Source organism: Mesoplodon densirostris, chromosome 20 (assembly GCF_025265405.1).
Source record: "Mesoplodon densirostris isolate mMesDen1 chromosome 20, mMesDen1 primary haplotype, whole genome shotgun sequence".
NCBI classification, from domain to species: Eukaryota; Metazoa; Chordata; class Mammalia; order Artiodactyla; family Ziphiidae; genus Mesoplodon; species Mesoplodon densirostris.
This window is the reverse complement of record NC_082680.1, coordinates 41,901,225-42,045,403: the sequence shown is the minus strand read 5'-3', so window position 1 is coordinate 42,045,403 and position 144,179 is coordinate 41,901,225. Positions and strand designations below refer to the sequence as shown.

Sequence of the window (144,179 nt, the reverse complement as noted above, 5' to 3'; positions counted from 1 at the left end):
AATTCTCAAAGTAAGATCCACAGACAGATTGGTGGTTAAAAAGGAAAAGCAGTGAAAAATTTCACTTATTCATTCATTCATTCAACTACTATTTATTGAGCACCTTCCATGAATCTAGGTGCTGAATGAATAAAACTGCCCTTGTGAAGTTTTCTTTCAGTTGGGAGTGGAGGGGTAGGAGTGGGAGATGCACAATAAACCAAATTATATAGCATGGTAGAAGGGGAGAAGTGCTTTAGAAGAAAGAAAGTAGAACAGGATAAACGTAGTTGTGTAGCTTTCATGAAGAAAGAGACCTTAAGCAAAGACTTAAAGGAAGTGACAGAAGTTACTCATACAGATACCTGGGGAGGAGTGTTCCAGGCAGAGGGAACAGCCAGTGCGAAGGCCTGAAGGTGAGAATGTGTTTGGATGTGTTCAAAGGTTAGCAAGAAGACCAACACAAGGGGGTGGAGTGTTGTGGGGGACTTCGAAATGTGAATCAAAAAGATGGTGTAGGAGTGGCAGAGCATGTAGGACCTTGAGATGTGAGAGTAATTATAATTTCAGCAGAAATCCCATTATGTTCTTAAAAGTTATTATGGTATGAAGAACTGTGTTCATGCTATGAAGACTGCACGGGTCAATATAACTTACATGTCATAAGCACTCATCATGGTGCACTTCATCTTGGTTAATATACTTTTTATGTCATTTGCTTATTGTTTATTTGTTAAAATAGCATAGTTTGTTGTTGCTGGTCTTAAATTGTATCTCAATGTCACAAAAATAGATCAGTGGCTCAAAAGTGGTTTATTGCAGTGTGAAAATAGTGATGAAAATAGTAATGTAAATGCTGCAGTTCAGAATGTCATAAACATACTTACAGAACCGAATCCCATTCCAAATATAAAATGTGTGTCTGTATGTGTAAAAATAAGGACGCTTGTGAGAGTGATGATTTCAAAACGGTAGCTGAAATGGAAAAGTGCATATGGAAGTATGATGATGACTATCTCAAAACTGCTTTTTATTGGGCATGCCATCCATTCACTCCTAGTCCCCAGTCATTGCCTGTAATGAAACTTTGTCTGTGAAGCCATGGATGTTTTGGTGTCATTTTCAAACAAAGCACAGTGGCTTCCTTGTTATGCTATTCAAGTTTCCCAGGGCAAGTACCCAATGATGTTTTCCATTACAAAATTACTGTATTATACTGCTAATGGTGGGCAAGAGATTAAAACTCTAGTAGCTTCATTAAAGGATCCTTGTAACAGAAGTAAGTATAAGTCATTTTATTGAAGAGACGCCTGGAAAATCAGCTGGAAAGTTAAAGACAAACATTATCCTTAGAGAGAAACCAGAAGTTATTGACAGAATTCCTTTGTCAACTGACACGGTTGGCTGTTGCATAATATCAGTGGAGTAGGGAAGAGCAATTACTATCAAGTGCACGCTAGCAGATATTTCACTTTATGGTTGGATGAAACCACCAATGTCATGCAGAGAATGAATCAGCTTTTGGCATTTGTTCAGGGAGGAGCACTTGGTGATGCTTTGCTCATTTATCACTGAAAACTTGTGCTATAGGGGAAGAGATTTTTCTTTTGGTTCACCATTATATATGAGACTGGAAAAGTCCTCAGGAGGCAGGACTGATAGAGCATAAGTTTCATGTACAGAGAAGAAGTTGATGGGTTCATGAAGAGAAGACGTTGTACCTAGAAGCCAATCCACATGCTCTTCCATTCACAGCGAAGATGTAGCACCTTCTGATCTTGAGGAAATACTAAAAGTGAAAACTGGGTACAGCCAAGTTGTGGCCCCTGAGTATCTGCATGTGCTGTGCAAAGTGATGGGCAGGGAGTATAAGGCTGCTTCTCTGTGCTGAGGTGCCCTGGCTGTTTAGGGGAAAGGTGCTCATATGATATTTTATCTGTGGTGTAAGATATCTGTGGAGCAAGAAAAATGTTTCTTCATGACATGGATTAGAAACGATTTCTCTGGTATCAAGTGGCATGCCTCAGTACTAACCTCTGCCCACAGGGAACCATGTCAAGGACAGGGAGGGAAGGAAGAATTGTTAACAAATAAAACAATCCACCACAGTCTTAGGACTGAGACATTTTTTTCATTAGAGAGAGTCGGAGGTCCACATTGACCATAAAGAGTAGAGTAGGTTAAAAATAAAGAGTTGAGGAAATATTTTCAGTAACGGACAGTCCTTTAAATCAGAAGCATAATACCTCTCAGTGACCTATTGGAAGAATAGAGCACAAAGGAATAGAACTTAGATCCAATAAAGTTGATGCAGAGAGAGTACAAGTGTATACTTGATATTTGAGAGCATGTAGGGAACCACAGTGGGAGGAACCCAGGCTTTTAGGATTTTGTGTTAAGACACTGGCTGGCCGGGAGTAGAGGTAAAAGGAGGTGGAGAAGTCTGACAATTGGACATGACTTTTCTTATACTTTTTCCTTAGGCTTGGCTTCATTTCAGACAAATGGGCTTGATACTCGAGGGTTTTCAGAGCACGATCTGTATTGCCTCCAACCTAACCTAGAAAAAATATAAATGTTCTCTAGTGGTCTAGGAGTCTTTGCATAGGACTCCTGTCCTTCCTTCCCTCCTCCCTCCCTCTCTCTTCCCTTCCCTCCCTTCTTCTCTCCTTCTTTTCTCCCCTCCCTCCCTCCATCTCTTCTTTTGTTCTTTCCCTCTTTAAGCTATTGAGTTGACATCTTTAAACTAGAAGGTACTTTGAGAGCTCATCTCCTCTCTGTCCATGTCTTTTAGCAGATATGTGTGCTATCCAGGGCAAGAGGGATAAGGGCCTCTAGGGAAGTTCTGTTTCTCGTTCAGCTAACCCACTCTAATGTGGAATATCTAGTTATAGCACACATTTAAATTTTAACCCTCATCCTTCAATAAAGGTCCATTTCTTGGGGAGTTCCCTGGTGGCCTAGTGGTTAGGATTCCGGGATTTCACTGCTGTGGCCCGGGTTCAATCCCTGGTTGGGGAACTGAGATCCCACAAGCCTCAGGTGAGGCCAAAATAAAAAGAAAAAAAAAACATTTCTCTCTCTTTTTTTGGACTTTAATAAAGATGGAGTCACTGGCTTTTGTCTAATAACTTTTCTGTAGTGATGGCCATTATTTCATTCTAGGACAGAAGTCATTCATACATTATTCATTGAACAAACAATGAGAGTCTTACATGTGCCAGACTCTGTGCTGAGTGATAGTTATAAAAGAGGTCAGTATTCAGACATGGCCCTAACCATATAAAACAGAAAATTGAATTAGGATATAGGCAATGGTAACAAAAATGTGAATAAACAAGTAAATATGTAATTGCAAAGCAAATGTGGCAGAAATGTAAACAGTTTTACATTAGGGTGGTGGTATTTCGGCTACTTATTATATATTAACTTCTGAACTGTATGATCTTCTGAATGTAAATTTGAAATATTTTGTGAGTAAAAAGTGAAGAAAACATAGTTGAAGGTGTGATAAGTGCTTTGTAGAGGAGGACCTTGATAGAGAGGGAAGTATAACTGAGTCTTCCTTTACATGGGGTGGTCAGGGAAGACCTGGAGTGTAATTCTTCATATGCCTGTGTGAGAGGGATGAGGATAATTTGGACAGGGCTCAGAGAAGAGTCGCAAAGATGATTGATGACAGAGTTGAAAATAAGACCTTCGGGAGCCGTCTCAAAGAACCGGGGGTGTAGAGCAGCCATAGAATTTAACCCGATGCAATGACTTAGGCTCTCTTTTTCTTTAATTTATACACATCCACTTCTACATGTTCACATTCTCTTCACTCATTTCTCATGGTCAACATCAAGCAAGGAACGTGATTCAGGTTAGAAATCCGTGTTAGAGGAAAATTGAAATTTTGTTCTGCAGCTGAAAAATTGGAAGGGACCTGAGAGGCAAACTAGTTCAGCCTTTGTATGAGGACATATCTTTTCAAGGTTGTTAACGGTGGTCATCCAGTTCTTAGGAGATCGCTTCCATGCTTCCTCCACCTAGAACGGGGTGGTGGTAAGTGGAGCATTCTGGTTTACTCACAGTAGGCACGTCCTCTTTCCATTCCATAAATACCCCAGACTCATCTCCACCTCAGCACTTTTACCACAGGAACACTTCCCACCTGGAATGCCTACCCGTTCTACCTACTTTTCTGTGTGTCATTTAAAAGTAGTGCTTTTCATCATTTCCCCCCCCATCTTACTCTTATGAAGAATATGGCATTTCTAGAAGTAAATGTAGCTTCCTTTGTCATGATTGGCAATAAGGTTGGGGGTAGAGTGAGTATCCTAATCTGGGAGGGGATTGAGGGCAGTGTGTTTAGTTTGATACCTTCCCCCCACATGCTAATATGCCCCACTCTTGGGAATCACTATCTTATAGCAATTAAGATCTTAATCATCTGCTGCTTTAGGTGGTGCACTGCTTATTTTATTTGCTATTAGTCTTTTTGCCAACTAAACTTTAAGTACTCTGAAGGTATGGAAACTTGGCTGGTACCTCTGTATAATGCCCAGTATTGATCATGAAGTGAATACATATACAATGATCAATGCCTCATGGCTGAAGGAACCACGTGTTTCTTTTTCATGGACCATTATGAGAGGCTATTATTTATATAAATCAGATTTTAAGTTGGCACAGATGCTAAAAGATTACTATTTTTGTAGTTTTAAAATGGCAGAAAGTCAAGTCTTGGAGGTCTGATTCATTGAGATAATTCCCATATCAGAAACCTCCTTCTTCCTTTGTAAGCCTTTCAACTCCTTGCTATTCAAAGCATAGTCTACAGACCAGTGGCATCAGCATCACCCGGAAGCCAGACCTACTGAGTCAGAATCTGCATTTTAAGATCCTCAGATATGTTCTATACACAGTAAAGTTTGAGAAGCATTTTATTATTAACACAAAATTCAGAAATTTAGGAGAAGCCTTTATCTTCAAAGAGAAGTGAGTCTGGAAATGCAGATTTCATTGGTCTGTGGATGAGATCCTCAGTGCTTTCTGTCATGTTGGCCTGGAATTAACACTGCTTCTTGCCAGGCCAGAATTATGTAGGAGTGCCCCAGGGTAATTTAAGTAAGTGAGTGGTACAGATGTTAGACGTGATGGTGATTACAGGAAGTTGAAGCAGTTTGGAGTGAGAAACTAGGAGAGCTTGGCAAAGGTAGAGGAAATTGGCCATGCAACCTTAAACCAAGTATAAGGGAAAAGGTCTTCCCTTTATGATTAGAAACAACTTCTAACTCTCTGGATTTGGACTCGGTTCTCATACTCCAACCCCTCCAGAGCCAGCAGGACACAAGTGCAACTGGCTTAAAGTGCTGTGCACGGAAACCTTGTGGAGTGGTGAGGATCGTGGAGAGGCATTCTTCATCAGAGGGGAAGGAGGTGTCACCACTCAGGTCACCCAGTTGTTGCCACATGGGAATTTGGGTGCAGCATGGCCAAATCGTCAGATTTTTCAAATGAAGCTAAAAATATAAGTTTGTACATAAAACATCTCTTGGGTATAGTATGTTGGTAATTAAAATGTTTTTAGAATGGCTCAGACCAAACAAAATTCATATGCTGCCTGCATCTGTTTTGTAACCCCTGTTCTGGAGCAACAAAACATATGTGGTGGTGTGAATACCTGGGTTTTTTTAGTGCAGGGCACCAAACACAGGGAGAGGCCTTTTGGTCCTGGTAAGGACCATTTTGGATCTTTACTAAGTAAAAGAAATAAAAAGACATAAAAGAAGGGAGCTGCACTTGCTTTGATGACCTGATTTAAAACATATGTCTGAAGAACCTCAGTAACTAATGGTGTTTGAAAGAAAGAGTTAGATGCCTAAAGGCATAAAATTTTGGCCCTGTAAAATCTGAAGGGGAAGTAATCATGGAGTTGGGTCCAGGGTGAGGAAATGAGGTCATGGAAATTTCTTGGCACCCCCAAGCTAGGATCACACGTTGCAACAGAGCTGGGAGGCTGGACCACAGCTTGGAACTTACTGTGCTTGAAGAGAAGTGTGACTGGAGATAAAATTCGAGTTAATTTACCTTTAGCATCCGGTTGTTAAATTTAGGTGGTGGCTAATATTTATTTATTTAAAAAATTTTTAAACATACTTAAAAAATTATTTATTTATGGCTGCGTTGGGTCTTCATTGCTGCGTGCGGTCTTTCCCTAGTTGTGGCGAGTGAGGGCTACTCTTCCTTGCAGTGCACGGGCTTCTCATTGCGGTGGCTTCTCTTGTTGCAGAGCACGGGCTCTAGGCACGTGGGTTTCAGTAGTTGTGGCACATGGGCTCAGTAGTTGTGGCTCATAGGCTCTAGAGTGCAGCCTCACTTGTTGTGGTGCATGGGCTTAGTTGTTCTGAGGCACGTGGGATCTTCCCAGACCAGGGATCAAACCCATGTCCCCTGCATTGGCAGGTGGATTCTTAACCACTGCACCACCAGGGAAGTCCTGGCTAATATTTATAGTTTGCTGGAATTGAGTTTTCTATTAAAGTTTGTCATGGTAAAATTAGCATTTTATATATTTCGAGAGTGAAAACTAGGTGAAGGAATCAAAATTCTTTCCAAAGATTTGTTATTGATTATACTTCTTGTTAAAAACTAAATACCTTAAAGATTAGCACTGTTTATTATTCATCTTTACATTATTATCATCTTTACATCCACCACAGTCTGGGTCAGTGATCTGTACTGACTATAAGACAGAATATAGTTTATTTTCTATCTTGGTGAGTCATTCTGTAGGTATTCATTTTCCTTACTGATTTAAAAAAAATAATGGCTTTGTTGAGATATAATTCACATACCATAAAATCCATCATCTTAAAGTGTACAATGTAGTGGGTTTTAGTATATTTACGAAGTTGTGCAACCATCACCACCCTGTAATTTCAGAACCTTTTTATCACCCTCAAATGAAGTCCAGTGCCCTTAGCAGTCACTCATATCCCCTGCCTCCAGCCCCTGGCAACCATCACTCTAGTTTCTGTCGTTATAGATTTGCCTCTTGTAGACATTTCATAAAAGTGGAACTATATAATATGTAGCTTTTTGCAACTAGCATCTTTCACTTAGTATAATGTTTTCAAAGTTTATCCATATTGTAGCATGTGTTAGCACGCCATTCTTTTGTATAGCCAAATAAAATTTTATTGTATATATACCACATTTTTTAATCCATTCATCAGTTGATGGACATTTGAGATGTTCTCAGTTTTTGGCTAGTATGAATAATTCTGCAATGAGCATTTGTGTAAAAGTTTTTGTGTAGATATATGTTTTCGGTTCTCTTGAGTATACACCTAGGAGTGGAATTGCTGGGTCATATGGTAACTCTATGTTTTTCATTTTGAGGCTCTGCCAAACAGTTTTCCAAAGTGAGTGCACCATTTTACATTTTACTCAGCAATGTCTGAGGGTTCCGATTTCTCCATATCCTTACCTACATTTGTTATTGCTTTTCTTTTTGATTTAACCATTCTGGTGGGTATGAAGTGGTATTTCATTGTGGTCTTGATTTGCTTTTCTGTAAGGACTCATGATGTTGAGCATCTTTTTTTTGTGGTTATTGGCCATTTGTGTATATTTTTTGGAGGGATGTCTCTTCAAATCCTTTGCTCATTTTAAAATAAATTTATTTATTTAAAAATATTTGTGTTGTACAGATTTTTTTTGTAACTTTCTGGATTCAGACACTTATGAGACTATGACTTGAAAATATTTCTTACGTTTTTTGGATTTTCTTTTCACTCTCTTGACAGTGTCATTTGAAGCACAAAAGTTTGTAATTCTGATAAAGCCCAAGTATCTTTTTTTTCTTTCTTGTGATTTTGGTGCATATCTGTCCTTGTTGATCTCCTAATTGTTCAATCCAATATGGAAAATGGAGTATTGACATCTTTAACTATTGTTGTTAAATTGTCTTTTTCTCCCTTCAACTCTGTCAGTTTCTACTCATGTATTTTGCAACCCCTTGTAACGTATATGTTTGTAATCATTATGTCTTCCTTTTGAATTGACCCATTTATCTTTATAAAATATTCTTTCTCCCATTACCATTTTTGCCTTAAAGTCTATTTTGTCTGTTGTTGGCATTGTCACTCCATCTCTTTTTTTAGTTACTGTTCCCATGATGAGTCTTTTTCCATCCTTTTACTTTTACCCATTTGTGTCTCTGAATCTAAATTGTCTCTTTTAGACAGCATGTAGTTGAATCATTTAAAAATATATTCTGCCAATCTCTGCCTTTTGGTGAGTGTTTAACTCAAATGTTTGAATGGAGTGTTTAATTTATTTACATTTAATGTAATTACTGTTTATCAGATGGATATATATCTGCCTTGTTTGCTATTGGTTTTCTGTGTGTCTTATGGTTTTTTTGTTCCTCAGTTCCTCCATTACTTTCATTAAATATATACGTTTTGTAGTGTGCCATTTAAATTTTCTTGTTGTTGCTTTACTGGAGAAGATAATTTTCATAGGCCTTTATTCTGTCATTCCTGATAATATTGTTATGATAATTTTTGAGTTATTTTCTTAGTTGTTGCCTGGTTATTAACAGTGAAATTTTTAATTTAAAACAATCTAGTTCAGATCAATTTCAACTTCTTTCAAAAGTATACAAAAACTTTACTTCAATGTGGCTTAATTCCTTGCTTTATACATTGTAAGCCCATCATTAACACTTTTATAGTTATTGTCTTATGTAGTTGTTTTTAAATAGAAAAGCATTGTAAACAAAAATACATTTATAATGTACTTTGCATTTAACTATGTCGTTAGCTTTTCCAATTCTCTCTATGTCTTCATGTGGATTTGAGTTAATATTTAGTGATTTTCATTTCAGCCTCAAGAACTCCCATTAGTATTTCTTGTAAGACAGATTTGATACTGACAGATTCTCTCAGGTTTTGCTTGGCTGGGAATGTCTTAATTTCTTCTTCATTTTTGAAGGATAATTTTGCTGGATATAGAAGTCTTGGTTAACTTTTTAAAATTTCACTGGTTTGAATGTGTTATTCCAGTGCTCTCTGGCCTTCATAGTGTCTGATGAGAAATCAACTGTTAATCTTATTGAGAATCCTTTGGTTGTGATGAGACTTTTTCTTGCTGTGTTCAAGTTTCTCTCTGTCTTTTCACATTTTGACTGTGATGTGTCTTGGTGTGGATTCTTTTTAGTTATCCTACTTTGAGTTTATTGAACTCCTTGATTGTATAGATTAATGTTTTCATCAAATTTGGGAAGTCTTTGGCCATTATTTCTTCAAATAATGTTTATTTCCTTTCCTTCTGGAATTCCCAGTGTGCACGGCATGATACAATATCTGTAGTTTCATAGGTCTCTGAGGCTATGTTAATTTTTCTTCTTTCTTTTTCTGTTACTAAACCTGGATAATCGTAATCCACATATCTTCAAGTTCACTGATTCTTTCTTCTGCCTATTAAAATCTGCTGTTGAACCCCTCTAGTGAATTTTCCATTTCAGGTATTGTACTTTTCAACACCAGAATTTTAATCTGGTTCTTTTTTAAAATAATTTTTAATCTCTATATTGATATTCTTTTTTAAACTCTTTATTGAACTTATTACAACCTTGCTTCTGTTTTATGTTTTGTTTTTTTGGCCACGAGGCATGTGGGATCTTAGCTCCCTGACCAGGGATCGAGACTACACCCTCTGCACTGGAAAGCAAAGTCTTAGCCACTGGACCACCAGGGAAATCCCTATATTGATATTCTTTGTTTGGTGAAACAATGTTTTTAAATTTTCCTTTAATTCTTTAGACATGGTTTCCTTTAGTTATTTGAACATATTTTTAGTATTTTTAAATCTTTGTCTAGGATGCCCCAAATCTGGGCTTCTCAGGGACATATTTTGTTTAACTACTTTATTTCATGTGTGTGGGCCATACTTTCCTGTTTATTTGTGTATGTTTTAAGTTTTTATTGAAAAATGGGCATTTCAAATAATATCATATGGCAACTCTGAAAATCAAATTGTCCTACCTCCCCAAGGTATGGTGTGTTTGCTCTTTGTTGCTGTTTTTTGTTTATTTACTGACTTTACTGAATAAATTCTGGCAAGTCTACATTCTTGTCACATGTGGCTACTGAATTTTTGCTTTGTTCCCTTAGTGGTCAGTTAATGATTAGATAGAGATTTCCTTAAATGTCTGAAACCAATAAGTATCTCAGTCTTTGCTGAGCAGCTCTATGTGCATGTTGGGGCACGCCTTCAACAAGTAGCCAGGCAGTTGACAACTGTGCTGTAGCCTTCATTTCCTGCATGCACAGAGCCTCAAGATCAGCCAGAGCTGAAAGAATGGGGTCTCCTGAGATATTTCTTAGGTATGTGCATATTGCTGCACGTGAATGTGGTCTTTTAAATCATAAGGAATATGTCAGAGCCTTTCAAATCCTTCCATGGACATTTCGTTCTCCAGATCTCTCTTTTAAGTTTTTAAGCCAGCCTCTTCTTTGCTCCAGCTGGTATTGCTGCCATAGACATCTGTATTGTTAAACAAGTGCAGCTGAGTGTTTTCAACAAATGCTATGGGGCTAGAGCTTTTTCCATTGAGTGAACTCTGAGTTAGGTCCAATAAACACAAGCCCTGGGAGTAGGGCTTTTCCAAGTAACTGCCAGGTCAAATAGTGACAATTCACTGGGATAGAGCCATTTTGTGGAACTCCAAACCCATTTGCTCTCTCCGTTGCCTGCTAGAGTATGGGTTTTTTCAGTCACTGTGGCGGTAATGATGCTGATTTTTAGGGGTATTATGATGCTGGGGAGAAAGTGATTGGAAATAGGGAAAATGAAAATGCCACTAAGCTCACTGTACTTATTGTGACACAACCATTTTTTGTGCCTTAATCATTCCCATAATGTAGTAAGCCTTTCATTCATTTCCAAAATTGTGAAAAAGTTGACTTTGACAATTTTTGCCAGTGTTCTCATTGCTTTTATGGAGGATCAGATTTTTGGGGGTCCTTACTTGGCCATTCTGGAAGTGCTTCTCCCTCCTACTGAATTTTACAACTGCCTACTACTCTTGTGATGTTACACTTTGATTAGCTTCTTGCTTGCTTGCTTGCTTTCAAGATTTTGAAATGTAATTTTTATTTTTTCATCTTTGTTATGTCTGTTTTGTTCACCCCTCCCATAGGTACATGCTTTTTAAAAAAATCCATGTGTAGATTGAAGAAGTTAATTGAGGTAAAATATATAACATAAAAATTTTCCACCTTAAATAACCATTCTTATATGTAAAACTTAGTAATGATAAGTACATTGACATTGTTATGCAAACAATCTCCAGAACTCTTTTCATTTTGAAAAACTGAAAGTCTATACCCATTAAACAAAGCTTCCCATTTCTCCCTACCCCCACCACACCATGCCCTGACAAGCACCATTCTATTTTCTGTCTATATGAATTTGACTATTCCAGGTATCTCATGTAAGTTGAGTCATATAATATTTGTCTTTTTGTGACTGGCTTATTCCATCTAGCATAATGTCTTCAAGGTTCATCCCTGTTGTAGCATGTGTCAGAATTTCCTTACTTTCTAAGGCTGAGTAATATTCTGTTGCATGGATATGTCATATTTTGTTTGTACATTCATCCATCAATAAACATTTGGGTTGTTTCCACCTTTTTGCTATTGAATTGCTATTGAATTCATTGCTGTGAATGTAGGTGTACAAATATCTCTTTGAGACTTGGCTTCAATTCTTTTGAGTATATAATTATTTTGTTGTTGTTGTTTTGAATGGAAGCATCTACAGAAATATCCCATTTGATAGTTTTTTTAACTGACTGTCTCAAATTTTGCTATATAATACATTTTCATTAGTCACAACTAGGGATTCTTTCCTGATTCTGCTCAGACATAGACATTATCTCTCTTGTTCTCCCATTTTTAAGCTGCTAAAGTTTAAAAAAATTTAAATGACTTGAAGCCATGTCAGGGGTTAGGAAATGAGTAAATTACAAACTTAAATGGAATCCAACTTTTCATTCTAGTTGAAACCTAAAATTTCTGTGTTTTATTATTTGTTATGTGCCTAAAGAAAAAGGAGAATGTAGGGATAAGAATCATTATAGTTCTTCTGAATAAGCAAGCAACACAACATCGTGGTCTAAATTTCACTGTTAAAGTAGGCTATTGGGAAAATATATTTAGGAATAGAAAGTAGCAGGCATTTCTTGAATAAATTTTGGTGTTTATCAAGAAGATGACATTTGAGACAAAGTTTTATTTCTATAATTTTTTTTTAGTTTTTTGACTAGTTGGTTTTTTTTTTTTTTTTTTTTTTTTTTTTAGCCGTACACGGGCCTCTCACTGTTGTGGCCTCCCCCGTTGTGGAGCACAGGCTCTGGATGCACAGGCTCAGTGGCCATGGCTCACGGGCCTAGCTGCTCTGTGGCATGTGGGATCTTCCCGGACCGGGGCACGAACCTGTGTCCCCTGCCTCGTCAGGCAGACTCTCAAACACTGTGCCACCAGGGAACCCCGACTAGTGCTTTTTTAGGCTCTTTCTTTTACTTAATTTTATTCATACATCTAGTCTCCATTTTGTAGTAGGTGGGGGTGGGTGAAAGTACTGTGAGTCTAAATTGACAGCACTTTTAGGAACCAAAGTTTCATATAATAACTAACATAACACTGAATTTTTATTTACATATATATTTGAGGATTATGACTTCCTAGTTTTTTAAAGAAACACACAACTTGACCTTGAAAGAAATTCTAACAAATCCTTAGCTAAATTTGGAAATGTAAAGATAATGAGAGAGAGAGAGAGAGAGAGAGAGAGAGAGAGAACAAGTGAAGCAAAATATACAAAATCTCCAATTAAAATAATTAAACATTTCTAAAGGAAGTGTGTTTGAAATAATATATATTACTAATTGTTGTATTTTTAGATGTGTGTAATATTAAAGTGAAACAAAAGATTTACTGGATAACTGTGGTATATAAGATTAAAAATTTGTTTTCCTCTAAGAAATTTTTTGGGAAATAAAATATTCCATTTCTCAGTTTCCAAAATGTGAGAAGGTTTTATTTAGTGCTTTCTGTTCAATTCTCATTGAGGGAAGGATGAAACTAATTTAGAAATACATGTACTAAGGCATCTTAACACTGATAGTTTTATTGTATAAGGTAAGAAAGTCTTAGACTTTTGCTAAAGAATGTATGCAGTTAGTTCCAGGAGTTCTTTGTGACAATAGCCCCATCAATGTTAGACAGTTAATTCTGGTTGAATACCTGGAAATTACAGAAATAACCCATTCCTGCACTTTCCATCTACTTTTCTTAGAGCAGTAGGTTCTATAGGCGTGTTGTTCAGCTGCCTTACAGGTTGTCTCAGGTGACAGATTCACCAACTACTTTACTGTGACAAACAAGGGTCACTAGTTTATAACCTTTTCCAGTTAGCAGTAGCTTCTTTCTTGTTACCTAGCACCCAATTGCTAAGCCAGTGCCTCCTATTTTATATTTATATAATATCAGCACCCCATTTCTGTTACCAATTGCTAAGATTCTCTGAGTATGAGCTAAGCTGGTATAATCGACACTTCCCCAAAACAGTGGCTCTAAAGATAGAAGCTCATTGCTTGCTAACATTTTCTCTAATATTTCTCTTGTTTTTACCTGAAAGAGTGCTTTGGAAAAACTTCATTCCTTCCCCCCGTGTGTCTCCTTTTCTTTCACATAGAACACTTCTGATGCCTCTAGTTGCCAAATGCTTGGAGGTTTTCCCCAACAAGCAATCCTCTGGGACACCACCTGGGTGTCCTACAGTTTAAGTCAGTTCTAATACTATCTACCTGGAGATAGCATCAGATCCCACAGGTTAAGGGCTCAGTCCCATGACTCTGTCCCCCCAATTCACATGCCAAGGGCAAGAAGTAGGTCCCCAGGTTACCTACAACTTCTGTCCAACTTGGCTACAAATCAGCGGTTCTTATGACCTCCTCCCACCTTGGATCAGATTAATTTGCTAGGGTAGCTCACAGAACTCAGGGAAACATTTACTTTTGTTTACCAGCTCATTAAAAGATATGATAAAAGATACAGATGAACAGTCAGATGAAGAGAAATATGAAGGACCCTCTCAGGTCTGGGAGGGTCCTGAGTGCAGGAGCTTCTTTCCGTGTGGGTTGGGGTACTTCATGCTCCCAGTATGTTGATGTGTGCACCCACCTGGAAGCTCTCTGAACCCCATATAATTGGGATTTTTATGGAGGCTTTATCATGTAAGCATGACAGATCATTAAGTCCATTTTCAGCCTTTCTCCCTTCTCAAGAGAATGGGAGGCGGGGCTGAAAAGTCCAAGGTTCTAATCATGGCTTGTTCTTTCTGGTGACCAGCCCTCACCCAGGAGCTCACCCAGAGTTACCTCATTAGACCAGGAGATGCTCCTTTCACCTGGAAATTATAAGGGTTTCAGGAGCTCTGTGTCAGGAAGCAGGACCAGAGACTACGGTATGTATATTTTCCATTATTTCACAGGTGAACGATAGTCCAGGATGGATAGGCACTTTGAGCACTGCTTATTTCTTTTATTTTGGTTCTCTGCCATCCCTTAGGGCTCTGTCATCATCTGAATGGTTGAAGTTGCCTCAGTTCTACATTTGTGTTCCACTGTGAGAAGGAAGAGAAGCACATGACATGGAAGGTGCATATATCACCTCCACTCACGAGGGAACTTAGTTCACCAGTGAGAACCATTGGTGAGAACTTGGTGCATGACCACAACGAACTGAATGGGGGTTGGACGGCCATGTGCCCAGCTATACCTCTGTTACTAGGAAAGGAGAGATTAGATTTTGGGCAACGCTTAGTGATCTGCCACAGTTACTTCTCTGAATTTTACTTTTCTCATCTCTAAAATGATAGTAATTGTATCTACCTTAGAGGGTTGTCTTAAGGGTTAGGTAAGGTAATACATATAAATTATTCATTCAGTTTCTGGCATATGAAACATGCTCAGTAAATGTTAACTATGAAGATATTTTTCAAAGAACAGGAGTAAATATTGCTTTCTTGTTTTTCAGTGCTTACAGAACTCTTAAGCAATGCTTATTTTAATTCAGGAAATTACACTGTTTTATTTGAAACAATAAAAGATACTGAGCTAAGTAGGTGAAGACCACAGGTATTATAGAAATATAACCTCTAGGCTTTTTGTTTTAGCTTATTTTTAAACAAACTATTATTTATGGAACAGTATTTCATGCTATTTCTCATAATGGCTTTAATGTAGATAATGCATAAGTAGGTTTTGAGGTAAGTAGTCCATTAGAGTCCATTTAATTTCAGTCGCACAAATTTTAGTTAGATTTTTCTTTTGAAATAGGTCATCGCTAGAAGCAGTTCATTTATTTGGCAAGATATTCTTAGTGTATGGATTTGCTGCAGAAGTGAGAATTTTAAAATGCATCTTAGGGCTTCCCTGGTGGCACAGTGGTTGAGAGTCCACCTGCCGATGCAGGGGACACGGGTTCGTGCCCCGGTCCGGGAAGATCCCACATGCCGCGGAGTGGCTGGGCCCGTGAGCCATGGCCACTGAGCCTGTGCATCTGGAGCCTGTGCTCCACAACGGGAGGGGCCACAGCAATGAGAGGCCTGCGTACCACAAAAAAAAAGCATCTTAATTTTAAAACTTGTTTTCTTGATATTTCCTGGGTGGAATAAACTATAAAACCTCTTAGTAATTTAGAGAAAAACAAAACTTCTTTATTGTTGATATTTTGAAACATATACAGAAATAGTTTTTAAACTGTCTGATTTTGGAAGTAGGGAATGTAACCCCTACATTTAATAGTATAATAGTATTGTGACTGTTGGAATGTACTATATATTATTTGCCCTTTGTAGCTCGAAAGAAACTTTTAAATCTATAACAAATTATTATCTTTAATTGCTCACAGCCGATTGTTATTATTTTGGAATATAGAAAGTTAACTTTATTCTGGATTTTGGCTTCCTTACTTATTTACTTTATCCTGTCAATTGTTAAGGATCATTCATTAACGTGTTTGAAGCAGTTCTTAGCAAAAACCAGTTTTTGGTCAGAAAATGAAAATGAAATGTGACAAGCCTATTATTCAGGGATTTTCATTAGTTTTGTGAAATCATATGTTAATTTGGTTAAAGCAGCATCTCTTTCCATTGGAAATGTGTTTCAGAGTTGAGAAAGCTGACCTTTAAATCGATTTGCTCATTAATCCCCTACTTTCTTTGATGATAAGGACATAAGAAATAAAAAATCAAAGAACATGTTAAGTTTTGTTTCATTTTGTTTTTGAGTTAGTATCTCTAAATATGTTCATTTGTTGCATAAGAATTCCTTTTTGGTTTGCTATTTCTTGGGCAGAGTGCCAGAAGAGAAATATGTGTGCCATCTGCTTTGTCATCATCAGTTTTGGATTCAATTCCCCCAATTTAGGTTGAGTTCTCACTGATTTAACCTGCAGCTTTTGGTACTTTTTTTTTCTTGATCTTTGGACTTGCTGGCTTATCTTGTGGGTGAGCTTAAGATGATCTTTACATGTAGTAAGACGTGTGGCACAGCTATCAGTCTTGTAATAACTTAGGTGGAACTTTGTTGTTAACGTGGTGGGAAGTATTGGGTTAAAGGCAGCTTTGAATTTTACCACAGGGTTTCTCTAACTTTCTGTGAAAAAATAGTTGAAGTTCTTGCCTTGAAAAAAGTTTAAAGCACAGAAACAGAAATGAGCACTCAGCTTTTAGCGTATTATCTACTGGATGACCCTGTTCATTGAACTTTTGATGTTTTATATTATTTTTAAATATACATTTTATTATGATCTGTATACATTTGGAATATTGACTGCATAGTTCAGAGATAACTGTAATTGCTACCAGTCTCCAAAGGGACGTTTATACTGGAAATTTCTGCAGTAAGGGACATGAAGAGGTTGAGGAACATAAACTTTTATGGAGAAAATAAGACTTAGAGGGAATAAAAAATATTAATGAATGTTTAAATTAAAAAATTTGTCTTTTTCCCTCAACCTTTAACTTTTCAAAAATTACTAATTGTAAAAAAGTTGAAATAAAAAGCAAGACACTCGTATACTCTTTGTTTTCCATTATCTTTTTTTAAAACTTTTAATTTTATATTGGAGTATAGTTGATTAACAATGTTGTGTTAGTTTCAGGTGTACAGCAAAGTGATTCAGTTATACATACACATGTATCTATTCTTTTTCAAATTCTTTTCCCATTTAGGTTGTTTCATAACATTGAGCAGAAACTAGCTTTTAATTTTATTGATCTTTGCTATTGTTTCCATCATTTCTTTTTCACTTATTTCTGATCTTATCTTTATGATTTCTTTCCTTCCGCTAACTATGGGGTTATTTTGTTCTTCCTCTTCTAATTGCTTTCAGTGTAAGGTTACATTGTTTATTTGGGATGTTTCTTGTTTCTTCAGGTAGGATTGTATTGCTATAAACTTCACTCTTAGAACTGCTTTTGCTGCATTCCATAGATTTTGGGTCATCCTTTTTTGTCATTTGTTTCTGGGTGTTTTTTTATTTCCTCTTTGATTTCTTTAGTGATCTCTTGGTTATTTAGTTGTGTATTGCTTATCCTCCATGTATTTGTATTTCTTACAGATTTTTTCCTGTAATTGATATCTAGTCTTATAGCGTTGTGGTCAGAAAAGATACTTGATACGATTTCGATTTTCTGAAATTTACCAAGGTTTGATTTTTGACCCAAGATATGATCTATTCTGAGGATGTTCCATGAGCACTTGAGAAGAAAGTGTATTCTATTGTTTTTGGTTGGAATGTCCTGTAAATATCAGTTAAATCCATCTTGTTAAATGTATCATTTGAAGCTTGTGTTTCCTTATTTATTTTCATTTTGGATGATCTGTCCATTGGTGAAAGTGGGGTGTTAAAGTCCCCTACTGTGATTGTGTTGCTGTTGATTTCCCCTTTTATGACTGTTAGCATTTGCCTTATGTATTGAGGTGCTCCTATGTTGGGTGCATAAATATTTACAATTGTTATATCTCCTTCTTGGATTGATCTCTTGCTCATTATGTAGTTTCCTTCTTTTTCTCTTGTAATAGTCTTGATTTTAAAGTCTATTTTGTCTGATATGAGAATTGCTACTCTAGCTTTCTTTTGATTTCCATTTGCATGGAATATCTTTTTCCATCCCCTCACTTTCAGTCTGTATGTGTCCCTAGGTCTGAAGTGGGTCTTTTGTAGACAGCATATATACAGGTCTGGTCTCTGTATCCATTCAGCCAGTCTATGTCTTTTGGTTGGAGCATTTAATCCATTTACCTTTAAGGTAATTATCGATATGTATGTTCCTATTCCCATTTTCTTAATTGTTTTGGGTTTATTACTGTAGGTCTTTTCCTTCTCTTGTGTATCCTGCCTAGGGAAGTTCCTTTAGCATTTGGTGCAAAGCTGGTTTGGTGGTGCTGAATTCTCTTAGCTTTTGCTTGTCTGTAAAGGTTTTATTTTCTCCATCGACTCTGAATGAGATCCTTCCTGAGTAGGGTAATCTTTGTTATAGGTTTTTCCCTTTCATCAGTTTAAATATGTCCTGCCACTCCCTTCTGGCTTGCAGAGTTTCTGCTGAAGGATCAGCTGTTAACCTTATGGGGATTCGCTTGTATGTTATTTGTTGTTTTTCCTTTGATGCTTTTAGTATTTTTTCTTTGCATTTAATTTTTGATAGTTTGATTAATATGTGTCTTGGCGTGTTTCTCCTTGGATTTTTCCTGTATGGGACTCTCTGCTCTTCCTGGCCTTGATTGACTATTTCCTTTCCCATATTAGGGAAGTTTTCAACTATAATCTCTTCAAATATTTTGAGTCCTTTCTTTTTCTCTTTTTCTTCTGGGACCCCTATACTTTGAATGTTGATGCATTTAATGTTGTCTCAGAGGTCTCTGAGACTGTCCTCAATTCTTTTCATTCTCTTTTCTTTTTTCGTGCTCTGTTGCAGTTATTTCCACTATTTTATCTTCCAGGTCACTTATCCATTCTTTTGCCTCAGTTATTCTGCTATTGATTCCTTCTAGGGTATTTTTAACTTCAGTTATTGTGTTGTTCATCATTGTTTGTTTGCCCTTTACTTCTTCTAGGTGCCTTGTTAAATATTTCTTGTATTTTCTCCATTCTATTTCAGAGATTTTGGATCATCTTTACTATCAATACTCTGAATCCTTTTTCAGGTATATTGCCTATTTCCTTTTCATTTGTTTGGTCTGGTGGGTTTTTAGCTTGCTCCTTCATCTGCTGTGTGTTTCTCTGTCTTCTCATTTTGCTTAACTTACTGTGTTTGGGGGTCTCCTTTTGGCAGGCTGCAGGTCTGTAGTTCCTCTTGTTTTCGGTGTCTGCCCCCATCGCTAAGGTTGGTTCAGTGGGTTGTGTATGCTTCCTGGTGGAGGGGACTGGTGCCTGTGCTCTGGTGGATGAGGCTGGATCTTGTCTTTCTGGTGGGCAAGACCACGTCCAGTGGTGTGTTTTGGGGTGTCTGTGACCTTATTATGATTTTAGGCAGCCTCTCTGGTAATGGGTGTGTTTGTGTTCCTCTCTTGCTAGTTGTTTGGCATAGGGTGTCGGGCACTGTAGCTTGCTGGTTGTTGAGTGGTGCTGGGTCTTAGCATTGAGATGAAGATCTCTGGGATTGCTTTCACTGTTTGTTATTACGTGGAGCCTGGAGGTCTCTTGTGGACCAGTGTCCTGAACTTGGCTCTCCCACCTCCAAGGCACAGGCCTGACACTTGGCCAGAGCACCAACATCCTGTCAGCCACATGGCTCAGAAGAAAAGGGAGAAAAAAATAAAGAAAGAAAAATAATATAAATTAAAATAAAACAGTTATTAAAAATATTAAAAATAAAAAAATTAAAAGTAAAAAATAAAGAAAAAGAAAGAAAGAAAGAAAGAAGAGAGCAACCAAACCAAAAAACAAATCCACCAATGATAACAAGTGCTAAAAACTATACTAATAAAAAAACAAAAACAGATTGAACCCTAGGACAAATGGTAAAAGCAAAGCTGTAGAGATAAAATCACACAAATAAGCATACACATACACACTAACAAAAGGAGGAAAAGGAAAATTATATATATATATATATATATATATATATATATATATAAAGGAAGAGAGCAACCAAATCCATAATAAATCTACCAATGATAATAAACTCTATATACTAAACTAAGATAAACATAAAACCAGAAACAAATTAGATGCAGAAACAAACCCCAAGTCTACAGTTGCTTCCAAACTTCACCGTCTCAATTTTGGGGTGATTCTTTGTCTCTTCAGGTATTCCACAGATGCAGGGTACATCAAGTTGATTGTGGAGATTTAATCCACTACTTCTGAGGCTGCTGGGAGAAATTTCCCTTTCTCTGTTGTTCGCACAGCTCCTGAGGTTCAGCTTTGGATTCGGCCCCGCCTTTGCGTGTAGGTCGCCTGAGGGCATCTGTTCTTCACTCAGACTGGACCAGGTTAAAGGATCAGCTGATAAGGGGGCTCTGGCTCACTCAGGCCCGGGGGGAGAGATGTGTACGGAATGCGGGGTGATCCTTCAGGCAGCAGAGGCCAGCGTGATGTTGCACCAGCCTGAGGCGCCCCATGTGTTCCCCTGGGAGGTTGTCCCTGGATCTCGGGACCCTGGCAGTGGTGGGCTGCACAGGCTCCTGGGAGGGGAGGTGTGAAGAGTGACCTGTGCTAGCACACAGGCCTCTTGGTGATGGCAGCAGCAGCCTTAGTGTCTCATGCCCATCTCTGGGGTCCGCGGTGATAGCCACGGCTCGCTCCCGTCTCTGGAGCTCCTTTAAGCGGTGCTCTAAATCCCCTCTCCTCGCGCACCAGGAAACAAATAGGGAAGAAAAAGTCTCTTGCCTCTTCGGCAGCTCCAGACTTTTCCCTGGACTCCCTCCCGGCCAGCCATGGCGCACTAGCCCACTTCAGGCTGTGTTCATGCCGCCAACCCCAGTCCTCTCTCTGCGCTCTGACCAAAGCCCGATCCTCATCTCCCAGCCCCTCCTGCCCCGGCGGGTGAGCAGACAAGCCTCTCGGGCTGGTGAGTGCTGGTCAGCACCAATCCTCTGTGCGGGAATCTCTCCCCTTTGCCCTCTGCACCCCTGTTGCTGAGCTCTCCTCTGTGGCTCTGAAACTTCTCCCTCTCCACCACCCACAGTCTCCGCCCGTGAAGGGGCTTCCTAGTGTGTGAATGATTTAGGACGGCAGTTTTACCCGAAGAACTCTGCTTTAGTTGCAGGTGGAACGCAAGCAGCATTTCTCCCACAATGTACACAATGGGCCCTTCCCCAAATGAATTTCTATACGCAGGGTGTCCCACATGGAGCAAACTGCCTCAAACAAGGCAGGCTCTAGTTAGGCCTCTAAGCATGTCCTCTCCCAAAACAGGGCAGTTTTACCCAAAGAACTCTGCTTTAGTTGCAGGTGGAACACCAGCAGCATTTCTCCCACAATGTACACAATGGGCCCTTCCCCAAATGAACTTCTATATATACGCAGGGTGTCCCGCGTGGAGCGAACTGCCTCAACCAAGGCAGGCTCTACTTAGGCCTCTAAGCATTTCCTCTCCCAAAACAGGGCAGTGTTACCCAAAGAACTCTGCTTTAGTTGCAGGTGGAACACCAGCAGCATTTCTCCCACGATGTACACAATGGGCCCTTCCCCAAATGAACTTCTATATATACGCAGGGTGTCCCACGTGGAGCGAACTGCCTCAACCAAGGCAGGCTCTACTTAGGCCTCTAAGCATTTCCTCTCCCAAAACACTGCAGTTTTACCCGAAGAACTCTGCTTTAGTTGCAGGTGGAACACAAGCAGCATTTCTCCCACAATGTACACAATGGGCCCTTCCCCGAATGAACTTCTATACACAGGGTGTCCCACGTGGAGCGAACTGCCTCAACCAAGGAAGGCTCTAGTTAAACCTATAAGCATTTGCCTCCTCCAGAAGAGTGCACTGTTACACGAAGAGCTGTGCTTTACTTGCAGTTGGAACACAAGTGGACTTTCTCCTTGCATAGAGTCACTTTGGAAGGAGGTCGTTAAAGGAATTCTAAGCAGACTATTTCCCCAGTGCAGCTCAGAGATGGGCAAAGATGAAAACTTCCATGGCACAGTGTACGTGCCAGAAATGTGTTCCTGATGCTGTTGGATTTCTGAGGAAATATAGCAGTCCCAAGGGAAAGTGCTGTGTGTTGTCCTTCACTTGGCATACACAGAAGGAATCTGAAGGGCCTACTGGCCTGGGTGTTGCTCTGCAGTCCCAGGGGCCGGGGAGGTCCTCAGTGATATTGTAGGGAAACGAGTGTACCCGCGAAGGGTCTTGGAGCCCTGAAAAGGGTACCACAGTTCAAAGAAAGCTCAACAGTGACTAAGACCTCAAAGAACTCCTGTATGCTCCGTTCCTGCAGGGCTACTCTAGGCCTTACCTTGAGGTAAGTACTCATGTCGAATTTCCCTTTCACTGTAGAGCATGACAGGATGAGCTCCTAACCAGGATATGGAAGCACCCTGTTTATTTAGAGAAAATTCTTTCCTTCCCTGAGCCCTGCATACCAGGTCCACAGGCCTGTCAAAAACACTGTTTTTTCAGAAGCTTCAAGGCAGCATGAATGGATATTTCAAAATGGGAAAGCAAGGCTTGTGCCAACAGGCCCCCATTTCCAGTGAACACACAGCCTCTATCATTGTGATTTCTAGCAAGTCATAAGACACTCTAGGGACACATTGGTCACACTTACCTGAATCAACTTTTCTTCACAGGGTGTTCTGCATGGAACAAACTCCCTCGTCCAAGGATCGTGCTAGGAAAGCTATCAGGCCTTGGCCATTTCTAAAATCCTACAGAATGACAGGAAGAACTGTGCTTTAGTTGCAGTAGGAATGCAAGCCGACTTACTCCTGTCACTATGGGGTCTTCGGGTATGAGTTCCTAGAAGGAATGAGAAGCAGATTGTTTTTCTAAGTACAGCTCAGATGAGGGCAATGAGGCAGACTTCCATGGCACGTAGGACGTGAACAAACAGATTTCCTGCAGCTGTTGGATGGCTGAGGAAATCTAGCTGTCCCAAGGACGAGTGCCGTGTGTTGCCCTACACTCGACATACACAGAGTGACTCTGAAGGGCTTCCTAGCCTGGATGTTTCTGAGCAGGCCCAGTGGAGCCTGCCACTCCTCAGTGTTTTTGTAGGGAACGGGGTGCCCACGCGAGGGTCCTAAGTGTCCGGAAAAGTGTACTAACTTTCAAATGATGCAGAACTGCGACTAAGACCTAATGGAAACTGCTCCACACTTCCGCTTCAGCAGGGCTATTCAAGGCCTTACTTGAGGTAAGTACTCACGTCGAATTTCTCTTTTGCTGTAGAGCATGACAGGATGAGCTGCTAACCAGGATATGGAAGCACCCTGTTTATTTAGAGAAAATTACTTTCCTTCCCTGAGCCTTGCATACCGGGTCTACAAGCCCATCAAAAACACTTTTTTCTCGGAAGCTTCAAGGCAGCATGAATGGAGATTTCAAAATGGGAAAGTAAGGCTTGTGCCATCAGGCCCCATTTCCAGTGAACACGCAGCCTCTATCATTGTGATTTCTCAAAAGTCATAAGACACTCTAGGGACACACTGGTCACACTTACCTGAATCAACTTTTCTTCACAGGGTGTTCTGCACGTAGCGAACTCCCTCGTCCACGGAACGCTCTAGGTAAGCTATCGGGCCTTAACATTTTCTAAAATCCTGCACAATGTCAGGAAGAACTGTGCTTTACTTTCAGTAGGTATGCAAGTCGGCTTTCTCCGGTTGGTATGGTGTCATCGGGTGTGAGTTCTTAGGAGGAAGGCGAAGCAGATTGTTTTTCTAAGTACAGCTCAGATGAGGGCAATGTGGCAGACTTCCATGGCATGTAGTACCTTAGAGAACAGATTTCCTGCAGCTGTTGGATGGCTGAAGAAATCTAGCTGTCCCAAGGAAGAGTGCAGTGTGTTGCCCTACACTCGGCATACACAGAGTGACTCTGAAGCTCTTCCGGGCCTGGGTGTTTCTGAGCAGGCCAGTGGAGGCTCCCACTACACAGTGCTCTTGCAGGGAATAGATTGCCCACACAAGGGTTTTAAGTGTCCGGAAAGGTGTGATAACGTTAAAATAATGCAGAAGTTAGTGCTTCCCTGGTGGCACAGTGTTTGAGTGTCCGACTGCCAATGCAGGGGACATGGGTTCCTGCCCCAGTTCGGGATGATCCCACATGCCGTGGAGCGGCTGGGCCCGTGTTCCCTTGCAGCTGGTCCTGAGCATCAGCATCCTGTGCTCCACAATGGGAGAGACCACAAGAGTGATGGGCCCGTGTTTATTAAAAAAAAAGAAAAGATTAAAAAACAAAAAAAATGGGCAACAAAGCTTGTGCCATCTGGCCTCCATTTCCAGGGAACATTCAGCATATATCCTCGTGATTTCTAACAATTCTAAGGAGACTCTAGCGACACACTGTTCCCTTTCCTAAATCATCTTTTCTTCACAGATTGTTCAGCAAGTAGCGAACTCCCTCATCTAAGGAACACTCTAGGTTGGCTATCGGGCCTTAGCCTGTTCTAAATTGCTGCAGTGTAAAAGGAAGAACTGTGCTTTAATTGCAGTAGGAATGCAAGCCGGCATTCTCCTGTTGGTATGGTGTCATCAGGTGTGAGTTCTTAAGAGGAAGGTGAAGCAGATTGTTTTTCTAAGTACAGCTCAGATGAGGGCAATGAGGCAGACTTCCATGGCACGTAGGACGTGAACAAACAGATTTCCTGCAGCTGTTGGATGGCTGAGGAAATCTAGCTGTCCTAAGGACGAATGCCGTGTGTTGCCCTACACTCGACATACACAAAGGGACTCTGAAGGGCTTCCCAGCCTGGATGTTTCTGAGCAGGCCAGTGGAGCCTGCCAGTCCTCAGTGTTTTTGTAGGGAACAGGGTGCCCATGCAAGGGTCTTAAGTGTCCAGAAAGGTGTAATAACGTTAAAATAATGCAGAACTTGCGGCTTCCCTGGTGGCACAGTGATTGAGAGTTCACCTGCCAATGCAGGGGACACGGGTTCGTGCCCCGGTCCGGGATGATCCCACATGCCGCCGAGCGACTGGGCCCATGAGCCGTGGCCTCTGAGCCTGCACGTGTATAGTCTGTGCTCCACGACGGGCAAGACCTCAACAGTGTGAAGCCTTCGTATCGAAAAAATAATAATTTGAATCCAGAATTGCGACGAAGATCTCATGGAAACTGCTGCATGCCTCCGCTTCAGCAGGGCTATTCAGGGATTTACCTCAAGGCAAGGGCTCATGGTGTGTCTACACCTAGGTATACAGAATCACAGCATGAACTCCCTACCAGGCCTTGGAAGCAGCAGGTTTTAGGAGAGAAAACTCCTTTTCTTCCCAAAGGAATCACCAAGGGGACAGGAACCAGGCAGGAGTGACCTCACACAAGAGGGCCCACATCACTAAGCAGATGAGAGACCAAGCCAGATAGACCTCACACCAGAGGACCCACATCACTAAGGGGATTGGAACCAGGCAGGAGTGACCTCACACCAGAGGGCCAACATCACCAAGGGAATGAGAAACCAAGCAGGATCCACCTCACAACAGAGGGCGCACATAACCAAGGCATGGGAACCAGGCAGGAGTGACCTCACACATGAGGGCCCATATCATAAATATTGAGGAACCCAGCAGTTTTGTACTCACACCGGAGGGCCCACATCACCAAGGGAATGGGAACCAGGAAGGGTGACCTCACACCAGAGGGCCCACATCATAAAAAGGTGAGTAACCCAGCAGGAGTGGCCACACAACAGGGGGCTCACATCACCATGGAGATGGGATCCAGGAAGAAGTGACTTCACACAAGAAACCCCATATCATAAAAAGTGAGGAACCCATAAGTTGTGAACTCACACCAGAAGACCCACATCACAAGGTGGATGAGGGACCCAGCAGGATCCACGTCACAGCAGAAGGCCCACATCACAAAGGGAAAGGGAACCAGGCAGGAGTGACTTCACACGCGAGGGCCCACATCCCAAAGTGGATGGGAACCAGGCAGAAGTGACAACACACCAGAGGGCCCACATGATAAAGAGGTGAGGAACCCATCCGTTGTGACCTCACACTAGAGGGCCCCCATAAACAAGGGAATGGGAATGAAGCAGGAAACACCTCAAATGAGAGGGCCAACATCACCAAAGGGATGAGTCACCCAGCAGGAGCCAACTCACACCAGAAGGCCCACATCACCAAGGGGATGAGGCAGCCAGCAGGATACACCTCGCACCAGAAGGCCCAAATCAGCAAGGCGATGGTACCCAGGCAAGAGTGACCTCACACCAGAAGGCGCACATCACTAAGGGCCTGGGAACTAGGCAGGAATGACCTCACATATGAGGACCCACACCATAAAAATGTGAGGAACCCAGCCAGTGTGACCTTACACCAGAGGGCCCACATCATCAAGGGGATATGAAACAGGAAGTAAAGACTTCACACTAGAGGGAACACATCACCTAGGGGATGAGGCACCCAGCAGGATCAACCATACACCAAAGGGACCACATCACCAAGGGGATCAGTAGCCAGCAGGATCCCCCTCACACCAGAGGGCCAACATCACCATGGGAATTGGAAACTGGCAGGAGCTACCTCACAGCAGAAGGCCCACATCATAAAAAGGGAGGATCCCAGCACGAACCACCTCACAGCAGAGGACATACTTCAGCAAGGGGATGAGGCAACCAGCAGGATCCACCTCACAACAGAGGGCCAAACATCACAGAGGGATGGGAACCAGGCAGGAGCCACCTCACACGAGAGGGCCCACATCACCAAGGGGATGAGGCTCCCACCAAGACCCACGTCATACCGGAGGGCCCACATCACCAAGGGTATGGGAACCAGGTGAGAGTGTACTCACTCCAGAGGGCCCATATTACCAATGGGATGAGGAATCCAGGAGATTCCACCTCACACCAGCAGGCGCCCATCTCAAAGGGGATGGGGACCAGGCAGGAGCTACCTCACAGTAGAAGGCCCACATCATAAAAGGTGAGGAACCCAGCAGGAATCATCTCACACAAGTTGGCCCACATCACCAAGGGGATGAGGGACCAAGCAATATACAGCTAACACCAGAGGGCCCACATCACCAAGGGGATGAGAATCAAGCAGGAGTGAACTCACAACAGAGGGCCCACATCATAAAAAGAAACCCAGCAGGAGTGACCACACAATATAGGGCCCACATCACCAAGGGCTTGAAGCACCCAGCAGGATCCACCTCACACCAGAGGGACAGTATCACAAAGGGGATGGATACCAGGCATCAGTGACCTCACACCAGAGGGCCCACCTCACCAAGGGGATGGGAACCAGGAAGGAGTGACCTCACACAAGAGGGCACACAACCAAGGGGATGGGAACCAGGCAGGACTGACCTCACACCAGAGGGCCAACATCGGCAAGGTGATGGGAACCAGGCAGGAACCACCTACAGCAGAGGGCCAAAATCACCAAGGGGATGAGGCATCTAGCAGGATACACCTCATAAAAGAAGGCCCATAGCGCCAAGGGGATGGGAACCAGGCAGGAATGAACTCACACAAAATGGCCCACATTATATAAAGTTGAGAAAACCAGCAGGAGTGACCTCACACCAGATGACCCATATCACCAGTGGATGAGACACCAAGCAATATCCACTTCACACCAGAGGGCCCACATCACAAAGGGGATGGGAATCAGGCAGAAAGCACCTCACACCAGAGGTCCCACATCTGAAAAATGTGAGAAACCAAGGAAGAGGGACCTCACAGCACAGGGCCCTCATCAACATGCGGATGGGAACCAGGCAGAGTGACCTCACCCCAGTGTGCCCACATCACCAAGGGAATGTGCATCCAGAAGGACTGACTTCACACCAGCGTGCACACATCACCAAGGGGTTAGGAAACAGGCAGAACTGACCTCACGCTAGAGGGCCCACATCATCTGGGGGATGAGGCACTCAGCAGGATCCTCCTCACACTAGAGGGACCACATCATTAAAAGTTGAGAAACCAAGCAGGAGGGAACTCACACAAGTGGTCCCATATAACCATGGTAAAGAGGCACCCAGTAGGGTCCACCTTACAACAGAGGGCCCACATCACAAAGGGGATGGGGACCAGGCAGGAGTGAACTCACACCAGAGGGCCCACATCACCAAGCGGATGGAAAACAGGCAGGGACCACCACACACCAGAGGGCCCACATCATCAAGGAGATGAGGCACCAAGCAATATCTACCTTACATCAGAGGGCCAACATCACAAACGGGACGTGAATCAAGCAGGACTGACCTCACAACAGAGGGCCCAAATCACAAAGGGGATGGGAACCAGGTCGGAGTGACCTCACACCACACGGCCCACATCATGAAAATGTGAGGAACCCAGTAAGTTCCTGCTCACACAAGAGGGCTCACATCCATAAGGTGATGGGAAAGACGCAGGAGTGACCTCACACTAGAGGGCAAAAATAACATTGAGATGGGAAGCAGGCAGAACTGACCTAACACGAGCGGCCCTCATCACTAATTGAATGGGAAACAGGCAGCAGTGAATTCACAGCAGAGGGCCAAAATCATCAAGGGGATGAGGCACCCAGGTGGATCCACCTCACACAAGAGGTCCAGAGTACCAAGCAGATGGGAACCCGGCAGGAGTGAACTCACACCAGAGGGCCCACATCATATAAGGTTGAGAATCCCAGTCTTCTTTTCAGTGCCTGATGCTTCACAGAATAGACTCTGCCTATTGGAAGCAAAGAGCAGAGAGCTAGGAGACAGAGCTGGTTGCAGACCTTCCCTCCTCCAGCCTTTGGTTGCAATACTTTTGCCCATAATTTGCTACCTATGTTTCCTTGGGCCACACTGGTATCCTGCCATCCAGCTCTTTTATATGTGAGGGACATTCTGAATACTGTCCCTTTTTCTTTGCACAGAAGCATATACAGTGTGGCAGTTACTGTAATCTCCTCCCCCTTTCAAACAGCCACTCTAGAATCTTGGACCTCTAGGATTCTCTGTCTTGCATGCTTGGGGGCAAGGCCAAGCAAAATGAAGAGGAGAATAATTAGAGAAGGAAGAGGACGTTGCTGGAGAACTGGGAGCAGATAAGGTGAAAGGGCCCAGGAGAAAAGAGATTCATGTAGATTTGTTGGTTTCTGTGGGAAACAAGTAGACACACTGTGGCCGCAGTTTGTACGACCAGAGCAGACAGTCATAGATGTAAGTAGCTCGATACTGCAGCGACTGCCATGAATTCCGAACACTAAAGGGAACAGGCTTACATGTATTTCTCATTGTGTTTTATGTCATGTTACCTTCTTAATAGAATTCACTGGTATGTTTCTAGAATACAGATTTTTTTAATGGTTATTTAAATGGTTTAAATGGTTATTTAAATTTTTTAAAATTTTTTTAAAATGGTTATTTCCTTGCCATATTTTTAAGGACTCCAATATTGTAAGACATATTGCATGTTTTTCTCGTGACGATTTTTTCTCTTGAAGCATCATGAACGAACTTGACCTGTTGGATTTTGTGGAGAAAGTGTAAAAAGGGTCTGTGAAAAAGACACTGGTGAGTCGCATTATGCACCCAAGCGTAAGGAGCAGATATCTGCCATCAGCCCAATTTGGCCTGGATTGCCTCTGTTTTCGTTCCCGTGGTTAGTGCTGTTCTACCTAACTGCTCTTGTGACGGTGATAATGTGAGTAAGGGCTGATGGCTGTTGATTTATATGTGAGGTTAGCTGGTTTGAGGGAGGAAAACTATGGACCTAGTCATTTTCCTTGGTGGTAAGCTTTCAGGGAAGGGTGCAAAGATTGATCTTTCTGGGGACTTTTCTAGTACCAGGAAGATATCCCGTAGAGGGGACCTCGAAAGACACACGTGTAATTTTTAGGCCTGTTTTTCCTGTTATGAGATATGAGTTGTTTCACTGATGGGGATGATGCTTATCTGAGAAGAAATGGTGAAAGGTGTTGTAGTATAGAGATGTGGCTGAAGCTTTTAAGTTTTTCTCAGGGTTTTTCCCCTAAGCTTCCTACTTCAGATGGCCTACTTACATGGTACTAGTATGTGATGTGAGGCTAACAACTTACTAAATACCTGCAAGCTAGATCAGTCTCTTTTCTCTATATGGGATCCAAGGAAAGTAAGGGACCCATAGCTACTGCAGGTTAGGGTGGGTGGTGTGAGATTGGGGGAAGTGTGGTAAGATATTTTGGTATCAGTAAAATATTTACATATTAAAATATTCCATTCCAACATTCAGTTCTATTGAGGCAAACCCTTAGTTAGGCTTTTCCTGGTTCCTAGCCTATGTAACTTATTTTCTCTCCCTAGTTCCAGCCATTTAACTTGAGCTTGCAGGCTCAGCTTCATCCTAACCTCTAAAAGAATCTTACATGTAGGGGAAAGAAATTAAAGACCTCTCTTTCAACACTTAGGCACATCAGGCCCTACCCTGACCTGAACCTTTATTCTTAGAGTTAGGGTACTGTCTTGTCCCCTATACCCACTTCCTGCATTTTGAAACCATCAGGTTAACTGAGACATGTCTTGGTGTAACATCCCCAGTTCGTCTACCCCTGAGGCTCTCCTTAATTCTTCCCATTGTCACATTGTGATTTAATTAAATACTGGAATCCCTCAAATCCTTGCATGGTACCTGAGGCCCTATGGGATACTGGTCGATTTTGTTAGTGTCAAGTACTTAGCTGTGTGATTCTCCAAATATCCCTTGCTCCTATATTTTCCATGCGAGCATACTACATACCCATTAAGGCATTGTTTCATCTCATGTTGCACCCACTCCCATCGAGAGGCCTACTCTTTGCTACTTCCCATACTTTCTGGAAACCCTGTTATGGCCAGGTCTGGACTGTTTTCTGTACCCACCCAAAGCCTGTATCTTTTAGCAAGCTGGAACTATAAGGCCAACATAGATTTTCTAGTTTCTGATAGATTTATGTCACAATTTGTACATTGTCATGTCTATAGATATTTCTATCAGTTGTACTTTTTGGCCATTACAAGCCTATTGGATAATTGTCATCAATTGCAAAAGAATATTTTATGACTTAGCACCAAATCGACTGTGCCTAATTGTAAGTTTGTACGTTGTGTACGTTGTGCTCACTTGTATCTTTTCTTTATTCAAATAGTACTTTACTAGCATTGTCCCATTTGTAATTATGTGGAAGTTTTCAGAATTGTAAATAAATGGTTGTGGATTGAAACTTGGTTAGACTATGACTGTCCCACATACGTTAAAGGTAGTGATCTTTTTACTCATTCATTCATTCTTCATTCAATTATTCATTCAATAATTCTGAGCTTCCTGACTCAGTTTACCCACCTCAAATGGTTGTGAAGATTACTAACAGTGTATGTAAGATACTTTCAGAAATGACGAAACTAAAAAGTAAAACTAACAAACAACACTTGTTATTATAAATAACAGTGGAATTTAGTATGCCATTATACCTTCAGACGTACTGTAGGACATGCTGTTCTTCGCTGTTCCACTCGTGGCAGGATTCACAGTTTTTCTAACAGGTACAGATCCCTATGCCTGCTACTGTGAGGAAATGTTATACTTGAGCTCCACTCTTATCTCTCTCAGGCTTTTTGTGGTATTGTCTAAAATGTAAATACATACTGTCAACCAACCTCCAGCATGATACCAGCCACATAATGGAAACCCAATAAATGTTTCACTATGAGTGGAGTATAAGTTGATAGAATATTTTTGAAGGTTGATTAGGCAGATTGGATTGATTGAAAATCTTTCAATATTTTAAGTTTGCATCTCTTTCATTCCAGAAATTCTACGTCTAGAAATTTATATATAGCTCTACACATGTATAAAGAGGTTCACATTGCAGCCTATCTGTAACAGAGGTCAAAAACAAAAAGCAAACAAAATATCCCCAAACTGAAAACAACTAAAAGTCCATAAATATTGGACTGGCCACGTAAATTATGTAATGTGACGCAGCTATTAAAGAGAATAGAAGAGATGTACGCAAAAATTGACTGGGAACATCAGTATCCAAGACAGATTGTAGAGTGTTTATACTGTACTGCTCTTTTATAAAATACAGGATATCCATTACGTAGAAATACGTACAAGATAGAACAAGTGTGAATGTAAGCATTTGGGAAATATCTGAAAGAACCACACAAGAAACTGGGCGAGTGGGACAACTTTGCATGTCCCGTAGGAGTGGAATTCTGAAGGGTACACACACGAACCAATGAACGTCTGCTACCAGGCTCCGGCTAAGGAGGGAATTGCAGCCGTCAGAGTCCTCCTCCCTAATGAAGCGTCTCAGTCCGCGCGCGTGGTGACGTCATCTGGACGGGCCGTGGCGCATGCGCAGTAGAAAGAGGTGCGCGAGCAGCGTGGGCTTGTGCCTGTGCGTTTGTGGCTCGGGGCCGTGTGCTGGCACCAGGGCCGTCGGGTCGGCGACTTTGGCACTCTTGGCGTTGGGTGGTTGGCATGTTGGGGGTGACATGAGCCAGTGGCATCATGCCCGTGTGCGCTGGGGTCAGCGTCGCGGCTTTTCCGGACATTCGTCGGCCAGGAGGAAGGGCGGAAAGCACATCCCAGAAAGGTAATACGCCTCGGCCCCTGGGCGTTGCGGGTGGAGCTCAGAGCCCCTGGGCCTGGGCTTCGTGTCTTGTGCTGTCTCCTGTCACTGTTGCCCCCGGCCGCTGCCCCGTCCGCGCTGTGCTATAGGGGGTATTGGTCGTCTCGCGGCTGAGTTCACAGTGGTTGAAAGGGACAGTGTGAGATGTTCTGATTTCCCCCCACCGTTTTAAAAGGGGGGCTCTGGCCATTTCTCCTCGGGTAAAATGCAGAGGGACTGCTTTTTAAGACGGGACTGTGAGTGTTGTGGACACTCCTTAATTAACAAAATGGAGTCCCCTTGTATTCCTCAAGCTGTGTTGTTTTGGCAGAGAAAATGGGAGTAAGAGGAACTGCACCTAAGTTGAGTGAAAAAACGCACGGGTACTGCCGGATTTTCCATCGAAACAGTTGGTTTGTGTTGTGTCTTGGAATTATAAAGGTCGTACTGTTGCTTGCTAACCGGTGTCATTTGAGAGATCTACCTCTGTACGCTGAAATGATTGATTTGGGACTTTGCTCATGTGTGCAGTAAACCCTTTAATTCCCTAAGACCTTCCTTTCCTCCATCTCATAGCCCATTAAGCCCGCTTCAGTTTATCTCCTGAGTTTCTTTTGAATCTGTCAACTCTTCCTCAACATGCTAATCCTGAACTTGCCTGTCTGTTGCAATTAGGTCCTAACTCGTGTCCATATTTCTTGTTTCCTTCCAATCCATTCTTCACACAAGAAACTTTAAAAGCAAGTTGGAACACTGCTCATAGACAGCGCTCAAAACCATTGTTTTGAGACTAGAAAACACACCGTTGGCCTTTAAGACTCTTCTTGGTCTAGAATCCTCTCTGCTTCTCTAGCCCCATCTTGTGCCACTATTACCCCCACTTTCTTTGCTTCAGATACACTGAGTTAACCTTAGTTCTCACTCATCTTACAGCAATCAGTTCAGATATTATTGTTCACTGTGATTCCTAGCATTACGAATTTTATCCTCAGGTTTTGTATGAGGACTAAAACACAACTGTGAAGTGGAAGAACTGAGTTCAAACACTCTCAGTCAACATGCATGTGTTAATGATACCATTGTAGTCAACACCGGGCTCGGTTGTATCAGGGATACAGAAGGTCTGGCCATCTCTGGGTTTAGATATCCCTTATTTGTTGAGACCTTTGCATTGTTTTGTTGCCTTTTATCTGTTTTCAAGACGGAAAACAGGAACAAGGGAAGTATAGCTTATTACAAGGTGGGGATGAATAAGTGGAGCAGCAAAATGCAAAGCAGAAAGAAGAGGGACCTACTATAGAGGGATATGCTTTGCATTTTCAGGGCACACTCATCCTATGCAGGGAAACAGCCTAACATAAAATTTGCCTAACAAAAATATATTAATAGTTGGAAGGACTATCTCCCAGTTGGACAGCAGATGCCTGGGACTTGTTTCATTGCTTTCAAAGTTCCTTTAAAAAAGGTAAGCAAGGGCCTCCCTGGTGGCGCAAGTGGTTAAGAGTCCGCCTGCCGATGCAGGGGATACGGGTTCGTGCCCCGGTCTGGGAGGATCCCATATGCCGCAGAGCGGCTGGTCCCGTGAGCCATGGCCGCTGGGCCTGCGCATCCGGAGCCTGTGCTCCGCAACGGGAGAGGCCACAACAGTGAGAGGCCCACATACCGCAAAAAAAAGAAAAAAAAAATAAGGTAAGCAAAAGTTATTACCGTATTCTTCCAGAAATCTGAATTCACCATATAGAGCCCTGGCTCTCAACACCGTCGTACTCCATTTTGATTTTTTATAGCAAATACTTTTTAATACCTCCTTTACTATCCAGAAATGGAATTTATAGATAAATACAACCTACTATTGTACTTAATTAAAAAAAATCCCAACGGAATGCCCTAACTATAAATAAAGAATAAAGTAATGATTAAGACAGCAATATGTATCTCAGTATGTAAATGTTTGGGTACGACTATACTAGGAATAAAGAAATAGTCAGTTACTTGTACCATGAATGCAATAAAGTGTGGACTTTGATTGATAATGATGTGTCAGTGTTGGTTCATGAATTCTCACCAAGGAAGCACACTGGTATGGCATGTTGATAATGGGGAAGGCTGTGTGGGTGAAGGAGAGAGGGTATAAGTGGGAACTGTGTACTTTTTGCTCAGTTTTGCTGTGAATGTCAAACTGCTCTAAAACTAGTCTACTAATTTAAAAAGAAAAGTGTGTTGCTGGCACTTGAATAACCAAACAGATCAATGGAACAGAGAACATAAATAAGCCAAATACATAAAAGAATATTTAGCAGTGAAAGCCATCCTTCATATAGGTAGATATTGAAGAAGTATTTATTTATGTGTCTACTTACAGGCACTCTGCTTGGAGCTGGCAATCCAGTGGTAGGCAAAATTGATGTGGTCCCTGCCTTCTGGGAATTTACAGTCCAGTTAGGACACCAACATGAAATAAACACACATAGAAATAAATATATAGAAGCAAACTTATTTTCTTCCGTGTAATCTCTCTGGAAGAAAGGATTGTAATATCGCTTGTAAATTCCAGAGGAGGAAACATTACTTTGAGTCTCATATGTTAGCATCAAAGGGTTTGAATAAATGGATAATATAGTAAAGGATTTTAGACTCATGTTCCTTCTTATTTTATTCTTTCTGACAGAGTTTTGAAAAGAATCTTGCGCCAGAAGAATGTTTATCCCCCTTGCATGTTTTATAAGAAAATCCAAGAACAGAATGAAGAACTCGGGCTGATAATTGACCTAACGTACACGCGCCGATATTATAAGCCAGAGGTAAATGGAACCCATAGTTGAAAACGACCTTCTTTCTGATACTGTCATAATTCATAGTAATTCAGTAGTTATCATCTTATGCTAAGGTGAATCCTGGCCTTCTTTTCATGGGTTCAGAAAGGGAAGCTAGTGGTTTCCTTAAATACACATTTGTAATTGCTGTTGCAAAATGAGATGAAAGATATGAATTGAACTATAGTATTTGGCAGTAGGCTGTAGATATGCTGAAGAAATTCTATAAGCTTCCATGTTCTATGTTTTGAAAACGAAGTAAACTTTTAGCAAGAATATTAGTAGCCTAAAAGGAAAGAAAGGTATGTGCATTATGTCTTTAGCACTTATTTGAAGCAGTTGCCTGAGCATGTTTAAGCATCAGGGTAAAAGACAATTGTTCTCTAAGTTTTATGCTTTCTTTTCCTAATACCTTCTGAGAGAGTACAGAAACCCATATATTCTCTTGGCCCATGTAGGACATACCAGTGCAAAAGAATTATCCTTCTTCTGACCTGTTCCATGGCCTTGGGAGACAGTAACACCTAAAGTTTGTTAATATTTGTATAGCAGTTTGCCATTTAGAAAGGTCTTTCATATCCATTGACTTAGTTAATCTTCACAACAATGCTTTGCTGTTGAAGTGGAAGTAGTACTGAGATCTCCTTCTGAGTGCTTACTCTGCACTAAGCTCAGAGGATAGACAACTACAATTGCTAATTTTACAGACGATGAAACTGACTCTCGGACAAGGAAACACTGAAATCTCAACTCAGTTATTCCTCTTTTTTTTTACTGTGGTAAAATATACATAAATCATATTTATTTTAACCATTTATAAATATGCAGTTCAGTGGCATTAAATACAGTCACAGTGTTGTGTAACTATCACCACTGTCTATAACCCAAACTTGTTCATCATCCTCAATAAAAACTCTGTAACCGTCCAACAGTTACAACCCCATTTTCCCTCCCACCAGCCCTTAGTAACCTCTATTCTCTTTTCTGTCTCTATGAATTTGACTCTTCTAGGTACGTCCTGTAAGTGGAATCTACAATATTTATCCTTCTATGTCTGGCTTATTTCACTAAACCTAGTGTTTTCAAGGTTCATCCATGTTATAGTGTGTAAGAAAATGCCATTCCTTTTTTGCCTTAATAAATCCCACTGTGTGTATATACCATATTTTGTTATTCATCGGTTGATTGACACTTGGGTTGTTTCCACCTTGTAGCTATTGTGAATCATGCTGCTATGATCATTGGTGTACAAATATTTGTTCCAATCCCTGCTTTCAGTCCTTTTACTGTGCAGTGTAGGTAGTAGCAGAGTTGTTGGATCGTATGGTAGCTCTACGTTTAACATTTGAGAAACTGCCAAACGGTTTTCTACAGTGTCGTCTTGTTTTTAAACAATTATCAGAAATTTTAAACATATACAAAAGTATACAAAATACTGTAAATGTTCCCTGTATACCCATGAACTCATCCAGCTTTAATATTTACCAACTGATGGCTGTCATGTTTTATCTATACCCCCACCTGTTTCACCCCATTCCATGTTATCTTGAAGCAGCTCCGGGACAACATGTAATTATACCTATACATTAAAAAAAATATTTATTTATTTACTTATGTATTTATCTTTGGGCTGTGTTGGGTCTTCGATTCTGTGCGAGGGCTTTCTGTAGTTGTGGCAAGCGGGGACCACTCTTCATCACGGTGCGTGGGCCTCACACTATCGCGGCCTATCTTGCTGTGGAGCACAGGCTCCGGACGCACAGGCTCAGTAGTTGTGGTTCACGGACCTAGTTGCTCCACGGCATGTGGGATCTTCCCAGACCAGGGGTCGAACCCGTGTCCTCTGCATTGGCAGGCAGATTCTCAACCACTGTGCCACCAGGGAAGCCCCACCTATACATATTTGGTATGTATATTTAAAATATAGGACTTTTATTCCTTAATATCATTTTTTAATCGTAAATACCCAGTGAGTGCTCAAATTTGCAGTTGTGTCCTAAATGTCATAAAAAATTGTTTTTAAGAATTTTGAATTAGATCCAAATAAGGTGCACACTTTGCCGTTGATTGTTAGGTCTCTGAAGTCTTATTTAATCTATAGGTTCTCCCTCCATGTTTTCTCACTTTTTTTCCTCCTTGAATTTTACTTGTAAAGAAAGCAGGTAATTTGTCCCATGTAGACTTTGATGGTTACATTCCATGTGTTGCTAACATATTCTTCAGTCCTTTTATTTCCTGTAAATTGGTAGTTGATCAGAATGAAGCTTGCATGTTTTGTTGTGGCAAGACAGTTTCATAGGTGATGATGTGTTCTTCCATGGAGACGTATAATTTTCTCTTTCTGTGATATTAGCAGTCACTGATGATTCATACCTACATCCATTAATTCAGTTGAGGCTTCCAAAAATGGTGGGGGCTTCCCTGGTCGGACAGTGGCTGAGAGTCCTCTTGCCAATGCAAGGGACACGGGTTCATGCCCTGGTCCGGGAAGATCCCACATGCCGCAGAGTGCCTGGGCCCATGAGCCTTGGCTGCTGAGCCTGCATGTCCGGAGCCTGTGCTCCGCAATGGGAGAGGCCACAACAGTGAGAGGCCCGCGTATCTGAAAATTAAATAAATAAATAAATAAAATGGTGAATTCTGTTTTTCTTTTTTTCACTTATTAGCTGGGTATATTTCTATAAGGAGAAGATTCCCCTCATCAACTATTTGGTTGCCCAGTTGTACAGGCATGATTCTCTTCTTTTATTTAACAGTTTTCAAAATAATGAGTTGATTGACAAATATCCTCCAGTGGTGAACAATTTTTTAAATTTATTTATTCTTGTCACTGTGGACTCCGCTACAGTTACTATTCTAACTGAGGCCCTATGTTTGACCAGTTGGAGCTTTCAGTGACTCCTGAGTCCTTTTGACATGACATCAGTTATTTCTAGACTTTTTCAGTAGTCAGAGCTAGGCAATATGTATGTTTGTTGCTAATATTTCTAAAATATGTCATAGGTTCATACTGCTACTTTGCATTTAAATTCAGAACTAGAGAATTTTCACTTATCCTTTTCTGTCTTCTATCGATAGTCTACTTTCTCCCACGCCAAGAATACCAGTTCTCAACACTGCCTGAAATTTGCTCTATTTCCTAATTCGAATCCAAGTTCTTCTGATTCTATTCTACTATTCTACTTAGATCACAGCCTCTGTATGGCCCCTGAAATGTAAGATAGAACATAAATGTAGGTAGAACTGTTTATATCATTTTGAGTTACATGTGCATTCATTCACATAGATTTGCTTTTCCTTTTGCATGCCTAGTAACTGTCCATTCTTCAGTTTTAATGAAAATCAAGTGATACTTACTGGTTAAAGCAGCTTTGGAGAAAATGGCTCTTATCAGAATGACTGACATACTAAGTTTAATGTCCTCTCTTGGTTTATATTCCGCCTTCTCTAATTAATATTTTATTCTTTCCCTACAAAGGAAATAATACATATTTTCATGGTTTTGCCTTATAGGACTTACCAGAAACTATTCCTTATTTAAACATTTGTACAATTGGGCATCCGGTGCCAGATGATGACACTATTATTAAATTTCAATGTGCTGTTAGTGGATTACTGAAAGAAAATAAAGATAATGGCGAGTTCTTTTTGTTTTGTTTTTTTTCCCTTTACCTGAACTTTGGTATGCATTTTGAGTGGGGTTGGGATTTTTAACATTTTTAATAGTTGTGACATTAGGCCTGTTGTGTTTGGTAACATGAAGGTGGAAATGTCAGATGGTGCTAATACAGTATGGTGTTTTTCCTGTTTACGGTCACAAAGAATTTAGTTTAGTTTGGAAAGTGATTTTTGTGAGAAATATGAACTGAACTAGCTTACTTAATCTCTTTTTTAAACATTTGAATGGAAACTACATAAAAAAATAAAAATGTTCTTTTGTCCTATTTATTGGTTGAGAGGTGGAAGAAAAGGTTAAGACACTCAGGTTCTTAGCGTATATAAAAGAGAAAACATAAAGCAAAAGTTCGGAGTGGGACAGATCCCTAGAAGCCAAACAAAGCAGAGTGGACCAGAAGAGTGGCTTCCTCATCATATGTGTTTAAGATATTTTTGCTGCTTTTATACTTTGGGTGCAAGTGAGGAAGAACACTACCACCTCTTATTCTTATCTTGACAGACAGGAAGAACTTAAAAGGCTGGTGTTTTCTTGTTTCTGCTTTCAGATGTACTCTCTTGATAGTAGGTCTGAATAACGTCCTTGCCTTTTTCTACCATCTAACTATCAGAAGGAACATGGTATTTGCCATGTTTTAAGACTGAGGTATCTTTTGTCTTTGGATCACCACTGACCCACATGAGAAAGTGTTCGTTTTTTCCTTTCTAAATTTAGCCTGAGGAGTGTTGACTTTATTAAATAAACCTAAGAGACAGTACATATTCCATCTATATAAAAAATGATAAACACATATACATAAAACAGGGAGTAGCGAGAAGGACTAGAGATGGAGGTGGGAAGATAGTGGATAGGAGGTGAGAAAGAGAGGGAGAGACTGGAATTTCAAGGTAAATTTTCATTCTATAAGCTGGTTGCTTAATGCAGGTCCTAGCTCTTAAATATCTTAAGCCCTATTCACAGATCTTCCCTGTACTTTAGCTTTAAAACTTGAGAGACTTGGCCTTGCCTGTGATATCCAGGGTGTCTAGAAAGGAGGCAAATTTTCTGATTTGTGTAAACTGTAGTCACAGAAATGTTACCTCTTAAGACGTTAGGGTGCAGCTGCCAGCCTCCTCACTTCCTCCAGGCTCCTTTGTGTGTGTTCTGTGTGCTCCGCGTGGGCTAGAAGATCCTTACAAGTGCATGAGAGCACGTTTGTCAACCTTGATTGTTCACATGTTATACCAAGTGTAGTCCATCGCATATGCTGACTCCTCTGTGGGTCTTCTGCATGCAGTGGGCTAACTTCACCGTGCTCCCTGGCATTGCAGTCTCAGGACCTTAGTTATGATCCATTGGCGGCTTCCTCTGCTATAAGCCCCTCCCACAGATGCCAGGCTCACTGATAATGAGGAGGAGACGATACTATCCACTCCCTAGATTTCGAAGAGACTCAGAAAATAAATTGTTTTCGTAAACACCGAGAGCCTTATAGGTTTGTTGTTCGGGCACGGGGATAGAGAGGTGACTAGAAGTCTTTGTTCAGTAGCAACTTAGAGTTATCTATGAAGCTAAACATGTAGTGACTCGAAGTGGGTTAATTATAATAAAAGAATCAAGTGCAGCAGGAATATAGAGGAGAAACTGAGGAAGGCCTGACTGAGGAGACAGCGTTTGAGCTGAGCTTCGTGGAAGAGGATTTTGCTGGAATGAGGAAAGGACAGCTGAGCTATTGCGAACAGGTACCGAAGGCACAGGGCTTGATCTTGTGCTCTGGAGGGGCAGCCTCTTGTGTGACTAGAGGGTAGTGTGAAAGGGCAAGGAATTCATACATTCCTTTACACCAAATATTTATAAAACACCTTCTAAGTTGAAGGCACTGTTCGAGGCAGTAGGAACAGAACCACGTTCTTGCCCTTATGTACTTTACATTCTAGTGCGGGAGAGAGATGAGTAAATAAGTAAATATGTGGAGTGTCAAGTGGCGGTAAATGCTTTGGAGAATAAAAACACAAGATGAAGAGGTGAGGGAATGTGGTAGGTGATCAGGGAAGTCCCCTCTATTACGATGTCGATTGAGCAGAGCCTTGAAGTGAGAAAAAAAGCTTTTGGATATCTGGGAGAGTGGAGATGGGTGGGGAGGGTGTGTTCTGAAGCAGAAGGAATAGTAGGTGCAAAGTCCCTGAGGCACGACGGTGCTTGGCATGTTTGAGGAATAGTATGGAGGACAGTGTGGCTGGACAGGGGAAAGTGAGTGAGGGCAGAGCAGTAGAGAATGGGATCAGGGAGGCTGGCAGGGGAAAGGAGGGAGGTGGATGATGTAGGTCCTTGTAATTTAGTTTGAACTTGTCATTCAGTTGGAGAGACAGACTGGTATTTGTTTATAAAGAGTTCTCAATGCTGTGCTAAAAACTTGGGCTTTATTCTGTGCTAAGTGAAGATATTTAAGGAACAGAGCAATCCAGCCAAGTTTCTATTTTAGAAGGGTAACATTTTCCATGTGGAAGATCAGTTGAAATACAAGTGATTGTTAGAATTGTAGGGCGGTAGTAATCCAGGCAGGAGATGACGAATGCCAGACACCACGTTGTCACAGACATACCTTTAGCAGAGATCAGCTACATGTTGTTGTTTTTTATTTACTTCCTCATATAATTTTATTAAGTGCTGCTCCACGAAATACTGTGGCATAGTTGGAAAAATCTGAGACTCGATTCTAGTCTCTTTTCTGTTTGCCTGCTGTGCAGCTTAGGCTTACGTCTGAAGCCTTACTTTTTCATTGTGAAATAAGCACGGTGCTACTCACCTGAGACCTGCTGAGGCACGTAGACCCGTGGCATGTGAGGAGCAGTGAATGAGAGAAGGAATGTAGGTGCTTTGGGACCCCAAGAGCCCTTCAGAAACTGTTTGTCCTTTTTTAATATTGCGCATTAAAAGTGTAGGCATTCCATTTCTTTCACTCAAAAACAAATTCTATTCTTCTGATAGCCTGTTTTTTTCCACTCCATTTTACTATAGTCAAATCAGTTCCTGATGGACATTCTCCATTCCATACAATTGCATCTGATTGGAGGCTATGCAAAAATTCCAAGACACAATGAATTTTGACTTTATAGGACTTAATTCTTTATAGTATGTTCCTTCAAAAACACTCTTTTCTTCAGAGTTTTTCCTTTTCAGGATAGTGGTCGTGTTGTGGTAACTAATAAAGGCTACTCTTCAGAAAATTGTATAACTTGTTTTTAGTGTTTCTGCTTCGCTTACTTAATTCCATATTCCCTTTTTATATACAGACTTATTGGTGTCCACTGTACCCCTGATTTAAACAGGACTGGCTACCTCATCTGCAGGTGAGTGGCCAACCCCAAGAGGCAGACCATGTTTAAATTATTCTGTTTACAGTAGTAATGTAAGTTAATGTAAGCTGAATGCAAAAAATGCAGTCAGAGAAATGTATGAAGTGGAAGGCAATTTTGCCCCCTACTCAGAGGTTATGGCCAGTAATAATTTAGCACATATTTTTTGAGACATAAAAAATCCAGATATAAGCATATACAATGGTCCCTTGGTATCTGCAGGGGATTGTTTTTAGTACTCCCCATGGATACCAAAATCCTCGGATGCTCAAGTCCCGTAATGTAAAATGGTGTAGTATTGTCGGCCTTCCATATCTGTAGGTTATGAAACCGTTGGATATACAGAACTGACTGTACATGTGATTTAATGGTATAGTATTTAGACATTCTGGTTTATAATTTAATATATGGTGGGCATCTTCCTATGAAAATATTTGGAGACCTCAATCTTATTTATTTATTCATTTATTCATTTATTTATTTAATTTATTTATTTATTTTTTTCCTCCAAATTTGCTTTAGGTAGTTGGATATAAATTAATGAACAAAAACTTAAGCAAGATACACGTAAGAATTTAATAGAACCTGATACTCTGATTCTTTCAGTTTTTCTCAAACTCATCATGGGGCTTGTAAGAAAATTAACCAACATGGACACTACTACAGTTGAATGTCAAATCCTTACGTGCTTGTGACATACCAAATTCTTCAATAATGCACTTATGAAGAACCCTTCAAGAGACTTGTGTTTTGTATGTAGAAAAGTGTTGATTTCTTTGAGGAGTGAAGCATTCAGCTTTAGTGGATAAATCCTTGTTAGGCTGAGGCAATCATTATCATACCCCTCTTTGCCATAAATTGTCTTATGAATGGTCATATCAGTCTGTTTTGGCAAATGAGTAATGAGGGGAAGGCTGTTATTGTGCTTATGAGAATGATATTTTTCTCTGAAAAAAGATAAATATGCATTAGGAAAATGACCATTTGGACTCTTTTTCTGCTTGCTCCTTGTTTTGTTAGAATATGATACTTGGTTTTACAGCAGCCATCTTGTGACCCTGAGATGATCGTATGCCAATAAGGACAAATGGTAGATTAGAAAGAACCAGCAAAGACAGAAAAGAGTACCATCAAGAGTAACAACAATCACAGCAAAAGAATAATAGGACCTTAACTTGTGGAGTTCCTATAAAGTAAAAAATAAATGCTCTATGTTTATTCTTAAAAACAAGAACTATGCAAACAAGCTTAAAACTACTTTTTTCTGTGCCAGTGTTATAAAATGTAGCTATTAAGTAAAACCTTGACCGAGATGCCAGCAACTCCAGAAAAGAATTTGGATAGGGGGAAGCAGAATGTGATCTCACTTAGGAAAAACAACCACTGTCTTTATGCTAATCCTTGACACAGAATTAAAACATATATAGGTGCTGTAACACTTTACACAAATCCTATATACTGGAGCAATAACAGGATCTAAATACAATTATATTTTTAAACCCTGGGTGAAGGCTTTCCATAAAAATAGCATCCTACTTTTCCCCCTAAATTTCTAAACTATCACGTACTTTTCCCCAACATCTGCAGCCGTTAAGGAATTTTTAGGAAACTTTCATGCATGAACTTAATTCCTAATCGCCAGCTCTTTGGGCTCAAAGACAAAAGATCAAAACCACCACAAGTGATGGTTCTCTTGAAGTCAGGTGAGAGACACGGGCTCAGTTAGACTCGTAGGACAAAAGCAGTGCTGCATCAACTGTCTCCATGCAGGAGGGGCACGTAAGGGATCCCATCACCCAGTCATCTGTACAGCCCAGGTGATCTGCATACACAGCAGAAATCAAACTGGGTTCTCATAAGCAAAGTCCATCATACAGATCAATCACACACTCCCGGATCTTGTTTTTAATATTGGTTTTATTTTATTGATTGATTTTTTCTTGTTTGTTTGTGCCGGGTCTTAGTTGCAGCCGCTGGGCTCCTTAGTTGTGGCATGCAAACTCTTCGTTGCGTCATGCATGTGGGATCTAGTTCCACGAACAGGGAATGAACCCGGCCCCCCTGCATTGGGAGTGTGGAGTCTTTAGCCAGTGCACCACCAGGGAAGTCCCCCGGATCCTTTCTTCTGCTCCATTTCTTCCAGGGTCATAAACACCTTTAGGCTGATGCTGTGCGAGGCCTATTCTTTGAGCTATCCTATTTGGTTCCTCTCAGCTGAGTTACTAGGCGAGTCTGGCTAGGTGTTGAGTGATAGACCAAAACTGGAACTTGATCCAGATACGGCGGCAGCAGCTCCTGATCCAGCTCCGTCCCCTTGCCAAAGCTAGCCCAGTCGGACTGAGACTTGCGAGGCAGCAAGATGTCATCCGAAGTGGGGGACTTATGGCACTTCCTCATCTTCCAGGGCTTGAGTGTGTGTTCCGTGTGCTGTTTTGACAGTCTCCCAACCTCATTCTTATTTTTTAATTAACTAATTAATTATTTATTTAAAATTTATATTTGAATTTTAAATATTTATTTTTTATGCAGCAGGTTCTTACCAGTTATCTATTTTTTACATATTAGTGTATATATGTCAATCCCAATCTTCCAATTCATCTCACCACCACCGACCCCCGCCCTGCCCCACTTTCCCCCTTTGGTGTCCATACGTTTGTTCTCTACATCTGTGTCTCTATTTCTGCCTTGCAAACCGGTTCTTCTGTACCGTTTTTCTAGATTCCACATATATGCATTAATATACAATATTTGTTTTTCTCTTTCTGACTTACTTCACTCTGTATGACAGTCTCTAGGTCCATCCACGTCTCTACAAATGACCCAGTTTCGTTCTTTTTTTATCTCTGAGTAATATTCCATTGTATATACGTACCACTTGTTCTTTATCCTTTTATCTGTCGATGGGCATTTAGGTTGCATCCATGGCCTACCTATTGTGAATAGTGCTGCCTTGACCATTGGGGTACATATGTCTTTTTGAATTATGGTTTTCTCTGGGTATATGCCCAGTAGTCGGATTGCTGGATCATGTGGTAATTCTATTTTTAGTTTTAAAGGAACCTCCATACTGTTCTCCGTAGTGGCTGTATCAGTTTCCATTCCCACCAGCAGTGCAAGAGGGTTCCCTTTCCTCACACGCTCTCCAGCATTTGTTCTTTGTAGATTTTCGGATGATGCCCATTCTAACCGGTGTGAGGTGATACCTCATTGTACTTTTGATTTGCATTTCCTTAATAATTAGTGATGTTGAGCAACTTTTCATGTGCCTCTTGGCCATCTTGGAGGCCATCTCTATGTCTTCTTTGGAGAAATGTCTATTTAGGTCTTCTGCCCATTTTTTGATTGGGTTGTTTGATTTTTTACTAGTGAGCACCATGACCTATTTATATGTTTTTGAGATTAATCTTTTGTTGATTCACTTGCAAATATTTTCAACCATTCTGAGGGTTGTCTTTTCATCTTCTTTACACTTTTCTTTGTTGTGTAAAAGCTTTTAAGTTTCATTAGGTCCCTTTATTTATTTATTTATTTTTAATGCTGCATTGTTCCTTTGCTCACTGATGAACATATAAAAGTCAAACGTTTTTGATATAAAACATGAAAGTAATGAACATTCCTGTGTGAGCACTATTCAATATATATGCTTTGTCTCAGTTTACTTCATTCAGAATGGAACTTCTGCATCATAGAGTTTATGTCCTTATGCTTTTGGTGGATATTGCTACACTGTACCAGTTTATGGTTGTTCATGCAGGAAATACTTATTGAGCATGTGTTATGTTTATGCACTGTGCTGGGTGCTAGCAAAAAGACTTGTGAAATTTTGTGAGTGAAGAGACTTGACCTGCGCTTTGTGAATTCTAACAGTCCAGAGAGGGAATAGATATTCAAGAATCATACTCTGCATGTAAAATTACAACTCTGCCAAGTGCCAAGTAGAGGAACATGGTACCATGAGATCATATTTAGGGAGGACTTGATCTCATCATGGAGATTAGAGAAGGTTTATTTAGGGATGTTTCAGCTGATATCTGAAGGATAAGTAGGTATTAAACAGATAGGGACGTTAGGGAGAGATTTCTGAGCCTAAGGAATAACAAAAAACCCTATAAGAGGAAAGCATATGCTGTGTTGGAAAAACTGGCCAGGAAGGTGGGGCTGTTGTGGGAGCATGTGATAATAATGGAGCTACAAGTGTGGGGTAGGAGCTCGATCGTTCAGGCTTATGTTTAAGGTTTCAGACTTTAAGAGTAATAGAAAACAATTGAACTTTTTTTGTTGAAGGTGAGTGTGTGGAACATACCCAACTGCACTGTCAACCTATCATTTTGTTACCGAGAGGAGAATGCACTGCAGGGAGAAAGAGTGGAAGAGAGGAAACAAGTTAGGAGACGTGTAGAAATTGGGGATAATGGTGGCTTGGACCAGGGTATGGTGGTCATTTTGGTGGAAGGACGTGCACAGATTCTAGAGGTATGTAGGCAGTTTCATTGTTAGCACTGGTGGTGGGTTGAGGATTAGGGCGAGGGAGAAATAGCCATCAGTGATGGTGAGTCCTAAGTTTCTGGCTCTGATGGTTGGTTAGATAGGGTTTTGTAGATATGATGTTCATATTTATCCTAATTTGCCTTTTGTTATTTGTTGGTTCTTGATGAATACTCTGTCATATTAAGTCTCCTGTTTTTAGCGTACAGAGCATTTTCACCGAAACTGACTGTTGCATGTTATCCGATAACTTTTTAACATCTGCCAGTTTGGTCCTGTATTTTATTCTCTTTCATTTATTAATTAAATTGTTGTATTATTGTAAATAATTATATTAGTAGCTCTGCTAAAGTTGCGTTATCCTTGCGTCCTTGGAGTAACGCCTTTTTGTAGTCATGGTGTATATCATTCTTTAATAATTATTGAATAGATGTGCTGATATTTTCTTAGGATTTTTATATATATATTTGTAAAGCAAAATAGGACCTTTTTTGCAAAAACTTGATTTTCTTTTCTTTTTATTTAGAAATGACTCGAATTTTGTTGTTTTGTAGATAGTTGATTGATATAGAAGGCATGAGGCCAGATGCTGCAATTGGATGTAAGTATAAGGCTTTTCACTACTTTTCCGTTTTTATAAAATTTGAAGTTAGAAGTGTATGGGAATTTCTCAAATTTTGGAAAAAGAGAAAAGTTTGTAATTCATTTCTTCTGATATAAGATAACCTTTTACTAAAAGTTTATGAAGGGATGTATCTGGAAATAGATATAACAGCCGTAATAATTAGTCAGTGGATTTTAGCATATTTTTCTTTTTTAAATTTATTTAATTAATTAATTTATTTTTGATATTATATCCGCTGCACAACCAAGGAAGTCCCTTTTTCTTTCTTTCTTCCTTCCTTCCTTCTTTCCTTCCTTCCTTTCTTTAAAGCTCCAAGTCATTTAAAATACTTGACTTCCTATTAAAAAAAATCTGCAGTTCATATAACCAAGGGGTTTATAACTTCTCCTCTAAAAGTTATATTCCTGGGACTTCACTGGTGGTCCAGTGGTTAAGACTCTGCCATTCCAATGCAGCAGGCGTGGGTTCAATCCCTAGTTGGGGAGCTACGATCCCACATGCTGCACAGCCAAAGAAAAATTTTTAAAATGTTATATCCCTGTATTATTGAATTTAGTTGTTTAGATTTTTTTTCTTTTGCTGTACGCAGGCCTGTCACTGTTGTGGCCTCTCCCGTTGTGGAGCACAGTCTCCAGACGCACAGGCTCAGCAGCCATGGCTCACGGGTCCAGCCACTCCGCGGCATGTGGGATCCTCCCAGACCGGGGCCCGAATCCGTGTTCCCTGCATCGGCAGGCAGACTCTCAAGCCCTGCGCCACCAGGGAAGCCCTAGATTTTCTTTAAATGTTTAGAAGATTTCCATTTATTTACCAGGAACAAACAAAACCTAATGTAAAAATAGTTTTCCAGAAACTATTTCCATCATTGTCTTCTTCCCTTTCTCCTGCAGACTGGTGTTTTCTCTTTACAAGGTCTCTGTCATTCCAGAAGAAAGCTGCTCTTCTCCTGGTTTCATAAGAGATGGTGAACAGTGGTAAAATATCCAGGTTACCTAAATTTCTAGAGTACACTTCAGGGAGCGAATGATGCAGTGGGATGTTGGCGCAGAGTGAGAGATACAGATTCTGGTGAGACTGAGAGTCATTCACAAACATTACTGGGCTGTGGTGAAGGGAGAAGAAAAATAAATGAGGTTCCTGCTGGTGGACGGGAAGCCAAAACGAAGAAGAATGGTGCATAGCTGGGCAGTGTAGTTAGGACCATAAGTGCTGTGTCTTCTGATAGTAATTATGAACAGAAACCAACTAATAATTACTAATAACATGTAGGTGACCAACCCTTGAGAGCTGCGGCAGAGAGAAGGAAAGATGGCATTATACCTCGTCTCTGGTTCATTGAGTTTCCCAGTCTGGGTCTTGACCAGTCTTGGGTGAAATCATAACTAAATCATTTTTGCTAAGGTGATCAGCTTTCGTGGGGTCCTTTCTCTGCACTCTGTCCAATGATAAAGCCCACTGGTTTATGCCACCTGGAAAACAGTTATTTCAAAAGAGTATAAGTGAAGCATTGATGAAACAGCCATGAAGACCATGTTTCCACATGGCCTGTCACAACCTTTTCAAAGCGCTTTAAAACCTTTTTCATTCAAAAATCAATAAAAGAAAAGGATTGGGATCAAGTCCCGTACAGAGGTAGTGTAAGAAAACAAAAAGTGAATAAGGAACAGAATAGCATCTCTTCAGACAATAAAATCAAGTTGGAAAAAACAGGTCCAAAAAACAGATCAAAACTGTAACCTATTATTTCACAGTTGGCTAAAAGATGTTAGAAAAAAACAATGGAAAGAAAGAATGTGTGTCGAGGAGGAAATGGGAAGTAACTTTTTAATGGCTAGAGAGTCTCTTTTTGCGATGTTGAAAAAGTTCTGGAGATGGTAAATGCTGATAAATGCCACCTATGTGTATTTGGTGTTACTTGATCTTCTTCCATGAAAGGGTTTGGAGAGATTCAGAAACTATGCTCCTGCCTCCATCTTTCTGAAGTCCTGCTCAATATTTTGACATAATTATTCTTATTATAATTTTTTGCAGTACGCGGGCCTCTCACTGTTGTGGCCTCTCCCGTTGCAGAGCACAGGCTCCGGACGCGCAGGCTCAGTGGCCATGGCTTACGGGCCTAGCTGCTCCACGGCATGTGGGATCCTCCTGGACCGGGAAACACACCTGTTTCCCTTGCCACGGCAGGTGGACTCTCAACCACTGTACCAGCAGGGAAGCTCTTGACATAGTTATTTTGAATTTGGATAGTGCTGATGGCGGCACAGCATTGTGAATGTCTTTAATGTTACTGAATTGTATACTTAAAAATGGTTGAAATACTAAATTTTGTTTTCTGTATATTTTACAATAATAAAAAAAAACATGAACGAACAGCATAAACCAGAATTAGGTAAGATGATAGAACTCAGGACAGAATTCAAAATAAAAGAAAAAAAATTCGAAAAGCCTGCTAAATTTAAAATAATACAAGAGTGGGGACTTCCCTGGTTGTCCAGTGGTTAAGAATCAGCCTTCCAATGCAGGAGATGCAGGTTCAATCCATGGTTGAGGAACTGAGATCCCACATGCCGCAGGGCAACTAAGCCCGACACCACAACTACTTAGCCCACGTGCTGTGGAACCAAATGCCAAAATTAGAGAGCCCACGAGTCGCAAGGAAGAGCCCACGCACTGCAACGAAGAGCCCACGTGCTGCAACTAATACCCGACACTGCCAAAAAGAAATAAATTAAATTAAGTAATACAGGTGAATGAACATAATGGATAGTGCCTTAAGAGAAACAAACAAGACAAGGAAAAGTGTTTTTTAAATCAAATAGAACATAAAAAGAATTTTAGAGAAATGGAAGGCATAAAGGATAGGCAAAAAGGAGTCAGGACAGCTCTGAAAAGAGTAATATAAGTACGTATAAGAATCTATTACACCATGAAAGTGACATATCAAATCCGTGGGACAGATGAGTCAATAAATTGTGATACATACATGTTGAGGTATAAATAGTTCTCTGGAAGGATCCACAACATGGAAAAAGCAGATGCCTCTGAGGAGTGAAATGTGTGGCTGAGGAACATGGGGAAAAGGGTGACTTTTCATTGAATACCCCTGTGTACCTTTTCTAATGTTCTGTCATGTGAATTTCATACCTCTGAAGGTCGTCTGAGTTCAAACCCCAGTTCCCCCAATTGTTAGCTCTTAATCTTGGGCAAACTCTTCACACTCTCCAGGCCTCTTTATCTGTGAAACAAGGTCAGTAACTTAACCTGGTGCTGCCTGGCACAGAATCAACTGTCAATAAATGGGGATTATTAGTGTAAAAAACCGAAATGCCAATCAATGGAATAATGGAAATTTTAAATGTGGTGTGTATGTGAAATATTATACAGTTGTAAAAATGAATGAAGTACTGACACATGCTACGACATGGACGAACCTATAAACATTATGTTAAGTGACAGAAGCCCCACACAGTGGGCACATTTTTATTATTTCATTAAATGTTCAGAAAAGGCCAAACCATAGTGACAGAAGGGAAATGAATGGTTGCAGGGACTGAAGGAGGAGGGGATGAAGAGGGCCAGCTGATGGTTACAGGGGCTTCTTTTTGGAGTGATGAATACGTGATGGGTTAGATGACGGTGATGGTTGCATAGGCTTGAGAATGTACGCAATGACGCTGAATTTGCAGTCTCAGGAGGCGAATTTTATGGCATGTGAATGACATCTCATAAAATAATTTTGAAAATGAAAGTTGCCAGTTTTCCCATTTTCACTCTCCACTATTCACTGCCTCCATCTCTCCCTTCTCCCCACGTCATTCCTTTTGACGCCCACCCCTGCCACTATCTCCCAGCCTCACTCCCTCGAGCTGCCCCACGAGGCCTCCCGGGGAGCCCCTGAACCGCTGGGTGCCTGTGTCCTGTGGCTGTTGGAGCCATTGCCCAGTGCCCGTGTCCCACAGCTCTCACCCATGACCGTGGACGCGTCCGTAGGATTTTTCTCGAGCGTTTCACTTGATGGTGATGTTTACAGAAGGTGGCACGCCCCCTGTCAATGAAGGAAGCCCCTCAAGTTAATACTTAGGCCTGTCCAGAAGCTTGATCTCATCCACCAGTAACCTCAGCATGCTGTGCTCTGAAAGCCACGTTGGATGCCTGCAGGCACCTGCAAATACTGAGGACTTGAGAGGCATTTGGGCCTCAAATTGAGGCCTTGTACCTCCACATGCGAGGTGACCTCAGCCCTTTGCTGCACCTCTCTAAGTGAAGTGGCACAGGAATACTGGCCTTGCCTGTCGTTGCCAGGCTTAACTGAATAGTGCATTAGCTGCCCTGGTGCTTAGGTGTTGAGTACATGGTGATTTGCATTCCAGGCCCTATTCGTTTCCCTCCTGATGCAGCACTTCCCTTGGCCCTGCCCCTATCGTCAGCTGCCCCTAGGATAACTCTGAGCCCTAGCCACCTCTCTGGGAGATTTCCCTATACCCCCACTATAATCACACCTGCGTAAGGCAACTCAAACCTTTCAGACATGTGTCCTGAACCTCTTGTTTTCTTAAATACCTCTGTGGTGGTTGTGAGACTTAAGGCCAACCTCCCCAAGAGACTTTTTCTGTTTCTTCTAGTAAACCTAGACTCACCTTCCGTCATCTTCAGCTCTACTCACATTTTGTTCTTTCAACCCTGACCTCTGACCCTGCTTTTCACTTCTGCCCTTTCACCCTCACTCCTGCTTCCTTTCTTAAATCCATGAATCTCTTTCGACCTTCCTGGCCCTGGGCCACGTTCCTTCCTCTTTCCTCAGTTTTTACCCCTTTCCTCCCCTTTCCTTCATTCTCCCATCCGACTTTCAGTCCTTCCTTTCTCATGCAGACTTTGATTCCAACCCCATCAAAAACAAAACTAAACAAACAAAAATTGAATCACGCCACAGTTAGCAGCATCCCAATATTCAAAAGGTTTATTACTCATCTATTAATTCTATTACATTTACTTATTCAGTTTTATTGTTTTAAAATATATCAAAATAAATAGAGAAATTTATACCTATCTTATGTATATAAGGAAGAACAGCTGGTACCCAAGGTGGCACCAACAATCTTAGCAGCTCTTACTATAAATATCCGTAGTTGTCAGCAATTTCCATTTCTTTTTGCCTCTCAGTGAAAAACTGCAGTTTCCCCAAAGAGGTGTATTTGGCAGCATTCACACGTTCTTGTTGAGCCCGCCTCTTCATGGCCTCCCGCTCTGGTCTGTGCTCTTGTTCGATGGGCTTTGACATGACTGGCTCAGAAACGTTGGGTTCCCTCCATGGTCTTCGTTGCTTGCTGAAGTCTTGGAGTAGAAATGCGGTTTGGAGCTTGGGTGGGGAGTGGCGCTTAGTCACAGCAGGGGGAACAGGCTCCCGCTGGAGCGAAGCGCCAGATGAAGTTTTGTAGGGTGCAGGCCTAGGAGCAACAGACTGAGGGACACTAGGCTGGGTATGGTCGGTCCAACCCGGATGGGTTGGGTTGGTCACAGTTGGCTGAGCTGGTTTGGCAGGACCTGGCAAAGAGGCAGGAGCTGGCTGGGATGAAGTGGCTGCAGCAGGTTGAGCCGAGTTAGTAGAGGCAGTCTGGGCACGGTCTGCCACAGTAGGCAGATGTGAGACCAGAGACTGTGGCCTCCGAGGAGCAGGTCGAGCTTGAGGCTTGTCCCAGGCAGAAAAAGTCAGAGGTATCAACTTGACCTTCCCACGAGGAGGCAAGTGATACTGGGATGGAGATGGAAACTCTGTTTCAGCACTGCTGTCTGGTTTCTGGGTTTTGACTTGAGGTTTCTCAGGGCTCTTACCCTCACGTGGGGTACGCTGCCATGGCTGGCTAGGTGTGGGTGACTGGGGGTCTTTGGGGTTGCTTGAATTTCCCAAGACCCGACAGGAAGAGAGCCCAGTTTTCTTGTCATTCTTCTCCCCCAGTGCATGAAAAACCTTGGCAGAGTCCAGCATGCACATGCGTAGGGAGGTTCGAGGCTTTTTAAAGCTCTCTTGGATAAGCTCAGTTTGGTGTTCCTCCCGCTTCATCTGGGGAATTGTTGGCTTCTCTTCTGCCTTGACTTTGCTCCCTGACTGCTTATTCTCTTCAGCCTTCTTTCTTCCCCTGGCCCTTGTGGTCTTTTCCTGCCCATGGCTCTTAGTTTTGCTGATCTCTCTGGATGCAGTTTTCTGAGGTTTGCCTTTAGAATGCTTGGCCGTGTTCACAGGAGCCCTGTCACTGACTGCAGCATTGCATGGCACCACTTCTCCCCCTAACAGGCACTCTGGATTCTTTGGCTGGATTTTGGCCTTGGGAGCACCACTGATAGGCTCAGAGGCTTTATGTTTGTTCTTCCTGGGTTGATCAGAGGGAACCTTTAGGACACTTGGCTTTTCCTGTACCTGATTCATCTTAAGATGAATGGCTCTGGTGTCTTTGGCTTTCATCATGTAGGGACCTTTGGATTGATCAAGACCTTTCAAAGAATTAAAGATATATTAGTAAAAGTGCATAACAAGCAACAACATTCAATCAATGTGAATGTATAGGTAGGCAAATTATATATAGACAAGTATTTCCATTGAAACTGGTACAAAGCAGACAGCCAAATAATAAGTGTAAAAGAATTTCATTATTGTGCTCATTCATATTTTTACCCAGCAAGTAACAGGTATTAAGCCTGGTAGAAATATATATTTCAAAGAATAGAAATATATCATAAGCAGAAAGGAAGCTTAAAAAGTATCAAGAAGGGTTTTGTATTTATCCTAGAACTTAGATTATAATCATCTTCAACATCCAAGAAGATGACATCCCAAAACCTAGAAAAACCATCATCACTTGAATCCAATTAAAAAAGATTTTCAAATGTAAGAAAATCCAAAGGACTCCACAATATTGTTTTAGATAAATGCAGATTGTTTTTTTCCCACGCCGCGTGGCCCTGGCAGTGAAATCACTGAGTCCTAACCACTGGACCGGCAGGGAATTCCCTCAATGTGGAACTAGAGATGTGGGGCTTGACTTTTTCTTTTCCTTCTTAGGTAGCTCAGATCTAAAAAGGAACGGTGGCTGTTGATCAATGTGCTCTCTGTGTTAGGAGGGAAAGAACTGTAAAGATGAAAAGCAACCTTGCCGTAGAACCTACATATCACACAAAGGAAAGAGTCCTTCTGATTCAACTTAGAAGATATCATTTAAAATTTTTAATTGGTAGTATGTCTACATAGTTTAAAAATTAGAAAGAATAAAACATTGAAAAGCAGACCCCTAGATAACCACTTTGGTTTCTTGTATATAGGAAGCATCATTACTAAAACATATTTCTAAAATGTTGATATTCAAAAGTATCAAGTGCCAACTGTATTCAGAGAGGCAATAAAAGAAAAAAACACTGAGTATGACTTTTCTGATAATCTGGCTTTCCTGGTGCTACCCTGTTCTGGGCTTACTTTCCTCCTTAGTCTGTTAAAATAAGGATTTGCTACAATCCACTTTGTTTTGCGCTGCTCTGAGCAGAATTCACTCTATGCTGTTTCTGCTTTAATTTAAAATCTTTGGTTCCCATCAACATTCCACTGCAAACTACGTTTTACTTGAGAGCTCCTCTATGCTTTCCCTCTTCATTCTTATATTTTTTCCTATCACTTGGTTCCTGTCGGTCTGGGCTGATGAAAACAATCCTAAACTTCCTTACGTTTGACTCTGGGCCTCCCTACAGCCCAGTACTCTCCATCCTCTCTCCCTATTTTCTCCTTTCAACTAGTCGAAATATTAGTGGAGGGAGACCATTAGAGATGGAACATCTTGCTATATATTGCTCGTTTTCTATGTCACCTGGCCTTTCTATGTTTCTGTTGAAACACTCTTGAGAAGTCTCTGATATCATTTTCTACATGGGTACCCTTTAAGGCTCAATATTAGAAAGGGATCAGAGTGATCAAGCAATGTAGTATCCTAACCTAACAGAGAAGGAAAAAATCAGGCGTTGTGAGACAGTCAATGATTTGTCCAAAGTCACACAGATAGTAAATGCCAAAGTCAAAAGTGAAATTAGGTCTCCAGAGTTGTAGTTCAATACTTTCCCTCATTATTCCATGCTAGTTTGAATCTACTACTAAATGTAGGGGCAAAGTTAATCTGATGAAAAACTTTAAAAAGTTTCTCTTCTTACCTGACATGGTCAGAGAAGAGGAAGCATCACCTGCAGAGAGAAGGGATGAGGAGGCAACACCAGAAGATGTCTGAGTGGCTGCAGCTGAACAGTACAAACGTCACTGGTCACTGGGCACTGGTCCCTGGTCCATTGTGATGACCCGACTTCATTTATGACAACTCCACCGAGACCCCAAGACTCTACCAAGTGCTAGTAGGTTTGGTAGGAGAATGATGTGATAAAGCAGGCAGTTGAGAGATATGAGATAGCCAGTGGGGAGGGCCGATCCCCAAGAGGAAGGTGGGGATGGGTGGAGAGGGTGTAGGAGAGCTAAAACACCACCTAAGTTTCTGAGCTCTGGGGAGGAAATCCTAGAAGACAGATTTACCTCCCCCGGGCTCTGACATTAGGGAAAACATGGCAACGTTTCTTACAGACGTTCATTAATATAATTAACAAACAGTTACTTATAGTCTACAGAGTATTATATTTTATGTATCATATACTTAGAGCTATATATATATATATGTTATTTAATTAACATCCTTAGGAAGGAAAGAGCCATCTAGTTTGAAGTATTACAGTTGTTCTGAAATCATATCTGTCTAATTCGTGAACTTATAGCAGCTTTTAAGGAGCAAAAGTAGGGATTCAGAAGCTCTTTTTGTAACTCGGTTAAAGAGTAGCGTGAAGTTTGCTGAGTGTACCTTGTGGGGAATGTTGTGGTCCAAGGCTCTTCTCTTTTAGTTTCTTCTCCTTGACTCCTGCCTTCCTTGGGCTGGGCTAGGCTTGGCCAGGTTGGACTTACATTTCTCTTCTGCTTTCTTTCTTTTTTTCCCCCATTTTGGGCATTGTTTCTATGACAAGCCTTGATCTTGCATTCTTACCCTCATGGATGTTACTTGCTGTCAACTTCCAGCAGCAGGAGCCTTCTTTTCAGTGTGTGATGCTTCACAGAATAGACTCTGCCCATTGGAAGCAAAGAGCAGAGAGCTAGGAGACAGAGCTGGTTGCAGACCTTTCCTCCTCCAGCCTTTGGTTGGAATTCTTTTGCCCATAATTTGCTACCTATGTTTCCTTGGGCCACACTGGTATCCTGCCATCCAGCTCTTTTATATGTGAGGGACATTCTGAATACTGTCCCTTTTCCTTTGCACAGAAGCATATACAGTGTGGCAGTTACTGTAATCTCCTCCCCCTTTCAAACAGCCACTCTAGAATCTTGGACCTCTAGGATTCTCTGTCTTGCATGCTTGGGGGCAAGGCCAAGCAAAATGAAGAGGAGAATAATTAGAGAAGGAAGAGGACGTTGCTGGAGAACTGGGAGCAGATAAGGTGAAAGGGCCCAGGAGAAAAGAGATTCATGTAGATTTGTTGGTTTCTGTGGGAAACAAGTGGACACACTGTGGCCGCAGTTTGTACGACCAGAGCAGACAGTCATAGATGTAAGTAGCTCGATACTGCAGCGACTGCCATGAATTCCGAACACTAAAGGGAACAGTCTTACATGTATTTCTCATTGTGTTTTATGTCATGTTACCTTCTTAATAGAATTCACTGGTATGTTTCTAGAATACAGATTTTTTTAATGGTTATTTAAATGGTTTAAATGGTTATTTAAATTTTTTAAAATTTTTTTAAAATGGTTATTTCCTTGCCATATTTTTAAGGACTCCAATATTGTAAGACATATTGCATGTTTTTCTCGTGACGATTTTTTCTCTTGAAGCATCATGAACGAACTTGACCTGTTGGATTTTGTGGAGAAAGTGTAAAAAGGGTCTGTGAAAAAGACACTGGTGAGTCGCATTATGCACCCAAGCGTAAGGAGCAGATATCTGCCATCAGCCCAATTTGGCCTGGATTGCCTCTGTTTTAGTTCCCGTGGTTAGTGCTTTTCTCCCTAACTGCTCTTGTGACGGTGATAATGTGAGTAAGGGCTGATGGCTGTTGATTTATATGTGAGGTTAGCTGGTTTGAGGGAGGAAAACTATGGACCTAGTCATTTTCCTTGGTGGTAAGCTTTCAGGGAAGGGTGCAAAGATTGATCTTTCTGGGGACTTTTCTAGTACCAGGAAGATATCCCGTAGAGGGGACCTCGAAAGACACACGTGTAATTTTTAGGCCTGTTTTTCCTGTTATGAGATATGAGTTGTTTCACTGATGGGGATGATGCTTATCTGAGAAGAAATGGTGAAAGGTGTTGTAGTATAGAGATGTGGCTGAAGCTTTTAAGTTTTTCTCAGGGTTTTTCCCCTAAGCTTCCTACTTCAGATGGCCTACTTACATGGTACTAGTATGTGATGTGAGGCTAACAACTTACTAAATACCTGCAAGCTAGATCAGTCTCTTTTCTCTATATGGGATCCAAGGAAAGTAAGGGACCCATAGCTACTGCAGGTTAGGGTGGGTGGTGTGAGATTGGGGGAATTGTGGTAAGATATTTTGGTATCAGTAAAATATTTACATATTAAAATATTCCATTCCAACATTCAGTTCTATTGAGGCAAACCCTTAGTTAGGCTTTTCCTGGTTCCTAGCCTATGTAACTTATTTTCTCTCCCTAGTTCCAGCCATTTAACTTGAGCTTGCAGGCTCAGCTTCATCCTAACCTCTAAAAGAATCTTACATGTGGGGGAAAGAAACTAAAGACCTCTCTTTCAACACTTAGGCACATCAGGCCCTACCCTGACCTGAACCTTTATTCTTAGAGTTAGGGTACTGTCTTGTCCCCTATACCCACTTCCTGCATTTTGAAACCATCAGGTTAACTGAGACATGTCTTGGTGTAACATCCCCAGTTCGTCTACCCCTGAGGCTCTCCTTAATTCTTCCCATTGTCACATTGTGATTTAATTAAATACTGGAATCCCTCAAATCCTTGCATGGTACCTGAGGCCCTATGGGATACTGGTCGATTTTGTTAGTGTCAAGTACTTAGCTGTGTGATTCTCCAAATATCCCTTGCTCCTATATTTTCCATGCGAGCATACTACATACCCATTAAGGCATTGTTACATCTCACGTTGCACCCACTCCCATCGAGAGGCCTACTCTTTGCTACTTCCCATACTTTCTGGAAACCCTGTTATGGCCAGGTCTGGACTGTTTTCTGTACCCACCCAAAGCCTGTATCTTTTAGCAAGCTGGAACTATAAGGCCAACATAGATTTTCTAGTTTCTGATAGATTTATGTCACAATTTGTACATTGTCATGTCTATAGATATTTCTATCAGTTGTACTTTTTGGCCATTACAAGCCTATTGGATAATTTTCATCAATTGCAAAAGAATATTTTATGACTTAGCACCAAATCGACTGTGCCTAATTGTAAGCTTGTACGTTGTGTACGTTGTGCTCACTTGTATCTTTTCTTTATTCAAATAGTACTTTACTAGCATTGTCCCATTTGTAATTATGTGGAAGTTTTCAGAATTGTAAATAAATGGTTGTGGATTGAAACTTGGTTAGACTATGACTGTCCCACATACGTTAAAGGTAGTGATCTTTTTACTCATTCATTCATTCTTCATTCAATTATTCATTCAATAATTCTAACCTTCCTGACTCAGTTTACCCACCTCAAATGGTTGTGAAGATTACTAACAGTGTATGTAAGATACTTTCAGAAATGAGAAACTAAAAAGTTAAACTAACAAACAACACTTGTTATTATAAATAACAATGGAATTTAGTATGCCATTATACCTTCAGACGTACTGTAGGACATGCTGTTCTTCGCTGTTCCACTTGTGGCAGGATTCACAGTTTTTCTAACAGGTACAGATCCCTATGCCTGCTACTGTGAGGAAATGTTATACTTGAGCTCCACTCTTATCTCTCTCAGGCTTTTTGTGGTATTGTCCAAAATGTAAATACATACTGTCAACCAACCTCCAGCATGATACCAGCCACATAATGGAAACCCAATAAATGTTTCACTATGAGTGGAGTATAAGTTGATAGAATATTTTTGAAGGTTGATGAGGCAGATTGGATTGATTGAAAATCTTTCAATATTTTAAGTTTGCATCTCTTTCATTCCAGAAGTTCTACGTCTAGAAATTTATATACAGCTCTACACATGTATAAAGAGGTTCACATTGCAGCCTATCTGTAACAGAGGTCAAAAACAAAAAGCAAAGAAAAAATCCCCAAACTGAAAACAACTAAAAGTCCATGAATATCGGACTGGCCACGTAAATTATGTAATGTGACGCAGCTATTAAAGAGAATAGAAGGGATGTACGCAAAAATTGACTGGGAACATCAGTATCCAAGACAGATTGTAGACTGTGTATACTGTACTGCTCTTTTATAAAATACAGGATATCCATTACGTAGAAATACGTACAAGATAGAACAAGTGTGAATGTAAGCATTTGGGATATATCTGAAAGAACCACACAGGAAACTGGGCGAGTGGGACAACTTTGCATGTCCCGTAGGAGTGGAATTCTGAAGGGTACACACACGAACTAATGAACGTCTGCTACCAGCCTCCGGCTAAGGAGGGAATTGCAGCCGTCAGAGTCCTCCTCCCTAATGAAGCGTCTCAGTCCGCGCGTGATGACGTCATCTGGACGGGCCGTGGCGCATGCGCAGTAGGAAGAGGCGCGCGAGCCGCCTGGGTTTGTGCCTGTGCGTCTGTGGCTCGGGGCCGTGTGCTGGCACCAGGGCCACCGGGTTGGCGACTTTGGCACTCTTGGCGTTGGGCGGTTGGCATGTTGGGGGTGACATGAGCCAGTGACATCATGCCCGTGTGCGCTGGGGTCAGCGTCGCGGCTTTTCCGGACGTTCGTCGGCCAGGAGGAAGGGCGGAAAGCACATCCCGGAAAGGTAATACGCCTCGGCCCCTGGGCGTTGCGGGTGGAGCTCAGAGCCCCTGGGCCTGGGCTGCGTGTCTTGTGCTGTCTCCTGTCACTGTTGCCCCCGGCCGCTGCCCCGTCCGCGCTGTGCTATAGGGGGTATTGGTCGTCTCGCGGCTGAGTTCACAGTGGTTGAAAGGGACAGTGTGAGATGTTCTGATTTCCCCCCACCGTTTTAAAAGGGGGGCTCTGGCCATTTCTCCTCGGGTAAAATGCAGAGGGACTGCTTTTTAAGACGGGACTGTGAGTGTTGTGGACACTCCTTAATTAACAAAATGGAGTCCCCTTGTATTCCTCAAGCTGTGTTGTTTTGGCAGAGAAAATGGGAGTAAGAGGAACTGCAACTAAGTTGAGTGAAAAAACGCACGGGTACTGCCGGATTTTCCATCGAAACAGTTGGTTTGTGTTGTGTCTGGGAATTATAAAGGTCGTACTGTTGCTTGCTAACCGGTGTCATTTGAGAGATCTACCTCTGTACGTTCAAATGATTGATTTGGGACTTTGCTCATGTGTGCAGTAAACCCTTTAATTCCCTAAGACCTTCCTTTCCTCCATCTCATAGCCCATTAAGCCCGCTTCAGTTTATCTCCTGAGTTTCTTTTGAATCTGTCAACTCTTCCTCAACATCCTAATCCTGAACTTGCCTGTCTGTTGCAATTAGGTCCTAACTCGTGTCCATATTTCTTGTTTCCTTCCAATCCATTCTTCACACAAGAAACCTTAAAAGCAAGTTGGAACACTGCTCATAGTCAGCGCTCAAAACCATTGTTTTGAGACTAGAAAACACACCGTTGGCCTTTAAGACTCTTCTTGGTCTAGAATCCTCTCTGCTTCTCTAGCCCCGTCTTGTGCCACTATTACCCCCACTTTCTTTGCTTCAGATACACTGAATTAACCTTAGTTCTCACTCATCTTACAGCAATCAGTTCAGATATTATTGTTCACTGTGATTCCTAGCATTACGAATTTTATCCTCAGGTTTTGTATGAGGACTAAAACACAACTGTGAAGTGGAAGAACTGAGTTCAAACACTCTCAGTCAACATGCATGTGTTAATGATACCATTGTAGTCAACACCGGGCTCGGTTGTATCAGGGATACAGAAGGTCTGGCCATCTCTGGGTTTAGATATCCCTTATTTGTTGAGACCTTTGCATTGTTTTGTTGCCTTTTATCTGTTTTCAAGACGGAAAACAGGAACAAGGGAAGTATAGCTTATTACAAGGTGGGGTTGAATAAGTGGAGCAGCAAAATGCAAAGCAGAAAGAAGAGGGACCTACTATAGAGGGATATGCTTTGCATTTTCAGGGCACACTCATCCTATGCAAGGAAACAGCCTAACATAAAATTTGCCTAACAAAAATATATTAATAGTTGGAAGGACTATCTCCCAGTTGGACAGCAGACGCCTGGGACTTGTTTCATTGCTTTCAGAGTTCCTTTAAAAAAGGTAAGCAAAAGTTATTACCGTATTCTTCCAGAAATCTGAATTCACCATATAGAGCCCTGGCTCTCAACACCGTCATACTCCATTTTGCCTTTTTATAGCAAATACTTTTTAATACCTCCTTTACTATCCAGAAATGTAATTTATAGATAAATACAACCTAGTTTTGTACTTAATTTAAAAAAATCCCAACGGAATGCCCTAACTATAAATAAAGAATAAAGTAATGATTAAGACAGCAATATGTATCTCAGTATGTAAATGTTTGGGTACGACTATACTAGGAATAAAGAAATAGTCAGTTACTTGTACCATGAATGCAATAAAGTGTGGACTTTGATTGATAATGATGTGTCAGTGTTGGTTCATGAATTCTCACCAAGGAAGCACACTGGTATGGCATGTTGATAATGGGGAAGGCTGTGTGGGTGAAGGAGAGAGGGTATAAGTGGGAACTGTGTACTTTTTGCTCAGTTTTGCTGTGAATGTCAAACTGCTCTAAAACTAGTCTACTAATTTAAAAAGAAAAGTGTGTTGCTGGCACTTGAATAACCAAACAGATCAATGGAACAGAGAACATAAATAAGCCAAATACATAAAAGAATATTTAGCAGTGAAAGCCATCCTTCATATAGGTAGATATTGAAGAAGTATTTATTTATGTGTCTACTTACAGGCACTCTGCTTGGAGCTGGCAATCCAGTAGTAGGCAAAATTGATGTGGTCCCTGCCTTCTGGGAATTTACAGTCCAGTTAGGACACCAACATGAAATAAACACACATAGAAATAAATATATAGAAGTGAACTTATTTTCTTCCGTCTAATCTCTCTGGAAGAAAGGATTGTAATATCGCTTGTAAATTCCAGAGGAGGAAACATTACTTTGAGTCTTATATGTTAGCATCACAGGGTTTGAATAAATGGATAATATAGTAAAGGATTTTAGACACATGTTCCTTCTTATTTTATTCTTTCTGACAGAGTTTTGAAAAGAATCTTGCTCCAGAAGAATGCTTTTCCCCCTTGCATCTTTTTTAAGAAAATCCAAGAACAGAATGAAGAACTCGGGCTGATATTTGACCTAACGTACACGCGCCGCTATTATAAGCCAGAGGTAAATGGAACCTGTAGTTGAAAACGACCTTCTTTCTGATACTATCATAATTCATAGTAATTCAGTAGTTATCATCTTATGCTAAGGTGAATCCTGGCCTTCTTTTCATGGGTTCAGAAAGGGAAGCTAGTGGTTTCCTTAAATACACATTTGTAATTGCTGTTGCAAAATGAGATGAAAGATATGAATTGAACTATAGTATTTGGCAGTAGGCTGTAGATATGCTGAAGAAATTCTATAAGCTTCCATGTTCTATGTTTTGAAAACGAAGTAAACTTTTAGCAAGAATATTAGTAGCCTAAAAGGAAAGAAAGGTATGTGCATTATGTCTTTAGCACTTATTTGAAGCAGTTGCCTGAGCATGTTTAAGCATCAGGGTAAAAGACAATTGTTCTCTTAAGTTTTATGCTTTCTTTTCCTAATACCTTCTGAGAGAGTACAGAAACCCATATATTCTCTTGGCCCATGTAGGACATACCAGTGCAAAAGAATTATCCTTCTTCTGACCTGTTCCATGGCCTTGGGAGACAGTAACTCCTAAAGTTTGTTAACATTTGTATAGCCATTTAGAAAGTTCTTTCATATCCATTGACTTAGTTAATCTTCACAACAATGCTTTGCTGTTGAAGTGGAAGTAGTACTGAGATCTCCTTCTGAGTGCTTACTCTGCACTAAGGTCAGAGGATAGGCAACTACAATTACTAATTTTACAGACGATGAAACTGACTCTCGGACAAGGAAGCACTGAAATTTCAACACAGTTATTCCCCTTTTTTTTTACAGTGGTAAAATATACATAAATCATATTTATTTTAACCATTTATAAATATGCAGTTCAGTGGCATTAAATACAGTCACAGTGTTGTGTAACTATCACCACTGTCTATAACCCAAACTTGTTCATCATCCTCAACAAAAACTCTGTAATCGTCCAACAGTCACAACCCCATTTTCCCTCCCACCAGCCCTTAGTAACCTCTATTCTATTTTCTGTGTCTATGAATTTGCCTCTTCTAGGTACCTCGTGTAAGTGGAATCTACAATATTTATCCTTCTATGTCTGGCTTATTTCACTAAACCTAGTGTTTTCAAGGTTCATCCATGTTATAGCATGTAACAAAATGCCATTCCTTTTTTGCCTTAATAAATCCCACTGTGTGTATATACCATATTTTGTTATTCATCGGTTGATTGACACTTGGGTTGTTGCTACCTTGTAGCTATTGTGAATCATGCTGCTATGATCATTGGTGTACAAATATTTGTTCCAATCCCTGCTTTCAGTCCTTTTAGCTGTGCAGTGTAGGTAGTAGCAGAGTTGTTGGATCGTATGGTAGCTCTACGTTTAACATTTGAGAAACTGCCAAACGGTTTTCTACAGTGTCGTCTTGTTTTTAAACAATTATCAGAAATTTTAAACATATACAAAAGTATACAAAATACTGTAAATGTTCCCTGTATACCCATAAACTCATCCAGCTTTAATATTTACCAACTGATGGCTGTCATGTTTTATCTATACCCCCACGTGTTTCACCCCATTCCATGTTATCTTGAAGCTGCTCCGAGACAACATGTAATTATACCTATACATTAAAAAAATATTTATTTATTTATTTACTTACTTACTTATTTATTTATCTTTGGGCTGTGTTGGGTCTTCGTTTTTGTGCGAGGGCTTTCTGTAGTTGTGGCAAGCGGGGACCACTCTTCATCACGGTGCATGGGCCTCTCACTATCGCGGCCTATCTTGCTGTGGAGCACAGGCTCCGGACGCGCAGGCTCAGTAGTTGTGGTTCACAGACCTAGTTGCTCCGCGGCATGTGGGATCTTCCCAGACCAGGGGTCGAACCCGTGTCCTCTGCATTGGCAGGCAGATTCTCAACCACTGTGCCACCAGGGAAACCCCACCTATACATATTTGGTATGTATATTTAAAATATAGGACTTTTATTCCTTAATATCATTTTTAATAGTAAATACCCAGTGAGTGCTCAAATTTGCAGTTGTGTCCTAAATGTCATAAAAAATTGTTTTTAAGAATTTTGAATTAGATCCAAATAAGGTGCACACTTTGCCGTTGATTGTTAGGTCTCTGAAGTCTTATTTAATCTATAGGTTCTCCCTCCATGTCTTTCTCACTTTTTTTTCCTCCTTGAATTTTATTTTTAAAGAAAGCATGTAGATTGTGATGGTTACAATCCATGTTTTGGTAACATATTCTTCAGTCCTTTTATTTCCTGTAAATTGGTAGTTGATCAGAATGAAGCTTGCATGTTTTGTTGTGGCAAGACAGTTTCATAGGTGATGATGTGTTCTTCCATGGAGATGTATAATTTTCTCTTTCTGTGACATTAGCAGTCACTGATGATTCATACCTACATCCATTAATTCAGTTGAGGCTTCCAAAAGTGGTGGGGGCTTCCCTGGTCGTGCAGTGGTTGAGAGTCCTCTTGCCGATGCAAGGGACATGGGTTCGTGCCCCGGTCTGGGAAGATCCCACATGCCGCAGAGTGCCTGGGCCCAAGAGCCATGGCTGCTGAGCCTGCGTGTCCGGAGCCTGTGCTCCACAACGGGAGAGGCCACAACAGTGAGAGGCCCGCGTATCTGAAAAATAAATAAATAAATAAATAAAATGGTGAATTCTGTTTTTCTTTTTTTCACTTATTAGCTGGGTATATTTCTATAAGGAGAAGATTCCCCTCATCAACTATTTGGTTGCCCAGTTGTAGAGGCATGATTCTCTTCTTTTATTTAACAGTTTTCAAAATAATGAGTTGATTGACAAATATCCTCCAGTGGTGACCCATTTTTTAAATTTATTTATTCATGTCACTGTGGACTCCGCTACAGTTACTATTCTAACTGAGGCCCTATGTTTGACCAGTTGGAGCTTTCAGTGACTCCTGAGTCCTTTTGACATGACATCAGTTATTTCTAGACTTTTTCAGTAGTCAGAGCTAGGCAATATGTATGTTTGTTGCTAATATTTCTAAAATATGTCATAAGTTCATACTGCTACTTTCCATTTAAATTCAGAACTAGAGAATTTTCACTTATCCTTTTCTGCCTTCTATTGATAGTCTACTTTCTCCCACCCCAAGAATACGAGTTCTCAACACTGCCTGAAATTTGCTCTATTTCCTAATTCGAATCCAAGTTCTTCTGACTCTATTCTACTATTCTACTTAGATCACAGCCTCTGTATGGCCCCTGAAATGTAAGATAGAACATAAATGTAGGTAGAACTGTTTATATCATTTTGAGTTGCATGTGCATTCATTCACATAGATTTGCTTTTCCTTTTGCATGCCTAGTAACTGTCCATTCTGCAGTTTTAATGAAAATCAAGTGATACTTACTGGTTAAAGCAGCTTTGGAGAAAATGGCTCTTATCAGAATGACTGACATACTAAGTTTAATGTCCTCTCTTGGTTTATATTCCGCCTTCTCTAATTAATTTTTCATTCTTTCCCTACAAAGGAAATAATACATATTTTCATGGTTTTGCCTTATAGGACTTAGCAGAAACTATTCCTTATTTAAACATTTGTACAGTTGGGCATCCAGTGCCAGATGATGACACACTTATTAAATTTCAATGTGCTGTTAGTGGATTTCTGAAAGAATATAAAGATAATGGTGAGTTCTTTGTGTTTTGTTTTTTTTTCCTTTACCTGAACTTTGGTATGCATTTTGAGTGGGGTTGGGATTTTTAACGTTTTTAATAGTTGTGACATTAGGCCTGTTGTGTTTGGTAACATGAAAGTGGAAATGTCAGATGGTGCTAATACAGTATGGGGTTTTTCCTGTTTACGGTCACAAACAATTTAGTTGGGAAAGTGATTTTTGTGAGAAATATGAACTGAACTAGCTTATTTATCTCTTTTTTAAACATTTGAATGGAAACTACATAAAAAAATAAAAATGTTCTTTTGTCCTATTTATTGGTTGAGAGGTGGAAGAAAAGGTTAAGACACTCAGGTTCTTAGCGTATATAAAAGAGAAAACATAAAGCAAAAGTTCGGAGTGGGACAGATCCCTAGAAGCCAAACAAAGCAGAGTGGACCAGAAGAGTGGCTTCCTCATCATATGTGTTTAAGATATTTTTGCTGCTTTTATACTTTGGGTGCAAGTGAGGAAGAACACTACCACCTCTTATTCTTATCTTGACAGACAGGAAGAACTTAAAAGGCTGGTGTTTTCTTGTTTGTGCTCTAAGATGTACTCTCTTGATACTAGGTCTTAATAGCGTCTGAATTTTAAGGATCCACTTGCCTTTTTCTACCATCTAACTATCAGAAGGAACATGGTATTTGCCATGTTTTAAGACTGAGGTATCTTTTGTCTTTGGATCACCACTGACCCACATGAGAAAGTGTTCGTTTTTTCCTTTCTAAATTTAGCCTGAGGAGTGTTGACTTTATTAAATAAACCTAAGAGACAGTACATATTCCATCTATATAAAAAATGATAAACACATATACATAAAACAGGGAGTAGCGAGAAGGACTAGAGATGGAGGTGGGAAGATAGTGGATAGGAGGTGAGAAAGAGAGGGAGAGACTGGAATTTCAAGGTAAATTTTCATTCTATAAGCTGGTTGCTTAATGCAGGTCCTAGCTCTTAAATATCTTAAGCCCTATTCACAGATCTTCCCTGTACTTTAGCTTTAAAACTTGAGAGACTTGGCCTTGCCTGTGATATCCAGGGTGTCTAGAAAGGAGGCAAATTTTCTGATTTGTGTAAACTGTAGTCACAGAAATGTTACCTCTTAAGACGTTAGGGTGCAGCTGCCAGCCTCCTCACTTCCTCCAGGCTCCTTTGTGTGTGTTCTGTGTGCTCCGCGTGGGCTAGAAGATCCTTACAAGTGCATGAGAGCACGTTTGTCAACCTTGATTGTTCACATGTTATGCCAAGTGTAGTCCATTGCATATGCTGACTCCTCTGTGGGTCTTCTGCATGCAGTGGGCTAACTCACCGTGCTCCCTGGCATTGCAGTCTCAGGACCTTAGTTATGATCCATTGGTGGCTTCCTCTGCTGTAAGCCCCTCCCACTGATGCCAGGCTCACTGATAATGAGGAGGAGACTATAGTATCCACTCCCTAGAATTCGAAGAGACTCAGAAAATAAATTGTTTTAGTAAACACTGAGAGCCTTATAGGTTTGTTGTTCGGGCACGGGGATAGAGAGGTGACTAGAAGTCTTTGTTCAGTAGCAACTTAGAGTTATCTAGGAAGATAAACATGTAGTGACTCGAAGTGGGTTAATTATAATAAAAGAATCAAGTGCAGCAGGAATATAGAGGAGAAACTGAGGAAGGCCTGACTGAGGAGACAGCGTTTGAGCTGAGCTTCGTGGAAGAGGATTTTGCTGGAATGAGGAAAGGACAGCTGAGCTATTGCGAACAGGTACCGAAGGCACAGGGCTTGATCTTGTGCTCTGGAGGGGCAGCCTCTTGTGTGACTAGAGGGTAGTGTGAAAGGGCAAGGAATTCATACATTCCTTTACACCAAATATTTATAAAACACCTTCTAGGTTGAAGGCACTGTTCGAGGCAGTAGGAACAGAACCACGTTCTTGCCCTTATGTACTTTACATTCTAGTGCGGGAGAGAGATGAGTAAATAAGTAAATATGTGGAGTGTCAAGTGGCGGTAAATGCTTTGGAGAATAAAAACACAAGATGAAGAGGTGAGGGAATGTGGTAGGTGATCAGGGAAGTCCCCTCAATTACGATGTCCATTGAGCAGAGCCTTAAAGTGAGAATAAAAGCTTTTGGATATCTGGGAGAGTGGAGATGGGTGGGGAGGGTGTGTTCTGAAGCAGAAGGAATAGTAGGTGCAAAGTCCCTGAGGCACGACGGTGCTTGGCATGTTTGAGGAATAGTATGGAGGGCAGTGTGGCTGGACAGGGGAAAGTGAGTGAGGGCAGAGCAGTAGAATATGGGATCAGGGAGGCTGGCAGGGGAAAGGAGGGAGGTGGATGATGTAGGTCCTTGTAATTTAGTTTGAACTTATCATTCAGTTGGAGAGACACACTGGTACTTGTTTATAAAGAGTTCTCAATGCTGTGCTGAAAACTTGGGCTTTATTCTGTGCTAAGTGAAGATATTTAAGGAACAGAGCAATCCAGCCAAGTTTCTATTTTAGAAGGGTAACATTTTCCATGTGGAAGATCAGTTGAAATACAAGTGATTGTTAGAATTGTAGGGAGGTAGTAGTCCAGGCAGGAGATGACGAATGCCAGACACCACGTAGTCACAGACATACCTTTTGCAGAGATCAGCTACATGTTGTTGTTTTTTATTTACTTCCTCATATAATTTTATTAAGTGCTGCTCCACGAAATACTGTGGCATAGTTGGAAAAATGTGAGACTCGATTCTAGTCTCTTTTCTGTTTGCCTGCTGTGCAGCTTAGGCTTACATCTGAAGCCTTACTTTTTCATTGTGAAATAAGCACGGTGCTACTCACCTGAGTCCTGCTGAGGCACGTAGACCCGTGGCATGTGAGGAGCAGTGAATGAGAGAAGGAATGGAGGTGCTTTGGGACCTCAAGAGCCCTTCAGAAACTGTTTGTCCTTTTTAATATTGAGCATTAAAAGTGAAGGCATTCCATTTCTTTCACTCAAAAACAAATTCTATTCTTCTGATAGCCTGTTTTATTTCCACTCCATTTTACTATAGTCAAATCAGTTCCTGATGGACATTCTCCATTCCATACAATTGCATCTGATTGGAGGCTATGCAAAAATTCCCAGACACAATGACTTTTGACTTTATAATAGTTAATTCTTCATAGTATGTTCTTGCAAACACACTCTTTTCTTCAGAGTTTTTCCTTTTCAGGATAGTAGTCGTGCTCTGGTAACTAATAAAGGCTACTCTTCAGAAAATTGTATAACTTGTTTTTAGTGTTTCTACTTCGCTTACTTAATTCCATATTCCCTTTTTATATACAGACTTATTGGTTTCCACTGTACCCGTGATTTAAACAGAACTGGCTACCATATCTGCAGGTGAGTGGCCAACCCAAAAAGGCAGACCATGTTTAAATTGTTCTGTTTACAGTAGTAATGTAAGTTAATGTAAGCTGAATGCAAAAAATGTAGTCAGAGAAATGTATGAAGTGGAAGGCAATTTTGCCCCCTACTCAGAGGTTATGACAAGTAATAATTTAGCACATATTTTTGAGACATAAAAAATCCAGATATAAGCATATACAATGGTCCCTTGGTATCTGCAGGGGATTGTTTTTAGTACTCCCCATGGATACCAAAATCCTTGGATGCTCAAGTCCCGTATGTAAAATGGTGTAGTATTGTTGGCCTTCCATATCTGTAGGATATGAAACAGTTGTATATACAGAACTGACTGTACATGTGATTTAATGGTATAGTATTTAGACATTCTGGTTTATAATTTAATATATGGTGGACATCTTCCTATGAAAATATTTGGAGACCTCAGTCTTATTTATTTATTTATTTATTTATTTATTATTTTTTTTTTCTCCAAATTTGCTTTAGGTAGTTGGATATAAATTAATGAACAAAAACTTAAGCAAGATACATGTAAGAATTTAATAGAACCTGATACTCTGATTCTTTCAGTTTTTCTCACACTCATCATGGGGCTTTTAAGAAAATTAACCAACATGGATACTACTACAGTTGAATGTCAACTCCTTAAGTGCTTATGACATACTAAATTCTTCAATAATGCACTTATGAAGAACCCTTCAAGAGACTTGTGTTTTGTATGTAGAAAAGTGTTGATTTCTTTGAGGAGTGAAGCATTCAGCTTTAGTGGATAAATCCTTGTTAGGCTGAGGCAATCATTATCATACCCCTCTTTGCCATAAATTGTCTTATGAATGGTCATATCAGTCTGTTTTGGCAAATGAGTAATTAGGGAAAGGGTGTTATTGTGCTTATGAGAATGATATTTTTCTCTGAAAAAGATAAATATGCATTAGGAAAATGACCATATGGACTCTTTTTCTGCTTCCTCCTTGTTTTGTTAGAATATGATACTTGGTTTTACAGCAGCCATCTTGTGACCCTGAGATGATCGTATGCCAATAAGGACAAATGGTAGATTAGAAAGAACTAGCAAAGACAGTAAACAGCACCATCAATAGTAACAACAATCACAGCAAAAGAATAATGGGACCTTAACTTTTGGAGTTCCTATAAAGTAAAAAATAAATGCTCTATGTTTATTCTTAAAAACAAGAACTATGCAAACAAGCTTGAAACTACTTTTTTGTGTGCCAGTGTTATAAAATGTAGCTATTAAGTAAAACCTTGACCGAGATGCCAGCAACTTCAGAAAAGAATTTGGATGGGGGAAGCAGAAAGTTATCTCACTGAGGAAAACAACCACTATTTTTATGCTAATCCTTGACACAGAATTAAAACATATATAGGTGCTGTAACACTTTACACAAATCCTATGTACTGGAGCAATAACAAGATCTAAATACAATTATATTTTTAAACCCTGGGTGAAGGCTTTCCATAAAAATAGCATCCTACTTTTCCCCCTAAATTTCTAAACTATCACGTACTTTTCCCCAACATCTGCAGCCATTCAGGAATTTTTAGGAAACTTTCATGCATGATCTTAATTCCTAACCCCCGGCTCTTTGGGCTCAAAGACAAAAGATCAAAACCACCAAAAATGATGGTTCTCTTGAAGTCAGGTGAGAGACACGGGCTCAGTTAGACTCGTAGGACAAAAGCAGTGCTGCATCAACTGTCTCCATGCAAGAGGGGCACGTAAGGGATCTCATCAGCCAGTCATCTGTACAGCCCAGGTGATCTGCATACACAGCAGAAATCAAACTGGGTTCTTATAAGCAAAGTCCATCATACAGATCACACACTCCCGGATCTTGTTTTTAATATTGGTTTTATGTTATTGATTGATTTTTTCTTGTTTGTTTGTGCCGGGTCTTAGTTGCAGCCTCTGGGCTCCTTAGTTGTGGCATGCAAACTCTTCGTTGTGTCATGCGTGTGGGATCTATTTCCATGTACAGGGAATGAACCCAGGCCCCCTGCATTGGGAGTGTGGAGTCTTTAGCCAGTGCACCACCAGGGAAGTCCCCCGGATCCTTTCTTCTGATCCATTGCTTCCAGGGTCATAAACACCTTTAGGCTGATGCTGTGTGAGGCCTATTCTTTGAGCTATCCTATTTGGTTCCTCTCAGCTGAGTTGCTAGGCGAGTCTGGCTAGGTGTTGAATGATAGACCAAAACTGGAACTTGATCCAGATATGGCGGCAGCAGCTCCTGATCCAGCTCCGTCCCCTTGCCAATGCTAGCCCAGTCGGACTGAGACTTGCGAGGCAGCGAGATGTCATCCGAAGTGGGGGACTTATGGCACTTCCTCATCTTCCAGGGCTTGAGTGTGTGTTCCGTGTGCTGTTTTGACAGTCTTCCAACCTCATTCTTTTTTTATTAATTAACTAATTAATTAATTATTTAAAATTTATATTTGAATTTTAAACATTTATTTATTTTTTATGCAGCAGGTTCTTACCAGTTATCTATTTTTTACATATTAGTGTATATATGTCAATCCCAATCTTCCAATTCATCTCACCACCACCGACCCCCGCCCTGCCCCACTTTCCCCCTTTGGTGTCCATACGTTTGTTCTCTACATCTGTGTCTCTATTTCTGCCTTGCAGACCGGTTCATCTGTACCATTTTTTTAGATTCCACATATATGCATTAATATACAATATTTGTTTTTCTCTTTCTGACTTACTTCACTCTGTATGACAGTCTCTAGGTCCATCCACGTCTCTACAAATGACCCAGTTTCGTTCTTTTTTTATCTCTGAGTAATATTCCATTGTATATACGTACCACTTGTTCTTTATCCTTTTATCTGTCGATGGGCATTTAGGTTGCATCCATGACCTCCCTATTGTGAATAGTGCTGCCTTGACCATTGGGGTACATATGTCTTTTTGAATTATGGTTTTCTCTGGGTATATGCCCAGTAGTCGGATTGCTGGATCATGTGGTAATTCTATTTTTAGTTTTAAAGGAACCTCCATACTGTTGTCCGTAGTGGCTGTATCAGTTTCCATTCCCACCAGCAGTGCAAGAGGGTTCCCTTTCCTCACACGCTCTCCAGCATTTGTTCTTTGTAGATTTTCTGATGATGCCCATTCTAACCGGTGTGAGGTGATACCTCATTGTACTTTTGATTTGCATTTCCTTAACAATTAGTGATGTTGAGCAACTTTTCATGTGCCTCTTGGCCATCTTGGAGGCCATCTCTATGTCTTCTTTGGAGAAATGTCTATTTAGGTCTTCTGCCCATTTTTTTTTTTTTTCTTTTTGCGGTATGCGGGCCTCTCACTGTTGTGGCCTCTCCCGTTGCGGAGCACAGGCTCCGGATGCGCAGGCCCAGCGGCCATGGCTCACGGCCCCAGCCGCTCCGCGGCATATGGGATCCTCCCAGACAGGGGCACGAACCCGTATCCCCTGCATCGGCATGCGGACTCTCAACCACTGCGCCACCAGGGAGGCCCTTCTGCCCATTTTTTGATTGGGTTGTTTGATTTTTCACTAGTGAGCTCCATGACCTATTTATATGTTTTTGAGATTAATCCTTTGTTGATTCACTTGCAAATATTTTCAACGATTCTGAGGGTTGTCTTTTCATCTTCTTTACACTTTTCTTTGTTGTGTAAAAGCTTTTAAGTTTCATTAGGTCCCTTTATTTATTTATTTATTTTTAATGCTGCATTGTTCCTTTGCTCACTGATGAACATATAAAAGTCAAACGTTTTTGATATTATAAAACATGAAAGTAATGAACATTCCTGTGTGAGCACTATTCAATATATATGCTTTGTCTCAGTTTACTTCATTCAGAATGGAACTTCTGCATCATAGAGTTTATGTCCTTATGCTTTTGGTGGATATTGCTACACTATACCAGTTTATGGTTGTTCATGCAGGAAATACTTATTGAGCATGTGTTATGTTTATGCACTGTGCTGGGTGCTAGCAAAAAGACTTGTGAAATTTTGTGAGTGAAGAGACTTGACCTGCGCTTTGTGAATTCTAACAGTCCAGAGAGGGAATAGATATTCAAGAATCATACTCTGCATGTAAAATTACAACTCTGCCAAGTGCCAAGTAGAGGAACATGGTACCATGAGATCATATTTAGGGAGGACTTGATCTCATCATGGAGATTAGAGAAGGTTTATTTAGGGATGTTTCAGCTGATATCTGAAGGATAAGTAGGTATTAACCAGATAGGGATGTTAGGGAGAGATTTCTGAGCCTAAGGAATAACAAAAAACCCTATAAGAGGAAAGCATATGCTGTGTTGGAAAAACTGGCCAGGAAGGTGGGGCTGTTGTGGGAGCATGTGATAATAATGGAGCTACAAGTGTGGGGTAGGAGCTCGATCGTTCAGGCTTATGTTTAAGGTTTCAGACTTTAAGAGTAATAGAAAACAATTGAACTTTTTTTGTTGAAGGTGAGTGTGTGGAACATACCCAACTGCACTGTCAACCTATCATTTTGTTACCGAGAGGAGAATGCACTGCAGGGAGAAAGAGTGGAAGAGAGGAAACAAGTTAGGAGACGTGTAGAAATTGGGGATAATGGTGGCTTGGACCAGGGTATGGTGGTCATTTTGGTGGAAGGACGTGCACAGATTCTAGAGGTATGTAGGCAGTTTCATTGTTAGCACTGGTGGTGGGTTGAGGATTAGGGCGAGGGAGAAGTAGCCATCAGTGATGGTGAGTCCTAAGTTTCTGGCTCTGATGGTTGGTCAGATAGGGTTTTGTAGATATGATGTTCATATTTATCCTAATTTGCCTTTTGTTATTTGTTGGTTCTTGATGAATACTCTGTCATATTAAGTCTCCTGTTTTTAGCGTACAGAGCATTTTCACCGAAACTGACTGTTGCATGTTATCCGATAACTTTTTAACATCTGCCAGTTTGGTCCTGTATTTTATTCTCTTTCATTTATTAATTAAATTGTTGTATTATTGTAAATAATTATATTAGTAGCTCTGCTAAAGTTGCGTTATCCTTGCGTCCTTGGAGTAACGCCTTTTTGTAGTCATGGTGTATATCATTCTTTAATAATTATTGAATAGATGTGCTGATATTTTCTTAGGATTTTTATATATATATTTGTAAAGCAAAATAGGACCTTTTTTGCAAAAACTTGATTTTCTTTTCTTTTTATTTAGAAATGACTCGAATTTTGTTGTTTTGTAGATAGTTGATTGATATAGAAGGCATGAGGCCAGATGCTGCAATTGGATGTAAGTATAAGGCTTTTCACTACTTTTCCGTTTTTATAAAATTTGAAGTTAGAAGTGTATGGGAATTTCTCAAATTTTGGAAAAAGAGAAAAGTTTGTAATTCATTTCTTCTGATATAAGATAACCTTTTACTAAAAGTTTATGAAGGGATGTATCTGGAAATAGATATAACAGCCGTAATAATTAGTCAGTGGATTTTAGCATATTTTTCTTTTTTAAATTTATTTAATTAATTAATTTATTTTTGATATTATATCCGCTGCACAACCAAGGAAGTCCCTTTTTCTTTCTTTCTTCCTTCCTTCCTTCTTTCCTTCCTTCCTTTCTTTAAAGCTCCAAGTCATTTAAAATACTTGACTTCCTATTAAAAAAAATCTGCAGTTCATATAACCAAGGGGTTTATAACTTCTCCTCTAAAAGTTATATTCCTGGGACTTCACTGGTGGTCCAGTGGTTAAGACTCTGCCATTCCAATGCAGCAGGCGTGGGTTCAATCCCTAGTTGGGGAGCTACGATCCCACATGCTGCACAGCCAAAGAAAAATTTTTAAAATGTTATATCCCTGTATTATTGAATTTAGTTGTTTAGATTTTTTTTCTTTTGCTGTACGCAGGCCTGTCACTGTTGTGGCCTCTCCCGTTGTGGAGCACAGTCTCCAGACGCACAGGCTCAGCAGCCATGGCTCACGGGTCCAGCCACTCCGCGGCATGTGGGATCCTCCCAGACCGGGGCCCGAATCCGTGTTCCCTGCATCGGCAGGCAGACTCTCAAGCCCTGCGCCACCAGGGAAGCCCTAGATTTTCTTTAAATGTTTAGAAGATTTCCATTTATTTACCAGGAACAAACAAAACCTAATGTAAAAATAGTTTTCCAGAAACTATTTCCATCATTGTCTTCTTCCCTTTCTCCTGCAGACTGGTGTTTTCTCTTTACAAGGTCTCTGTCATTCCAGAAGAAAGCTGCTCTTCTCCTGGTTTCATAAGAGATGGTGAACAGTGGTAAAATATCCAGGTTACCTAAATTTCTAGAGTACACTTCAGGGAGCGAATGATGCAGTGGGATGTTGGCGCAGAGTGAGAGATACAGATTCTGGTGAGACTGAGAGTCATTCACAAACATTACTGGGCTGTGGTGAAGGGAGAAGAAAAATAAATGAGGTTCCTGCTGGTGGACGGGAAGCCAAAACGAAGAAGAATGGTGCATAGCTGGGCAGTGTAGTTAGGACCATAAGTGCTGTGTCTTCTGATAGTAATTATGAACAGAAACCAACTAATAATTACTAATAACATGTAGGTGACCAACCCTTGAGAGCTGCGGCAGAGAGAAGGAAAGATGGCATTATACCTCGTCTCTGGTTCATTGAGTTTCCCAGTCTGGGTCTTGACCAGTCTTGGGTGAAATCATAACTAAATCATTTTTGCTAAGGTGATCAGCTTTCGTGGGGTCCTTTCTCTGCACTCTGTCCAATGATAAAGCCCACTGGTTTATGCCACCTGGAAAACAGTTATTTCAAAAGAGTATAAGTGAAGCATTGATGAAACAGCCATGAAGACCATGTTTCCACATGGCCTGTCACAACCTTTTCAAAGCGCTTTAAAACCTTTTTCATTCAAAAATCAATAAAAGAAAAGGATTGGGATCAAGTCCCGTACAGAGGTAGTGTAAGAAAACAAAAAGTGAATAAGGAACAGAATAGCATCTCTTCAGACAATAAAATCAAGTTGGAAAAAACAGGTCCAAAAAACAGATCAAAACTGTAACCTATTATTTCACAGTTGGCTAAAAGATGTTAGAAAAAAACAATGGAAAGAAAGAATGTGTGTCGAGGAGGAAATGGGAAGTAACTTTTTAATGGCTAGAGAGTCTCTTTTTGCGATGTTGAAAAAGTTCTGGAGATGGTAAATGCTGATAAATGCCACCTATGTGTATTTGGTGTTACTTGATCTTCTTCCATGAAAGGGTTTGGAGAGATTCAGAAACTATGCTCCTGCCTCCATCTTTCATTTTTTTTTTTTTTTTTTTTTTTTTCCACACATACACACAAAATGTTTATTTTAAATATAAATATGTAGATAGGAGAATCTTTTTCTAAAAAAATAGAAAACATGATACCATTTAAAAAACATGAATCAAAAGAAAGTTTGGATGGCAAAATTAATATCAGAGAAAGGAAACCTCAGCATAAGAAAAAATAGCCAAAATGAAGAGAAAAATTGTATAATGTTATAACAGTTAGTTTACCAAGAAGATTTAAAATTTGTAACTGTGTATGCACCTAAGAAGAAAGCTAGAGTGCATGAAGTAAAATCTGATAGAACTGAAGTAGATATAAGCAAATCCAAAAATTTTAGTTGGAGACTTCAACATTCCTTGTTCATTATTAAAAAAAGAGACAGAAAATCAGTAAAGACATAGAAGGTCTGAACAGAACTAAAATAAGATTTGATCTATTTGATATTTATAGACTAATCCACTCAACAACAGCAGGATACATTTTTTTAAGTGCACATTGAATATTTGTCAAGATAAGACATATTCTTAGCCATAAAATAAAACTCAGCAGTTCAAAGGCTAAAAAAAATCTAAAGTATGGTTTGTAATCTTAAAATAATTAAAATTAAAATCAGTAGCAAAAAGATATCTTAAAATCTACAAATATATGAAAACTAGGTACACTTCTAAAAAATCCAAGAGTCAAGAGGGATTCAAATTGAAGTTGGAAAATATTGTGATTGAATGAAGATAGGGTGGGAATTATCCCTTAAGTACCTAAGGCAGTAATTAGGGAGAAATTTATATCATTATATACTTGTATTAGAATAAAAACAAAAGTTTAAATCAGTAATCTTATATTTCTCCTAAAAATTAAAATTAAATAAATAATTAAACTAAAGACATAAGAGCAAATGAAATCAAAAGCAAACAAAATAAGAGAAATAATAAAGATAATAACAGGGCTTCCCTGGTGGTGCAGTGGTTGAGAGTCCACCTGCCGATGCAGGGGACATGGATTCGTGCCCCGATCCGGGAAGATCCCACATGCCGTAGAGTGGCTGGGCCCGTGAGCCATGGCCACTGAGCCTGCACGTCCGGAGCCTATGCTCTGTGATATGACATGAAAATCCTGACCTTTCACCACTGTATTCTTCTGCAAGAATGACTTCAAACCAGCTTTCTTCATCCATTGTTGAGAAGTACAACTGGGTAGGGCAAAGCAGAGAGATTCCTGCACAGAGGAGCGGTGCCGAGCGGCACTCACCAGCCCGAGAGGCTTGTCTGCTCCCCCGCTGGGGCGGGCGGCGCTGGAGCTGAGGCTCGGGCTTCGGTCAGAGCGCAGGGAGAGGCCTGGGGCTGGCGGCGAGAACTCAGCCTGAAGGGGGCTAATGTGCCACAGCTAGCCGGGAGGGAGTCCGGGAAAACTCTGGAGCTGCCGAAGAGGCAGGAGACTCTCTCTTCCCTCTTGGTTTCCTGGTGCGCGAGGAGAGGGGATTAAGAGCGCCGCGTAAAGCAGCTCCAGAGACGGGCGCGAGTCGCGGCTGAAAGCGCGGAGCCCAGAGACGGGCGTGGGACGCTGGGGCCGCTGCTGCCGCCGCCAAGAAGCCCGCGCGCGAGCGCAGGTCACCGTCCACACCGCCCCCCCGGGAGCCCGCGCAGCCTGCCACCGCCGGGGTCCCGGGATCCAGAGGCGGCTTCCCCGGGAGAACGCACGGCGCGCCTCGGGCTGGTGCAACGTCACGCCGACCTCTGCCGCTGCAGGCTCGCCCCGCACTCCGTGCCCCTCCCTCCCGCCCGGCCTGAGTGAGCCAGAGTCCCCGAAGAGGCTGCTCCTTTAACCCTGTCCTGCCTCCATCTTTCTGAAGTCCTGCTCAATATTTTGACATAATTATTATTATTATAATTTTTTGCGGTACGCGGGCCTCTCACTGTTGTGGCCTCTCCCGTTGCAGAGCACAGGCTCCGGACGCGCAGGCTCAGTGGCCATGGCTTACGGGCCTAGCTGCTCCACGGCATGTGGGATCCTCCTGGACCGGGAAACACACCTGTTTCCCTTGCCACGGCAGGTGGACTCTCAACCACTGTACCAGCAGGGAAGCTCTTGACATAGTTATTTTGAATTTGGATAGTGCTGATGGCGGCACAGCATTGTGAATGTCTTTAATGTTACTGAATTGTATACTTAAAAATGGTTGAAATACTAAATTTTGTTTTCTGTATATTTTACAATAATAAAAAAAAACATGAACGAACAGCATAAACCAGAATTAGGTAAGATGATAGAACTCAGGACAGAATTCAAAATAAAAGAAAAAAAATTCGAAAAGCCTGCTAAATTTAAAATAATACAAGAGTGGGGACTTCCCTGGTTGTCCAGTGGTTAAGAATCAGCCTTCCAATGCAGGAGATGCAGGTTCAATCCATGGTTGAGGAACTGAGATCCCACATGCCGCAGGGCAACTAAGCCCGACACCACAACTACTTAGCCCACGTGCTGTGGAACCAAATGCCAAAATTAGAGAGCCCACGAGTCGCAAGGAAGAGCCCACGCACTGCAACGAAGAGCCCACGTGCTGCAACTAATACCCGACACTGCCAAAAAGAAATAAATTAAATTAAGTAATACAGGTGAATGAACATAATGGATAGTGCCTTAAGAGAAACAAACAAGACAAGGAAAAGTGTTTTTTAAATCAAATAGAACATAAAAAGAATTTTAGAGAAATGGAAGGCATAAAGGATAGGCAAAAAGGAGTCAGGACAGCTCTGAAAAGAGTAATATAAGTACGTATAAGAATCTATTACACCATGAAAGTGACATATCAAATCCGTGGGACAAATGAGTCAATAAATTGTGATACATACATGTTGAGGTATAAATAGTTCTCTGGAAGGATCCACAACATGGAAAAAGCAGATGCCTCTGAGGAGTGAAATGTGTGGCTGAGGAACATGGGGAAAAGGGTGACTTTTCATTGAATACCCCTGTGTACCTTTTCTAATGTTCTGTCATGTGAATTTCATACCTCTGAAGGTCGTCTGAGTTCAAACCCCAGTTCCCCCAATTGTTAGCTCTTAATCTTGGGCAAACTCTTCACACTCTCCAGGCCTCTTTATCTGTGAAACAAGGTCAGTAACTTAACCTGATGCTGCCTGGCACAGAATCAACTGTCAATAAATGGGGATTATTAGTGTAAAAAACCGAAATGCCGATCAATGGAATAATGGAAATTTTAAATGTGGTATGTGAAATATTATACAGTTGTAAAAATGAATGAAGTACTGACACATGCTACGACATGGACGAACCTATAAACATTATGTTAAGTGACAGAAGCCCCACACAGTGGGCACATTTTTATTATTTCATTAAATGTTCAGAAAAGGCCAAACCATAGTGACAGAAGGGAAATGAATGGTTGCAGGGACTGAAGGAGGAGGGGATGAAGAGGGCCAGCTGATGGTTACAGGGGCTTCTTTTTGGAGTGATGAATACGTGATGGGTTAGATGACGGTGATGGTTGCATAGGCTTGAGAATGTATGCAATGACGCTGAATTTGCAGTCTCAGGAGGCGAATTTTATGGCATGTGAATGACATCTCATAAAATAATTTTGAAAATGAAAGTTGCCAGTTTTCCCATTTTCACTCTCCACTATTCACTGCCTCCATCTCTCCCTTCTCCCCACGTCATTCCTTTTCACGCCCACCCCTGCCACTATCTCCCAGCCTCACTCCCTCGAGCTGCCCCACGAGGCCTCCCGGGGAGCCCCTGAACCGCTGGGTGCCTGTGTCCTGTGGCTGTTGGAGCCATTGCCCAGTGCCCGTGCCCCACAGCTCTCACCCATGACCGTGGACGCGTCCGTAGGATTTTTCTCGAGCGTTTCACTTGATGGTGATGTTTACAGAAGGTGGCACGCCCCCTGTCAATGAAGGAAGCCCCTCAAGTTAATACTTAGGCCTGTCCAGAAGCTTGATCTCATCCACCAGTAACCTCAGCATGCTGTGCTCTGAAAGCCACGTTGGATGCCTGCAGGCACCTGCAAATACTGAGGACTTGAGAGGCATTTGGGCCTCAAATTGAGGCCTTGTACCTCCACATGCGAGGTGACCTCAGCCCTTTGCTGCACCTCTCTAAGTGAAGTGGCACAGGAATACTGGCCTTGCCTGTCGTTGCCAGGCTTAACTGAATAGTGCATTAGCTGCCCTGGTGCTTAGGTGTTGAGTACATGGTGATTTGCATTCCAGGCCCTATTCGTTTCCCTCCTGATGCAGCACTTCCCTTGGCCCTGCCCCTATCGTCAGCTGCCCCTAGGATAACTCTGAGCCCTAGCCACCTCTCTGGGAGATTTCCCTATACCCCCACTATAATCACACCTGCGTAAGGCAACTCAAACCTTTCAGACATGTGTCCTGAACCTCTTGTTTTCTTAAATACCTCTGTGGTGGTTGTGAGACTTAAGGCCAACCTCCCCAAGAGACTTTTTCTGTTTCTCTAGTAAACCTAGACTCACCTTCCGTCATCTTCAGCTCTACTCACATTTTGTTCTTTCAACCCTGACCTCTGACCCTGCTTTTCACTTCTGCCCTTTCACCCTCACTCCTGCTTCCTTTCTTAAATCCATGAATCTCTTTCGACCTTCCTGGCCCTGGGCCACGTTCCTTCCTCTTTCCTCAGTTTTTACCCCTTTCCTCCCCTTTCCTTCATTCTCCCATCCGACTTTCAGTCCTTCCTTTCTCATGCAGACTTTGATTCCAACCCCATCAAAAACAAAACTAAACAAACAAAAATTGAATCACACCACAGTTAGCAGCATCCCAATATTCAAAAGGTTTATTACTCATCTATTAATTCTATTACATTTACTTATTCAGTTTTATTGTTTTAAAATATATCAAAATAAATAGAGAAATTTATACCTATCTTATGTATATAAGGAAGAACAGCTGGTACCCAAGGTGGCACCAACAATCTTAGCAGCTCTTACTATAAATATCCGTAGTTGTCAGCAATTTCCATTTCTTTTTGCCTCTCAGTGAAAAACTGCAGTTTCCCCAAAGAGGTGTATTTGGAAGCATTCACACGTTCTTGTTGAGCCCGCCTCTTCATGGCCTCCCGCTCTGGTCTGTGCTCTTGTTCGATGGGCTTTGACATGACTGGCTCAGAAACGTTGGGTTCCCTCCATGGTCTTCGTTGCTTGCTGAAGTCTTGGAGTAGAAATGCGGTTTGGAGCTTGGGTGGGGAGTGGCGCTTAGTCACAGCAGGGGGAACAGGCTCCCGCTGGAGCGAAGCGCCAGATGAAGTTTTGTAGGGTGCAGGCCTAGGAGCAACAGACTGAGGGACACTAGGCTGGGTATGGTCGGTCCAACCCGGATGGGTTGGGTTGGTCACAGTTGGCTGAGCTGGTTTGGCAGGACCTGGCAAAGAGGCAGGAGCTGGCTGGGATGAAGTGGCTGCAGCAGGTTGAGCCGAGTTAGTAGAGGCAGTCTGGGCACGGTCTGCCACAGTAGGCAGATGTGAGACCAGAGACTGTGGCCTCCGAGGAGCAGGTCGAGCTTGAGGCTTGTCCCAGGCAGAAAATGTCAGAGGTATCAACTTGACCTTCCCACGAGGAGGCAAGTGATACTGGGATGGAGATGGAAACTCTGTTTCAGCACTGCTGTCTGGTTTCTGGGTTTTGACTTGAGGTTTCTCAGGGCTCTTACCCTCACGTGGGGTACGCTGCCATGGCTGGCTAGGTGTGGGTGACTGGGGGTCTTTGGGGTTGCTTGAATTTCCCAAGACCCGACAGGAAGAGAGCCCAGTTTTCTTGTCATTCTTCTCCCCCAGTGCATGAAAAACCTTGGCAGAGTCCAGCATGCACATGCGTAGGGAGGTTCGAGGCTTTTTAAAGCTCTCTTGGATAAGCTCAGTTTGGTGTTCCTCCCGCTTCATCTGGGGAATTGTTGGCTTCTCTTCTGCCTTGACTTTGCTCCCTGACTGCTTATTCTCTTCAGCCTTCTTTCTTCCCCTGGCCCTTGTGGTCTTTTCCTGCCCATGGCTCTTAGTTTTGCTGATCTCTCTGGATGCAGTTTTCTGAGGTTTGCCTTTAGAATGCTTGGCCGTGTTCACAGGAGCCCTGTCACTGACTGCAGCATTGCTTGGCACCACTTCTCCCCCTAACAGGCACTCTGGATTCTTTGGCTGGATTTTGGCCTTGGGAGCACCACTGATAGGCTCAGAGGCTTTATGTTTGTTCTTCCTGGGTTGATCAGAGGGAACCTTTAGGACACTTGGCTTTTCCTGTACCTGATTCATCTTAAGATGAATGGCTCTGGTGTCTTTGGCTTTCATCACGTCGGGACCTTTGGATTGATCAAGACCTTTCAAAGAATTAAAGATATATTAGTAAAAATGCATAACAAGCAACAACATTCAATCAATGTGAATGTATAGGTAGGCAAATTATATATAGACAAGTATTTCCATTGAAACTGGTACAAAGCAGACAGCCAAATAATAAGTGTAAAAGAATTTCATTATTGTGCTCATTCATATTTTTACCCAGCAAGTAACAGGTATTAAGCCTGGTAGAAATATATATTTCAAAGAATAGAAATATATCATAAGCAGAAAGGAAGCTTAAAAAGTATCAAGAAGGGTTTTGTATTTATCCTAGAATTTAGATTATAATCATCTTCAACATCCAAGAAGATGACATCCCAAAACCTAGAAAAAGCATCATCACTTGAATCCAATTAAAAAAGATTTTCAAATGTAAGAAAATCCAAAGGACTCCACAATATTGTTTTAGATAAATGCAGATTGTTTTTTCCCACGCCGCGTGGCCCTGGCAGTGAAATCACTGAGTCCTAACCACTGGACCGGCAGGGAATTCCCTCAATGTGGAACTAGAGATGTGGGGCTTGACTTTTTCTTTTCCTTCTTAGGTAGCTCAGATCTAAAAAGGAATGGTGGCTGTTGATCAATGTGCTCTCTGTGTTAGGAGGGAAAGAACTGTAAAGATGAAAAGCAACCTTGCTGTAGAACCTACATATCACACAAAGGAAATAGTCCTTCTGATTCAACTTAGAAGATATCATTTAAAATTTTTAATTGGTAGTATGTCTACATAGTTTAAAAATTAGAAAGAATAAAACATTGAAAAGCAGACCCCTAGATAACCACTTTGGTTTCTTGTATATAGGAAGCATCATTACTAAAACATATTTCTAAAATGTTGATATTCAAAAGTATCAAGTGCCAACTGTATTCAGAGAGGCAATAAAAGAAAAAAACACTGAGTATGACTTTTCTGATAATCTGGCTTTCCTGGTGCTACCCTGTTCTGGGCTTACTTTCCTCCTTAGTCTGTTAAAATAAGGATTTGCTACAATCCACTTTGTTTTGCGCTGCTCTGAGCAGAATTCACTCTATGCTGTTTCTGCTTTAATTTAAAATCTTTGGTTCCCATCAACATTCCACTGCAAACTACGTTTTACTTGAGAGCTCCTCTATGCTTTCCCTCTTCATTCTTATATTTTTTCCTATCACTTGGTTCCTATCGGTCTGGGCTGATGAAAACAATCCTAAACTTCCTTGCGTTTGACTCTCTACAGCCCAGTACTCTCCATCCTCTCTCCCTATTTTCTCCTTTCAACTAGTCGAAATATTAGTGGAGGGAGACCATTAGAGATGAAACATCTTGCTATATATTGCTAGTTTTCTATGTTACCTGGCTTTTCTGTGTTTCTGTTGAAACACTCTTGAGAAGTCTCTGATATCATTTTCTACATGGGTACCCTTTAAGGCTCAATATTAGAAAAGAAAGGGATCAGAGTGATCAAGCAATGTAGTATCCTAACTTAACAGAGAAGGAAAAAATCAGGCGTTGTGAGACAGTCAATGATTTGTCCAAAGTCACACAGATAGTAAATGCCAAAGTCAAAAGTGAAATTAGGTCTCCAGAGTTGTAGTTCAATACTTTCCCTCATTATTCCATGCTAGTTTGAATCTACTACTAAATGTAGGGGCAAAATTAATCTGACGAAAAACTTTAAGAAGTTTCTTTTCTTACCTGACATGGTCAGAGAAGAGGAAACATCACCTGCAGGTAGAAGGGATGAGGAGGCAACACCAGAAGATGTCTGAGTGGCTGCAGCTGAACAGTACAAACGTCACTGGTCACTGGGCACTGGTCCCTGGTCCATTGTGATGACCCGACTTCATTTATGACAACTCCACCGAGACCCCAAGACTCTACCAAGTGCTAGTAGGTTTGGTAGGAGAATGATGTGATAAAGCAGGCAGTTGAGAGATATGAGATAGCCAGTGGGGAGGGCCGATCCCCAAGAGGAAGGTGGGGATGGGTGGAGAGGGTGTAGGAGAGCTAAAACACCACCTAAGTTTCTGAGCTCTGGGGAGGAAATCCTAGAAGACAGATTTACCTCCCCCGGGCTCTGACATTAGGGAAAACATGGCAACGTTTCTTACAGACGTTCATTAATATAATTAACAAACAGTTACTTATAGTCTACAGAGTATTATATTTTATGTATCATATACTTAGAGCTATATATATATATGTTATTTAATTAACATCCTTAGGAAGGAAAGAGCCATCTAGTTTGAAGTATTACAGTTGTTCTGAAATCATATCTGTCTAATTCGTGAACTTATAGCAGCTTTTAAGGAGCAAAAGTAGGGATTCAGAAGCTCTTTTTGTAACTTGGTTAAAGAGTAGCGTGAATTTTGCTGAGTGTACCTTGTGGGGAATGTTGTGGTCCAAGGCTCTTCTCTTTTAGTTTCTTCTCCTTGACTCCTGCCTTCCTTGGGCTCAGCTAGGCTTGGCCAGGTTGGACTTACATTTCTTTTCTGCTTTCTTTCTTTTTTTTTCCCATTTTGGGCATTGTTTCTATGACAAGCCTTGATCTTGCATTCTTACCCTCATGGATGTTACTTGCTGTCAACTTCCAGCAGCAGGAGCCTTCTTTTCAGTGCCTGATGCTTCACAGAATAGACTGCCCATTGGAAGCAAAGAGCAGAGAGCTAGGAGACAGAGCTGGTTGCAGACCTTTCCTCCTCCAGCCTTTGGTTGCAATTCTTTTGCCCATAATTTGCTACCTATGTTTCCTTGGGCCACACTGGTATGATGCCATGCAGCTCTTTTATATGTGAGAGACATTCTGAATACTGTCCCTTTTTCTTTGCACAGAAGTATATACAGTGTGGCAGTTACTGTAATCTCCTCCCCCTTGCAAACAGCCACTCTAGAATCTTAGACCTCTAGGAGTCTCTGTCTTGTATGCTTGGGGGCAAGGCCAAGCAAAATGAAGAGGAGAATAATTAGAGAAGGAAGAGGACGTTGCTGGAGAACTGGGAGCAGATAAGGTGAAAGGGCCCAGGAGAAAAGAGATTCATGTAGATTTGTTGGTTTCTGTGGGAAACAAGTAGACACACTGTGGCCGCACTTTGTATGACCAGAGCAGACAGTCATAGATATAAGTAGCTCGAGAGTGCAACTGCCATGAATTCTGAACACTAAAGGGAACAGTCTTACATGTATTTCTCATTGTGTTTTTTGTCATATTACCTTCTTAATAGAATTCACTGGTATGTTTGTAGAATACAGATTTTTTAAATGGTTATTTAAATGGTTTAAATGGTTATTTAATTTTTTTAAAAATTTTTTAAAATGGTTATTTCCTTGCCATATTTTTAAGGACTCCAACATTGTAAGACACATTGCATGTTTTTCTCGTGACGATTTTTTCTCCTGAAGCATCATGAACGAACTTGACCTGTTGTATTTTGTGGAGAAAGTGTAAAAAGGGTCTGTGAAAAAGACACTGGTGAGTCGCATTATGCACCCAAGCGTAAGGAGCAGATATCTGCCATCAGCCCAATTTGGCCTGGATTGCCTCTGTTTTAGTTCCCGTGGTTAGTGCTTTTCTCCCTAACTGCTCTTGTGACGGTGATAATGTGAGTAAGGGCTGATGGCTGTTGATTTATATGTGAGGTTAGCTGGTTTGAGGGAGGAAATCTATGGACCTAGTCATTTTCCGTGGTGGTAAGCTTTCAGGGAGGGGTGCAAAGATTGATCTTTCTGGGGACTTTTCTAGTACCAGGAAGATATCCCGTAGAGGGGACCTCGAAAGACACACGTGTAATTTTTAGGCCTGTTTTTCCTGTTAAGAGATATGAGTTGTTTCACTGATGGGGATGATGCTTATCTGAGAAGAAATGGTGAAAGGTGTTGTAGTATAGAGATGTGGCTTAAGCTTTTAAGTTTTTCTCAGGGTTTTTCCCCTAAGCTTCCTACTTCAGATGGCCTACTTACATGGTACTAGTATGGGATGTGAGGCTAACAACTTACTAAATACCTGCAAGCCAGATCAGTCTCTTTTCTCTATATGGAATCCAAGGAAAGTAAGGGACCCATAGCTACTGCAGGTTAGGGTGGGTGGTGTGAGATTGGGGGAAGTGTGGTAAGATATTCTGGTATCAGTAAAATATTTACATATTAAAATATTCCGTTCCAACATTCAGTTCTATTGAGGCAAACCCTTAGTTAGGCTTTTCCTGGTTCCTAGCCTATGTAACTTATTTTCTCTCCCTAGTTCCAGCCATTTAACTTGAGCTTGCAGGCTCAGCTTCATCCTAACCTCTAAAAGAATCTTACATGTAGGGGAAAGAAACTAAAGACCTCTCTTTCAACACTTAGGCACATCAGGCCCTACCCTGACCTGAACCTTTATTCTTAGAGTTAGGGTACTGTCTTGTCCCCTATACCCACTTCCTGCATTTTGAACCCATCAGGTTAACTGAGACATGTCTTGGTGTAACATCCCCAGTTCGTCTACCCCTGAGGCTCTCCTTAATTCTTCCCATTGTCACATTGTGATTTAATTAAATACTGGAATCCCTCAAATCCTTGCATGGTACCTGAGGCCCTATGGGATACTGGTCGATTTTGTTAGTGTCAAGTACTTAGCTGTGTGATTCTCCAGATATCCCTTGCTCCTATATTTTCCATGCGAGCATACTACATACCCATTAAGGCATTGTTTCATCTCATGTTGCACCCACTCCCATCGAGAGGCCTACTCTTTGCTACTTCCCATACTTTCTGGAAACCCTGTTATGGCCAGGTCTGGACTGTTTTGTGTAGCCACCCAAAGCCTGTATCTTTTAGCAAGCTGGAACTATAAGGCCAACATAGATTTTCTAGTTTCTGATAGATTTATGTCACAATTTGTACATTGTCATGTCTATAGATATTTCTATCAGTTGTACTTTTTGGCCATTACAAGCCTATTGGATAATTGTCATCAATTGCAAAAGAATATTTTATGACTTAGCACCAAATCGACTGTGCCTAATTGTAAGTTTGTACGTTGTGTACGTTGTGCTCACTTGTATCTTTTCTTTATTCAAATAGTACATTACTAGCATTGTCCCATTTGTAATTATGTGGAAGTTTTCAGAATTGTAAATAAATGCTTGTGGATTGAAACTTGGTTAGACTATGACTGTCCCACATACATTAAAGGTAGTGATCTTTTTACTCATTCATTCATTATTCATTCAATTATTCATTCAATAATTCTGAGCTTCCTGACTCAGTTTACCCACCTCAAATGGTTGTGAAGATTACTAACAGTGTATGTAAGATACTTTCAGAAATGAGAAACTAAAAAGTAAAACTAACAAAAAACACTTGTTATTATAAATAACAATGGAATTTAGTATGCCATTATACCTTCAGACGTACTGTAGGACATGCTGTTCTTTGCTGTTCTACTCGTGGCAGGATTCACAGTTTTTCTAACAGGTACAGATCCCTATGCCTGCTACTGTGAGGAAATGTTATACTTGAGCTCCACTCTTATCTCTCTCAGGCTTTTTGTGGTATTGTCCAAAATGTAAATACATACTGTCAACCAACCTCCAGCATGATACCAGCCACATAATGGAAACCCAATAAATGTTTCACTATGAGTGGAGTATAAGTTGATAGAATATTTTTGAAGGTTGATGAGGCAGATTGGATTGACTGAAAATCTTTCAATATTTTAAGTTTGCATCTCTTTCATTCCAGAAATTCTACGTCTAGAAATTTATATATAGCTCTACACATGTATAAAGAGGTTCACATTGCAGCCTATCTGTAACAGAGGTCAAAAACAAAAAGCAAACAAAAAATCCCCAAACTGAAAACAACTAAAAGTCCATGAATATCGGACTGGCCATGTAAATTATGTAATGTGACGCAGCTATTAAAGAGAATAGAAGGGATGTACGCAAAAATTGACTGGGAACATCAGTATCCAAGACAGATTGTAGACTGTGTATACTGTACTGCTCTTTTATAAAATACAGGATATCCATTACGTAGAAATACGTACAAGATAGAACAAGTGTGAATGTAAACATTTGGGACATATCTGAAAGAACCACACAGGAAACTGGGCGAGTGGGACAACTTTGCATGTCCCGTAGGAGTGGAATTCTGAAGGGTACACACACGAACTAATGAACGTCTGCTACCAGCCTCCGGCTAAGGAGGGAATTGCAGCCGTCAGAGTCCTCCTCCCTAATGAAGCGTCTCAGTCCGCGCGCGTGGTGACGTCATCTGGACGGCCGTGGCGCATGCGCAGTAGAAAGAGGTGCGCGAGCAGCGTGGGCTTGTGCCTGTGCGTTTGTGGCTCGGGGCCCTGTGCTGGCACCAGGGCCACCGGGTTGGCGACTTTGGCACTCTTGGCGTTGGGCGGTTGGCATGTTGGGGGTGACATGAGCCAGTGGCATCATGCCCGTGTGCGCTGGTGTCAGCGTCGCGGCTTTTCCGGACGTTCGTCGGCCAGGAGGAAGGGCGGAAAGCATAACCCGGAAAGGTAATAGGCCTCGGCCCCTGGGCGTTGCGGGTGTCTTGTGCTGTCTCCTGTCACTGTTGCCCCCGGCCGCTGCCCCGTCCGCGCTGTGCTATAGGGGGTATTGGTCGTCTCGCGGCTGAGTTCACAGTGGTTGAAAGGGACAGTGTGAGATGTTCTGATTTCCCCCCACCGTTTTAAAAGGGGGGCTCTGGCCATTTCTCCTCGGGTAAAATGCAGAGGGGCTGCTTTTTAAGATGGGACTGTGAGTGTTGTGGACACTCCTTAATTACCAAAATGGAGTCCCCTTCTATCCCTCAAGCTGTGTTGTTTTGGCAGAGAAAATGGGAGTAAGAGGAACTGCAACTAAGTTGAGTGAAAAAACGCACGGGTACTGCCGGATTTTCCATGGAAACAGTTGATTTGTGTTGTTTCTGGGAATTATAAAGGTCGTACTGTTGCTTGCTAACCGGTGTCATTTGAGAGATCTACCTCTGTACGCTGAAATGATTGATTTGGGACTTTGCTCATGTGTGCAGTAAACCCTTTAATTCCCTAAGACCTTCCTTTCCTCCATCTCATAGCCCATTAAGCCCGCTTCAGTTTATCTCCTGAGTTTCTTTTGAATCTGTCAACTCTTCCTCAACATGCTAATCCTGAACTTGCCTGTCTGTTGCAATTAGGTCCTAACTCGTGTCCATATTTCTTGTTTCCTTCCAATCCATTCTTCACACAAGAACCCTTAAAAGCAAGTTGGAACACTGCTCATAGTCAGCGCTCAAAACCATTGTTTTGAGACTAGAAAACACACCGTTGGCCTTTAAGACTCTTCTTGGTCTAGAATCCTCTCTGCTTCTCTAGCCCCGTCTTGTGCCACTATTACCCCCACTTTCTTTGCTACAGATACACTGAGTTAACCTTAGTTCTCACTCATCTTACAGCAATCAGTTCAGATATTATTGTTCACTGTGATTCCTAGCATTACGAATTTTATCATCAGGTTTTGTATGAGGACTAAAACACAACTGTGAAGTGGAAGAACTGAGTTCAAACACTCTCAGTCAACATGCATGTGTTAATGATACCATTGTAGTCAACACTGGGCTCGGTTGTATCAGGGATACAGAAGGTCTGGCCATCTCTGGGTTTAGATATCCCTTATTTGTTGAGACCTTTGCATTGTTTTGTTGCCTTTTATCTGTTTTCAAGACGGAAAACAGGAACAAGGTAAGTATAGCTTATTACAAGGTAGGGTTGAATAAGTGGAGCAGCAAAATGCAAAGCAGAAAGAAGAGGGACCTACTATAGAGGGATATGCTTTGCATTTTCAGGGCACACTCATCCTATGCAAGGAAACAGCCTAACATAAAATTTGCCTAACAAAAATATATTAATAGTTGGAAGGACTATCTCCCAGTTGGACAGCAGACGCCTGGGACTTATTTCATTGCTTTCAAAGTTCCTTTTAAAACGGTAAGCAAAAGTTATTACCGTATTCTTCCAGAAATCTGAATTCACCATATAGAGCCCTGGCTCTCAACACCGTCGTACTCCATTTTGCCTTTTTATAGCAAATAATTTTTAATACCTCCTTTGCTATTCGGAAATGGAATTTATAGATAAATACAACCTACTATTGTACTTAATTAAAAAAAATCCCAACGGAATGCCCTAACTATAAATAAAGAATAAAGTAATGATTAAGAGAGCAATATGTATCTCTGTATGTAAATGTTTGGGTATGACTATACTAGGAATAAAGAAATAGTCAGTTACTTGTACCATGAATGCAATAAAGTATGGAATTTATTGATAATGATGTGTCAGTGTTGGTTCATGAATTCTCACCAATGAAGCACACTGGTATGGCATGTTGATAATGGGGAAGGCTGTGGGGGTGAAGGAGAGAGGGTATAAGTGGGAACTGTGTACTTTTTGCTCAGTTTTGCTGTGAATGTCAAACTGCTCTAAAACTAGTCTACTAATTTAAAAAGAAAAGTGTGTTGCTGGCACTTGAATAACCAAACAGATCAATGGAACAGAGAACATAAATAAGCCAAATATATAAAAGAATATTTAGCAGTGAAAGCCATCCTTCATATAGGTAGATATTGAAGAAGTATTTATTTATGTGTCTACTTACAGGCACTCTGCTTGGAGCTGGCAATCCAGTGGTAGGCAAAATTGATGTGGTCCCTGCCTTCTGGGTATTTACAGTCCAGTTAGGACACCAACATGAAATAAACACACATAGAAATAAATATATAGAAGCAAACTTATTTTCTTCCGTGTAATCTCTCTGGAAGAAAGGATTGTAATATCGCTTGTAAATTCCAGAGGAGGAAACATTACTTTGAGTCTCATATGTTAGCATCAAAGGGTTTGAATAAATGGATAATATAGTAAAGGATTTTAGACTCATGTTCCTTCTTATTTTATTCTTTCTGACAGAGTTTTGAAAAGAATCTTGCGCCAGAAGAATGTTTATCCCCCTTGCATGTTTTATAAGAAAATCCAAGAACAGAATGAAGAACTCGGGCTGATAATTGACCTAACGTACACGCGCCGATATTATAAGCCAGAGGTAAATGGAACCCATAGTTGAAAATGACCTTCTTTCTGATACTGTCATAATTCATAGTAATTCAGTAGTTATCATCTTATGCTAAGGTGAATCCTGGCCTTCTTTTCATGGGTTCAGAAAGGGAAGCTAGTGGTTTCCTTAAATACACATTTGTAATTGCTGTTGCAAAATGAGATGAAAGATATGAATTGAACTATAGTATTTGGCAGTAGGCTGTAGATATGCTGAAGAAATTCTATAAGCTTCCATGTTCTATGTTTTGAAAACGAAGTAAACTTTTAGCAAGAATATTAGTAGCCTAAAAGGAAAGAAAGGTATGTGCATTATGTCTTTAGCACTTATTTGAAGCAGTTGCCTGAGCATGTTTAAGCATCAGGGTAAAAGACAATTGTTCTCTAAGTTTTATGCTTTCTTTTCCTAATACCTTCTGAGAGAGTACAGAAACCCATATATTCTCTTGGCCCATGTAGGACATACCAGTGCAAAAGAATTATCCTTCTTCTGACCTGTTCCATGGCCTTGGGAGACAGTAACACCTAAAGTTTGTTAATATTTGTATAGCAGTTTGCCATTTAGAAAGGTCTTTCATATCCATTGACTTAGTTAATCTTCACAACAATGCTTTGCTGTTGAAGTGTAAGTAGTACTGAGATCTCCTTCTGAGTGCTTACTCTGCACTAAGCTCAGAGGATAGACAACTACAATTGCTAATTTTACAGACGATGAAACTGAGTCTCGGACAAGGAAGCACTGAAATTTCAACTCAGTTATTCCTCTTTTTTTTTTACTGTGGTAAAATATACATAAATCATATTTATTTTAACCATTTATAAATATGCAGTTCAGTGGCATTAAATACAGTCACAGTGTTGTGTAACTATCACCACTGTCTATAACCCAAACTTGTTCATCATCCTCAATAAAAACTCTGTAACCGTCCAACAGTTACAACCCCATTTTCCCTCCCACCAGCCCTTAGTAACCTCTATTCTATTTTCTGTCTCTATGAATTTGACTCTTCTAGGTACGTCCTGTAACTGGAATCTACAATATTTATCCTTCTATGTCTGGCTTATTTCACTAAACCTAGTGTTTTCAAGGTTCATCCATGTTATAGCATGTAAGAAAATGCCATTCCTTTTTTGCCTTAATAAATCCCACTGTGTGTATATACCATATTTTGTTATTCATCGGTTGATTGACACTTGGGTTGTTGCTACCTTGTAGCTATTGTGAATCATGCTGCTATGATCATTGGTGTACAAATATTTGTTCCAATCCCTGCTTTCAGTCCTTTTAGCTGTGCAGTGTAGGTAGTAGCAGAGTTGTTGGATCGTATGGTAGCTCTACGTTTAACATTTGAGAAACTGCCAAACGGTTTTCTACAGTGTCGTCTTGTTTTTAAACAATTATCAGAAATTTTAAACATATACAAAAGTATACAAAATACTGTAAATGTTCCCTGTATACCCATGAATTCATCCAGCTTTAATATTTACCAACTGATGGCTGTCATGTTTTATCTATACCCCCACCTGTTTCACCCCATTCCATGTTATCTTGAAGCAGCTCCGGGACAACATGTAATTATACCTATACATTAAAAAAAATATTTATTTATTTACTTATGTATTTATCTTTGGGCTGTGTTGGGTCTTCGATTCTGTGCGAGGGCTTTCTGTAGTTGTGGCAAGCGGGGACCACTCTTCATCACGGTGCGTGGGCCTCACACTATCGCGGCCTATCTTGCTGTGGAGCACAGGCTCCGGACGCGCAGGCTCAGTAGTTGTGGTTTACGGACCTAGTTGCTCCACGGCATGTGGGATCTTCCCAGACCGGTGGTCGAACCCGTGTCCTCTGCATTGGCAGGCAGATTCTCAACCACTGTGCCACCAGGGAAGCCCCACCTATACATATTTGGTATGTATATTTAAAATATAGGACTTTTATTCCTTAATATCATTTTTTAATCGTAAATACCCAGTGAGTGCTCAAATTTGCAGTTGTGTCCTAAATGTCATAAAAAATTGTTTTTAAGAATTTTGAATTAGATCCAAATAAGGTGCACACTTTGCCGTTGATTGTTAGGTCTCTGAAGTCTTATTTAATCTATAGGTTCTCCCTCCATGTTTTCTCACTTTTTTTTCCTCCTTGAATTTTATTTGTAAAGAAAGCAGGTAATTTGTCCCATGTAGATTTTGATGGTTACATTCCATGTGTTGCTAACATATTCTTCAGTCCTTTTATTTCCTGTAAATTGGTAGTTGATCAGAATGAAGCTTGCATGTTTTGTTGTGGCAAGACAGTTTCATAGGTGATGATGTGTTCTTCCATGGAGACGTATAATTTTCTCTTTCTGTGATATTAGCAGTCACTGATGATTCATACCTACATCCATTAATTCAGTTGAGGCTTCCAAAAATGGTGGGGGCTTCCCTGGTCGGACAGTGGCTGAGAGTCCTCTTGCCAATGCAAGGGACACGGGTTCATGCCCTGGTCCGGGAAGATCCCACATGCCGCAGAGTGCCTGGGCCCATGAGCCTTGGCTGCTGAGCCTGCATGTCCGGAGCCTGTGCTCCGCAATAGGAGAGGCCACAACAGTGAGAGACCCTCGTATCTGAAAATTAAATAAATAAATAAATAAAATGGTGAATTCTGTTTTTCTTTTTTTCACTTATTAGCTGGGTATATTTCTATAAGGAGAAGATTCCCCTCATCAACTATTTGGTTGCCCAGTTGTAGAGGCATGATTCTCTTCTTTTATTTAACAGTTTTCAAAATAATGAGTTGATTGACAAATATCCTCCAGTGGTGAACAATTTTTTAAATTTATTTATTCTTGTCACTGTGGACTCCGCTACAGTTACTATTCTAACTGAGGCCCTATGTTTGACCAGTTGGAGCTTTCAGTGACTCCTGAGTCCTTTTGACATGACATCAGTTATTTCTAGACTTTTTCAGTAGTCAGAGCTAGGCAATATGTATGTTTGTTGCTAATATTTCTAAAATATGTCATAGGTTCATACTGCTACTTTGCATTTAAATTCAGAACTAGAGAATTTTCACTTATCCTTTTCTGTCTTCTATCGATAGTCTACTTTCTCCCACCCCAAGAATACCATTCTCAACACTGCCTGAAATTTGCTCTATTTCCTAATTCGAATCCAAGTTCTTCTGATTCTATTCTACTATTCTACTTAGATCACAGCCTCTGTATGGCCCCTGAAATGTAAGATAGAACATAAATGTAGGTAGAACTGTTTATATCATTTTGAGTTACATGTGCATTCATTCACATAGATTTGCTTTTCCTTTTGCATGCCTAGTAACTGTCCATTCTTCAGTTTTAATGAAAATCAAGTGATACTTACTGGTTAAAGCAGCTTTGGAGAAAATGGCTCTTATCAGAATGACTGACATACTAAGTTTAATGTCCTCCCTTGGTTTATATTCCGCCTTCTCTAATTAATTTTTTATTCTTTCCCTACAAAGGAAATAATACATATTTTCATGGTTTTGCCTTATAGGACTTACCAGAAACTATTCCTTATTTAAACATTTGTACAATTGGGCATCCGGTGCCAGATGATGACACTATTATTAAATTTCAATGTGCTGTTAGTGGATTTCTGAAAGAAAATAAAGATAATGGCGAGTTCTTTTTGTTTTGTTTTTTTTCCCTTTACCTGAACTTTGGTATGCATTTTGAGTGGGGTTGGGATTTTTAACATTTTTAATAGTTGTGACATTAGGCCTGTTGTGTTTGGTAACATGAAGGTGGAAATGTCAGATGGTGCTAATACAGTATGGTGTTTTTCCTGTTTACGGTCACAAAGAATTTAGTTTAGTTTGGAAAGTGATTTTTGTGAGAAATATGAACTGAACTAGCTTACTTAATCTCTTTTTTAAACATTTGAATGGAAACTACATAAAAAAATAAAAATGTTCTTTTGTCCTATTTATTGGTTGAGAGGTGGAAGAAAAGGTTAAGACACTCAGGTTCTTAGCGTATATAAAAGAGAAAACATAAAGCAAAAGTTCGGAGTGGGACAGATCCCTAGATGCCAAACAAAGCAGAGTGGACCAGAAGAGTGGCTTCCTCATCATATGTGTTTAAGATATTTTTGCTGCTTTTATACTTTGGGTGCAAGTGAGGAAGAACACTACCACCTCTTATTCTTATCTTGACAGACAGGAAGAACTTAAAAGGCTGGTGTTTTCTTGTTTGTGCTCTAAGATGTACTCTCTTGATAGTAGGTCTGAATAGCGTCCTTGCCTTTTTCTACCATCTAACTATCAGAAGGAACATGGTATTTGCCATGTTTTAAGACTGAGGTATCTTTTGTCTTTGGATCACCACTGAACCACATGAGAAAGTGTTCGTTTTTTCCTTTCTAAAGTTAGCCTGAGGAGTGTTCACTTTATTAAATAAACCTAAGAGACAGTACATATTCCATCTATATAAAAAATGATAAACACATATACATAAAACAGGGAGTAGCGAGAAGGACTAGAGATGGAGGTGGGAAGATAGTGGATAGGAGGTGAGAAAGAGAGGGAGAGACTGGAATTTCAAGGTAAATTTTCATTCTATAAGCTGGTTGCTTAATGCAGGTCCTAGCTCTTAAATATCTTAAGCCCTATTCACAGATCTTCCCTGTACTTTAGCTTTAAAACTTGAGAGACTTGGCCTTGCCTGTGATATCCAGGGTGTCTAGAAAGGAGGCAAAATTTCTGATTTGTGTAAACTGTAGTCACAGAAATGTTACCTCTTAAGATGTTAGGGTGCAGCTGCCAGTCTCCTCACTTCCTCCAGGCTCCTTTGTGTGTGTTCTGTGTGCTCCGCGTGGGCTAGAAGATCCTTAAAAGTGCATGAGAGCACGTTTGTCAACCTTGATTGTTCACATGTTATGCCAAGTGTAGTCCATTGCATATGCTGACTCCTCTGTGGGTCTTCTGCATGCAGTGGGCTAACTTCACCGTGCTCCCTGGCATTGCAGTCTCAGGACGTTAGTTATGATCCATTGGCGGCTTCCTCTGCTATAAGCCCCTCCCACAGATGCCAGGCTCACTGATAATGAGGAGGAGACGATACTATCCACTCCCTAGAATTCGAAGAGACTCAGAAAATAAATTGTTTTCGTAAACACCGAGAGCCTTATAGGTTTGTTGTTCGGGCACGGGGATAGAGAGGTGACTAGAAGTCTTTGTTCAGTAGCAACTTAGAGTTATCTATGAAGCTAAACATGTAGTGACTCGAAGTGGGTTAATTATAATAAAAGAATCAATTGCAGCAGGAATATAGAGGAGAAACTGAGGAAGGCCTGACTGAGGAGACAGCGTTTGAGCTGAGCTTCGTGGAAGAGGATTTTGCTGGAATGAGGAAAGGACAGCTGAGCTATTGCGAACAGGTACCGAAGGCACAGGGCTTGATCTTGTGCTCTGGAGGGGCAGCCTCTTGTGTGACTAGAGGGTAGTGTGAAAGGGCAAGGAATTCATACATTCCTTTACACCAAATATTTATAAAACACCTTCTAAGTTGAAGGCACTGTTCGAGGCAGGAGGAACAGAACCACGTTCTTGCCCTTATGTACTTTACATTCTAGTGCGGGAGAGAGATGAGTAAATAAGTAAATATGTGGAGTGTCAAGTGGCGGTAAATGCTTTGGAGAATAAAAACACAAGATGAAGAGGTGAGGGAATGTGGTAGGTGATCAGGGAAGTCCCCTCTATTACGATGTCGATTGAGCAGAGCCTTGAAGTGAGAAAAAAAGCTTTTGGATATCTGGGAGAGTGGAGATGGGTGGGGAGGGTGTGTTCTGAAGCAGAAGGAATAGTAGGTGCAAAGTCCCTGAGGCACGACGGTGCTTGGCATGTTTGAGGAATAGTATGGAGGGCAGTGTGGCTGGACAGGGGAAAGTGAGTGAGGGCAGGGCAGTAGAGAATGGGATCAGGGAGGCTGGCAGGGGAAAGGAGGGAGGTGGATGATGTAGGTCCTTGTAATTTAGTTTGAACTTGTCATTCAGTTGGAGAGACAGACTGGTATTTGTTTATAAAGAGTTCTCAATGCTGTGCTGAAAACTTGGGCTTTATTCTGTGCTAAGTGAAGATATTTAAGGAACAGAGCAATCCAGCCAAGTTTCTATTTTATTTTTTTTTTTTTTTTTTTTTTTTTTTTTTTTTTTTTTTTTTTTTTTTGCGGTATGCGGGCCTCTCACTGTTGTGGCCTCCCCCGTTGCGGAGCACAGGCTCCGGACGCGCAGGCTCCGGACGCGCAGGCTCAGCGGCCATGGCTCACGGGCCCAGCCGCTCCGCGGCATATGGGATCCTCCCAGACCGGGGCACGAACCCGTATCCCCTGCATCGGCAGGCGGACTCTCAACCACTTGCGCCACCAGGGAGGCCCCAAGTTTCTATTTTAGAAGGGTAACATTTTCCATGTGGAAGATCAGTTGAAATACAAGTGATTGTTAGAATTGTAGGGCGGTAGTAATCCAGGCAGGAGATGACGAATGCCAGACACCACGTTGTCACAGACATACCTTTTGCAGAGATCAGCTACATGTTGTTGTTTTTTATTTACTTCCTCATATAATTTTATTAAGTGCTGGTCCACGAAATACTGTGGCATATTTGGAAAAATGTGAGACTTGATTCTAGTCTCTTTTCTGTTTGCCTGCTGTGCAGCTTAGGCTTACGTCTGAAGCCTTACTTTTTCATTGTGAAATAAGCACGGTGCTACTCACCTGAGACCTGCTGAGGCACGTAGACCCGTGGCATGTGAGGAGCAGTGAATGAGAGAAGGAATGTAGGTGCTTTGGGACCCCAAGAGCCCTTCAAAAACTGTTTGTCCTTTTTTAATATTGCGCATTAAAAGTGTAGGCATTCCATTTCTTTCACTCAAAAACAAACTCTATTCTTCTGATAGCCTGTTTTTTTCCCACTCCCTTTTACTATAGTCAAATCAGTTCCTGAAGGACATTCTCCATTCGACACAATTGCATCTGATTGGTGGCTATGCAAAAATTCCAAGACACAATGAATTTTGACTTTATAGTACTTAATAGTATGTTCCTGCAAAAACACTCTTTTCTTCAGAGTTTTTCCTTTTCAGGATAGTAGTCGTGCTCTGGTAACTAATAAAGGCTACTCTTCAGAAAATTGTATAACTTGTTTTTAGTGTTTCTGCTTCGCTTACTTAATTCCATATTCCCTTTTTATATACAGACTTATTGGTGTCCACTGTACCCCTGATTTAAACAGGACTGGCTACCTCATCGGCAGGTGAGTTGCCAACCCCAAGAGGCAGACCATGTTTAAATTGCTCTGTTTACAGTAGTCATGTAAGTTAATGTAAGCTGAATGCAAAAAATGCAGTCAGAGAAATGTATGAATTGGAAGGCAATTTTGCCCCCTACTCAGAGGTTATGGCCAGTAATAATTTAGCACATACTTTTTGAGACATAAAAAATCCAGATATAAGCATATACAATGGTCCCTTGGTATCTGCAGGGGATTGTTTTTAGTACTCCCCATGGATACCAAAATCCTCGGATGCTCAAGTCCCGTAATGTAAAATGGTGTAGTATTGTCGGCCTTCCATATCTGTAGGATATGAAACCGTTGGATATACAGAACTGACTGTACATGTGATTTAATGGTATAGTATTTAGACATTCTGGTTTATAATTTACTATATGGTGGACATCTTCCTATGAAAATATTTGGAGACCTCAATCTTATTTATTCATTCATTCATTCATTTATTTATTTATTTATTTTATTTATTTTTTTCCTCCAAATTTGCTTTAGGTAGTTGGATATAAATTAATGAACAAAAACTTAAGCAAGATACATGTAAGAATTTAATAGAACCGGATAATCTGATTCTTTCAATTTTTCTCAAACTCATCATGGAGCTTTTAAGAAAATTAACATGGATACTACTACAGTTGAATGTCAACTCCTTAAGTGCTTATGACATACTAAATTCTTCAATAATGCACTTATGAAGAACCCTTCAAGAGACTTGTGTTTTGTATGTAGAAAAGTGTTGATTTCTTTGAGGAGTGAAGCATTCAGCTTTAGTGGATAAATCCTTGTTAGGCTGAGGCAATCATTATCATACCCCTCTTTGCCATAAATTGTCTTATGAATGGTCATATCAGTCTGTTTTGGCAAATGAGTAATTAGGGAAAGGGTGTTATTGTGCTTATGAGAATGATATTTTTCTCTGAAAAAGATAAATATGCATTAGGAAAATGACCATATGGACTCTTTTTCTGCTTCCTCCTTGTTTTGTTAGAATATGATACTTGGTTTTACAGCAGCCATCTTGTGACCCTGAGATGATCGTATGCCAATAAGGACAAATGGTAGATTAGAAAGAACCAGCAAAGACAGTAAACAGCACCATCAATAGTAACAACAATCACAGCAAAAGAATAATGGGACCTTAACTTTTGGAGTTCCTATAAAGTAAAAAATAAATGTTCTATGTTTATTCTTAAAAACAAGAACTATGCAAAGAAACTTAAAACTACTTTTTTGTGTGCCAGTGTTATAAAATGTAGCTATTAAGTAAAACCTTGACCGAGATGCCAGCAACTCCAGAAAAGAATTTGGATAGGGGGAAGCAGAAAGTTATCTCACTTAGGAAAACAGCCACTATTTTTATGCTAATCCTTGACACAGAATTAAAACATATATAGGTGCTGTAACACTTTACACAAATCCTATGTACTGGAGCAATAACAAGATCTAAATACAATTATATTTTTAAACCCTGGGTGAAGGCTTTCCATAAAAATAGCATCCTACTTTTCCTCCTAAATTTCTAAACTATCACGTACTTTTCCCCAACATCTGCAGCCGTTAAGGAATTTTTAGGAAACTTTCATGCATGATCTTAATTCCTAACCCCCGGCTCTTTGGGCTCAAAGACAAAAGATCCAAACCACCAAAAATGATGGTTCTCTTGAAGTCAGGTGAGAGACACGGGCTCAGTTAGACTCTAGGACAAAAGCAGTGCTGCATCAACTGTCTCCATGCAGGAGGGGCACGTAAGGGATCTCATCAGCCAGTCATCTGTACAGCCCAGGTGATCTGCATACACAGCAGAAATCAAACTGGGTTCTCATAAGCAAAGTCCATCATACAGATCAATCACACACTCCCGGATCTTGTTTTTAATATTGGTTTTATTTTATTGATTGGTTTTTTCTTGTTTGTTTGTGCCGGGTCTTAGTTGCAGCCGCTGGGCTCCTTAGTTGTGGCATGCAAACTCTTCGTTGCATCATGCGTGTGGGATCTAGTTCCATGTACAGGGAATGAACCCAGGCTCCCTGCATTGGGAGTGTGGAGTCTTTAGCCAGTGCACCACCAGGGAAGTCCGCCGGATCCTTTCTTCTGCTCCATTGCTTCCAGGGTCATAAACACCTTTAAGCTGATGCAGTGTGAGGCCTATTCTTTGAGCTATCCTATTTGGTTCCTCTCAGCTGAGTTGCTAGGCGAGTCTGGCTAGGTGTTGAGTGATAGACCAAAACTGGAACTTGATCCAGATATGGCGGCAGCAGCTCCTGATCCAGCTCCGTCCCCTTGCCAAAGCCAGCCCAGTCGGACTGAGACTTGCGAGGCAGCGAGATGTCATCCGAAGTGGGGGACTTATGGCACTTCCTCATCTTCCAGGGCTTGAGTGTGTGTTCCGTGTGCTGTTTTGACAGTCTTCCAACCTCATTCTTATTTTTTAATTAACTAATTAATTAATTATTTAAAATTTATATTTGAATTTTAAAAATTTATTTATTTTTTATGCAGCAGGTTCTTACCAGTTATCTATTTTTTACATATTAGTGTATATATGTCAATCCCAATCTTCCAATTCATCTCACCACCACCGACCCCCGCCCTGCCCCACTTTCCCCCTTTGGTGTCCATACGTTTGTTCTCTACATCTGTGTCTCTATTTCTGCCTTGCAAACCGGTTCTTCTGTACCATTTTTCTAGATTCCACATATATGCATTAATATACAATATTTGTTTTTCTCTTTCTGACTTACTTCACTCTGTATGACAGTCTCTAGGTCCATCCACGTCTCTACAAATGACCCAGTTTCGTTCTTTTTTTATCTCTGAGTAATATTCCATTGTATATACGTACCACTTGTTCTTTATCCTTTTATCTGTCGATGGGCATTTAGGTTGCATCCATGGCCTACCTATTGTGAATAGTGCTGCCTTGACCATTGGGGTACATATGTCTTTTTGGATTATGGTTTTCTCTGGGTATATGCCCAGTAGTCGGATTGCTGGATCATGTGGTAATTCTATTTTTAGTTTTAAAGGAACCTCCATACTGTTCTCCGTAGTGGCTGTATCAGTTTACATTCCCACCAGCAGTGCAAGAGGGTTCCCTTTCCTCACACGCTCTCCAGCATTTGTTCTTTTTAGATTTTCTGATGATGCCCATTCTAACCGGTGTGAGGTGATACCTCATTGTACTTTTGATTTGCATTTCCTTAATAATTAGTGATGTTGAGCAACTTTTCATGTGCCTCTTGGCCATCTTGGAGGCCATCTCTATGTCTTCTTTGGAGAAATGTCTATTTAGGTCTTCTGCCCATTTTTTGATTGGGTTGTTTGATTTTTTACTAGTGAGCTCCATGACCTATTTATATGTTTTTGAGATTAATCCTTTGTTGATCCACTTGCAAATATTTTCAACGATTCTGAGGGTTGTCTTTTCATCTTCTTTACACTTTCCTTTGTTGTGTAAAAGCTTTTAAGTTTCATTAGGTCCCTTTATTTATTTATTTATTTTTAATGCTGCATTGTTCCTTTGCTCACTGATGAACATATAAAAGTCAGAAGTTTTTGATATTATAAAACATGAAATTAATGAACATTTCTGTGTGAGCACCACTGAATATATATGCTTTGTCTCAGTTTACTTCATTCAGAATGGAACTTCTGCATCATAGAGTTTATGTCCTTATGCTTTTGGTGGATATTGCTACACTGTACCAGTTTTTGGTTGTTCATGCAGGAAATACTTATTGAGCATGTGTTATGTTTATGCACTGTGCTGGGTGCTAGCAAAAAGACTTGTGAAATTTTGTGAGTGAAGAGACTTGACCTGCTCTTTGTGAATTCTAACAGTCCAGACAGGGAATAGATATTCAAGAATCATACTCTGCATGTAAAATTACAACTCTGCCAAGTGCCAAGTAGAGGAACATGGTACCATGAGATCATACTTAGGGAGGACTTGATCTCATCATGGAGATTAGAGAAGGTTTATTTAGGGATGTTTCAGCTGATGTCTGAAGGATAAGTAGGTATTAACCAGGTAGGGATGTTAGGGAGAGATTTCTGAGCCTAAGGAATAACAAAAAACCCTATAAGAGGAAAGCATATGCTGTGTTGGAAAAACTGGCCAGGAAGGTGGGGCTGTTGGGGGAGCATGTGATTATAATGGAGCTACAAGTGTGGGGTAGGAGCTCGATCGTTCAGGCTTATGTTTAAGGTTTCAGACTTTAAGAGTAATAGAAAACAATTGAACTTTTTTTGTTGAAGGTGAGTGTGTGGAACATACCCAACTGCACTGTCAACCTATCATTTTGTTACCGAGAGGAGAATGCAGTGCAGGGAGAAAGAGTGGAAGAGAGGAAACAAGTTAGGAGACGTGTAGAAATTGGGGATAATGGTGGCGTGGACCAGGGTATGGTGGTCATTTTGGTGGAAGGATGTGCACAGATTCTAGAGGTATGTAGGCAGTTTCATTGTTAGCACTGGTGGTGGGTTGAGGATGAGGGCGAGGGAGAAATAGCCATCAGTGATGGTGAGTCCTAAGTTTCTGGCTCCGATGGTTGGTTAGATAGGGTTTTGTAGATATGATGTTCATATTTATCCTAATTTGCCTTTTGTTATTTGTTGGTTCTTGATGAATACTCTGTCATATTAAGTCTCCTGTTTTTAGCGTACAGAGCATTTTCACCGAAACTGACTGTTGCATGTTATCCGATAACTTTTTAACATCTGCCAGTTTGGTCCTGTATTTTATTCTCTTTCATTTATTAATTAAATTGTTGTATTATTGTAAATAATTATATTAATAGCTCTGCTAAAGTTGCGTTATCCTTGCGTCCTTGGAGTAACGCCTTTTAGTAGTCATGGTGTATATCATTCTTTAATAATTATTGAATAGATGTGCTGATATTTTCTTAGGATTTTTATATATATATTTGTAAAGCAAAATAGGACCTTTTTTGCAAAAGCTTGATTTTCTTTTCTTTTTATTTACAAATGACTCGAATTTTGTTGTTTTGTAGATAGTTGATTGATATAGAAGGCATGAGGCCAGATGCTGCAATTGGATGTAAGTATAAGGGTTTTCACTACTTTTCCATTTTTATAAAATTTGAAGTTAGAAGTGTACGGGAATTTCTCAAATTTTGGAAAAAGAGAAAAGTTTGAAATTCATTTCTTCTGACATAAGATAACCTTTTACTAAAAGTTTATGAAGGGATGTATCTGGAAATAGATATAACAGCCTTAATAATTAGTCAGTGGATTTTAGCATATTTTTCTTTTTTAAATTTATTTAATTAATTTATTTATTTTTGATATTATATCCGCTGCACAACCAAGGAAGTCCCTTTTTCTTTCTTTCTTCCTTCCTTCCTTCTTTCCTTCCTTCCTTTCTTTAAAGCTCCAAGTAATTTAAAATACATGACTTCTTATTTAAAAAAATCTGCAGTTCATATAACCAAGGGGTTTATAACTTCTCCTCTAAAAGTTATATTCCTGGGACTTCACTGGTGGTCCAGTGGTTAAGACTCTGCCATTCCAATGCAGCAGGCGTGGGTTCAATCCCTAGTTGGGGAGCTACGATCCCACATGCTGCACAGCCAAAGAAAAATTTTTTAAAATGTTATATCCCTGTATTATTGAATTTAGTTGTTTAGATTTTTTTTCTTTTGCTGTACGCAGGCCTGTCACTGTTGTGGCCTCTCCCGTTGTGGAGCACAGTCTCCAGACGCACTGGCTCAGCAGCCATGGCTCACGGGCCCAGCCACTCCGCAGCATGTGGGATCCTCCCAGACCAGGGCACGAACCCGTGTCCCCTGCATCGACAGGCAGACTCTCAAGCACTGCGCCACCAGGGAAGCCCTAGATTTTCTTTAAATGTTTAGAAGATTTCCATTTATTTACCGGGAACAAACAAAACCTAATGTAAAAATAGTTTTCCAGAAACTATTTCCATCATTGTCTTCTTCCCTTTCTCCTGCAGACTGGTGTTTTCTCTTTACAAGGTCTCTGTCATTCCATCAGAAAGCTGCTCTTCTTCTGGTTTCATAAGAGATGGTGAACAGTGGTAAAATATCCAGGTTACCTAAATTTCTAGAGTACACTTCAGGGAGCGAATGATGCAGTGGGATGTTGGCGCAGAGTGAGAGATACAGATTCTGGTGAGACTGAGAGTCATTCACAAACATTACTGGGCTGTGGTGAAGGGAGAAGAAAAATAAATGAGGTTCCTGCTGGTGGACGGGAAGCCAAAACGAAGAAGAATGGTGCATAGCTGGGCAGTGTAGTTAGGACCATAAGTGCTGTGTCTTCTGATAGTAATTATGAACAGAAACCAACTAATAATTACTAATAACATGTAGGTGACCAACCCTTGAGAGCTGCGGCAGAGAGAAGGAAAGATGGCATTATACCTCGTCTCTGGTTCATTGAGTTTCCCAGTCTGGGTTGTGACCAATCTTGGGTGAAATCATAACTAAATCATTTTTGCTAAGGTGATCAGCTTTCGTGGGTTCCTTTCCCTGCATTCTGTCCAATGATAAAGCCCACTGGTTTATGCCTCCTGGAAAACAGTTACTTCAAAAGAGTATAAGTGAAGCATTGATGAAACAGCCATGAAGACCATGTTTCCACATGGCCTGTCACAACCTTTTCAAAGAGCTTTAAAACCTTTTTCATTCAAAAATCAATAAAAGAAAAGGATTGGGATCAAGTCCCGTACAGAGGTAGTGTAAGAAAAAAAAGAGTGAATAAGGAACAGAATAGCATATTTTCAGACAATAAAATCAAGTTGGAAAAAACAGGTCCAAAAAACAGATCAAAACTGTAACCTATTATTTCACAGTTGGCTAAATGATGTTAGAAAAAACAATGGAAAGAAAGAATGTGTGTCGAGGAGGGAATGGGAAGTAACTTTTTAATGGCTATAGAGTCTCTTTTTGCGATGTTGAAAAAGTTCTGGAGATGGTAAATGCTGATAAATGCCACCTATGTGTATTTGGTGTTACTTGATCTTCTTCCATGAAAGGGTTTGGAGAGATTCAGAAACTATGCTCCTGCCTCCATCTTTCTGAAGTCCTGCTCAATATTTTGACATAATTATTATTATTAATTTTTTTTGTGTTACACGGGCCTCTCACTGTTGTGGCCTCTCCCGTTGCAGAGCACAGGCTCCGGACGCGCAGGCTCAGTGGCCATGGCTTACGGGCCTAGCTGCTCCACGGCATGTGGGATCCTCCTGGACCGGGAAACACACCTGTTTCCCTTGCCACGGCAGGTGGACTCTCAACCACTGCACCAGCAGGGAAGCTCTTGACATAGTTATTTTGAATTTGGATAGTGCTGATGGCTGCACAGCATTGTGAAAGTCTTTAATGTTACTGGATTGTATACTTAAAAATGGTTGAAATACTAAATTTTGTTTTCTGTATATTTTACAATAATAAAAAAAAACATGAACGAACAGCATAAACCAGAATTAGGTAAGATGATAGAACTCAGGACAGAATTCAAAATAAAAGAAAAAAAATTCGAAAAGCCTGCTAAATTTAAAATAATACAAGAGTGGGGACTTCCCTGGTTGTCCAGTGGTTAAGAATCAGCCTTCCAATGCAGGAGATGCAGGTTCAATCCATGGTTGAGGAACTGAGATCCCACATGCCGCAGGGCAACTAAGCCCGACACCACAACTACTTAGCCCACGTGCTGTGGAACCAAATGCCAAAATTAGAGAGCCCACGAGTCGCAAGGAAGAGCCCACGCGCTGCAACGAAGAGCCCACGTGCTGAAACTAATACCCGACACTGCCAAAAAGAAATAAATTAAATTAAATAATACAGGTGAATGAACATAATGGATAGTGCCTTAAGAGAAACAAACAAGACAAGGAAAAATGTTTTTTAAATCAAATAGAACATAAAAAGAATTTTAGAGAAATGGAAGGCATAAAGGATAGGCAAAAAGGAGTCAGGACAGCTCTGAAAAGAGTAATATAAGTACATATAAGAATCTATTATACCATGAAAGTGACATATCAAATCCGTGGGACAGATGAGTCAATAAATTGTGATACATACATGTTGAGGTATAAATAGTTCTCTGGAAGGATCCACAACATGGCAAAAGCAGATGCCTCTGAGGAGGGAAATGTGTGGCTGAGGAACATGGGGAAAAGGGTGACTTTTCATTGAATACCCCTGTGTACTTTTTCTAATGTTCTGTCGTGTGAATTCCGTACCTCTGAAGGTCGTCTGAGTTCAAACCCCAGTTCCCCCAATTACTAGCTCTTATTCTTGGGCAAACTCTTCACACTCTGCAAGCCTCTTTATCTGTGAAATAAGGTCAGTAACTTAACCTGGTGCTGCCTGGCACAGAATCAACTGTCAATAAATGGCGATTATTAGTGTAAACAACCGAAATGCCGATCAATGGGAGAATGGAACTTTTAAATGTGGTGTATATGTGAAATATTATACAGTCGTAAAAATGAATGAAGTAGCGACACATGCTACGACATGAACGAACTTGAAAACATTATGCTAAGTGAAAGAAGCCCCACAGAGTGGCCACATTTGTATTATTTCATGAAATGTCCAGAAAAGGCCAAACCATAGTGACAGAAAGGAAATGAATGGTTGCAGGGACTGAAGGAGGAGGGGATGAAGAGGGCCAGCTGATGGTTACAGGGGCTTCTTTTTGGAGTGATGAATACGTGATGGGTTAGATGACGGTGATGGTTGCATAGGCTTGAGAATGTACGCAATGACGCTGAATTTGCAGTCTCAGGAGGCGAATTTTATGGCATGTGAATGACATCTCAAAAACATAATTTTGAAAATGAAAATTGCCAGTTTTCCTATTTTCGCTATCCACTATCCACTATTCACTGCCTCCATCTCTCCCTTCTCCCCACGTCATTCCTTTTGACACCCACCCCTGAGACTATCTGCCAACCTCACTCCCCCGAGCAGCCCCATGAGGCCTCCTAGGGAGCCCCTGAACCACTGGGCGCCTGCGTCCTGTGGCTGTTGGAGCCGTTGCCCAGTGCCCGTGTCCCACAGCTCTCACCCATGACTGTGGACACGTCTGTAAGACTTTTCTCGAGCGTTTCACTTGATGGTGATATTTACAGAAGGTGGCACGCCCCCTGTCAATGAAAGAAGCCCCTCAAGTTAATACTTAGGCCTGTCCAGAAGCTTGATCTCATCCACCAGTAACCTCAGCATGCTGTGCTCTGAAAGCCACGTTGGACGCCTGCAGGCACCTGCAAATACTGAGGACTTCAGAGGCATTTGGGCCTCAAATTGAGGCCTTGTACCTCCACATGCGAGGTGACCTCATCCCTTTGCTGTACCTCTCCTAAGTGACGTGGCACAGGAATACTGGCCTTGCCTGTCGTTGCCAGGCTTAACTGAATAGTGCATTAGCTGCCCTGGTGCTTAGGTGTTGAGTACATGGTGATTTGCATTCCAGGCCCTATTCGTTTCCCTCCTGATGCAGCACTTCCCTTGGCCCTGCCCCTATCGTCAGCTGACCCTAGGATAACTCTGAGCCCTAGCCACCTCTCTGGGAGATTTCCCTATACCCCCACTATAATCACACCTGCGTAAGGCAACTCAAACCTTTCAGACATGTGTCCTGAACCTCTTGTTTTCTTAAATACCTCTGTGGTGGTTGTGAGACTTAAGGCCAACCTCCCCAAGAGACTTTTTCTGTTTCTTCTAGTAAACCTAGACTCACCTTCCGTCATCTTCAGCTCTACTCACATTTTGTTCTTTCAACCCTGACCTCTGACCCTGCTTTTCACTTCTGCCCTTTCACCCTCACTCCTGCTTCCTTTCTTAAATCCATGAATCTCTTTCGACCTTCCTGGCCCTGGGCCACGTTCCTTCCTCTTTCCTCAGTTTTTACCCCTTTCCTCCCCTTTCCTTCATTCTCCCATCCGACTTTCAGTCCTTCCTTTCTCATGCAGACTTTGATCCCAACCCCATCAAACACAAAACAAAACCAAAAAAAATAAAGCACGCCAGAGTTATCTGCATCTCAGAATTCAAAAGGTTTATTACTCATCTATTAATTCTAGTATATTTACTTATTCAGTTTTATTGTTTTAAAATATATCAAAATAAATAGAGAAATTTATACCTATCTTATGTATATAAGGAAGAACAGCTGGCACCCAAGGTGGCACCCACAATCCTAGCAGCTCTTACTATAAATATCCGTAGTTGTCAGCAATTTCCATTTCTTTTTGCCTCTCAGTGAAAAACTGCAGTTTCCCCAAAGAGGTGTATTTGGCAGCATTCACACGTTCTTGTTGAGCCCGCCTCTTCATGGCCTCCCGCTCTGGTCTGTGCTCTTGTTCGATGGGCTTTGACGTGACTGGCTCAGAAACGTTGGGTTCCCTCCATGGTCTTCGTTGCTTGCTGAAGTCTTGGAGTAGAAATGCGGTTTGGAGCTTGGGTGGGGAGAGGCGCTTAGTCACAGCAGGGGGAACAGGCTCCCGCTGGAGCGAAGCGCCAGATGAAGTTTTGTAGGGTGCAGGCCTAGGAGCAACAGACTGAGGGACACTAGGCTGGGTATGGTCGGTCCAACCCGGATGGGTTGGGTTGGTCACAGTTGGCTGAGCTGGTTTGGCCGGACCTGGCAAAGAGGCAGGAGCTGGCTGGGATGAAGTGGCTGCAGCAGGTTGAGCCGAGTTAGTAGAGGCAGTCTGGGCACGGTCCGCCACAGTAGGCAGATGTGAGAGCAGAGACTGTGGCCTCCGAGGAGCAGGTCGAGCTTGAGGCTTGTTCCAGGCAGAAAAAGTCAGAGGTATCAACTTGACCTTCCCACGAGGAGGCAAGTGATACTGGGATGGAGATGGAAACTCTGTTTCAGCACTGCTGTCTGGTTTCTGGGTTTTGACTTGAGGTTTCTCAGGGCTCTTACCCTCACGTGGGGTACGCTGCCATGGCTGGCTAGGTGGGGGTGACTGGGGGTCTTTGGGGTTGCTTGAATTTCCCAAGACCCGACAGGAAGAGAGCCCAGTTTTCTTGTCATTCTTCTCCCCCAGTGCATGAAAAACCTTCGCAGACTCCAGCATGCACATGCCTAGGGAGGTTCGAGGCTTTTTAAAGCTCTCTTGGATAAGCTCAGTTTGGTGTTCCTTCCGCTTCATCTGGGGAATTGTTGGCTTCTCTTCTGCCTTGACTTTGTTCCCTGACTGCTTATTCTCTTCAGCCTTCTTTCTTCCCCTGGCCCTTGTGGTCTTTTCCTGCTCATGGCTCTTAGTTTTGCTGATCTTTCTGGATGCAGTTTTCTGAGGTTTCCCTTTAGAATGCTTGGCCGTGTTCACAGGAGCCCTGTCACTGACTGCAGCATTGCATGGAACCACTTCTCCCCCTAACAGGCACTCTGGATTCTTTGGCTGGATTTTGGCCTTGGGAGCACCACTGATCGGCTCAGAGGCTTTATGTTTGTTCTTCCTGGGTTGATCAGAGGGAACCTTTAGGACACTTGGCTTTTCCTGTACCTGATTCATCTTAAGATGAATGGCTCTGGTGTCTTTGGCTTTCATCACGTCGGGACCTTTGGATTGATCAAGACCTTTCAAAGAATTAAAGATATATTAGTAAAAATGCATAACAAGCAACAACATTCAATCAATGTGAATGTATAGGTAGGCAAATTATATATAGACAAGTATTTCCATTGAAACTGGTACAAAGCAGACAGCCAAATAATAAGTGTAAAAGAATTTCATTATTGTGCTCATTCATATTTTTACCCAGCAAGTAACAGGTATTAAGCCTGGTAGAAATATATATTTCAAAGAATAGAAATATATCATAAGCAGAAAGGAAGCTTAAAAAGTATCAAGAAGGGTTTTGTATTTATCCTAGAACTTAGATTATAATCATCTTCAACATCCAAGAAGATGACATCCCAAAACCTAGAAAAACCATCATCACTTGAATCCAATTAAAAAAGATTTTCAAATGTAAGAAAATCCAAAGGACTACACAATATTGTTTTAGATAAGTGCAGATTTTTTTTTCCCGTGCCGCGTGGCCCTGGCAGTGAAATCACTGAGTCCTAACCACTGGACCGGCAGGGAATTCCCTCAATGTGGAACTAGAGATGTGGGGCTTGACTTTTTCTTTTCCTTCTTAGGTAGCTCAGATCTAAAAAGGAACGGTGGCTGTTGATCAATGTGCTCTCTGTGTTAGGAGGGAAAGAACTGTAAAGATGAAAAGCAACCTTGCCGTAGAACCTACATATCACACAAAGGAAATAGTCCTTCTGATTCAACTTAGAAGATATCATTTAAAATTTTTAATTGGTAGTATGTCTACATAGTTTAAAAATTAGAAAGAATAAAACATTGAAAAGCAGACCCCTAGATAACCACTTTGGTTTCTTGTATATACGAAGCATCATTACTAAAACATATTTCTAAAATGTTGATATTCAAAAGTATCAAGTGCCAACTGTATTCAGAGAGGCAATAAAAGAAAAAAACACTGAGTATGACTTTTCTGATAATCTGGCTTTCCTGGTGCTACCCTTTTCTGGGCTTACTTTCCTCCTTAGTCTGTTAAAATAAGGATTTGCTACAATCCACTTTGTTTTGCGCTGCTCTGAGCAGAATTCACTCTATGCTGTTTCTGCTTTAATTTAAAATCTTTGGTTCCCATCAACATTCCATTGCAAACTATGTTTTACTTGAGAGCTCCTCTATGCTTTCCCTCTTCATTCTTATATTTTTTCCTATCACTTGGTTCCTATCAGTCTGGGCTGATGAAAACAATCCTAAACTTCCTTACGTTTGACTCTGGGCCTCCCTACAGCCCAGTACTCTCCATCCTCTCTCCCTATTTTCTCCTTTCAACTAGTCGAAATATTAGTGGAGGGAGACCATTAGAGATGGAACATCTTGCTATATATTGCTAGTTTTCTATGTCACCTGGCGTTTCTATGTTTCTGTTGAAACACTCTTCAGAAGTCTCTGATATCATTTTCTACATGGGTACCCTTTAAGGTTCAATATTAGAAAAGAAAGGGATCAGAGTGATCAAGCAATGTAGTATCCTAACATAACAGAGAAGGAAAAAATCAGGCGTTGTGAGACAGTCAATGATTTGTCCAAAGTCACACAGATAGTAAATGCCAAAGTCAAAAGTGAAATTAGGTCTCCAGACTTGTAGTTCAATACTTTCCCTCATTATTCCATGCTAGTTTGAATCTACTACTAAATTTAGGGGCAAAATTAATCTGACGAAAAACTTTAAAAAGTTTCTTTTCTTACCTGACATGGTCAGAGAAGAGGAAACATCACCTGCAGGTAGAAGGGATGAGGAGGCAACACCAGAAGATGTCTGAGTGGCTGCAGCTGAACAGTACAAACGTCACTGGTCACTGGGCACTGGTCCCTGGTCCATTGTGATGACCCGACTTCATTTATGACAACTCCACCGAGACCCCAAGACTCTACCAAGTGCTAGTAGGTTTGGTAGGAGAATGATGTGATAAAGCAGGCAGTTGAGAGATATGAGATAGCCAGTGGGGAGGTCCGATCCCCAACAGGAAGGTGGGGATGGGTGGAGAGGGTGTAGGAGAGCTAAAACACCACCTAAATTTCTGAGCTCTGGGGAGGAAATCCTAGAAGACAGATTTACCTCCCCCAGGCTCCGACATTAGGGAAAACATGGCAACGTTTCTTACAGACGTTCATTAATATAATTAACAAACAGTTACTTATAGTCTACAGAGTATTATATTTTATGTATCATATACTTAGAGCTATATATATATATGTTATTTAATTAACATCCTTAGGAAGGAAAGAGCCATCTAGTTTGAAGTATTACAGTTCTTCTGAAATCATATCTGTCTAATTCGTGAACTTATAGCAGCTTTTAAGGAGCAAAAGTAGGGATTCAGAAGCTCTTTTTGTAACTTGGTTAAAGAGTAGCGTGAAGTTTGCTGAGTGTACCTTGTGGGGAATGTTGTGGTCCAAGGCTCTTCTCTTTTAGTTACTTCTCCTTGACTCCTGCCTTCCTTGGGCTGGGCTAGGCTTGGCCAGGTTGGACTTACATTTCTCTTCTGCTTTCTTTCTTTTTTTTTCCCATTTTGGGCATTGTTTCTATGACAAGCCTTGATCTTGCATTCTTACCCTCATGGATGTTACTTGCTGTCAACTTCCAGCAGCAGGAGCCTTCTTTTCAGTGCCTGATGCTTCACAGAATAGACTGCCCATTGGAAGCAAAGAGCAGAGAGCTAGGAGACAGAGCTGGTTGCAGACCTTTCCTCCTCCAGCCTTTGGTTGCAATTCTTTTGCCCATAATTTGCTACCTATGTTTCCTTGGGCCACACTGGTATGATGCCATGCAGCTCTTTTATATGTGAGAGACATTCTGAATACTGTCCCTTTTTCTTTGCACAGAAGTATATACAGTGTGGCAGTTACTGTAATCTCCTCCCCCTTGCAAACAGCCACTCTAGAATCTTAGACCTCTAGGAGTCTCTGTCTTGTATGCTTGGGGGCAAGGCCAAGCAAAATGAAGAGGAGAATAATTAGAGAAGGAAGAGGACGTTGCTGGAGAACTGGGAGCAGATAAGGTGAAAGGGCCCAGGAGAAAAGAGATTCATGTAGATTTGTTGGTTTCTGTGGGAAACAAGTAGACACACTGTGGCCGCAGTTTGTATGACCAGAGCAGACAGTCATAGATATAAGTAGCTCGATAGTGCAACTGCCATGAATTCTGAACACTAAAGGGAACAGTCTTACAGGTATTTCTCATTGTGTTTTTTGTCATATTACCTTCTTAATAGAATTCACTGGTATGTTTGTAGAATACAGATTTTTTAAATGGTTATTTAAATGGTTTAAATGGTTATTTAATTTTTTAAAAAATTTTTTAAAATGGTTATTTCCTTGCCATATTTTTAAGGACTCCAACCTTGTAAGACATATTGCATGTTTTTCTCGTGACAATTTTTTCTCTTGAAGCATCATGAACGAACTTGACCTCTTGTATTTTGTGGAGAAAGTGTAAAAAGGGTCTGTGAAAAAGACACTGGTGAGTCGCATTATGCACCCAAGCGTAAGGAGCAGATATCTGCCATCAGCCCAATTTGGCCTGGATTGCCTCTGTTTTAGTTCCCGTGGTTAGTGCTTTTCTCCCTAACTGCTCTTGTGACGGTGATAATGTGAGTAAGGGCTGATGGCTGTTGATTTATATGTGAGGTTAGCTGGTTTGAGGGAGGAAATCTATGGACCTAGTCATCTTCCTTGGTGGTAAGCTTTCAGGGAGGGGTGCAAAGATTGATCTTTCTGGGGACTTTTCTAGTACCAGGAAGATATCCCGTAGAGGGGACCTCGAAAGACACACGTGTAATTTTTAGGCCTGTTTTTCCTGTTATGAGATATGAGTTGTTTCACTGATGGGGATGATGCTTATCTGAGAAGAAATGGTGAAAGGTGTTGTAGTATAGAGATGTGGCTTAAGCTTTTAAGTTTTTCTCAGGGTTTTTCCCCTAAGCTTCCTACTTCAGATGGCCTACTTACATGGTACTAGTATGGGATGTGAGGCTAACAACTTACTAAATACCTGCAAGCCAGATCAGTCTCTTTTCTCTATATGGAATCCAAGGAAAGTAAGGGACCCATAGCTACTGCAGGTTAGGGTGGGTGGTGTGAGATTGGGGGAAGTGTGGTAAGATATTCTGGTATCAGTAAAATATTTACATATTAAAATATTCCGTTCCAACATTCAGTTCTATTGAGGCAAACCCTTAGTTAGGCTTTTCCTGGTTCCTAGCCTATGTAACTTATTTTCTCTCCCTAGTTCCAGCCATTTAACTTGAGCTTGCAGGCTCAGCTTCATCCTAACCTCTAAAAGAATCTTACATGTAGGGGAAAGAAACTAAAGACCTCTCTTTCAACACTTAGGCACATCAGGCCCTACCCTGACCTGAACCTTTATTCTTAGAGTTAGGGTACTGTCTTGTCCCCTATACCCACTTCCTGCATTTTGAAACCATCAGGTTAACTGAGACATGTCTTGGTGTAACATCCCCAGTTCGTCTACCCCTGAGGCTCTCCTTAATTCTTCCCATTGTCACATTGTGATTTAATTAAATACTGGAATCCCTCAAATCCTTGCATGGTACCTGAGGCCCTATGGGATACTGGTCGATTTTGTTAGTGTCAAGTACTTAGCTGTGTGATTCTCCAGATATCCCTTGCTCCTATATTTTCCATGCGAGCATACTACATACCCATTAAGGCATTGTTTCATCTCATGTTGCACCCACTCCCATCGAGAGGCCTACTCTTTGCTACTTCCCATACTTTCTGGAAACCCTGTTATGGCCAGGTCTGGACTGCTTTGTGTAGCCACCCAAAGCCAGTGTCTTTTAGCAAGCTGGAACTATAAGGCCAACATAGATTTTCTAGTTTCTGATAGATTTATGTCACAATTTGTACATTGTCATGTCTATAGATATTTCTATCAGTTGTACTTTTTGGCCATTACAAGCCTATTGGATAATTGTCATCAATTGCAAAAGAATATTTTATGACTTAGCACCAAATCGACTGTGCCTAATTGTAAGTTTGTACGTTGTGTACGTTGTGCTCACTTGTATCTTTTCTTTATTCAAATAGTACATTACTAGCATTGTCCCATTTGTAATTATGTGGAAGTTTTCAGAATTGTAAATAAATGCTTGTGGATTGAAACTTGGTTAGACTATGACTGTCCCACATACGTTAAAGGTAGTGATCTTTTTACTCATTCATTCATTATTCATTCAATTATTCATTCAATAATTCTGAGCTTCCTGACTCAGTTTACCCACCTCAAATGGTTGTGAAGATTACTAACAGTGTATGTAAGATACTTTCAGAAATGAGAAACTAAAAAGTAAAACTAACAAACAACACTTGTTATTATAAATAACAATGGAATTTAGTATGCCATTATACCTTCAGACGTACTGTAGGACATGCTGTTCTTTGCTGTTCCACTCGTGGCAGGATTCACAGTTTTTCTAACAGGTACAGATCCCTATGCCTGCTACTGTGAGGAAATGTTATACTTGAGCTCCACTCTTATCTCTCTCCGGCTTTTTGTGGTATTGTCCAAAATGTAAATACATACTGTCAACCAACCTCCAGCATGATACCAGCCACATAATGGAAACCCAATAAATGTTTCACTATGAGTGGAGTATAAGTTGATAGAATATTTTTGAAGGTTGATGAGGCAGATTGGATTGACTGAAAATCTTTCAATATTTTAAGTTTGCATCTCTTTCATTCCAGAAATTCTACGTCTAGAAATTTATATATAGCTCTACACATGTATAAAGAGGTTCACATTGCAGCCTATCTGTAACAGAGGTCAAAATCAAAAAGCAAACAAAATATCCCCAAACTGAAAACAACTAAAAGTCCATCAATATTGGCCTGGCCACGTAAATTATGTAATGTGACGCAGCTATTAAAGAGAACAGAAGAGATGTACGCAAAAATTGACTGGGAACATCAGTATCCAAGACAGATTGTAGACTGTGTATACTATACTGCTCTTCTATAAAATACAGGATATCCATTACGTAGAAATACGTACAAGATAGAACAAGTGTGAATGTAAGCATTTGGGACATATCTGAAAGAACCACACAGGAAACTGGGCGAGTGGGACAACTTTGCATGTCCCGTAGGAGTGGAATTCTGAAGGGTACACACACGAACTAATGAACGTCTGCTACCAGCCTCCGGCTAAGGAGGGAATTGCAGCCGTCAGAGTCCTCCTCCCTAATGAAGCGTCTCAGTCCGCGCGCGTGGTGACGTCATCTGGACCGGCCGTGGCGCATGCGCAGTAGAAAGCGGCGCGCGAGCCCCGTGGGCTTGTTCCTGGGCGTTTGTGGCTCGGGGCCGTGTGCTGGTACCAGGGCCGCTGGGTTGGCGACTTTGGCACTCTTGGTGTTGGGCGGTTGGCATGTTGGGGGTGACATGAGCCAGTGGCATCATGCCCGTGTGCGCTGGTGTCAGCGTCGCGGCTTTTCCGGACGTTCGTCGGCCAGGAGGAAGGGCGGAAAGCACATCCCGGAAAGGTAACACGCCTCGGCCCCTGGGCGTTGCGGGTGGAGCTCAGAGCCCCTGGGCCTGGGCTTCGTGTCTTGTGCTGTCTCCTGTCACTGTTGCCCCCGGCCGCTGCCCCGTCCGCGCTGTGCTATAGGGGGTATTGGTCGTCTCGCGGCTGAGTTCACAGTGGTTGAAAGGGACAGTGTGAGATGTTCTGATTTCCCCCCACCGTTTTAAAAGGGGGGCTCTGGCCATTTCTCCTCGGGTAAAATGCAGAGGGACTGCTTTTTAAGATGGGACTGTGAGTGTTGTGGACACTCCTTAATTACCAAAATGGAGTCCCCTTGTATTCCTCAAGCTGTGTTGTTTTGGCAGAGAAAATGGGAGTAAGAGGAACTGCAACTAAGTTGAGTGAAAAAACGCACGGGTACTGCCGGATTTTCCATCGAAACAGTTGGTTTGTGTTGTGTCTGGGAATTATAAAGGTCGTACTGTTGCTTGCTAACCGGTGTCATTTGAGAGATCTACCTCTGTACGTTCAAATGATTGATTTGGGACTTTGCTCATGTGTGCAGTAAACCCTTTAATTCCCTAAGACCTTCCTTTCCTCCATCTCATAGCCCATTAAGCCCGCTTCAGTTTATCTCCTGAGTTTCTTTTGAATCTGTCAACTCATCCTCAACATGCTAATCCTGAACTTGCCTGTCTGTTGCAATTAGGTCCTAACTCGTGTCCATATTTCTTGTTTCCTTCCAATCCATTCTTCACACAAGAAACCTTAAAAGCAAGTTGGAACACTGCTCATAGACAGCGCTCAAAACCATTGTTTTGAGAATAGAAAACACACCGTTGGCCTTTAAGACTCTTCTTGGTCTAGAATCCTCTCTGCTTCTCTAGCCCCATCTTGTGCCACTATTACCCCCACTTTCTTTGCTTCAGATACACTGAGTTAACCTTAGTTCTCACTCATCTTACAGCAATCAGTTCAGATATTATTGTTCACTGTGATTCCTAGCATTACGAATTTTATCCTCAGGTTTTGTATGAGGACTAAAACACAACTGTGAAGTGGAAGAACTGAGTTCAAACACTCTCAGTCAACATGCATGTGTTAATGATACCATTGTAGTCAACACCGGGCTCGGTTGTATCAGGGATACAGAAGGTCTGGCCATCTCTGGGTTTAGATATCCCTTATTTGTTGAGACCTTTGCATTGTTTTGTTGCCTTTTATCTGTTTTCAAGACGGAAAACAGGAACAAGGGAAGTGTAGCTTATTACAAGGTAGGGTTGAATAAGTGGAGCAGCAAAATGCAAAGCAGAAAGAAGAGGGACCTACTATAGAGGGATATGCTTTGCATTTTCAGGGCACACTCATCCTATTCAAGGAAACAGCCTAACATAAAATTTGCCTAACAAAAATATATTAATAGTTGGAAGGACTATCTCCCAGTTGGACAGCAGATGCCTGGGACTTGTTTCATTGCTTTCAAAGTTCCTTTAAAAAAGGTAAGCAAAAGTTATTACCGTATTCTTCCAGAAATCTGAATTCACCATATAGAGCCCTGGCTCTCAACACCGTCATACTCCATTTTGCCTTTTTATAGCAAATACTTTTTAATACCTCCTTTACTATCCATAAATGGAATTTATAGATAAATACAACCTACTATTGTACTTAATTAAAAAAAATCCCAACGGAATGCCCTAACTATAAATAAAGAATAAAGTAATGATTAAGAGAGCAATATGTATCTTTGTATGTAAATGTTTGGGTATGACTATACTAGGAATAAAGAAATAGCTACTTGTACCATGAATGCAAAAATGTATGGACTTTGATTGATAATGATGTGTCAGTGTTGGTTCATGAATTCTCACCAATGAAGCACACTGGTATGGCATGTTGATAATGGGGAAGGCTGTGTGGGTGAAGGAGAGAGGGTGTAAGTGGGATCTGTGTACTTTTTGCTCCGTTTTGCTGTGAATGTCAAACTGCTCTAAAACTAGTCTACTAATTTAAAAAGAAAAGTGTGTTGCTGGCACTTGAATAACCAAACAGATCAATTGAACAGAGAACATAAATAAGCTAAATACATAAAAGAATATTTAGCAGTGAAAGCCATCCTTCATATAGGTAGATATTGAAGAAGTATTTATTTATGTGTCTACTTACAGGCACTCTGCTTGGAGCTGGCAATCCAGTGGTAGGCAAAATTGATGTGGTCCCTTCCTTCTGGGAATTTACAGTCCAGTTAGGACACCAACATGAAATAAACACTCATAGAAATAAATATATAGAAGTGAACTTATTTTCTTCCGTCTAATCTCTCTGGAAGAAAGGATTGTAATATCGCTTGTAAATTCCAGAGGAGGAAACATTACTTTGAGTCTCATATGTTAGCATCACAGGGTTTGAATAAATGGATAATATAGTAAAGGATTTTAGACACATGTTCCTTCTTATTTTATTCTTTCTGACAGAGTTTTGAAAAGAACTTGCTCCAGAAGAATGTTTTTCCCCCTTGCATGTTTTTTAACAAAATCCAAGAACAGAATGAAGAACTCGGGCTGATAATTGACCTAACGTACACGCACCGCTATTATAAGCCAGAGGTAAATGGAACCTGTAGTTGAAAACGACCTTCTTTCTCATACTGTCATAATTCATAGTAATTCAGTAGTTATCATCTTATGCTAAGGTGAATCCTGGCCTTCTTTTCATGGGTTCAGAAAGGGAAGCTAGTGGTTTCCTTAAATACACATTTGTAATTGCTGTTGCAAAATGAGATGAAAGATATGAATTGAACTATAGTATTTGGCAGTAGGCTGTAGATATGCTGAAGAAATTCTATAAGCTTCCATGTTCTATGTTTTGAAAACGAAGTAAACTTTTAGCAAGAATATTAGTAGCCTAAAAGGAAAGAAAGGTATGTGCATTATGTCTTTAGCACTTATTTGAAGCAGTTGCCTGAGCATGTTTAAGCATCAGGGTAAAAGACAATTGTTCTCTAAGTTTTATGCTTTCTTTTCCTAATACCTTCTGAGAGAGTACAGAAACCCATATATTCTCTTGGCCCATGTAGGACATACCAGTGCAAAAGAATTATCCTTCTTCTGACCTGTTCCATGGCCTTGGGAGACAGTAACTCCTAAAGTTTGTTAATATTTGTATAGCCATTTAGAAAGTTCTTTTATATCCATTGACTTAGTTAATCTTCACAACAATGCTTTGCTGTTGAAGTGGAAGTAGTACTGAGATCTCCTTCTGAGTGCTTACTCTGCACTAAGCTCAGAGGATAGACAACTACAATTGCTAATTTTACAGACGATGAAACTGAGTCTCGGACAAGGAAGCACTGAAATTTCAACTCAGTTATTCCTCTTTTTTTTTTACTGTGGTAAAATATACATAAATCATATTTATTTTAACCATTTATAAATATGCAGTTCAGTGGCATTAAATACAGTCACAGTGTTGTGTAACTATCACCACTGTCTATAACCCAAACTTGTTCATCATCCTCAACAAAAACTCTGTAATCATCCAACAGTTACAACCCCATTTTCCCTCCCACCAGCCCTTAGTAACCTCTATTCTATTTTCTGTGTCTATGAATTTGCCTCTTCTAGGTACCTCGTGTAAGTGGAATCTACAATATTTATCCTTCTATGTCTGGCTTATTTCACTAAACCTAGTGTTTTCAAGGTTCATCCATGTTATAGCATGTAAGAAAATGCCATTCCTTTTTTGCCTTAATAAATCCCACTGTGTGTATATACCATATTTTGTTATTCATCGGTTGATTGACACTTGGGTTGTTGCTACCTTGTAGCTATTGTGAATCATGCTGCTATGATCATTGGTGTACAAATATTTGTTCCAATCCCTGCTTTCAGTCCTTTTAGCTGTGCAGTGTAGGTAGTAGCAGAGTTGTTGGATCGTATGGTAGCTCTACGTTTAACATTTGAGAAACTGCCAAACGGTTTTCTACAGTGTCGTCTTGTTTTTAAACAATTATCAGAAATTTTAAACATATACAAAAGTATACAAAATACTGTAAATGTTCCCTGTATACCCATGAATTCATCCAGCTTTAATATTTACCAACTGATGGCTGTCATGTTTTATCTATACCCCCACCTGTTTCACCCCATTCCATGTTATCTTGAAGCAGCTCTGAGACAACATGTAATTATACGTATACATTAAAAAAATATTTATTTATTTATTTACTTACTTATTTATTTATCTTTGGGCTGTGTTGGGTCTTCGTTTCTGTGCGAGGGCTTTCTGTAGTTGTGGCAAGCGGGGACCACTCTTCATCACGGTGCGTGGGCCTCACACTATCGCGGCCTATCTTGCTGTGGAGCACAGGCTCCGGACGCACAGGCTCAGTAGTTGTGGTTCACGGACCTAGTTGCTCCACGGCATGTGGGATCTTCGCAGACCAGGGGTCGAACCCGTGTCCTCTGCATTGGCAGGCAGATTCTCTACCACTGTGCCACCAGGGAAGCCCCACCTATACATATTTGGTATTTATATTTAAAATATAGGACTTTTATTCCTTAATATCATTTTTAATAGTAAATACCCAGTGAGTGCTCAAATTTGCAGTTGTGTCCTAAATGTCATAAAAAATTGTTTTTAAGAATTTTGAATTAGATCCAAATAAGGTGCACACTTTGCCGTTGATTGTTAGGTCTCTAAAGTCTTATTTAATCTATAGGTTCTCCCTCCATGTCTTTCTCACTTTTTTTTCCTCCTTGACTTTTATTTTTAAAGAAAGCAGGTAATTTGTCCCATGTAGATTTTGATGGTTACATTCCATGTGTTGGTAACATATTCTTCAGTCCTTTTATTTCCTGTAAATTGGTAGTTGATCAGAATGAAGCTTGCATGTTTTGTTGTGGCAAGACAGTTTCATAGGTGATGATGTGTTCTTCCATGGAGATGTATAATTTTCTCTTTCTGTGATATTAGCAGTCACTGATGATTCATACCTACATCCATTAATTCAGTTGAGGCTTCCAAAAATGGTGGGGGCTTCCCTGGTCGTGCAGTGGTTGAGTGTCCTCTTGCCGATTCAAGGAACATCGGTTCGTGCCCCGGTCCGGGAAGATCACACATGCCGCAGAGTGCCTGGGCCCAAGAGCCATGGCTGCTGAGCCTGCGTGTCCGGAGCCTGTGCTCCACAACGGGAGAGGCCACAACAGGGAGAGGCCCGCGTATCTGAAAATTAAATAAATAAATAAATAAAATGGTGAATTCTGTTTTTCTTTTTTACACTTATTAGCTGGGTATATTTCTATAAGGAGAAGATTCCCCTCATCAACTATTTGGTTGCCCAGTTGTAGAGGCATGATTCTCTTCTTTTATTTAACAGTTTTCAAAATAATGAGTTGATTGACAGATATCCTCCAGTGGTGACCCATTTTTTAAATTTATTTATTCATGTCACTGTGGACTCCGCTACAGTTACTATTCTAACTGAGGCCCTATGTTTGACCAGTTGGAGCTTTCAGTGACTCCTGAGTCCTTTTGACATGACATCAGTTATTTCTAGACTTGTTCAGTAGTCAGAGCTAGGCAATATGTATGTTTGTTGCTAATATTTCTAAAATATGTCGTAGGTTCATACTGCTACTTTCCATTTAAATTCAGAACTAGAGAATTTTCACTTATCCTTTTCTGTCTTCTATTGATAGTCTACTTTCTCCCACCCCAAGAATACCAGTTCTCAACACTGCCTGAAATTTGCTCTATTTCCTAATTCGAATCCAAGTTCTTCTGATTCTATTCTACTATTCTACTTAGATCACAGCCTCTGTATGGCCCCTGAAATGTAAGATAGAACATAAATGTAGGTAGAACTGTTTATATCATTTTGAGTTACATGTGCATTCATTCACATAGATTTGCTTTTCCTTTTGCATGCCTAGTAACTGTCCATTCTGCAGTTTTAATGAAAATCAAGTGATACTTACTGGTTAAAGCAGCTTTGGAGAAAATGGCTCTTATCAGAATGACTGACATACTAAGTTTAATGTCCTCTCTTGGTTTATATTCCGCCTTCTCTAATTAATTTTTTATTCTTTCCCTACAAAGGAAATAATACATATTTTCATGGTTTTGCCTTATAGGACTTACCAGAAAGTATTCCTTATTTAAACATTTGTACAGTTGGGCATCCGGTGCCAGATGATGACACTATTATTAAATTTCAATGTGCTGTTAGTGGATTTCTGAAAGAAAATAAAGATAATGGCGAGTTCTTTGTGTTTTGTTTTTTTTTCCCTTTACCTGAACTTTGGTATGCATTTTGAGTGGGGTTGGGATTTTTAACATTTTTAATAGTTGTGACATTAGGCCTGTTGTGTTTGGTAACATGAAGGTGGAAATGTCAGATGGTGCTAATACAGTATGGTGTTTTTCCTGTTTATGGTCACAAACAATTTAGTTTAATTTGGAAAGTGATTTTTGTGAGAAATATGAACTGAACTAGCTTACTTATCTCTTTTTTAAACATTTGAATGGAAACTACATAAAAAAATAAAAATGTTCTTTTGTCCTATTTATTGGTTGAGAGGTGGAAGAAAAGGTTAAGACACTCAGGTTCTTAGCGTATATAAAAGAGAAAACATAAAGCAAAAGTTCGGAGTGGGACAGATCCCTAGAAGCCAAACAAAGCAGAGTGGACCAGAAGAGTGGCTTCCTCATCATATGTGTTTAAGATATTTTTGCTGCTTTTATACTTTGGGTGCAAGTGAGGAAGAACACTACCACCTCTTATTCTTATCTTGACAGACAGGAAGAACTTAAAAGGCTGGTGTTTTCTTGTTTGTGCTCTAAGATGTACTCTCTTGATACTAGGTCTTAATAGCGTCTGAATTTTAAGGATCCACTTGCCTTTTTCTACCATCTAACTATCAGAAGGAACATGGTATTTGCCATGTTTTAAGACTGAGGTATCTTTTGTCTTTGGATCACCACTGAACCACATGAGAAAGTGTTCGTTTTTTCCTTTCTAAATTTAGCCTGAGGAGTGTTGACTTTATTAAATAAACCTAAGAGACAGTACATATTCCATATATATAAAAAATGATAAACACATATACATAAAACAGGGAGTAGCGAGAAGGAATAGAGATGGAGGTGGGAAGATAGTGGATAGGAGGTGAGAAAGAGAGGGAGAGACTGGAATTTCAAGGTAAATTTTCATTCTATAAGCTGGTTGCTTAATGCAGGTCCTAGCTCTTAAATATCTTAAGCCCTATTCACAGATCTTCCCTGTACTTTAGCTTTAAAACTTGAGAGACTTGGCCTTGCCTGTGATATCCAGGGTGTCTAGAAAGGAGGCAAATTTTCTGATTTGTGTAAACTGTAGTCACAGAAATGTTACCTCTTAAGATGTTAGGGTGCAGCTGCCGGCCTCCTCACTTCCTCCAGGCTCCTTTGTGTGTGTTCTGTGTGCTCCGCGTGGGCTAGAAGATCCTTACAAGTGCATGAGAGCACGTTTGTCAACCTTGATTGTTCACATGTTATGCCAAGTGTAGTCCATCGCATATGCTGACTCCTCTGTGGGTCTTCTGCATGCAGTGGGCTAACTTCACCATGCTCCGTGGCATTGCAGTCTCAGGACCTTAGTTATGATCCATTGGTGGCTTCCTCTGCTATCAGCCCCTCCCACAGATGCCAGGCTCACTGATAATGAGGAGGAGACTATAGTATCCACTCCCTAGAATTCGAAGAGACTCAGAAAATAAATTGTTTTAGTAAACACCGAGAGGCTCATAGGTTTGTTGTTCGGGCACGGGGATAGAGAGGTGACTAGAAGTCTTTGTTCAGTAGCAACTTAGAGTTATCTAGGAAGCTAAACATGTAGTGACTCGAAGTGGGTTAATTATAATAAAAGAATCAAGTGCAGCAGGAATATAGAGGAGAAACTGAGGAAGGCCTGACTGAGGAGACAGCGTTTGAGCTGAGCTTCGTGGAAGAGGATTTTGCTGGAATGAGGAAAGGACAGCTGAGCTATTGCGAACAGGTACCGAAGGCACAGGGCTTGATCTTGTGCTCTGGAGGGGCAGCCTCTTGTGTGACTAGAGGGTAGTGTGAAAGGGCAAGGAATTCATACATTCCTTTACACCAAATATTTATAAAACTCCTTCTAAGTTGAAGGCACTGTTCGAGGCAGTAGGAACAGAACCACGTTCTTGCCCTTATGTACTTTACCTTCTAGTGCGGGAGAGAGATGAGTAAATAAGTAAATATGTGGAGTGTCAAGTGGCGGTAAATGCTTTGGAGAATAAAAACACAAGATGAAGAGGTGAGGGAATGTGGTAGGTGATCAGGGAAGTCCCCTCTATTACGATGTCGATTGAGCAGAGCCTTGAAGTGAGAAATAAAGCTTTTGGATATCTGGGAGAGTGGAGATGGGTGGGGAGGGTGTGTTCTGAAGCAGAAGGAATAGTAGGTGCAAAGTCCCTGAGGCACGACGGTGCTTGGCATGTTTGAGGAATAGTATGGAGGGCAGTGTGGCTGGACAGGGGAAAGTGAGTGAGGGCAGGGCAGTAGAGAATGGGATCAGGGAGGCTGGCAGGGGAAAGGAGGGAGGTGGATGATGCAGAGTCTTGTAATTTAGTTTGAACTTGTCATTCAGTTGGAGAGACAGACTGGTATTTGTTTATAAAGAGTTCTCAATGCTGTGCTAAAAACTTGGGCTTTATTCTGTGCTAAGTGAAGATATTTAAGGAACAGAGCAATCCAGCCAAGTTTCTATTTTAGAAAGGTAACATTTTCCATGTGGAAGATCAGTTGAAATACAAGTGATTGTTAGAATTGTAGGGCGGTAGTAATCCAGGCAGGAGATGACGAATGCCAGACACCACGTAGTCACAGACATACCTTTTGCAGAGATCAGCTACATGTTGTTGTTTTTTATTTACTTCCTCATATAATTTTATTAAGTGCTGGTCCACGAAATACTGTGGCATAGTTGGAAAAATCTGAGACTCGATTCTAGTCTCTTTTCTGTTTGCCTGCTGTGCAGCTTAGGCTTACGTCTGAAGCCTTACTTTTTCATTGTGAAATAAGCACGGTGCTACTCACCTGAGTCCTGCTGAGGCACGTAGACCTGTGGCATGTGAGGAGCAGTGAATGAGAGAAGGAATGGAGGTGCTTTGGGACCCCAAGAGCCCTTCAGAAACTGTTTGTCCTTTTTAATATTGAGCATTAAAAGTGAAGGCATTCCATTTCTTTCACTCAAAAACAAATTCTATTCTTCTGATAGCCTGTTTTATTTCCACTCCATTTTACTATAGTCAAATCAGTTCCTGATGGACATTCTCCATTCCATACAATTGCATCTGATTGGAGGCTATGCAAAAATTCCAAGACACAATGAATTTTGACTTTATAGGACTTAATTCTTTATAGTATGTTCCTGCAAAAACACTCTTTTCTTCAGAGTTTTTCCTTTTCAGGATAGTGGTCGTGTTCTGGTAACTAATAAAGGCTACTCTTAAGAAAATTGTATAACCTGTTTTTAGTGTTTCTACTTTGCTTACTTAATTCCATATTCCCTTTTTATATACAGACTTATTGGTGTCCACTGTACCCCTGATTTAAACAGGACTGGCTACCTCATCTGCAGGTGAGTTGCCAACCCCAAGAGGCAGACCATGTTTAAATTATTCTGTTTACAGTAGTAATGTAAGTTAATGTAAGCTGAATGCAAAAAATGCAGTCAGAGAAATGTATGAAGTGGAAGGCAATTTTGCCCCCTACTCAGAGGTTATGGCCAGTAATAATTTAGCACATATTTTTTGAGACATAAAAAATCCAGATATAAGCATATACAATGGTCCCTTGGTATCTGCAGGGGATTGTTTTTAGTACTCCCCATGGATACCAAAATCCTCGGATGCTCAAGTCCCGTAATGTAAAATGGTGTAGTATTGTCGGCCTTCCATATCTGTAGGATATGAAACCGTTGGATATACAGAACTGACTGTACATGTGATTTAATGGTATAGTATTTAGACATTCTGGTTTATAATTTAATATATGTTGGGCATCTTCCTATGAAAATATTTAGAGACCTCAATCTTATTTATTTATTCATTCATTCATTCATTTATTTATTTTATTTATTTATTTTTTTCCTCCAAATTGGCTTTAGGTAGTTGGATATAAATTAATGAACAAAAACTTAAGCAAGATACACGTAAGAATTTAATAGAACCTGATACTCTGATTCTTTCAGTTTTTCTCAAACTCATCATGGGGCTTGTAAGAAAATTAACCAACATGGACACTACTACAGTTGAATGTCAAATCCTTACGTGCTTGTGACATACCAAATTCTTCAATAATGCACTTATGAAGAACCCTTCAAGAGACTTGTGTTTTGTATGTAGAAAAGTGTTGATTTCTTTGAGGAGTGAAGCATTCAGCTTTAGTGGATAAATCCTTGTTAGGCTGAGGCAATCATTATCATACCCCTCTTTGCCATAAATTGTCTTATGAATGGTCATATCAGTCTGTTTTGGCAAATGAGTAATGAGGGGAAGGCTGTTATTGTGCTTATGAGAATGATATTTTTCTCTGAAAAAAGATAAATATGCATTAGGAAAATGACCATTTGGACTCTTTTTCTGCTTGCTCCTTGTTTTGTTAGAATATGATACTTGGTTTTACAGCAGCCATCTTGTGACCCTGAGATGATCGTATGCCAATAAGGACAAATGGTAGATTAGAAAGAACCAGCAAAGACAGAAAAGAGCACCATCAATAGTAACAACAATCACAGCAAAAGAGTAATGGGACCTTAACTTGTGGAGTTCCTATAAAGTAAAAAAATAAATGCTCTATGTTTATTCTTAAAAACAGGAACTATGCAAACAAGCTTAAAACTACTTTTTTTGTGTGCCAGTGTTATAAAATGTAGCTATTAAGTAAAACCTTGACCGAGATGCCAGCAACTTCAGAAAAGAATTTGGAAAGGGGGAAGCAGCATGTTATCTCACTTAGGAAATACAACCACTATCTTTATGCTAATCCTTGACAGAGAATTAAAACATATATAGGTGCTGTAACACTTTACATAAATCCTATGTACTGGAGCAATAACAAGATCTAAATACAATTATATTTTTAAACCCTGGGTGAAGGCTTTCCATAAAAATAGCATCCTACTTTTCCCCCTAAATTTCTAAACTATCACGTACTTTTCCCCAACATCTGCAGCCGTTAAGGAATTTTTAGGAAACTTTCATGCATGATCTTAATTCCTAACCCCCGGCTCTTTGGGCTCAAAGACAAAAGATCCAAACCACCAAAAATGATGGTTCTCTTGAAGTCAGGTGAGAGACACGGGCTCAGTTAGACTCTAGGACAAAAGCAGTGCTGCATCAACTGTCTCCATGCAGGAGGGGCACGTAAGGGATCTCATCAGCCAGTCATCTGTACAGCCCAGGTGATCTGCATACACAGCAGAAATCAAACTGGGTTCTCATAAGCAAAGTCCATCATACAGATCACACACTCCCGGATCTTGTTTTTAATATTGGTTTTATTTTATTGATTGATTTTTTCTTGTCTGTTTGTGCCGGGTCTTAGTTGCAGCCGCTGGGCTCCTTAGTTGTGGCATGCAAACTCATAGTTGCGTCATGCGTGTGGGATCTAGTTCCACGAACAGGGAATGAACCCGGCCCCCCTGCATTGGGAGTGTGGAGTCTTTAGCCAGTGCACCACCAGGGAAGTCCGCCGGATCCTTTCTTCTGCTCCATTGCTTCCAGGGTCATAAACACCTTTAAGCTGATGCAGTGTGAGGCCTATTCTTTGAGCTATCCTATTTGGTTCCTCTCAGCTGAGTTGCTAGGCGAGTCTGGCTAGGTGTTGAGTGATAGACCAAAACTGGAACTTGATCCAGATATGGCGGCAGCAGCTCCTGATCCAGCTCCGTCCCCTTGCCAAAGCCAGCCCAGTCGGACTGAGACTTGCGAGGCAGCGAGATGTCATCCGAAGTGGGGGACTTATGGCACTTCCTCATCTTCCAGGGCTTGAGTGTGTGTTCCGTGTGCTGTTTTGACAGTCTTCCAACCTCATTCTTTTTTCTAATTAACTAATTAATTAATTATTTAAAATTTATATTTGAATTTTAAACATTTATTTATTTTTTATACAGCAGGTTCTTACCAGTTATCTGTTTTTTACATATTAGTGTATATATGTCAATCCCAATCTTCCAATTCATCTCACCACCACCGACCCCCGCCCTGCCCCACTTTCCCCCTTTGGTGTCCATACGTTTGTTCTCTACATCTGTGTCTCTATTTCTGCCTTGCAGACCGGTTCTTCTGTACCGTTTTTCTAGATTCCACATATATGCATTAATATACAATATTTGTTTTTCTCTTTCTGACTTACTTCACTCTGTATGACAGTCTCTAGGTCCGTCCACGTCTCTACAAATGACCCAATTTCGTTCTTTTTTATCTCTGAGTAATATTCCATTGTATATACGTACCACTTCTTCTTTATCCTTTTATCTTTCCATGGGCATTTAGGTTGCTTCCATGGCCTACCTATTGTGAATAGTGCTGCCTTGAACATTGGGGTACATATGTCTTTTTGAATTGTTGTTTTCTCTGGGTATATGCCCAGTAGTCGGATTGCTGAATCATGTGGTAATTCTATTTTTAGTTTTAAAGGAACCTCCATACTATTCTCCGTAGTGGCTGTATCAGTTTACATTCCCACCAGCAGTGCAAGAGGGTTCCCTTTCCTCACACCCTCTCCAGCATTTGTTCTTTGTAGATTTTCTGATGATACCCATTCTAACCGGTGTGAGGTGATACCTCATTGTAGTTTTGATTTGCATTTCCTTAATAATTAGTGATGTTGAGCAACTTTTCATGTGCCTCTTGGCCATCTTGGAGGCTGTCTCTATGTCTTCTTTGGAGAAATGTCTATTTAGGTCTTCTGCCCATTTTTTGATTGGGTTGTTTGATTTTTTAATAGTGAGCTGCATGACCTATTTATATATTTCGGATATTAATCCTTTGTTGATTCGCTTGCAAATATCTTCTCCCATTCTGAGGGTTGTCTTTTCATCTTCTTTACACTTTCCTTTGTTGTGTAAAAGCTTTTAAGTTTCATTAGGTCCCATTTGTTTACTTATTTTTAATGCTGCATTGTTCCTTTGCTCACTGATGAACATATAAAAGTCAGAAGTTTTTGATATTATAAAACATGAAATTAATGAACATTCCTGTGTGAGCACCATTGAATATATATGCTTTGTCTCAGTTTACTTCATTCAGAATGGAACTTCTGCATCATAGAGTTTATGTCCTTATGCTTTGGGTGGATGTTGCTACACTGTACCAGTTTATGGTTGTTCATGCAGGAAATACTTATTGAGCATGTGTTATGTTTAAGCACCGTGCTGGGTGCTAGCAAAAAGACTTGTGAAATTTTGTGAGTGAAGAGACTTGACCTGCCCTTTGTGAATTCTAACAGTCCAGAGAGGGAATAGATACTCAAGAATCATACTCTGCATGTAAAATTACAACTCTGACAAGTGCCAAGGAGAAGAACATGGTACCATGAGATCATATTTTAGGGAGGACTTGATCTCATCATGGAGATTAGAGAAGGTTTATTTACAGATGTTTCAGCTGATATCTGAAGGATGAGTAGGAATTAACCAGATAGGGAGGTTGGGGAGAGATTTCTGAGCATAAGGAATAGCAGAAGACCCTATAAGAGGAAAGCATATGCTGTGTTGGAGGAACTGGCCTGGAAGGTGGGGCTGTTGGGGGAGCATGTGATTATAATGGAGCTACAAGTGTGGGGTAGGAGCTCGATCGTTCAAGCTTATGTTTAAGGTTTCAGACTTTAACTAAGAGTAATAGAAAACAATTGAACTTTTTTTGTTGAAGGTGAGTGTGTGGAACATACCCAACTGCACTTTCAACCTATCATTTTGTTACCGAGAGGAGAATGCACTGCAGGGAGAAAGAGTGGAAGAGAGGAAACAAGTTAGGAGACTGTTGTAGAAATTGGGGATAATGGTGGCGTGGACCAGGGTGTGGTGGTCATTTTGGTGGAAGGATGTTCACAGATTCTAGAGGTATGTAGGTAGCTTCATTGTTAGCACTGGTGGTGGGTTGAGGATGAGGGCGAGGGAGAAGTAGCCATCAGTGATGGTGAGTCCTAAGTTTCTGGCTCCGATGGTTGGTTAGATAGGGTTTTGTAGATATGATGTACATATTTATCCTAATTCGCCTTTTGTTATTTGTTGGTTCTTGATGAATACTCTGTCATATTAAGTCTCCTGTTTTTAGCGTACAGAGCATTTTCACCGAAACTGACTGTTGCATGTTATCAGATAAGTTTTTAACATCTGCCAGTTTGGTCCTGTATTTTATTCTCTTTCATTTATTAATTAAATTGTTGTATTATTGTAAATAATTATATTAATAGCTCTTCTAAAGTTGCTTTATCCTTGCGTCCTTGGAGTAACGCCTTTTTGTAGTCATGGTGTATATCATTCTTTAATAATTATTGATTAGAAGTGCTGATATTTTCTTAGGATTTTTATATATATATTTGTAAAGCAAAATAGGGCCTTTTTTGCAGAAAGTTGATTTTCTTTTCTTTTTATTTACAAATGACTCGAATTTTGTTGTTTTGTAGATATTTGATTGATACAGAAGGCATGAGGCCAGATGCTGCAATTGGATGTAAGTATAAGGCTTTTCACTACTTTTCCATTTTTATAAAATTTGAAGTTAGAAGTGTACGGGAATTTCTCGAATTTTGGAAAAAGAGAAAAGTTTGTAATTCATTTCATCTGACATAAGATAACCTTTTATTAAAAGTTTATAAAGGGATGTATCTGGAAATAGACATAACAGCCTGAATAATTAGTCAGTGGATTTTAGCATTTTTTTCTTTTTTAAATTTATTTAATTAATTAATTTATTTTTGATATTATATACACTGCACAACCAAGGAAGTCCCTTTGTCTTCCTTCCTTCCTTCTTTCCTTTTTTCCTTTCTTTAAACATCCAAGTCATTTAAAATACATGACTTCTTAGTAAAAAAAAATCTGCAGTTCATATAACCAAGGGGTTTATAACTTCTCCTCTAAAAGTTATATTCCTGGGACTTCACTGGTGGTCCAGTGGTTAAGACTCTGCCATTCCAATGCAGCAGGCGTGGGTTCAATCCCTAGTTGGGGAGCTACGATCCCACATGCTGCACAGCCAAAGAAAAATTTTTAAAATGTTCTATTCCTATATTATTGAATTTAGTTGTTTAGATTTTTTTTTCTTTTGCTGTACCTGGGCCTGTCACTGTTGTGGCCTCTCCCGTTGTGGAGCACAGTCTCCGGACACACAGGCTCAGCAGCCATGGCTCACGGGTCCAGCCACTCCGCGGCATGTGGGATCCTCTCAGACCGGGGCCCAAACCCATGTTCCCTGCATCGGCAGGCAGACTCTCAAGCCCTGCGCCACCAGGGAAGCCCTAGATTTTCTTTTAATGTTTAGAAGATTTCCATTTATTTACCAGGAACAAACAAAATCTAATGTAAAAATAGTTTTCCAGAAACTATTTCCATCATTGTCTTCTTCCCTTTCTCCTGCAGACTGATGTTTTCTCTTTACAAGGTCTCTGTCATTCCATCAGAAAGCTGCTCTTCTTCTGGTTTCATAAGAGATGGTGAACAGTGGTAAAATATCCAGGTTACCTAAATTTCTAGAGTACACTTCAGGGAGCGAATGATGCAGTGGGATGTTGGCGCAGAGTGAGAGATACAGATTCTGGTGAGACTGAGAGTCATTCACAAACATTACTGGGCTGTGGTGAAGGGAGAAGAAAAATAAATGAGGTTCCTGCTGGTGGACGGGAAGCCAAAACGAAGAAGAATGGTGCATAGCTGGGCAGTGTAGTTAGGACCATAAGTGCTGTGTCTTCTGATAGTAATTATGAACAGAAACCAACTAATAATTACTAATAACATGTAGGTGACCAACCCTTGAGAGCTGCGGCAGAGAGAAGGAAAGATGGCATTATACCTCGTCTCTGGTTCATTGAGTTTCCCAGTCTGGGTTTTGACCAGTCTTGGGTGAAATCATAACTAAATCATTTTTGCTAAGGTGATCAGCTTTCGTGGGTTCCTTTCCCTGCACTCTGTCCAATGATAAAGCCCACTGGTTTATGCCTCCTGGAAAACAGTTATTTCAAAAGAGTATAAGTGAAGCATTGATGAAACAGCCATGAAGACCATGTTTCCACTTGGCCTCTCACATCCTTTTCAAAGCGCTTTAAAACCTTTTTCATTCAAAAATCAATAAAAGAGGGCTTCCCTGGTGGTGCAGTGGTTGAGAGTCCGCCTGCCGATGCAGGGGACATGGGTTCGTGCCCCGGTCCGGGAAGATCCCACATGCCGCGGAGTGGCTGGACCCGTGAGCCATGGCCGCTGGGCCTGCGTGTCCAGAGCCTATGCTCCGCAACGGGAGAGGCCACAACAGTGAGAGGCCCGCGTACCACAAAAAAAAAAAAAAAATCAATAAAAGAAAAGGATTGGGATCAAGTCCCGTACAGAGGTAGTGTAAGAAAAAAAAAGAGAATAAGGAGCAGAATAGCATCTCTTCAGACAATAAAATCAAGTTGGAAAAAACTGGTCCGAAACACAGATCAAAACTGTAACCTATTATTTCATAGTTGACTAAAAGATGTTAGGAAGAACAATGGAAAAGATGAAAGAACGTGTGTCGAGGAGGGAATGGGAAGTTACTTTTTAATGGCTATAGAGGAGTGAGTCTCTGTTTGCGATGGTAGAAAAGTTCTGGAGATGGTAAATGCTGATAAATGCCACCTATGGGTGTTTGGTTTTACTTGATCTTCTTCCATGAAAGGGTTTGGAGAGATTCAGAAACTATGCTCCTGCCTCCATCTTTCTGAAGTCCTGCTCAATATTTTGACATAATTATTATTATTATTATTTTTTGCAGTACGCGGGCCTCTCACTGTTGTGGCCTCTCCCGTTGCAGAGCACAGGCTCTGGACGCGCAGGCTCAGTGGCCATGGCTTACGGGCCTGGCCGCTCCACGGCACGTGGGATCCTCCCGGACCGGGACATGCACCTGTCTCCCTTGCCTCAGCAGGTGGACTCTCAACCACTGCACCAGCAGAGAAGACCTTGACATAATTATTTTGAATTTGGATAGTGCTGATGGCTGCACAGCATTGTGAATGTCTTTAATGTTACTGAATTGTATACTTGAAAATGGTTGAAATACTAAATTTTGTTCTCTGTATATTTTACAATAATAAAAATAACAGATGAACGAACAGCATAAACCAGAATTAGGTAAGATGATAGAACTCAGGACAGAATTCAAAATAAAAGAAAAAAAATTTAGAAAAGCCGACTAAATTTAAAATAATAAGAGAGTGGGGACTTCCCTGTTTGTCCAGTGGTTAAGAATCTGCCTTCCAATGCAGGAGATGCAGGTTCGATGCCTGGTTGAGGAAATGAGATCCCACATGCCGCAGGGCAACTAAGCCCGACACCACAACTAGTGAGCCCACATGCTGTGGAGCACAAACGCCACAATTTGAGAGCCCACGAGTCGCAAGGAAGAGCCCACGCACTGCAACGAAGAGCCCACGTGCTGCAACTAATACCCGACACCGCCAAAAAGAAATAAATTAAATAAAATAATACAGGTGAATGAACATAATGGATAGTGCCTTAAGAGAAACAAGACAAGGAAAAATGTTTTTTAAATCAAATAGAACATAAAAAGAACTTTAGAGAAATGGAAAACATAAAAGATAGGCAAAAATGAGTCAGGACAGCTCTGAAAAGAGTAATATAAGTACGTATAAGAATCTATTATACCATAAAAGTGACATATCAAATCCGTGGGACAGATGAGTCAATAAATTGTGATACATCCATGTTGAGGTATAACTAGTTCTTTGGAAGGATCCACAACATGGCAAAAGCAGATGCCTCTGAGGAGGGAAATGTGTGGCTGAGGAACATGGGGAAAAGGGTGACTTTTCATTGAATACCCCTGTGTACCTTTTCTAATGTTCTGTCATGTGAATTTCATACCTCTGAAGGTCGTCTGAGTTCAAACCCCAGTTCCCCCAATTACTAGCTCTTAATCTTGGGCAAACTCTTCATACTCTGCAAGCCTCTTTGTCTGTGAAATAAGGTCAGTAACTTAACCTGGTGCTGCCTGGCACAGAATCAACTGTCAATAAATGGCGATTATTAGTGTAAACAACCGAAATGCCGATCAATGGGAGAATGGAAATTTTAAATGTGGTGTATATGTGAAATATTATACAGTCGTAAAAATGAATGAAGTAGCGACACATGCTACGACATGGACGAACTTGAAAACATTATGCTAAGTGAAAGAAGCCCCACAGAGTGGCCACATTTGTATTATTTCATGAAATGTCCAGAAAAGGCCAAACCATAGTGACAGAAAGGAAATGAATGGTTGCAGGGACTGAAGGAGGAGGGGATGAAGAGGGCCAGCTGATGGTTACAGGGGCTTCTTTTTGGAGTGATGAATATGTGATGGGTTAGATGACGGTGATGGTTGCATAGGCTTGAGAATGTACGCAATGACGCTGAATTTGCAGTCTCAGGAGGCGAATTTTATGGCATGTGAATGACATCTCAAAAAAATAATTTTGAAAATGAAAATTGCCAGTTTTCCCATTTTCACTCTCCACGCTCCACTATTCACTGCCTCCATCTCTCCCTTCTCCCCACGTCATTCCTTTTGACGCCCACCCCTGCCACTATCTCCCAGCCTCACTCCCTCGAGCTGCCCCACGAGGCCTCCCGGGGAGCCCCTGAACCGCTGGGTGCCTGTGTCCTGTGGCTGTTGGAGCCGTTGCCCAGTGCCCGTGTCCCACAGCTCTCACCCATGACCGTGGACGCGTCCGTAGGATTTTTGTCAAGCGTTTCACTTGATGGTGATGTTTACAGAAGGTGGCACGCCCCCTGTCAATGAAGGAAGCCCCTCAAGTTAATACTTAGGCCTGTCCAGAAGCTTGATCTCATCCACCAGTAGCCTCAGCATGCTGTGCTCTGAAAGCCACGTTGGACGCCTGCAGGCACCTGCAAATACTGAGGACTTGAGAGGCATTTGGGCCTCAAATTGAGGCCTTGTACCTCCACATGCGAGGTGACCTCAGCCCTTTGCTGCACCTCTCTAAGTGAAGTGGCACAGGAATACTGGCCTTGCCTGTCGTTGCCAGGCTTAACTGAATAGTGCATTAGCTGCCCTGGTGCTTAGGTGTTGAGTACATGGTGATTTGCATTCCAGGCCCTATTCATTTCCCTCCTGATGCAGCACTTCCCTTGGCCCTGCCCCTATCGTCAGCTGACCCTAGGATAACTCTGAGCCCTAGCCACCTCTCTGGGAGATTTCCCTATACCCCCACTATAATCACACCTGCATAAGGCAACTCAAACCTTTCAGACATGTGTCCTGAACCTCTTGTTTTCTTAAATACCTCTGTGGTGGTTGTGAGACTTAAGGCCAACCTCCCCAAGAGACTTTTTCTATTTCTTCTAGTAAACCTAGACTCACCTTCCGTCATCTTCAGCTCTACTCACATTTTGTTCTTTCAACCCTGACCTCTGACCCTGCTTTTCACTTCTGCCCTTTCACCCTCACTCCTGCTTCCTTTCTTAAATCCATGAATCTATTTCGACCTTCCTGGCCCTGGGCCACGTTCCTTCCTCTTTCCTCAGTTTTTACCCCTTTCCTCCCCTTTCCTTCATACTCCCATCCGACTTTCAGTCCTTCCTTTCTCATGCAGACTTTGATTCCAACCCCATCAAACACAAAACAAAACCAAAAAAATAAAGCACGCCAGAGTTATCAGCATCTCAAAATTCAAAAGGTTTATTACTCATCTATGAATTCTATTACATTTACTTATTCAGTTTTATTGTTTTAAAGTATTTCAAAATAAATAGAGAAATTTATACCTATCTTATGTATATAAGGAAGAACAGCTGGTACCCAAGGTGGCCCGAACAATCTTAGCAGCTCTTACTATAAATATCCGTAGTTGTCAGCAATTTCCATTTCTTTTTGCCTCTCAGTGAAAAACTGCAGCTTCCCCAAAGAGGTGTATTTGGAAGCATTCACACGTTCTTGTTGAGCCCGCCTCTTCATGGGCTCCCGCTCTGGTCTGTGCTCTTGTTCGATGGGCTTTGACATGACTGGCTCAGAAACGTTGGGTTCCCTCCATGGTCTTCGTTGCGTGCTGAAGTCTTGGAGTAGAAATGCGGTTTGGAGCTTGGGTGGGGAGTGGCGCTTAGTCACAGCAGGGGGTACAGGCTCCCGCTGGAGCGAAGTGCCAGATGAAGTTTGTAGGGTGCAGGCCTAGGAGCAACAGGCTGAGGGACACTAGGCTGGGTATGGTCGGTCCAACCCGGATGGGTTGGGTTGGTCACAGTTGGCTGAGGTTGTTTGGCAGGACCTGGCAAAGAGGCAGGAGCTGGCTGGGATGAAGTGGCTGCAGCAGGTTGAGCCGAGTTGGTAGAGGCAGTCTGGGCACGGTCCGCCACAGTAGGCAGATGTGAGACCAGAGACTGTGGCCTCCAAGGAGCAGGTCGAGCTTGAGGCTTGTCCCAGGCAGAAAAAGTCAGAGGTATCAACTTGACCTTCCCACGAGGAGGCAAGTGATACTGGGATGGAGATGGAAACTCTGTTTCAGCACTGCTGTCTGGTTTCTGGGTTTTGACTTGAGGTTTCTCAGGGCTCTTACCCTCACGTGGGGTACGCTGCCATGGCTGGCTAGCTGGGGTGACTGGGGGTCTTTGGGGTTGCTTGAATTTCCCAAGACCCGACAGGAAGAGAGCCCAGTTTTCTTGTCATTCTTCTCCCCCAGTGCATGAAAAACCTTCGCAGACTCCAGCATGCACATGCCTAGGGAGGTTTGAGGCTTTTTAAAGCTCTCTTGGATAAGCTCAGTTTGGTGTTCCTCCCGCTTCATCTGGGGAATTGTTGGCTTCTCTTCTGCCTTGACTTTGCTCCCTGACTGCTTATTCTCTTCAGCCTTCTTTCTTCCCCTGGCCCTTGTGGTCTTTTCCTGCCCATGGCTCTTAGTTTTGCTGATCTTTCTGGATGCAGTTTTCTGAGGTTTCCCTTTAGAATGCTTGGCCGTGTTCACAGGAGCCCTGTCACTGACTGCAGCATTGCATGGAACCACTTCTCCCCCTAACAGGCACTCTGGATTCTTTGGCTGGATTTTGGCCTTGGGAGCACCACTGATCGGCTCAGAGGCTTTATGTTTGTTCTTCCTGGGTTGATCAGAGGGAACCTTTAGGACACTTGGCTTTTCCTGTACCTGATTCATCTTAAGATGAATGGCTCTGGTGTCTTTGGCTTTCATCACGTCGGGACCTTTGGATTGATCAAGACCTTTCAAAGAATTAAAGATATATTAGTAAAAATGCATAACAAGCAACAACATTCAATCAATGTGAATGTATAGGTAGGCAAATTATATATAGACAAGTATTTCCATTGAAACTGGTACAAAGCAGACAGCCAAATAATAAGTGTAAAAGAATTTCATTATTGTGCTCATTCATATTTTTACCCAGCAAGTACCAGGTATTAAGCCTGGTAGAAATATATATTTCAAAGAATAGAAATAGATCATAAGCAGAAAGGAAGCTTAAAAAGTATCAAGAAGGGTTTTGTATTTATCCTAGAACTTAGATTATAATCATCTTCAACATCCAAGAAGATGACATCCCAAAACCTAGAAAAACCATCATCACTTGAATCCAATTAAAAAAGATTTTCAAATGTAAGAAAATCCAAAGGACTCCACAATATTGTTTTAGATAAATGCAGATTGTTTTTTTCCCGCGCCGCGTGGCCCTGGCAGTGAAATCACTGAGTCCTAACCACTGGACCGGCAGGGAATTCCCTCAATGTGGAACTAGAGATGTGGGGCTTGACATTTTCTTTTCTTTCTTAGGTAGCTCAGATCTAAAAAGGAACGGTGGCTGTTGATCAATGTGCTCTCTGTGTTAGGAGGGAAAGAACTGTAAAGATGAAAAGCAACCTTGCCGTAGAACCTACATATCACACAAAGGAAATAGTCCTTCTGATTCAACTTAGAAGATATCATTTAAAACTTTTAATTGGTAGTATGTCTACATAGTTTAAAAATTAGAAAGAATAAAACATTGGAAAGCAGATCCCTAGATAACCACTTTGGTTTCTTGTATATAGGAAGCATCATTACTAAAACATATTTCTAAAATGTTGATATTCAAAAGTATCAAGTGCCAACTGTATTCAGAGAGGCAATAAAAGAAAAAAACACTGAGTATGACTTTTCTGATAATCTGCCTTTCCTGGTGCTACCCTGTTCTGGGCTTACTTTCCTCCTTAGTCTGTTAAAATAAGGGTTTGCTACAATCCACTTTGTTTTGTGCTGCTCTGAGCAGAATTCACTCTATGCTGTTTCTGCTTCAATTTAAAATCTTTGGTTCCAATCAACATTCCACTGCAAACTACGTTTTACTTGAGAGCTCCTCTATGCTTTCCCTCTTCATTCTTATATTTTTTCCTATCACTTGGTTCCTGTCGGTCTGGGCTGATGAAAACAATCCTAAACTTCCTTACGTTTGACTCTGGGCCTCCCTACAGCCCAGTACTCTCCATCCTCTCTCCCTATTTTCTCCTTTCAACTAGTCGAAATATTAGTGGAGGGAGACCATTAGAGATGGAACATCTTGCTATATATTGCTAGTTTTCTATGTCACCTGGCGTTTCTATGTTTCTGTTGAAACACTCTTGAGAAGTCTCTGATATCATTTTCTACATGGGTACCCTTTAAGGCTCAATATTAGAAAGGGATCAGAGTGATCAAGCAATGTAGTATCCTAACCTAACAGAGAAGGAAAAAATCAGTCGTTGTGAGACAGTCAATGATTTGTCCAAAGTCACACAGATAGTAAATGCCAAAGTCAAAAGTGAAATTAGGTCTCCAGACTTGTAGTTCGATACTTTCCCTCATTATTCCTTGCTAGTTTGAATCTACTGCTAAATTTAGGGGCAAAGTTAATCTGACGAAAAACTTTAAAAAGTTTCTTTTCTTACCTGACATGGTCAGAGAAGAGGAAACATCACCTGCAGGTAGAAGGGATGAGGAGGCAACACCAGAAGATGTCTGAGTGGCTGCAGCTGAACAGTACAAACGTCACTGGTCACTGGGCACTGGTCCCTGGTCCATTGTGATGACCCGACTTCATTTATGACAACTCCACCGAGACCCCAAGACTCTACCAAGTGCTAGTAGGTTTGGTAGGAGAATGATGTGATAAAGCAGGCAGTTGAGAGATATGAGATAGCCAGTGGGGAGGGCCGATCCCCAAGAGGAAGGTGGGGATGGGTGGAGAGGGTGTAGGAGAGCTAAAACACCACCTAAATTTCTGAGCTCTGGGGAGGAAATCCTAGAAGACAGATTTACCTCCCCCGGGCTCTGACATTAGGGAAAACATGGCAACGTTTCTTACAGACGTTCATTAATATAATTAACAAACAGTTACTTATAGTCTACAGAGTATTATATTTTATGTATCATATACTTAGAGCTATATATATGTTATTTAATTAACATCCTTAGGAAGGAAAGAGCCATCTAGTTTGAAGTATTACAGTTGTTCTGAAATCATATCTGTCTAATTCGTGAACTTACAGCAGCTTTTAAGGAGCAAAAGTAGGGATTCAGAAGCTCTTTTTGTAACTCGGTTAAAGAGTAGCATGAAGTTTGCTGAGTGTACCTTGTGGGGAATGTTGTGGTCCAGGGCTCTTCTGTTTTAGTTTCTTCTCCTTGACTCCTGCCTTCCTTGGGCTGGGCTAGGCTTGGCCAGGTTGGACTTACATTTCTCTTCTGCTTTCTTTCTTTTTTTCCCCCATTTTGGGCATTGTTTCTATGACAAGCCTTGATCTTGCATTCTTACCCTCATGGATGTTACTTGCTGTCAACTTCCAGCAGCAGGAGCCTTCTTTTCAGTGCATGATGCTTCACAGAATAGACTCTGCCCATTGGAAGCAAATAGCAGAGAGCTAGGAGACAGAGCTGGTTGCAGACCTTTCCTCCTCCAGCCTTTGGCTGCAATTCTTTTGCCCATAATTTGCTACCTATGTTTCCTTGGGCCACACTGGTATCCTGCCATCCAGCTCTTTTATATGTGACGGACATTCTGAATACTGTCCCTTTTTCTTTGCACAGAAGCATATACAGTGTGGCAGTTACTGTAATCTCCTCCCCCTTTCAAACAGCCACTCTAGAATCTTGGACCTCTAGGATTCTCTGTCTTGTATGCTTGGGGGCAAGGCCAAGCAAAATGAAGAGGAGAATAATTAGAGAAGGAAGAGGACGTTGCTGGAGAACTGGGAGCAGATAAGGTGAAAGGGCCCAGGAGAAAAGAGATTCATGTAGATTTGTTGGTTTCTGTGGGAAACAAGTAGACACACTGTGGCCGCAGTTTGTATGACCAGAGCAGACAGTCATAGATATAAGTAGCTCGATAGTGCAACTGCCATGAATTCTGAACACTAAAGGGAACAGTCTTACAGGTATTTCTCATTGTGTTTTTTGTCATATTACCTTCTTAATAGAATTCACTGGTATGTTTGTAGAATACAGATTTTTTAAATGGTTATTTAAATGGTCTAAATGGTTATTTAATTTTTTTAAAATTTTTTAAAATGGTTATTTCCTTGCCATATTTTTAAGGACTCCAACATTGTAAGATATATTGCATGTTTTCCTCGTGAAGATTTTTTTATCTTGAAGCATCATGAACGAACTTGACCTGTTGGATTTTGTGGAGAAAGTGTAAAAAGGGTCTGTGAAAAAGACACTGTAGTGAGTCGCATTATGCATCCAAGCGTAAGGAGCAGATATCTGCCATCAGCCCAATTTGGCCTGGATTGCCTCTGTTTTAGTTCCCGTGGTTAGTGCTTTTCTCCCTAACTGCTCTTGTGACGGTGATAATGTGAGTAAGGGCTGATGGCTGTTGATTTATATGTGAGGTTAGCTGGTTTGAGGGAGGAAATCTATGGACCTAGTCATTTTCCTTGGTGGTAAGCTTTCAGGGAGGGGTGCAAAGATTGATCTTTCTGGGGACTTTTCTAGTACCAGGAAGATATCCCGTAGAGGGGACCTCGAAAGACACACGTGTAATTTTTAGGCCTGTTTTTCCTGTTATGAGATATGAGTTGTTTCACTGATGGGGATGATGCTTATCTGAGAAGAAATGGTGAAAGGTGTTGTAGTATAGAGATGTGGCTTAAGCTTTTAAGTTTTTCTCAGGGTTTTTCCCCTAAGCTTCCTACTTCAGATGGCCTACTTACATGGTACTAGTATGTGATGTGAGGCTAACAACTCACTAACTACCTGCAAGCCAGATCAGTCTCTTTTCTCTATATGGGATCCAAGGAAAGTAAGGGACCCATAGCTACTGCAGGTTAGGGTGGGTGGTGTGAGATTGGGGGAAGTGTGGTAAGATATTTTGGTATCAGTAAAATATTGACATATTAAAATATTCCGTTCCAACATTCAGTTCTATTGAGGCAAACCCTTAGTTAGGCTTTTCCTGGTTCCTAGCCTATGTAACTTATTTTCTCTCCCTAGTTCCAGCCATT

At 41.0% G+C, this 144,179-nt stretch overlaps 4 protein-coding genes and 8 pseudogenes across 4 annotated transcripts; 4 read left to right on the top strand and 8 right to left on the bottom strand.

Moving 5' to 3' along the window:
• The first annotated feature begins 32,630 nt into the window (after positions 1-32,630).
• Positions 32,631-51,771, top strand: LOC132481202 (RNA/RNP complex-1-interacting phosphatase-like; annotated as a pseudogene).
• On the bottom strand, positions 44,325-45,042 carry LOC132481326 (RING finger protein 11-like; annotated as a pseudogene).
• Positions 51,772-52,826: 1,055 nt separating the features above from the next.
• LOC132481201 (uncharacterized protein C2orf78-like) lies at positions 52,827-54,215 on the bottom strand (the record flags this gene model as incomplete). The annotated part of the gene is made up of 1 exon (XM_060085872.1): positions 52,827-54,215. A coding segment is annotated over one exon (1,389 nt), but the record flags the coding sequence as incomplete, so codon positions are not given.
• Positions 54,216-60,573: 6,358 nt separating this feature from the next.
• LOC132481200 (RNA/RNP complex-1-interacting phosphatase-like) lies at positions 60,574-81,558 on the top strand (annotated as a pseudogene).
• LOC132481329 (RING finger protein 11-like) lies at positions 72,038-72,751 on the bottom strand (annotated as a pseudogene).
• A 1,054-nt stretch (positions 81,559-82,612) lies between the features above and the next one.
• LOC132481199 (uncharacterized protein C2orf78-like) lies at positions 82,613-84,001 on the bottom strand (the record flags this gene model as incomplete). Its single annotated transcript, XM_060085870.1, has 1 exon — positions 82,613-84,001. A coding segment is annotated over one exon (1,389 nt), but the record flags the coding sequence as incomplete, so codon positions are not given.
• Positions 84,002-90,349: 6,348 nt separating this feature from the next.
• Positions 90,350-109,727, top strand: LOC132481198 (RNA/RNP complex-1-interacting phosphatase-like; annotated as a pseudogene).
• Positions 102,072-102,777, bottom strand: LOC132481377 (RING finger protein 11-like; annotated as a pseudogene).
• Positions 109,728-110,576: 849 nt separating the features above from the next.
• On the bottom strand, positions 110,577-111,965 carry LOC132481197 (uncharacterized protein C2orf78-like; the record flags this gene model as incomplete). Its single annotated transcript, XM_060085869.1, has 1 exon — positions 110,577-111,965. A coding segment is annotated over one exon (1,389 nt), but the record flags the coding sequence as incomplete, so codon positions are not given.
• A 6,354-nt stretch (positions 111,966-118,319) lies between these two features.
• Positions 118,320-137,501, top strand: LOC132481196 (RNA/RNP complex-1-interacting phosphatase-like). Its single transcript, XM_060085868.1, has 7 exons — positions 118,320-118,471; positions 119,876-119,951; positions 120,927-121,058; positions 124,587-124,714; positions 128,039-128,095; positions 133,147-133,249; positions 137,298-137,501. Exons 1-7 carry the CDS (start codon positions 118,371-118,373, stop codon positions 137,499-137,501), a joined length of 801 nt encoding a protein of 266 aa, XP_059941851.1. The 5' UTR covers positions 118,320-118,370.
• Positions 129,833-130,534, bottom strand: LOC132481376 (RING finger protein 11-like; annotated as a pseudogene).
• A 1,053-nt stretch (positions 137,502-138,554) lies between the features above and the next one.
• On the bottom strand, positions 138,555-139,941 carry LOC132481195 (uncharacterized protein C2orf78-like; annotated as a pseudogene).
• Between the last annotated feature and the right edge of the window lie 4,238 nt (positions 139,942-144,179).

Excerpts from the sequence above, each read along its gene's own strand:
- LOC132481196 (XM_060085868.1), top strand. The coding sequence starts at position 118,371 with ATGAGCCAGTGGCATCATGCCCGTGTGCGCTGGTGTCAGCGTCGCGGC. Across the intron at positions 124,715-128,038 it reads GAAAATAAAGATAATGGCGA|ACTTATTGGTGTCCACTGTA; the intron begins GTTCTTTGTGTT and ends TTTTATATACAG. Across the intron at positions 133,250-137,297 it reads TAAAATTTGAAGTTAGAAGT|CCTCACTCCCTCGAGCTGCC; the intron begins GTACGGGAATTT and ends ACTATCTCCCAG.